Here is a 144,179-nt window from a genome sequence, read left to right as displayed (position 1 = left end):
GACCCGCCAGTTTCCTAGACTTTTTCAAGGACTAGGCAAACTAAAAGACTGCCAAGTACGACTGCACATTAATGAGCAAATCAGACCCGTCGCTCAACACCCTCGACGGGTACCATTTCATCTCCAAACCGCTGTGGAGGAAGAACTTCAGGACTTGCTAGCTGCTGATATCATCGAGCGCACTGAAGGTCCAACGCCGTGGGTGTCCCCAGTAGTTATTGTTCCCAAGAAGGGCACGGCCAACAAAGTCAGACTCTGTGTGGATATGTGCCTGCCCAACACCACAATTGAAAGAGAGCGACATCCGGGGCCACACTTGAGTGATATGATCTCGGCTCTAAACGGAGCAAAGATATTTTCCAAGTTGGACCTAAATAAGGGGTACCACCAGTTGGAATTGGAGGCAAAGTCAAGATACATTACCACGTTCGCAACCCATCTGGGGTTGTTCAGATATAAGAGACTCAGTTTTGGGGTTTCCTCCGCAGCCGAAATATTCCAAGAAGCCATTCGACAGGTCATTCAGAACATTCCCAATACCTTCAATTATAGTGATGACATCCTTGTCTATGGTTCTGATCTACGAGAGCATGATATCGCACTCAATCGTGTGTGCCACGCACTACTAGAAGCAAACCTAACTCTTAACAAAGAGAAGTGCGAATTCCACCAAAACACACTAAAATTCTTTGGTCATATCTTCTCAGGAGCTGGCATGAAACCCGACCCCGACAAGATTGAGACTCTGAACAACACCAAGAGTCCCCAGGACGTCAGTGAGCTCAGATCATTTCTCGGAATGGCCAGTTATTGCGCTCGCTACATCAGGGATTACGCAACAATCAGCCATCCCCTTCGCCTACTGACCAAACAAGGTCAGCCGTTTGAGTGGACTCCCCAATGTGAGAAATCCTTCAAAGAGATCAAAAAGGCGGTGGCATCTGCGGATCACCTGTCATATTTCAACCCACAAAGAAAGACTGAAATAACTGTGGATGCCAGCCCTGTTGGACTTGGTGCCATCTTGGCACAATATGACAACGATTCAGATCCACGGTGAATAATTGCATATGCGAGTCGTAGCCTGACCGACCCAGAGCGGGCATACTCGCAGCCCGAAAAAGAAAGTCTTGCCGTAGTGTGGGCATGTGAACATTTTCATGTCTTCATATATGGAAAACACTTCACTTTAATAACAGACCACCAAGCTCTTTTCACCATTTATGGAAACCCACGATCTAAGATGCCCCCAAGAATTGAAAGATGGGGCCTGAGGCTACAGGAGTACACGTTCACCATCATCCACAAGCCGGGGAAGTCAGAAAACCCGGCTCACTATATGTCCAGACACCCGGATACATCGTCAGTCTCTAAATCGTCCATTGCGGAAGAGTACATACATTTTGTAACTGATCAAGCTCTTCCTCCCGCTATCCCACTGGACGCCATCCGAGAAAGCACAGCACAAGATGTTATCCTGCAGAAGGTCCTGCGCAGGATTCAACACAACAGGTGGAGGCATGGTTCTCAGGATGAAGAGAGTGATCCGGCCCTTAAACAAGAAATGCAGGCTTTTCGACATGTGTGCAGTGAACTGTCGGCCACCACTGATGGCATAATACTGCGGGACCAGAGAATCGTGATTCCCACTAAACTGAGACAAGGTGTGGTTGCCCTTGCCCATGAAGGACATCGAGGTATTGTGTCAACCAAACGCGCATTGAGAGAGCGAGTGTGGTTTCCGTATCTCGACCAAATGGTCGAAGCTACCTTGAAGGACTGTCATCTTTGTCAACTTACAAGCAAAAGTGACCCTCCAGCACCACTGACCTTGACTACCCTACCACCTGGAGTGTGGCAAGAAATTGCTATTGATTTCTATGGACCCCTGGCATCGGGCAAGTACGTGCTGGCCATCATTGATGAACACTCTCGATACCCCATTGCACGCTTTGTACCGTCTACGAATGCCGCAAGCACTCTCAAGGTACTGGACGAAGTCTTTGCGACCTGGGGAGTTCCCTCAAAGGTAAAGACGGACAACGGACCCCCTTTCAATGGAAAAGACTTTGTAGCATTTGCGAAACACCTAGATTTCCATCATCGCAAAATTACGCCCCTCTGGCCACAGGCTAATGGAACAATTGAAAGGTTCATGGCCACGCTCAAAAAGACTTTTCAACATGCGACAACGGAAGGAAAAGATCTACAAGTCGCCCTCAACGAGGTCCTCCGAGCTTACCGGACGACTCCTCACGCAACCACGGGGAAATGCCCGGCAACTCTCATGCTGGGGCGTCCCATGAGGAATCGTATCCCAATGTGGGAAGGGGCCTTACGACCATCATTGACACCCCTTCAAGACCATCAAGAAATGATGAAGACAGACCAGCACAGAAAAGACAAAATGAAGCTATATGCAGATCACAGGAGAAGAGCGAGGTCACTCTCGTTACATGACGGAGACCGGGTGTTTGTCAAGCAAGAACAGCAGAAAAAGACCGACTGCCTGTTCAAGGATGAGCCATTACTGGTCACGAAAAGGAAAGGAACTATGGTGACTGCTGAATTAGAGCAGAGACGAATCACGAGAAATATCTCGCACTTCAAGAAATTGCCACGAGGTACCACCGAAATCTCACTGAGTGAAATGGACGCTCCCGGTTCGGAAGAACCACCTTCAGTCAGGTGTGAGAACGCTGGTCCAATAACTGAAACACGGAGTGACACTACTCTGAGAACGAGATCACCACGACCTCATCGTGACATACGTCCACCCAAAAGATTTATTGAAGAAATGGACTAAGAAGTCAGTGTGTCTATTTGTTTTGTTACAAAGGGGGGAGATGTTGTGAAGTTACCAGGCTAGTGGTTGTGGTTGGAGCTTAGGCGGTGGACATGTAGAGGAGGAGATCGGCGAGGGGAAGTTAGTTAGAGTAGGGACAGGAGACAGTCTGGATGCATAAGAATAAAGCTCCAGCATTAATAAGTACTGTTGTCTGTGTTTATTGTAGCAAGATGCTACAATTTCTACCCTCCAATGTCTATTGTCTTCTTCCTCCAGATGGGGCCAAGCATATGACGTGGACTTCAGTATAGGATTTGAAGCATGTTGTGCTTGGGAGAGGCCAGTGTAAAGTAAGGCCATGTCGTTTTTAGTCACGAGGAGGTGATATTTTAGATAATATTAGTTCAATAGTAATAACAGTAGTATATGATTGGCAGGCAAAATTCATTCACTTCCGCTTCTAAAGCCTGATCTGCTCACCAACGACCCGGATTTGTCATTCAATTGTGGATACCAGGTTGCTTATCTTCCACTAGTGGTTGAATTTTAGCTTCTGAAGTTCCAGATAAAGAAAGGACTGTGACATACCAAGATTCATTCGTGCTGTGTGTTGCTAGATTCTTTTCAGAAATATGTACTAAACTTCTCTATTTACTACAATCAAAGAACAAAAGTATTAGCCAAATGCTTCCTAATGGGGAAAAGTATGTAACAAACTTGACGGTTTAGCAGCGCAAAACATTGCGCTAAATTTGTCGCGCAGTAGGTATGTTTTCATGGTTCTCCGGGCTTGGCTCCAGTGCATCACAACTGCAAGTCTCTTGGAGTTAAATCAAAAGACAAAGCCAGACTTTGGCATCACAGCTGCAATGAAAAGTGGATACATATGTTGTACTCGGAGAAAAATCCCTTGACCGGAAGACATTCCAAAACACATTATCTTGACACATGCAGGCGAGTTCATTCCTTTTAATTCAAATGTTAAAGTGAGATGATGGTCCTGTATGCTGCATTGAAGGGGCACAGAGAGAGTTGGCAGCTGCAAAGTGCAAAACCCGAGCGTAGAGGGAGATCTGTTTTAATCAGTTTCTACTACACAAGGCAATAGTTGCACAAGGATCCCGCATTAATATGCTTAGTGACTTGAAGGCAAAACAAAGAACAACTAGGAGCAATTCGACCTTCTCTACAGCCATGGTGGAAATGCTGGCATCTCTATTACCCACACTGATGAAGCACAGTCTGATTTCTGTGTACCACAGCCCCCCTCCCAGATCAAATAATTGCAAGGATTTGCAACACAATCATAAAGTAAGGGACACCCTGTTAAGAGGCGCATGAGGACAGGGAGCACGAAGGGAATGAATATCTGAACAACTAGAACAATAAAGCTCCCCTATGACCTATAATTCTTTACCAGTGATTGAATCTAGTATGGGTTTGAATACATATGCAGAATGATACAATTACAGCATACGGATGCACATATACATGTTTTCACATTTTTATTTATTATACTAATTTACTTTTTCCTTTGTAATAAATGCGTTTAACGACATTTTTAGGGCTCGGCCTCCGCCCACGAAGGGGGTGGAGCTTCGAGCTCCTAATGCTAAAGAAGAAAGAAAGGATCTCTAGGGGTCTGAACAGACACATTCCTTAGTGTATTTTGTCATCTGCCTAGTGATTCGTCTTCGCTGTGCTGTGTATGTATTAGCGTTGCAGTGATAGGATGTAAGTAATTTACGCGTGCCCGATGTGGCATATTGTGTGCGAGAACGAGCACGGCAGAGTGATTAATCTTAATTACGAGCTGTCAGAGTGCCCGTGTAATGCAATCCAGATGGTGCGAGCGCGTACACCATTGCATGCAACAGAACAGTGACACGGTAATCTTGCCCTTTATCTTTGCCCCCCCCCCTTCCTCCTTTTCAAATTCCTTTCGAGCTGAGCGGAGCCTGCGACTACGGACTGCGAGCCTGAGCTGCTCCTCCCGGCCCCAGCCCCTCCTCTCCTGTGAACTCTGCAGTCTGCAGATTGCACCGGCGGCCGTCCCCAGCAACTTTAAAGGTGAGTGTTGTGTCCTCATGTAACGTAACTGGTGCTCTGTAAAGCGCTCTGATACCCGATTCGGGTCAAGTTTGCGCTATATAAAACTTGGCAAAAAAAAAACGGACCTCAGTGATTTCTTGTTTATATTGAAATACACAGTGTTCAGCGCTGGGTTTTCTCAGATGCACTGGGATCCTTTCCAGCCGTTTGCTCTTTCATTTCTCGGGCCTCCTCCCGCCTCACACATCGGTCCTTTGTGACCTCTGACCTAAGAAGCCCTCCAAAGATAGATGTGTGGAGATCGTCTCCTTCCAGAGCCTGATTTACCTCTGCTGCTAATTAACTGTAGAGCAATGGCCCTCAGCCATCCATTGAGAGATAAGCTTTGGCCGGTGAAAGGGATAATCTTGCACGTCCTCTTATTAAAGACTGCCCAGCTTATGTCCAATTTATTACGCACGAAATACCTTCCAGCACCGGGAGGTAGGCACTGCGCAGGCCACCGAGGCCACGGTGAGAGGCATAACCCGCCCCCTATTTCGACTGACAGTTGTGATGGCAAGTTCAGGTCTCTCAATTGCACCCTGAAGAGTAGGCCCTCCAGCTGGACACCACGAGGACCAGGAGGCACCGATCCTGTAGGGCTGCCCTGCCTATCATTCGTCTAAGGTCGATAACATGACGCTCGTTGAGATGTGTAACAAGAAACTCCATTGCACAGCGCCAAGATAAATAATGTAATACTTGGGGCAGCCTCCGACATGGCCGGAAGGCGGAAGAGTTGCTAGCGGCCTCCGTAGTAAAAAAGCACAAGACAAATTCAAGACTAGGCAGCCTTGGTGTTGGGCTTGCGGATATTTAAATGCAACAGCCCCTAGTTTCTCAGTAGCGCTTTGGGTACTCTCTTGCAAATGAAACTCTCGGTGGAGTTAAACAAGAGGGAGACATGCTACTGTTGAAAGAATAATAAGCTTTTCAGTTCAAGAACTTACATTAAAGGATACGAAGTTCCCTTTCTTTGAGAACGGGATAAAGCATAGGGCCCGCGATTGAATTTAGACCTAAAAAATGGAGGGCATTCAATTAACTGTGGCCTTGTTTATCTAAGTGGCGCTTTATACCGATAGCCGGGTTTCAAGCACTTTATAAGGGAGTAATCCTTTCTCTCGTTACTCAGCCCCGGTGCTAATTACGGAGAGGCTTGTGACGGTGCCACACATTTCCGATTACATGGGATACGGAGGCGGAGAGTAGGCCGCACAAATGGGTTTTGAAAACCACAAGATGCTCCCCGCATGCCGCTTTTATAAGCAGAAATTGAGGGAAACGACAGAAATAGGGGGAAACGATCCAATTTTGCGTTCTTTCGCGTTCCACTTTCTTCGTATTGCGCACATGCTTACTGTCTCACGGGCTGCCTGATAAGATAATTGTTTTGCACAGGGGAACGACTTTGCTTTTAGGAGGCCTCTGCGATTCTGTATCTCACACCATGTACAAAAAGTGCCACTGGTGATTCTGAAGAGGCAGAAATACTTGGCTGGTACCTCAGAAGTGGCTTAAAACCCTTGTGGAATGTTCGACTTCTCATAGTATTCTATGCAAGTGTAGTGCTGGTTATCTATACCCGTGACCCTGTAAGTGGAGCATCATTTACACATATGCTGGACAGTACGAATGTCCATACATTAAGGCTGAATCTTCGCAATGGTGCAGAGTAGTGAGTGCAGAGTGCAGAGTGCAGAGTAGTGAGTGCAGAGTGCAGAGTAGTGAGTGCAGAGTAGTGAGTGCAGAGTGCAGAGTGCAGAGTAGTGAGTGCAGAGTGGTGAGTGCAGAGTGCAGAGTGCAGAGTAGTGAGTGCAGAGTGCAGAGTAGTGAGTGCAGAGTGCAGAGTAGTGAGTGCAGAGTGCAGAGTAGTGAGTGCAGAGTGCAGAGTAGTGAGTGCAGAGTAGTGATTGCAGAGTGCAGAGTAGTGAGTGCAGAGTGCAGAGTGCAGAGTAGTGAGTGCAGAGTGCAGAGTAGTGAGTGCAGAGTAGTGAGTGCAGAGTGCAGAGTAGTGAGTGCAGAGTGCAGAGTGCAGAGTAGTGAGTGCAGAGTGCAGAGTAGTGAGTGCAAAGTGCAGAGTAGTGAGTGCAGAGTGCAGAGTGCAGAGTAGTGAGTGCAGAGTGCAGAGTAGTGAGTGCAGAGTAGTGAGTGCAGAGTGCAGAGTGCAGAGTAGTGAGTGCAGAGTAGTGAGTGCAGAGTGCAGAGTGCAGAGTAGTGAGTGCAGAGTGCAGAGTAGTGAGTGCAGAGTGCAGAGTGCAGAGTAGTGAGTGCAGAGTGCAGAGTGCAGAGTAGTGAGTGCAGAGTAGTGAGTGCAGAGTGCAGAGTGCAGAGTAGTGAGTGCAGAGTGCAGAGTAGTGAGTGCAGAGTGCAGAGTGCAGAGTAGTGAGTGCAGAGTAGTGAGTGCAGAGTAGTGAGTGCAGAGTAGTGAGTGCAGAGTGCAGAGTGCAGAGTAGTGAGTGCAGAGTGCAGAGTGCAGAGTAGTGAGTGCAGAGTGCAGAGTAGTGAGTGCAGAGTGCAGAGTGCAGAGTAGTGAGTGCAGAGTAGTGAGTACAGAGTGCAGAGTAGTGAGTGCAGAGTAGTGAGTGCAGAGTGCAGAGTAGTGAGTGCAGAGTGCAGAGTGCAGAGTAGTGAGTGCAGAGTGCAGAGTAGTGAGTGCAGAGTGCAGAGTGCAGAGTAGTGAGTGCAGAGTGCAGAGTAGTGAGTGCAGAGTGCAGAGTAGTGAGTGCAGAGTGCAGAGTGCAGAGTGCAGAGTAGTGAGTGCAGAGTAGTGAGTGCAGAGTGCAGAGTAGTGAGTGCAGAGTAGTGAGTGCAGAGTGCAGAGTAGTGAGTGCAGAGTGCAGAGTGCAGAGTAGTGAGTGCAGAGTGCAGAGTAGTGAGTGCAGAGTGCAGAGTGCAGAGTAGTGAGTGCAGAGTGCAGAGTAGTGAGTGCAGAGTGCAGAGTAGTGAGTGCAAAGTGCAGAGTAGTGAGTGCAGAGTGCAGAGTAGTGAGTGCAGAGTGCAGAGTGCAGAGTAGTGAGTGCAGAGTGCAGAGTGCAGAGTAGTGAGTGCAGAGTGCAGAGTAGTGAGTGCAGAGTAGTGAGTGCAGAGTGCAGAGTAGTGAGTGCAGAGTGCAGAGTGCAGAGTAGTGAGTGCAGAGTGCAGAGTAGTGAGTGCAGAGTGCAGAGTGCAGAGTAGTGAGTGCAGAGTGCAGAGTAGTGAGTGCAGAGTGCAGAGTAGTGAGTGCAGAGTGCAGAGTAGTGAGTGCAGAGTGCAGAGTAGTGAGTGCAGAGTGCAGAGTGCAGAGTAGTGAGTGCAGAGTAGTGAGTGCAGAGTGCAGAGTGCAGAGTAGTGAGTGCAGAGTGCAGAGTAGTGAGTGCAGAGTAGTGAGTGCAGAGTAGTGAGTGCAGAGTGCAGAGTGCAGAGTAGTGAGTGCAGAGTGCAGAGTAGTGAGTGCAGAGTGCAGAGTAGTGAGTGCAGAGTAGTGAGTGCAGAGTAGTGAGTGCAGAGTGCAGAGTGCAGAGTAGTGAGTGCAGAGTAGTGAGTGCAGAGTGCAGAGTAGTGAGTGCAGAGTGCAGAGTGCAGAGTGCAGAGTGCAGAGTAGTGAGTGCAGAGTGCAGAGTAGTGAGTGCAGAGTGCAGAGTAGTGAGTGCAGAGTGCAGAGTAGTGAGTGCGCAGAGTAGTGAGTGTGCAGAGCAGTGAGTGCGCAGAGCAGTGAGTGCGCAGAGCAGTGAGTGCGCAGAGCAGTGAGTGCGCAGAGCAGTGAGTGCTGTTATTTATGATTTAAGGAAAAAAAAAGAAATGTCATGAGCAATGCCAATAGCTCTACTTTTAATGATGCCGAGACCATTGCATTGTAAATGCTTGTTTTATGTTGCTAAAAGTTTTTTCCATTTTTTTAATACAAAAATTATTCCAGGTAACTATGCCAAAATTAATACCAACATGTTAACCCCCCAAAAATAAATCAATCTTATAACATTCCCCACAGTCGTTCACAATCACACAAGACACATATTCACATTTGGGTATAAGGAAAACACAGATGTAAAACGTTTCCAAAAACATATAGGTCTGAACACACGAGGTCGACGCACGTTTTGGTGGGGTAACACAACATGAACCGCCTTCATCAGGACCTTGCCCAAATAGAATGATGTGTCACTCATGCAATAAGGGGGGGTACCAGCATCCTATGAGATAAATTCCAACTCTTCAGCAATGTGCAGGTATAAATAAAACTTGTGACAGCGAAGCCTGTGTCACAGATGGCTGTCAGTCCATTACACTTTCCTGTGATAAAATATATGTTAGCTTCAAGGATTCTGATCCAATCTGATGCTGGCCCTCCGCAAGGATATATATAGATATTATAAATTCATATATATATAGGTTTGCCTCTATGTGGTATGTCGATTCGAAATATAGTACATTCTGAGCAGCAACGAGGAACAACATTCCCACAATATAGCCAAGCGTACTCAACTTGGCATGCCTTCAATGGGTATACCTATATTTTCGGTAAAGACTGATTCGAGGCTCCGCGCCCATCACGTACTGCAAGCAAAGATTTGCCACACTAAATTGTGGAAATTGCAAAAAACACAGTTGATGAACAGAATGTAGAACAATGTCATACATTCACCCCAGTACAAGGATCTGGGCCTAAATCCATCGTTTTTTTGCACTTGTGGAGTGCAAAAAAAAGATGGATTTAGGCCCAGATCCTTGTACTGGGAAGAATGTATGACATTGTTCTACATTCTGTCCATCAACTGTGTTTTTTGCAATTTTCACCCCGAGTGGGCTGGGTATGCTCAGACGTGAGTCCCATGCTCTCCACGCCACTGGAGTCAAGCAATCCAGGTTGATGAAGGCTGATAGCCAAAAAACGGTCCTTTGATGCTTGATTCCGGTCTGGGAAAGACATGGCTTGGTAGTTGGACTGGACTGTTCCCATGAGGCACAGGGTCAGAGCTGATTTGCATATAGCCAGTGTCTAACCCAGGGTGGTGTGGAGTGCAATAAAACGATGGATTTAGGCCCAGATCCTTGTACTGGGATGAATGTATGACATTGTTCTACATTCTGTCCATCAACTGTGTTTTTTGCAATTCACACTACATTGTGGGCCTCCCTTAGAAAAATGTTTTGGGCCCTCATGACAGTCAGTTTTACCTCTGGTATTAGCACCAATAAAACACTTTTGATAATATGGGCACCCACTCCATGGATTATGAGGGCTAGCTCACCGCAGTGATGCTATCTGTTCCAGACATGGTCTTTGGGTCCTGGTTAGTCACAGCTCTCTACAGCTTCAGGAACAGTAATCTGTAATGGCAGAACTAACAGCTTTAGAACCCCTCCTCATTTTCCATATGAACCTGGATAAAGTGGTCTGTCAACCTGCATTTACAAAAATAGTCCATGAATTAATTCTGCTTTGGTACCATCCAAGGTTCTCTTTGAATTCTAATCCCTAGTAACCTCTCTTGTGTCAACATGCACTTTTACATAAGCCCACGTCTTAGTATCTACAATAACATTGTTTACTCAGTCAAACTAATTCAGCTAGGTTGATGATTTGGCTTTCATAACTTTGGACAACTTCTGTTGGATTCTATAGTGCCTACCATTCCAGCCATAGGCCTGTATCCTTTTTCCTCTATAGCGCATAGGCTACATGACTAAAATGACCCATTCATAGAAACAAATTAGTTGAGTTCCTGAAACTTCTAATACCCCATGAGAATCTGTATTTATAAGAAGCTCTGCGGAAACGTTAGCATGAAAGGGGTGGGCAGTGGGTGTTGCGGTGGGAGTTCCACCTATGTACAAGAGTGGTGTACATGGGAAGCAGTGCCAAAATTAAGACCAGGTAAAAACTGGTCTTAAGATGTCAAAACGAGGAGAAATGCATTATTTCTCCTCATGTTTGCTTTTCCATGTGTGATGGCTTATGCAAAAAGCAAAATGCCATTGTTTTTTATGTACAGGAAGGTGTCCCTTCCTGTACATCAACAAACTTTTTTTTAATGCTAATTTGTCACTTTCATTTGTGCTGCATGAACCAGCACACATGCAAGTGAGAGAATGACATTTTAGGATTATTTATGTGCAGGAAGGGACACCTTCCTACACATAAACAATCCTCCCCTGCATGTAGACACTCTTGCACCAAGCCTGCATTGGCGCTAAGTTGCTAAACCTAGTGCCATCGCAGGGTGAAACGCAAGGCTGCACCACATTCTTGTAAATATGGTGCAGCCTTGCATTTCAGAAGTGGCGGAGAGAGATGTTAAGCCAGGAAAGCTACCCCCTCTCTCTGCCACTACACCGTACACCTGGCCTTTGCAATATTCCTAACAGCACATTGTATACAACGTCTGCTTTGGAGGAACTAGTGTTCACTTTTATGATCAGACTGCTTCCAATATTTAGAGATAAAAGGATTTCTCACTACCAACGATCATAACGATTTTTTAGGATTTTGTTTAATAGAGATTTTGAGTCTGTCCATTGAGACAGCTTTACAGTTGGTCATGGTGCTAGTTCAAATCAAGTTTGCCTTTCACGGCAAAACGCTAAGTAGCTGAACCATGGTGGCTCAGATAATTCGGAAGTAAATTCATACTAGGGAGAGGTGCAGGGCCTGAATTGACAAAGTTAAACCCATGTTGGGCTACCTGGTGTTGGTTATTGTCAATGTCAACATCAATTACGTTTTTATCAATGAATCCTCTAAACGCAAATTGCTAAATTCTGGTATTTAGTATGAGGTAGAGATTACGTTCTTATAATAATCACCTCATCCTATAACCTCTAAATGAAAATTGGGTTCTTATTCACACATCACGCTCTTCTGAATTCTGTTTCTGTGATATGCTGAGGTTCTGCATTAGTAAGGGTTAATATTGTTGCAGAATTTTCCAGATTCTCTGTTGACCATATGATGAAGCATAGCACATCGTGGTTGGACTGCAGTGGTTTGGGTTTTGGTTGCAGGATCTAATTGTATTTGTCTTTGGTGATCTCTTTTATGGTTTTCTTAAGTTGATCTGGGTAGTTGCCACGATCTTCTAATCATAAACTATCACAATGGACAACAGCGAATACGGACAATTCTACGACGACATTGGTACTTACTAATGCAGGGCCTGAGCATATTGCATTATATAAAGACCATCCCAGAAATAGTTTTCAGAAGAGCACAAAACCTACAAATGCCTATTATGCAAATAAGAATTTGTGGATAAGAGAACTACAAAATCTAAATTTCTGAATGTACCGCCGGCCTTTCATGTATGCCACAATTGTAACATTTGAAAACTGGGATTAAACAAATTGCAAAACATCACTTTGGAGACTGAACAGAGCTTGGATCGACTGCACTAGTACATTTACAATTTACATCATTTCCTGTCCCTGCAATTTACCATATGTAATTATATATCAGTAGCACAGTGAGATCTCTCCGAACTAGAATCCAAGAACACTACAGGAACATCCACAAATTTGCAATTGGACACCCTTTAACACACCATTTCCATAATGTCAATACCCACCACAAAAACTTCACAGGGATAGAGGTAATTACCAAACTACCTAGGGGTGGAAACCGGGAGCGGAGACTCTGCAGAAGAGAAAGTGAACTAATCCTCAGATATCGAACCATTAAGACTGGACTCAACAAGGATGCTCAAATGTATCGTTCGCTTCTAGAGGACAAACAAGCAGTAATAGAGCACTAAGCTTTGTGGAAAACTCTGGTCTGACTACAATCATAAGATGCGCTCCTCTTCATCTCACTTTTGTTTCAGTTTTTTCGTTGCTTCCTTATGACAACTGATATGTGAATAACTATTGAGGGGTCCAAATACAACCACAAAACATGCCCTTTTTAGGTCTCGCCTCTCAATGCGCATGCGCATTGAGCGAGACTATAGGGGCTTAAACAAGGTTTACCTAGACTGGTGAATTGATGCTGTGCCCGTGCGCTTTTAGGTCAATGCGCAAGCGCATTGACCTAAAATGCGCTTGCACATCATCAAATCGCCATCTGTTCCCCAGCATCACTCCTCCCACTCCTTTGAAGTGAAGCTTAGCTTCACTTCAAAGGCCCCTGCTGCTTCACACTCGCCGCTCTCCCCGCTCCGCCCCGTGTCGCATTTCTCCTCCCCCCCTCCCCACAACAATGCCCTCTGTCTTGTTTCCCTTTGCTGTTTTATCTAGCATAAACTCGATACAGAGGTGGGCGCTTTATATAAGCATCAGTTACATTACAGGAAGGCACATTCAGCCACTTATAAGCTTGGCATGCATTCCTTACATTCTACAGAGGTAGAGTTTGGAAAGTGAGTGTAGGTATGTTATGCAAGTATGTCTCATGTAGTTGCACGGTCCATACATTACAACGGGAGCATGAACTTGTGGTCAGGTATAAATTGCATGCATAATCTTGTATTTTTTTTGTTTATTTACATAGACTTTATTAGTCTGTTCAGATCCCTGCAATCTGCAGGGCTTGCTTTGCAACCACGCCGCCACCGAGGAATGCTTGCTTCTTCTACTAGTTTGTTTGACTCGAAGGTTTCTTAAAACCGGGCACGATGTAGCGCCATCTGGTGGTCAAGTTGATGCTCCACGTGTTTTACTCGTACATGTTTTCTACAAGATTTTTGTTCGTCATAAATCCGATTTGCTTCTTCTACAATCAAATTCGCCCGATTACTTTGGCAGCGTGTAGTTTAATAACGTATGCGCCCATTGCCATATTAGAAATAATTGCACTGGTGCAAAATATAGAGTAACGCCATTATTTTTTTCTTTGTAATATGATAGAAAACTGCCTATACTCAAGACCATAGTACAATAATATATTTTGTACCAGGTCAAAGGGAAGGCTATTGACAGAGTAGGTAGCCACCACATCCACCACCAACAAGTCCACGACAACCACCACCGTGTCCACCACCACGACATCCACCACCACTACGTCCACCACCACTACGTCCACCACCACCACATCCACTGCATCCACCACCACCACAACCACCACATCCACCATCATCTCCACATCCACCACCACATCCACCACCACATCCACCACCACATCCACCACCACATCCACCATCACATCCACCACCACATCCACCGCCACATCCACCGCCACATCCACCGCACCCACCACCACCACATCCACCACACCCACCACCACTACATCCACCACCCCATCCATCACCACCACCACCCCATCCACCACTGCATCCACCACCACCACCGCATCCACCATCACCACATCCACCGCATCCGCCACATCCACCGCATCCACCACCACATCCACCACCACATCCACCATCACCACCACATCCACCACCACATCCACCACCACATCCACCATAACCTCCACATCCACCATGACATCCACCGCCACATCCACCACCACATCCACCACCACCACATCCACCACCACCACATCCACCGCATCCACCACCACCACATCCACCACCACATCCACCACATCCACCACCACATCCACCACCACATCCAACACATCCACCACCACTTCCACCACCACCGCATCCACCACCACCACATCCACCGCATCCACCACATCCACCACCACCACCGCATCCACCACCACCATCACATCCACCACCACATCCACCACCTCATCCACCACCGCATCCACCACCACATCCACCACACCCACCATCACTTCCACCACCACATCCACCACATCCACAACCCAATCCACCACCACTTTCACCACATCCACCTCCACCACATCCACCACCACCACATCCACCACCTCCACCACATCCACCACCATCTCCACCACCACCACATCCACCACCACATCCACCCCCACATCCACCACCATCACCACCACATTCACCATCACCACCACCACCACATCAACCACCACATCCACCACCACCATATCCCCCAGATCCACCACCTCCACATCGATATGTGTGTGTGTGTGTGTGTGTGTGTGTGTGTGTGTGTGTGTGTGTGTGTGTGTGTGTGTGTGGCTCTGTGTGTGTGTAGGTGCAAATGCAATGTTCTTGGATTTTCGTCACAATAAAATACACTGAACATAATCTTCACAAAAGTTATTTACAAACGTTTAAGCTATTGCCATTATAAATTACAATACATTTTATTTAAGTATTAATTATTTACAAAATTAAAAGCCATTGTTATTTGTAATATCAATACATCTAAGTCACGTAAATACAATACACATTGCATTACAAATGCTATAGGTGTCACATTTGCGAAAGTTAAAACTATTGACATTGTAACTGACAAAGCTATTAATTTGGCTATTTTCAAAACCAACACATAAATAAAAAAAGTGTCATTTACAATACCAATCGCTCAAACTTTCCTAATGCGAGACCTATTGCATTTCCAATGCTTGTTTATCTTGCTCACGTTTTTTTTTTTTTACTTTACTCCACTATTACATCTGATGTTTGAATGGTTAGGGAGTTGTTAAGCACACACAGCTAAATCAGAGAAATTATATTAAACTCCTATTCCTTTTCTCCCCTATTAGTCTTTCCTTTCCTCACTCTCTACCTTCCACTTTGCTCTGCTTCAAAGGACTGGCACCTTTGACCAAGTTTTTAATAATACTTGAGCTTTCAGCATAATTATCATTACATGACACCTCAGTACATCCGTTTCTAATACATCTTTCCCACCAATATTGGGTCATTTGATCTCTAATAAACTTGCTTACATGGTGTTCTAGTCCTAATAATCACATGTGCCTTTGAATCAGACATCATCACGTCACCAAATTTTTGTATCCTCCTATTTACCTTGTGTATTCCTTTTATTCTATTTTATTCGAATGTGCTACTTCCACCGTATATTCATATCTCCAGAATCTCTCACCTACCCATGAATAATACTTTCCCTTAAGATCTAAAGACTAGCCTCATAAGGCAATTCGCCACTCCAAGATGACTGCATTCTTTCTGGCCACTTCCAAATCACATGATCTTTTCCAACCTGTACAAAACTCTTTAAACGCTCCGAGCATGATGGCCCATTCGTAAGATCACAGAGACATTGATACTCACCTAATATGCCAACCTTTTGCAGCTACGCTACCGTGAGACCAGGTATGTTGTTCCAACGTAAGTTTTTTTATTCTACAACTGCTGAATTTTATACGTTGTGTATAAGTAAATTCTAAGCCTAACTATAACGTCCCTGTAACCTTTGGATGTTTCATAAAAAAATATATATGTATAGTTATATATATATGAAGTCAAAGTTGTGAGCAAAAGCTCACCGTGCCTTTTCCCAGCCACTCATGGCGGCGGTCCGTGATGAGGCAGGCAGCCTCAATCAAATACACCACAGCCGTCACTCACTCCAACAGGACAGCAATCACGGACACGAAATCGGCTGCAATAAACCTCTGTTTATTTCACTCGGGTCTTATGGCAAGTAGCACTCAACGCGTTTCAGGAACACTCCCTTGTTCACGAGTGCCTGTTTACGCGTTGCTTTCTTTTTTATAACCACGTGATAACAATGTTACAGAATGAAGAAAGACTGTCGCTGAAATAAATTCAAAATGTATATATGCAATGTGCATCTTATTAACATTTCTAGCACATTGTTTTTAAATCGCGCAATTACATTTACAGATGCTACTTTTCAAAGCAATAATTGGTGCCACAGCTCAGTTTATGTCATTTCAATTAAAGGCACAGTATCATAAATTGTACTTCCTCTTAAGGCAACGTTCGTGCTAAAGTAACATAATAAAGGTTTCATACCCAAGTGGGTAATACAATGTCTCCTTCAAAATTAAATAACTACAGTTTCACTCCCAAGTGGGAAATACAACATAGACACATGAAAAATTGTGGCGTTTTCCAACGTATTTTGTGCTTATGACGCCCCAGTGGGCTAGAGCATATATTAAACATGGCAGTCAGATATTCTAGCTAGAAATGTTTTCTTCTTCAGCTTGGTCAAATCAAATCTAGAAAAAATAAATAAAATATGTGTCACCTCAAAGAAAAACAACTACGTACATCAATAAAACACAACACTTAAAATCACAATAAGCTTGCGGCTAAAAGACTCTTGTGCACCTTGTGTGGATAAGCATTATTCCAGGGTTCAAATGAAACAGTCTCTAATGTATTTCATCCCAGGTATACAGCTAGTTCCTCATCGAGATTATGGCCTAATGGGGTCATTGTCCTGTACTGGATGATGAGCTTAGACTCTAGTCTACGAAGTTCTTTGAGCCTATCGCCACCTCTCACATCAGCTTTAACAAAGTCAAGTACCACAAAGCTCAATAGATTGGTATTTTGCTCATGGTGGCTTTGGAAATGACGCGCCATTGGATATGCTTTGTCCATATTTTTTATTGCACGTAAATGCTCTAAAATACGAATTTTGGCCTTATGGATGGTGCTTCCAATGTAGGCTAATCCACATGGACAGAATAGCGCGTACACCGCGTACTCTGTGTTGCATGATGTATGCTTCCTGATCACATAAGGTCTACATACTGAGGACAAAGTACATTCTTTTTTGTTTCTGCTGTTTTTGCAAGCTTTGCAGCTCCGGCATGTGAAAAAGCCATGGATACCAGGGATCCCGGGTTTGGTTATTTCAACAGCTCTGCATAACGTGTCTCTCAGTGATCTTGCTCTTTTAAACGTGATCTGTGGATTAGATCCTATGCAACCTGCAAGATCTTTGTCTGTTCCTAATACTGGCAAGTATTTGTTCAAGCATTTCCGTACTGCTTTCGTTTGTTTGCAGTGTGTGGTTATGAATTTTAGATTTTGACTGGTTCCTTCTTTATTCCCGCTCTCTGTTTCTAGTGATTTGTCAACCAACAGCGAGTCTCGCGATCGTTTGGATACTTTCCAATGACAGAATGTCCCAAAGTGTTCGAAACAACAACTAGAGCGCTAACAGTCTTACTTATGGCAAAAGTATGGCACACCTGAAGCCATCTTGATTGGAATAAAGTGGTAACTCTTAAAACATTTAATTTAAAAAGGAACAAAATGAGGGGGTTCATTTTGCCATAGAAAATATGATTAGCGCTTCAGAAAGAAAAATTAGGGCACATTTTGAGTGACTTCTCAAATCCTCTTCAATTTCATTTAAAAAATTCTGACATGCAGACTGAAACATGCACTTTGAATACCAGCAGCAGACTTCCCTGGTGAGCAGTAGCTTTACTACAGTGATCTAATGAGCAACTAGAGTGCTAACATTCAGAATTTATGGCAAATGTGTGACACATCTGAATGCCTTCTTGATGGAACCAAAGTAAACAAGCATTGAAAATGCAATAGATCTCGCCCTCGTTTAAGTTAAAGCCATTCTGTTTGTAATGAGGTGGCTTTTTAGCTTTGCTTTTATTAGTGTTTTTTAAACTTTCATGTAAATAACATGCATATGTATTCATATATGTATATGTATGCATGCATTTATATTTGTATATATAGAGATATACAGATTATATATGTTTATATATGTATGTATATATATATTCACTGAAAAAACCATAGGTTTCACACCAGTTATAGTTAGGAATTAGCATTTAAAAAACCTATTAAATTCAATGACAAAACCATAGGTTTGACACCAGTTATAGTTAGCTGAAAGTTTTACTCGCATAAAACCATTGAAATTCCCACGTTATAGTTAGTTGGACCCATTATAACTTGCGCGTGCAATGCACTTCTGATGGCGTCACATAGTACATCACTCATGACATGGTCAGTGACATCACTCATGACATCACTGATGACACCATCCAGTGAATGTGTGTCTTTTTAAAAAATAAATATGTGTTATATATGTATATGTAAAAGTTGATGGAAGAATAAATGTTTAAGTAAATGTTTACATGGATGTTTTTTTTTTAAATAATTGATTGGTTAACTGGTTTATTAAGTGTATCTTAGTGAATACATATATTAGAGAGTAATGTTTAAATATTTAAATATATGTATTAGTGTTTCACTTTGTGTATAAGTGGCTGCATGGGTTGGTGAGTAGCTACATGTGTATGTATATGGGTTATTAGATGTTTTTCTTAGTATCAGTATGAGTGTTTGTATGGTTTTGGTGGGGGTATTACTTAGCACATACATGCATGAATGACTGACTCTTTCTTTGTATGTGTTTTGAAGACAGCATGTGTGCAGGACTGTATGGGTGGATGAGTGTGTACATGTGTGTGTTAGTGAATGAATGACTGTCTCACTAGTGTCTTTATCAGTAACTACATATGTTTTAATCTAGTTTATGTGAATATTGATGTATGTAAGTGAGTATATGTGAGAGTGAGGGATTGTAAGAGTTCCTATTTAAATTAGTGTGTGTTTCTTTAAGTGATTGTTTAAGAGAGTAAGTATGTGTAAGTTACCTTAGAAGTAAAGTGGTAGTGTGTGTATAGCTGTATATGCAAATAAATGGATGTTTAATAGTTTATTTGCATGTGTGAGTATGTGTGAGAGTATCTTTTGGATGACTGTCGGTGTGTAACAGGATGTATAGGTGTATCACTACATATGATGAGTGAGTATATGTATGAGTGACTATATAGAACTGTTGATGAATAAGTGGATGTGTATGTAGATGGTGGAATTATTGAATTGGTTGTTGTAACTGGTATGGGTATCACCATTTAAAAAAAAAATGTAATTTCTATTTTTAAATATGTGTTTCAAGGGTTACATTACAGTGAAAGGAGGTCTGTCACTCTGTGACAAGGATGGTGTCATCAGTGATGTCATGAGTGATGTCACTGACCTGGCGGCAGTCGAGACAGACGGTGCGGATATATGACGCTGTGAACATTGTCGTAAGAAACGTGGAAAACGGAGCAACTATACCCATGATTGTGCCGTTCTTAGGAATGTGATTCTCCGAATAAATTGAAATCACGGCAAGTTCACCCATGAATGTACCTTTCCAAAGTATGTGCCTTTTTCCAGAGAATTAAAATTACGGTACGATTTTAACTGACTTTCCGCTGACCGCTCATGTCAAAAGCTACTCCATGACTTCATACATCTAGGAATTGATTATTACACTGGGCATCTTCAACTGCTACTAAAGTTACCTTAAGGATAAATAGAATACCCCGCCCTATTATAATCACGAGAGCCGGCTTGTCATGACTCCACCGCTGTTGGTGCAATTTTGATCCCTTGGTATTTACTGTATCACGAGGAAAAGGTCCTGATGAAGGCGGCCGTGTGCTGCCGAAACGCGCGTAGACCTGCTGCGATGGCCAAATAGTACATCTGGTGGCCAATATTCTAGCATTTGTTACTCTGCTCTTTGTCTATTCAGTTCCTTTCTCCATTTGGGTATGAGTGTGGTATGATTGTTAGCACGTGAGTATGTTGAGTGATATGCTTGTCACCAAGGGGTAATTAATTTTATATATTATCTGTGTTGTATTTATTTATAATCAAACTGTTTTTTCTTAGATTTTGTGATATGAATTGAAATTATTTCTTCTGTGATTTCTTTGAATGAAAAACAGTATTTATATGAACTGAAAAAAATGAAAAAATAAACTTTGTAATGTTTTGAATTAAATCAGTATGTTGTTTGTATCCACCACCCCATTAGAAGATTTATAGACGGAATTGCATAACTAAGGTATAAGGCCAGTGCAGGAACGTTCTTACATTGCTGATGTCACTGACCATGTCATGAGTGATGTAATATGTGACGTCATCAGCAGTGCATTGCACGCGCAAGTTATAGTCAGTCCAACTAACTATAACGTGGGAATTTCAATGGTTTTATGCGAGTAAAACTTCCAGCTAACTATAACTGGTGTGAAACCTATGTTTTTTTCAGTGAATTTAATAGGTTTTTTAAATGCTAATTCCTAACTATAACTGGTGTGAAACCTATGTTTTTTTTAGTGAATTTCAAAGGTTTTTTAAATGCTAATTCCTAACTATAACTGGTGTGAAACCTATGGTTTTTTCAGTGAATTTCAATGGTTTTTTAATAGCAAATCTCTGTAGGTATGAAAAGTGATATTTTTTATAACGAATTTTATACTGTATAATTATGTAATAGTTTTTTTTTTTGCCCCGGAGCGCTCCCAGGGCGCGTACCGATGCGCTCACTGGTAAGCGCAGTGCTACGGCGCGCCCCAGGGCGCGTACCGGTGAGCGTCCCGTTAGCGCTATTCCCGCGAATGAAAATAACATCGTTACGTATCGCATAGCCGCGTGATGCGTCATATGACGCACAGTGTAAGCGCACCCGGAAGCACGCGAGCGCATACGATCGCGCAACGTAAGCGCCCCGGGGCATGTAGCATAAGCGCGTCGGGTCATGTGATCTGAAAATAACACTTTTCATTGGTACAGATCAGTTTTGGTTTCCAAATGATGAAAGCCCGGATCATGTGACTTGAAAATAACACTTTTCATTGGTCCAGAACAGTTTTGTTTTCCAAATGATGAAAGCCCCCACCTTTTTTCGTTATTCTGACTTTGTCCTTTGACTGAGGAAGACATGTTTGGAGATCTGTCTCTAATCTTTTCTACTTTAAAATGGCTACAGTAGCAGCAGCAGCTGGAGCATCTGCACCACCACCACCACCACCACTACCAAGAGGACCACCACAACAACACATTGGTGGTCAAGAAGAAGACGAGGAGGAGGACGAGGAGGGGAGAAGGACATTCCTCCCAGAAGACAATACCCCCTATAGGCCAAAGGAGCACATTGTATGGGAGTTTTTTCCATCCCAGAGGGCAAGAAGAAAGTGAATGCGCCAAAGGTGACCTGCCGATTCTGTGGCATGGAACTTTCAAGGGGGAACCCTAATAGGAAATATTCATTTGGTAATTACACCATGATTCGGCATATGCAGCGCAAGCATCCCAACAACTATGCTGCTGCAGAGGTGAGAGAACTGGCCAGTAACCCTCCCCAATCTTCACCCAGCACCTCCAAAAGAAAGCAACCTACTCCATCGGGACCAGACACAAGGGAGACAATGCCAATCATACAACCACGGTTTGGTGAATTCAGGGTCACTTGTATTTTTTGTGGTGAGACCATCAGCTATGGTGAGCAAAGCGTAAAGCTCATCGTCCTTGCTGGTGATAACCACAATTGCCCCAAAAAACCCTAATTTTTTCCTGATTTTTTTTTGCTCCAGTTTAGCCGTTTACAATTCCCTGTTTTTTGTTTCTCCCCATAAAAAATACAAAAAATATATAAAACTGTTCTGAAAAACCAAAAAAAGTAAAAAAAATTTAAAAAAAATAAAAAAATATAAAACAACAAAAAGAATAAAAAAACAGTTCTTTTTAGAACTACCTCCAATTTATAAAAAAATGCTATATTTTTTAAAAACTCTGTCATTCTTTTTTCTCCAGGGTACGCGCACCGGGGCGCGCACCATAAAAAAAGAAAAAAAAATTAATGAAGGAGTGAGCATGAGGGAAGGGGACAGAGAGAGTGAAGTTAAGAGAAAGAGAGCTAGAGGGAGCAACACAGATGGACTGTGTATTACATAGTAAGACAGAGAGAAGGTATAATAGAATGTAAGTAAGAAAAAAAATGATTAAGGGAGCGAAAGAAGGGAAGAGAGAGGAAGAAAACTAAAGCAGAGGTACTGGGAGAATGTGAGTGGGTGTTGAAAGTAAAGGGAAGGACAGTAAAGGATGAGGAATGAGGGGTAGTGACGGAACCGGAGTAAATGAACCACGGTGATGGAGGGTTAGAAAAGAGCAGTGACTGTAAGTAAAGAGGGGTTAAAGAGGGTGGATAATAGTGAATAAAGGTAAGACATGGGGAGTGACAGAGAGAAAAGAGAGAGAGATTAAAGGAAGGAGTGACTGAAAGGTAGTGAGTGAAGCAGCAAAGAAAGATAAGTGAGGGAGTGTGGGTGAGTTGTAGGGAGTGAGGATGACGAAAGAGTATTGACAGAATGAGGGGACAGAGACAGCGACGATAAGAGAGACAGAGTGAGGGAACGGAAATGAGGAACTGTGAGAACAGACGGACTGAGAGAAGGAGTGACAGGAGTAAAGTAAATGATTAAGGGAAAGGGAATGAGTGAGGGAGCAAAGGAAGGGAACAGAGGGTAAGGGAAGTAAAGCAGGGTGACTGAAAGAAGTTGAATGTGGGAGGGGAGTTAGGGAAAGGGGAGTAAACATGGAGGATAAAAATAAGTGAGGGAAGCAAAGTACAGAAACATGAGTGAGGTAGGGTGAGAAAATAGTAGTAAGGTTAAAGCAAAGGGTGATGACAAACTACATTTTTTTAGTCACACTTACCATATAATTAATGTAACTTTAATTACATTTTTTTACTACACTTTGTATCTGTGAAATAGAGAAGAAAAAATAAGTTATAATTAGTTAAATATTTATTTTAAAATAAAAGATACAAATGAAGAGGTTAAAAATCATAACAGTGTATTTAGAAATAAAGTAAGAGTGAAGGACACAGAAAGGGAAAAAAAGTAAGGTAGAAGGACAAAAAAAGGGAAAAAGAAATAGAAGGAGAGCAAATTACTAAGAGTATGGCATATAGATTCACTGACAGAGAGGAAGAGAAGAAGAGAGAAATTAACTGAAGGTAAAAAAGATACTAATAGAATATGAGTTAGCAAAACTAAATCAGGAAACAGGAGTAAGTAAAAAGCTAATGATGCATTTAGAAGAATGAGGAATTTAAGATAACTGAGAGTAAGTGAAGGAGAGTCATAGAGTGAAGGGATGAAGGGAGAGAGGATAATATAGAAGGACTGAGGGAAAAGGAGTGAGGAAGTTAGTAGACAGAGAGACTAACAGAAGGATTGAGTGAAGTGGAGTACAATGAGTGAGGAAAGTGAATGAGTAAGGGAGCAAAAAAAGGAAAGAGAGGAGAAGAGGACTAAAACAGTGGTACTGAGAGAAAGTGATTCAGTGATGAAAGTAAAGAGAAGGACACTGAAAGATAGGAAATGAGGGGTAGTAATGGAACCAGAGTAAAAGAAATGGGATGAAGAACGATGAGAGAGGAGCAGTGAAGTTGTTGTAAGAGAAATGATAGAAGGTAGATAAACACAAGTGAACATAACACAAGGAGAGTGAGGGACTGATGACATAGATGTAGTGAACAGAAAATAGAGAGAAGAGGTAAAAAAAAGGAGCAAACAAAGATAAGAGAGGGAGAGTAGGTGAGTTATAGTGATAAAGTGCAACAATACTGGTGAGTGAGTAAAGAGGAATTACTAAAAGAGCAAAGGAGGAAAAGACGGAAAAGGGAAGTAAAACAGAGAGACTGAAAACTGATAAGTGGTGCAAGGGAGAGAGGGGATGCAGACAGTTGAAATGAAAATGAGGGGTTGTGAAAAAAGTGCAGTAAACGAATGGGTGTGAAACAGAGTGAGAGAAAGGCAGTGTGAGTGAGTAAAGAGCCCTGAAAGAGAGAGGAAAAAGGAAAGTGAGTGTGAGACAATTGGAATACAATATAAATAACACAATACAAACTGTAGAATAATTAATACAACATGTTAGATAGTTTATTTTTGCTGTTCTCAGAACATATTGAATTTCACTAAAAACAGTGAGTTCAAACTATTCATCATATGACAGCGGGAAAAAAAACCACAATCAAAAAGATTGTGTTTCAAAAAAAACATATAAACTTACAAATCACATATGTACACTAATCTTTGATTCACTTACTTTTCCATTAGGCCAAATAGTACATCATGAAGGTCCTTTACGTTGGAAGGTACTCTGCTGTTCTCTAAAAAATCCATTTCATCGACTCTCTAGAAAAAAAGCTCGAAGAACATCTGAAATATGTTTTAATGTTTTCATATACTCCTTCTGTTCAGTCATGACTCTTTGCTCATTCCTTCACCTTTCCTTAAGGCCAAATAGTGTCAGATGTATCAGTATATTTTCAAATTACATAAAACAAACTCTAAAATTACAGTTTTCTCGACGTTCTGAAAGAAAGGCTCAAACAACATTTTCACAATATTTAAATATTCATAATTCCAGCTCTGGCTCTCTCATGTTGAACATTTCCTATAATACTGATATCACTTAATATGCGATCCACTTATTGTACCTTTATGAAAACTATAATTTTAATATTGTCTTCATCACTTTTACTCACAATATAATTTTAAACAGCAAACTAACTTTTATTAACTGCTCCCGTCTTCACAGGGCAATTACCTTTACTTAAATTTTGGTTCTAAAAACATTAGGTATGAATTTTTTAAGTCAAAAGGCAAACGTTGTTTGAAAGTCAAATGAGTGGCATTACAGTTAGTCCAACCTTTACGACTTTTTAAATAGCATGTGTAATGCCCTGATGTTGTTGAAGGACCATCATGATAAATAATAGCTACAGTTGCAAAAGTTCTTCCTGAAATTGATAACTGAGAAGCCACAAAATTTTTAATAGAAGTTGACAATTTACTTCCATCAGGTCTACATCGTTGGAACATTAAAATTACATATTTACCATAAGTTTGTAAAAATAATGTGGACAGCATTGCAGACTTACATTGGGTACACACCATATTGTGATCAGCTGCTTTAACTAGATTATTAAAAGACACTGATTTGCAGTCTGGTAAAGTCAAATATATATATCTTTCAGTGTCTATTCTAGTACTACAGTTGTCGCAGTCATGCTGCCATTGATAAGAAAGGCTAAAAAGATTTTTTATATCTACACCTTCATCTTCCAATACATCAAACATATACATTAAAAATTCCTGACAAACCTGCTGAATATTCTGTGAAAATTGATTTTGTCCAGAACATATGTCTAGCAGATTTCGAATTTCTGAAACACTTTCTATTTTTGCTGTATCACTGCTACATTTCTCAAACACAGAATTCAATAAACAGCAGAATGATTCATCCCGATTTTCAACAATCTGTACTTGTAAATTTTGAAGGAAAAAAAACAACATTAACCACTACATTAGCATAGCAGTTGACACCAGAACTGTTTTCAAACTGAAATCCAACAACATCTTCAACAGAATCCTTTTTCTTTCTGCTTACAATTACAGTTACATCTACTTTTTGTCTTTTTGCTACTACCTCACTGCAATTATTCTCATTTCTTCTTTTTCGGCCTACCACACGTTTTTCAAACAGAGGATATTGAGGCAAATGTGGAGCATACTCTCTTCTTAACCTATTGTATTCTTTAACACAATCCAGATCAGCACAAATCTTTGTTTCAGCACACTCAATCAAGTACAATCCTGATAAAGTTCTGACTCGTGATAATGCCACATATGCCATACCCTCTTTAAACACAGAACTTCCAATGTTCACCAAAGCACTATCTACACTTAAACCTTGAGATTTATGAATTGTCACCGCATATGCCAAACAAACAGGAAACTGTTTTCGGCGAACATATAAGTCTTTCACAAGCAAAAATCTAGCTGAACAACGACAAATTTGTTGTATTTCGTCAATGCCATCAAATTTAATTTTTAATATTTCAATTCCATCTCTATTTTTGTAATTCACAAAATCAACAACATGACCCATTGCTCCATTTACCAGACCTCTTTCAACATTTAAATTCCTTCTCAAAATGATACGACAATTTAAACACACATTCAGAGTCTTTTCAAAACCAGCAGTTTTAGATATACTCTTCTCTAATGAATCCAAATTTGATTTCAAATTTTCAGACAAAATAATTGTTGCTCCCATATGCTCTATTTTATCTATAGCTTCCAGTTTCACAATCTCTTCATTTTCTAACTTTAACATTTTGTGGTTGAAGATGGAACATTCTTGCAGAGTTGGCATCAAGCATATCCCAGATTTGTTCTCAGTAATTTTCTTAAAAATATTCTCTGGAAGAATGTTTTCATTTGGATACAAATTTGAAATTAATCGTGCATGTAATGCTTCTTTCCCATGCTCACTTACTTTTCCGATTCTTACATCTTGTAGAATATTTTTATAATCTTCATCCTTTGCCTGTCGCATATTTTGAAGCAGTTCTGCATATTTGAAATGTAACCCTATATTAACGTTTCCAATGCTTCCCAAGCACTTCCTGGTATCTTAATGCGTGACCATTTTAAACACTGGTTGTCCTTTCATTTGAGTCAACTGCAGTAGATCTCCAAAAACAATAATGTGTTTTCCTCCGAATAAGACATCATAGTCTGTTCTAAGAATTTCTTGCATTCTCAAATGCACAAAAGCAAGCATTAGATTTGAGACCATGCTTACCTCATCAATGATAAGAAGTTTCATTTTCTTCAGGACTCTGGAAACTTCAGAACAAGCATCTCCAGATAGATTGTGGTATTGTAATTTGTTATCATGCTCAACTGGTAACATCGGTAAACGATGTAAAGTAATCCCTTTAATATTATGTGCTGCCAGCCCAGTTGGAGCGGTAACAACACAAGACAGCGGTGATTCAGTCCTTTTCTGCAGATAAGTTGCAATTGTTTTAATCAGAAAACTTTTTCCAGTTCCTGCTTCTCCACTCACATACAGTCAGACAGGCTTAAATGATGTACACGAGCACTCTTTTTTCTCATGAATGAATCCATGTTCAACCTGTTCTGTTTAGTTGTTTCACCAAATCTTCTAAGTTAATTACATCCTCTTCAGCTTGTTCCATAGCTCTTTCCGCCTCATCCATGGCAGTGGCAGCCTCATTTTGAATAATTGGTCCTCCTAGTGGATCCTGACTCAATGAAGTAGAACTCTGACTGTCTTGAGAACTGTCTCTCGCAATCTCTGCAGCAATTGTTGCTTCTTGCTCTATTTCTTCGTTCAACATTTGCAGATAATTTGGAAAAACAGGACATTCTATGGTATCCTTGGTTGCATTAAAAGAGTCTTCGTAACAGAGAAAATCTCCAAGTAGTTCCTCTTCTGTACGCCATGGTTTATAGAGTTGCAAAAGAGCCAAATAGTAAAATTTCCTTTTGTCTGGATTTTCGCAACTTAATTTTCGGTGATTAATCAAATGACCTTTTCACTGTTTCACTAGACATCCTTCACATCCAATGACAGCATATAGTCCATTATTGATATCTTCTCTGATGTTCCTCTTATAAATATGTCTTTGCAGAACTTCATAGAGACAAGCGTTCTCAAGTTAAGGACTTCTATTTGGATAGTATATATCCAACATGTTTGTCTTCAAAATATCTGTACTTTCTGGTTCTTTCTCTGCCAAATATTCTATTTCTTGTACAGATTTCAAAACTCGGTTTCGTGTTGCAGCAAGACCTAGACTCACCAAAATGATGGTTCTAGATTTGGCATATAGTCTTGCTGATGACAATCGATCAGAACATTCATATGCTCCGATTTCTCGATGTGACAACATCTTCAGACTGTAACGGTATAATTTCTTGCTTAGACTCTTTTCATGTGAAATATCCTCCCATATTTCCTTCAGTTCTGTCTTTTCTTTTTTTGTGATGTAAGACGTCACATATCGAGCCACAGCAATAGAGTTGTCAGCAATGAATTGAATATCCATGTTAGCATTCCACATGGACAAAATCACTGGGTTGTAGTCGTTGATGTACTTGGATTCTTCGTTTCTTTTTAAATTGTATGTATTTTTGGGTGATTTCCTCGTCACAGTATGTCGTAGAGAAGACATCAAATTATTTACTCTTCCTTTAGAAATCACTGGTCGTGGAAAGCTGAAACGACATTTTGTGTAGAACTTTTCCTTGTTTTTGAATTTTCGACGACAATACTTCCCACAACGATGGGATTGAAAGTGTAAAACTTGTTGCCTTAAACTGTTTTCCTCAGTAGTTTTCGGAACAGCACATGTTGAATACTCTTCAATGAAACTCATCACTGTTTCATCCAAATCTGTTCCAAATTTGGGTGCATCTTTAATCCACAACCACATATGTATGTGAGGAGCACCTCTCGCTTGATACTCCTTTCTCCAAAAGAAATCCAAAACCTCTCCAAGGGGAGGATTTTTTTTGTTGGTAATGAAAGACATCATAGCTTCAAATCTATGATTAAAATATCTGCATACATTCACTGGATCCAAAGAACACAGTTCTCCAGGTGTTTTGTATTCAATATTTGCAATGGTTTTATTTGCCTCTCGTAGAAATTCAAGTAAGTCTTCCCAAGCATACTCAGCACAGCTAAGAGTGAGGAACCATGTAGGAGTTCCTAAGTTTCTTAGCATACATTTCAATTCCCCATGACGACGGTACCAATACTCGTTTGTACCACGCTGACATGCCATGAGATTGATTAGATGAGATTCCAAAATATTATCTTGCAGATTGTCTTTCTCCATAAAGTCCCTCGCCGAAACATTTTGCAGATGTGCTCCACTTTTCAGTATATGGTTTACTGCATAAGAAAGCCCAGACAAGTCACTTTCATACAGTAGATGAAACAAATATGGGATGCATTGACGAAACCTTGGATCTTCAGCATATAATCTTAAAGTCCGGTATTCAGATGCTGGAATTTGAAGTGGTCGATCGTCATATCGTCCACCTCGACCTGTTGGAAATAGCTGTGGAAAACAACGAGCTTCCAAACTTTCTTCCCATACACTAATGGGACTTCCTTTTGCTGATTTCATTTGAAACAAGTCAATTGCATTCCCCAATTACTTCTTTGGAATGCAAAGGATGAACAGTATTATGTTCATATATTTCTTCACTTGTAGACACATTAACTTTTTCAATTTGGCCACCTGAACAATCACTGTCTTCATCTGCAGCTGTTTCCTCTGCTCCAACACATACATGTTTGTAGTACTCATTGTTTTTGACCAAATACAACGTTGCCTTTTTGACTTTCCTAACATTCACTAAATCTTGCCAGATTTTCTTACTCTTTGTCGGAACCCCATTAACTAGAATAACCAGAGGTTCCTCTTCCACTTTCTCTACACCAATTGTATCAATATTTTTCTTGAAATCTAGAGGAAAATAAACAACTCTTCCCTTTAATCCTCTCTGTAAATCTGAAGGAGGCAATTTCCCTATCTTAGGCTCCATGCGAACAATTGCCTGAAAAGGGGGCGTGGCCACGGCGGAGAGCGGAATGGCTGCTCTTCTGTGAGGCTCCTCCATGCGGGCTCCCGGCGGAGACGACCAGTCCCTCAAAACCTACCTGATTTGCTTCCTGATGCCGCCCTGTGCCTTCGGGTGATTTTTGTCACCTTGGGAGCGACCTACGGTGGTGTGTGGGGCGGAGGAGAATCGAGGCCTCCGGACCTCTTTTCTTCTGCGCCGGAGCGCTGGGTGAGTGCGGCGCGGGTCTCGGCTACTGGGCCTCTTGCCTCTTGCTCTCAGCTGCTCCCCTCGGGCCTCCTAGCGCGCTGCCCTTCCGCCACGGACCCCCCCGGTTGGGGCACCTGTTTCCTGGCACGACCGCGGCCAATCGGCCTAGGGTCGTGCTGGGACCGGGGCCTCGATTTGTGGGCCAGCGCTGGTTTTTCGGGCGGCGGGCGGGTGCGCTTGCCTGGGGGCGGCGGGGCTCGGGGTTTGCGGCAGCTGGGGACCCTGGCGGTGCTCCCCGGTGACTTCCAGAAGCCCCGCCCCATGCACGCCTGGTGTCAGGAGAGGGTCGCTCCCCGTCCTACGGGCCACTAAAAATGGCGCTTCATCATCAGTGACCTGACTGCGCTGTACCCTGCTGTATTCTGCCATAAGCCATCGGCGACTGCTGGGGACCATTGCACCACATATACGGAACGAGCATTAGCTGCCTTCGCCGGTCGTTGTCAGACACTGTGCACGTTCTTGGGCCCTACCAGAGCGCGGGCCTGCTTGCGGCCTCTTGCCACCCACCTTGCTGCTTGGCGCCGTGGACGGTCACCGCTGCTGCTGCGTCTCCCATTCAGTCTCGGCGATGGGGAAGAGGGATCCGAACCAGCGGAAACTCAGTTTCGATAAGACCTCCCTCCTCACCACGGACCATCCGCCTGGGGCTGCATCTGGGGCTGCTGGCGCTGTAGACGCGGGGGACGCTGCGTCTATGATGGCCGCCATGATGGGAGAAATGCGTGCTGGCTTCAAGGCTCTGGACACTCGCTTTGACGCTCTCGACCAAAGGCTCTCTGACATGAGCTCCACAGTGCAGGCTCACGATCGTAGACTCGACTTAGCGGAGTCCAGGATATCGGATGTGGAGGATGGTGCCGCGAAGTCGCTGAAACGGCTGGAGCGTGTCGAGAAAATTCTAAAAGGAGTGGCCATAAAAAACAAGGACTTGTAAGCGCGTAGCCGGCGCAATAACATTCGCATCCTTGGTGTGGCGGAGACAACTGCCACAGGCCGGTTCGATACCTTTGTTGAACATCATCTCCTCGAACTATTTGGTAAGGACACCTTCACAGCTGGCTTTGTTGTCGAACGTGCCCATAGATCACTGGGGCCCAAACCGCGCACTGTACTACCACCCTGGCCTATAATAGCCAGAATTATGAACTTTCGCGACCGAGATGCCGCGCTTCGCGCTGCACCGGAGGGGGGAGAAGTGCAGTGGCAGGGCAACAAGTTGTCCTTCCCTGATTTTACACTCATGATGCAGGAAGCGCGTCGTAAATATGCTGGAGTCAAATCCACCCTCCGTAACCTTGGCCTAAAGTACGGCATGCTCTATCCGGCAAGACTGAAGGTGGAGGTGAATGGCAGATTCCGCATCTTCGACTCTCCAGCGGAAGCGCAAGACTTTTGCCACGGCTACAAAAAACATGGCACATCATCTCCCTCTGACTCCGGGCCGCATTCTCCACCCCGCAATGATACACAGTCCAGCGCTGACCTTTTTGCTGAAACTGGCCAGGGCTGAATGTCCTGTGCCTCTTCCTCCTTGAACACTACTGGTTCTGTTACTGATGGTTGTGTTCCTTCAGGTTTTGTTGTACGAACATTGACTATGTGGTCGCTTTGCCGGGCTGCCCGCGTGGCGTGGCATTGCTACCCCCAATAGCGAACGCCTGCTTGCATAATTTCTTTTGGGGTTTAATGTTTTTTTTATTGCAAGTATATTCTTTCATATTATGGTTTTCACAAGTGGTAGTTTCTATTGTGTTTCAACACTTGACTGGGGTCTGCCTCTCCTGGGATGTTGGGAGGCTGGGTGGTGGGTGGGGGACGGGATGTGTGTTGTTTTTGTGGTCTTTTTTGTTTGTGTGTGGTAGCGGGATTCATGAGAATGGCTTGTTGGATGCACGATTACAATTGATCGACATTGGAGTGGCGCTATGGCCAGGGTAGGTCTTCGGGCTGGCCCCTCCAGGTTGACGCTGATGACTTGGAATGTTCGGGGCTTGAACACCACGTGGAAACGCAAACAGGTTCTGAACTATGCAGCGCGTTACCAGGTTGATATCCTCTTCCTACAAGAAACCCACCTTGTACAGACAGACACTAATTCATTGGCAAAGGGATGGGGTGCACATAGAGTATTTTCGTGTTATAGTAAATACGCAAGAGGGGTGGCGATTCTGGTCCACAAGCGTGTTCCCTTTGTGTTGACTGATAGCAAGACTGACGATGAGGGCAGATGTGTGCTGATCTCTGGCGTGTTGTATGGGTACATAATTGTTCTGGTGGGTGTCTACGGCCCCAATGTGGACTCCCCGGCCTTTTTCCAAAACCTACAGCTTATGCTGCTTCGTTTCGACATCGATTTACTGGTGATGGGGGGTGACTTCAACCTTTTGCTGAATCCTGGTAGAGACAGCACCTCCCTTTCCCCTGACTGCAAACCGCTTGCCCGCTCGGTGATGGCGGACATTTGCTCTCACATTTCACTAATAGATGTTGAGGCCAGGTTGCACCCACTCGCCCCGGATTACACACAAAACTCAGGTTTTCATAACACTAGCACCAGAATAGACTACTGGCTACTCTCCCATAGGTGTGGCGGGGTGGGTGGTAGATCTCTCCACTCCCCCGCGCATGCTATCCGATCACTCTCCTGTGGTGTTGACACTGGCGGTCCCGAGACTAGGTGGCTATGAACGGCAGTGGCGTTTCCCTGGCAGGGCCTTGCTGGACCCGGTTTTTACTGAGGAGGTCCGTACGGCCATAAATGATTATTTTGACATTAACACTGGCTCTGTGACCTCCTCTGCCACGCTATGGGAGGGCTTTACGGCCACCATCCGCGGGGTTTGTATTGCCAAACATGTCGGGCCCTGCGTGACACTCGCACCACTTTAACCCGCATAGAGGCTGAACTCTCCGCACTGGAGGGGGAGATACTCAGGGATCCCTCGCCGGCCCGAGAGGCCAAACGCCTCGAGTTACTGCTAGAGTTTAGGGACGCTGCGGACAGAGAGCTACGATTCTTAGGTAAACACTACACAGCGCGTCAGTATGGTGAGGGAGAGCGGCCGGGCAAGATGCTGGCGCAGATGCTCCGCCCGCCACACCAGGCAGCTTACGTCACTGACATACTCGACTCACAGGGCACGCGGCATCACTCCACTCCCGACATTTGCGACACCTTTTTGTCATACTACAAACTTCTTTACACTTCTACACTGTCAGGGGACCACTGCAACCCGGGGTCGTATCTAAACGAGATAGCCATGGTATACTTGGAGAAACACATGCAGGACTTTCTGGCTGAGCCCATTACGCCGGATTTCATAATTGAGGCTATAGACTCACTGAGGAGTTCCTCGGCGCTGGGTCTTCATGGGTTTTCTGCCGACTTTTATAAAGAATACAAAGAGGAACTGGTGCCATGACTTGTTGAGGTATATGCGGAGGCGTTGGAGTCGGACATTCTCCCCCCCACCCTCCGGGAGGCGGTCATAGTTCTGCTGCCCAAGCCGGGTCGCGATCCCTCATACTGTGGTTCTTATAGACCTCTGTCCCTCCTAAACCTTGACTACAACATTTTTGCCAAAGTTCTGGCAATCCGCTTGGCACCGCTTGGGCTGTCTCACCAGCCCAGTCCGGCTTTGTCCCTCACAGGTCTACCTCCTTAAATCTCCGTACACTGTTTTCTGTTCTGCATAGAATTGACCCTTCCACCCTGGCGGCTGCGGTGTTTCTGGATGCGAAAAAAGCATTTGACACCCTGGAGTGGCCCTTTTTTTTATCGATCATGCGGCGAATGGGCATGCCCGCAATGTTTGTGGCCACGGTAGAGTTGCTGTATTCAGCGCCCACTGCTCGGATACGTTTGAATGGCACTATAACTGAAAACTTTGCACTTTCTAGAGGGACCCGGCAGGGCTGCCCCTTATCCCCGCTCCTGATTATCCTTGCGATGGACCCCTTAGTCCATCATTTCCAGGAAAAGCACCTCCACAGAGGACTCCAATTCCGCACTGGCCCGTCTCTCTATATGCAGATGACACGGTCTTGTATGTTCGAGCTCCCAGTACCAATTTGGAACCATTGATTCATGAGATCACGCGCTTCGGCGAATACTCAGGCCTCCAGATAAATTGGCACAAGTCACTTATTTTCCCACTGACCCCCTCCACCGTGCAATGGAATTGCTCTTTCCCTCTGGAATGGTGCACAGACTCCGTTAAGTACCTTGGAGTCCACGTCCATCTTGATACGGTGTCCATTGTCCGCCTGAACTACGGACATGCCCTGGATTTTTTGGAGGATAATACGGAGCGGTGGCTCCGTCTTCCATTATCTATGGCTGGCCGGATTGCCATCGTCAAAATGATTGTCCTCCCTCGTTTTTTGTACTTATTCAATAATATCCCGATCCCTCTTACTAAGGTTTTTTTTTTCACAACTTCGCTCTACATTGCTGCGCTTGGTGTGGGGCGGCAAGAACCCTCGAGTGGCCTGGCGCACGTTGACATTACCTTATGAGAGAGGGGGATTTGGAGTGCCAGATTTTTATCTTTATTACTTGGTGGCACAGTGCTCATATGCACACTCCTGGTTTCACCCTGATGCCAGGGTCCCTTACCTGCGGCCTGAAGCCGACTCGGTGCTCCCGGTGCCACTCAACTCCGTCCTTCATAAGGGACTCCCCCGGGACCCGCAAGACATACAGCCGATGTCCACCACGAGCTGGGCTTGGGATAAGTTGCGGAAACTGCTTCGCATGGGCGGGTTGTACTCCTCTGCGCTTCCGCTTCCCAACTCTCACTGGCTCCCCATCACTGGCGAATCGGTGGTTAGCCGCACATTGTCCAAATTCCAAATACACACGATTGGTGACCTGTTTCCAGAGGGACATGCTTTCTCCCTGACGGAGGACGTCCGTTTCACTACCCGTACATTTATGGACGCTTTTACTTTAACTAGACTCCGGTCCATGCTCTGCAATGAATTCCCCACATTTCCATTGCCTCCTGCCGATGACCCCGCACTCACATTTATAATACAAAACCAAGCGGGTGCTCATGTGGTGTCGAAGCTATACAAACTATGCCTGGCCTCTCTTCCTTCCTCTGATGCTGCGGTGCACGCCGAATGGGAGGGCGACTTGGCCATTCAGATAACGGACGATCAGTGGGAGGCGTGTTGCGCGGTCACGAGGGACGTGTCCATGAACAGCAGGCATAAACTTATACACTTCAAGTTCCTAAGGAGGATGTATCACACTCCTGCGGTTGCTCACAAGATAGACGTTGGTAGGCCGCACTGTTGCCCCAAATGCGCCGCCCCGTATGCTGACTTCTCCCATTTGTCATGGACGTGCCCGCGGCTGCATAAATAGTGGCTGGAGGTTCACAGGGTTCTGGGTGACATACTGGGCTTGACACTGCAGCATACCCCCGAAATTGCGTTGCTTGGCTACGTTGTGAATTTCCCACGCCCTCTCCGTAGACTGGCGTCCATTTGCTTCCTTTTGGCCAAGAGGGAGATTGCGCTGCTCTGGTGCGCACGTCGCGCTCCGACCGTCGGCGCGTGGCTCAGGAGTGTGGCCTACTGCAATGTTAATAGTGTGGAGTATTCGGCACTGCTTCCGACTGCTTCCCGCCCGACAGACATTTGGGGGCCATATCGGAGCTATGTTGCGAAGCTTACCCAGAAGACGCAATCCCAATCCCTTCATTCCATTGTACCATCGGGGGTGGGTTAGGGCGGGAGCGGCGCTGGCTGCGTGTCCGGTATCACCTTGTTTATACACACATCGCATACAGGCCCTGTCCTACGACCTGCTGTGGTTGAGAGGGTTGAGAATCGGCGTGGGGACCGGTATGCTTCTGAGCGAGATGCTTGTCTATTATGGTGCTTCACTCCTCTAGCATGATGCTCTGTACACATTGACCTGTGGCACCTGTGTGGGCATCGTATTGCTTGACACGGCATTCTGAGCCTGTACCTGTTACTGTGCTACCCGACTTGCTTAATGACTCTCGCACATTTTTGATATGATTTACCCTTTGGTGTATTGTGTTCCTTTTTTCCTTTGCATTTGTTTAATTTTTGTCTTGATGGTGTTATCGTATTGAAAATGGCACAATGTTTCATTGCTCGAACCATTCGGATTACCCACGATCCTGCATTGTTCTTGTTTGCTTATTGGGTGTTTCACCAGTCATTCCAAATTCACTGCATTGGTTCGGTGACTGTAACTGTGAATTGCATTTTGTGCTTAATAAAGTCTTATTAAAAAAAAAACAATTGCCTGAAAAGGATGGACACATTGAATCAAAATAGACTCATATGCATTTAAATCCATCAATTCAGGAGGAATGTCTACCAACTCAAGATTATTATTAACAGCTCTAGCAGGCATTCTGTTTTGATTTAATTTATTATAACAATATTTACAAATACGCAGATCAGAACTCAAATCAAAAGAATTCTCCACCCACAAATAAGTTGCAAAATCCTTCCACTCATAATTATTTATCTTTTCACTTTTTACATATAAATCAACTAATCTAGTTTGATGCTTATAATGAGTTCGTCGACAACACACACAAGTAAAATTAGGCCTTTCACTTGATTTCACCTTAAACCTGGTAATTTCCTGGTCAAACTTTTCTGTACTTGAAATCTGTATATTGTCTTCCACATTACCTTCTATTACTGTGTCAATTTATACACTGTCCTCTTTTTCACAAAAATAACAAATCTCAATTTCTTCACAAATCTTCTTCACATCTAATTCAGTTCCATGCAAAAGAGCACTATTTAACTGTTTAAGCTTAAGTGCTGGACTTTTTGCATAATACAACATTCTCACTAATTTCCTCATTTTGTTATGATGCACTGCTAACATCCTAAAATGATGAAAAACACTCTGACAGACTTTTCTAGAAAGACAAGCCAGTGAATGCCCTTGCAAACCTGTGTTTTCTCTCACTCTGCAAGGATCTAAGTCTTGCAACATCTTCATTTTCTGTTTTAGACTTTTCTTACTATATGTACGTAAGAAATTACGAAGCACATTGATTGAATCCTGTCGCACACTACAAATACTACTACACTTCCAAGTGTACACTGGACCCTTAGTACGTCTCTCTAAAACTTCATCAGCTAACACCTCATCTGCTTCTCTAGGCACAAGTTTCTCTTTTTCAATCGGACAACTGTCTTTCACCTCATATGCTCGACCACTGGTGTCAACTGCATGCACCAAATCATTCTCCTGGAAGTAACTCTCCTCATTAAAAAATGGCTCACAACTTGAACTATGCATCCATTCTCCAGAAAAAACTTTACAAAAATTAGTCCGATTAATTACTCTTTTGCATCTACTCTTTGATTTGAAAACATCAATTGTCTTGTTAAGTGCCCTAATTCTATTGATTACTAAAATAAATAATTTTTTCTTATCTTCAAAAGCCTGATCAACAATCTTCTCTACACTTTTCTTTTTCTTATAAAAAGCAGCTCTCTGTTTACCTTTCTTAATATTTTTTAACAAATTTAAAACCACCCTATTGCGAAACATTCGTTTACTAATGTCCCTAAATTGATTTTGCCTTCTATTCCTATATATATTATTGTCTCCTGCTGCAGTAGTAACAATTTTTGGGGATCTCTCCTTCCTCTTCAAATGTGCTCTCTCCTTCTGTACATTCACATGTATATTATCATTTTTTTTGGATCTACATATGTTCCAAAAAAAAGACTCAGTTGTCTTACCAGGAGCTCTTTTCGTGTTTTTTGAAGTATTTGTTGTAGGAGACTGCTTTAATTCCGTTGCTGTTTTTGATTTTTTCCGCTTAGCATCTTTCCGTCTCCTCTGCCTTGAGGGCATATTTCCTTACTATTGAAATCTTGATTTCAATCTGTGGTAAGCAAATAAAAAAAAACTCATTATAGACCACTATTACCAAACAACAAAGCAATGACAATCAGCAAACGATATAAACACTATAATGCTTATACATATGACCTTATCTCTGTTTTTTAAATGTTATTCTAAAAAAATATTTCGGGCACATGAATTGGTTTTACATTATTGACAAGGATTAGATAGTATCTGCATGATTAAAAAAATATATTTGCACATTTCATAATCATATCACCTGTGTTTCCTCAGATTAGTAAGCAGATTGTACACATGAGGTAAGGCCTGTCCTGGGGAGCATAGGTGGTGAGACCGGTGTCTAAGAGTGCACTGGACTGGACTTCATGAAGCCTATCCCCCACTACACTCTTAGACGCAGCCCTCACCTTCTTTCCACCCCTGGACAGCCCTCTCTTCCACTATACTCTTCAACACAGGCATCACTTTCTATGCACCCCTGGACAATCCTCACCTCATCTGCAACCCTGAATAGACCTCAACTCATCTGCACCATTAGACAGGCCTCAGTTAATCTACACCCCTGGACACGCCTCTTCTCATCTGCACCCTGTTACCATCAATTATACTCAATGTATTGAGGTCTGTCCAAGGGGCACAGATTAGATAATGCTTGTCTAAGGGTCAGAGGAGGTAAGTCCTCTCCATTGCACTCATGGACACAGGCCTCAACTCCTTTGCACCCCTGGACATGCCTCACCTCATCTGCACAATCCACTTCCTAATTTGAGGAAACACAGGTGACATGATTGTGAAAGGTTCAAATATTTTTATGTAATCATGCACACACTATTTATTCCATCTCAAAAATGTAAAAGCCATTGATTTGCCCCAAAATCGTTTTTTGAATAACATTTTAGAAACAGAGTGCAGGTCCTATGTACAAGCATTCCATTTCAGTACTGAAAACTCACTATTTTACAAAATACATTTCCTCGCTATTGCAAACATTCCTACCAAGCATTACCAAAAAAATGACACAAACCAACAGCAAAGAAGCTCAGTCTGCTTCCTAATCTGAGGTAACACAGGTGACATGATTGTGAAAGGTTCAAATATTTTTATGTAATCATGCACACACTATTTATTCCTTCTCAAAAATGTAAAAGCCATTGATTTGCCCCAAAATCGTTTTTTGAATAACATTTTAGAAACAGAGAGCAGGTCCTATGTACAAGCATTCCATTTCAGTACTGAAAACTGACAAGGTTCAAATATTATTATGTAATCATGCACACACTATTTATTCCTTCTCAAAAATGTAAAAGTCATTGATTTGCCCCAAAATCGTGTTTTGAATAACATTTTAGAAACAGAGCGCAGGTCCTATGTACTAGCATTCCATTTCAGTACTGAAAACTCACTATTTTACAAAATACATTTCCTCTCTATTGCAAACATTCCTACCAAGCATTACCAAAAAAATGACACAAACCAACAGCAAAGAAGCTCAGTCTGCTTCCTAATCTGAGGAAACACAGGTGACATGATTGTGAAAGGTTCAAATATTTTTATGTAATCATGCACACTCTATTTATTCCTTCTCAAAAATGTAAAAGCCATTGATTTGACCCAAAATCGTTTTTTGAATAACATTTTAGAAACAGAGTGCAGGTCCTATGTACATGCATTCCATTTCAGTACTGAAAACTCACTATTTTACAAAATACATTTCCTCTCTATAGCAAACATTCCTACCAAGCATTACCAAAAAAATGACACAAACCAACAGCAAAGAAGCTCACTCTGCTTCCCAATCTGAGGAAACACAGGTGACATGATTGTGAAAGGTTCAAATATTTTTATATAATCATGCACACACTATTTATTCCTTCTCAAAAATGTAAAAGCCATTGATTTGCCCCAAAATCGTTTTTTGAAAAACATTTTAGAAACAGAACGCAGGTCCTATGTACAAGCATTCCATTTCAGTACTGAAAATTCACTATTTTACAAAATACATTTCCTCTCTCTTGCAAACATTCCTACCAAGCATTACCAAAAAAATGACACAAACCAACAGCAAAGAAGCTCAGTCTGCTTCATAATCTGAGGTAACACAGGTGACATGATTGTCAAAGGTTCAAATATTTTTATGTAATCATGCACACACTATTTATTCCTTCTCAAAAATTTAAAAGCCATTGATTTGCCCCAAAATCGTTTTTTGAATAACATTTTAGAAACAGAGCGCAGGTCCTATGTACAAGCATTCAATTTCACTACTAAAACCTCACTATTTCAGAAAATACAAATCCTCTATCTTGCAAATATTGATACCATGCATTTTCAAAAAGCATCACACAAACCAACAGCAAAGAAGCTCAATGTGGTTCCTAATCTGAACACTCTATCTATATTGAATGAATCATAACTCACCTTTACAAATGCTTTGGGAGATTGAGAACAGTGTCAGATACACACACCAATATTTCTTTAGCAGAGCAAAAGGTATATACTCCAGGCACTGCAACCATGAATGGCACAGAAAACCTCTAATTCTACACACATATCCCTCATGTTAACCAATTAAAACCCTTACCTCTCTATTTTCAAACCAACACCCTTCCTCCCCTCAGCCCTTTCTTCCTGTTAACATAGCAACTCCCTCCTCACTAACCTCTCAGGGTTAAAAGTTTATACTACAATGTTGCAAATGAACTCAGCAAGGATGTTTGACCTCTCAATACACCAGCTTGTCAGGTGCAATCTTTCTTTTAATGACTTTTTTTTAACCATTCAAATTACTTCTTTCACAGAACAGAACCATGCACCCTAACTTTCAGTTTTCAACTATCTGAATCCACCAATCATTGCTTGTGATTCAAGAGCACTGAAACTCCACCGTTTTTTTTTTTGCAAACTCCTACTGTTCCAACTGCCATTTCATTCCTACACTTCATCTGACTGCACCAGAACCTCCTCTCACCATGTACTCTGTCTGGATTATTGGAAATAGTTACATTCACTGGGCTCAAAGGTATGCAGCTATCAGAAATTTTCACAACCTTGATTTACCAAATGTGCACATCAAGTGGATTGGCCAAAGAGGTTTGAGATGTCATCAATCGATACCATTGGTGAAAACCTTTTACCATCTGCCACACCCTGACCTCATAATTTTACACTTTGGTGGAAATGACCTAGGCACTTTGACTGGGGTAGGTCTGGAGATGCTTTTAAAGGACACCTTTGGGCAATTGAAGACACTTTTTCCACAAACTACCTTGGTATATTCCAATATATGCCAAAGACAGAAATGGAAGGGGTCCAACCAATTTTGTACACAATTTGAGAAAGCACGGAAACATGTGAATAAATCTGTTTCTGCTTACATGAGAGACTATGGAATGGGTTCAATATACAACAATAACTTGCGTTACAACATGCAAGATATCTACAGAGGAGATGGTGTGCACTTCTCAGATGAGGGAAATAGAATATTCCTCCTGAATTTAAGACTGTGCATTGGAACCTACTTGTAGGTACCTAAATCAGCCCCAGAACCCAAAAGCTCTTTTCAGGGCTACCCTACATCTGATCACTCAAAATGATTATTTTACTCTAACTTTTTTCACTAATTTTCACCAAAGTACGCTCCCCGGTACGCTTCCCGGTGCGCGTACCGGGCGCTCCCCCCGCGGAAAATGTAAATTTTTTTGGGGCCTATATGGGCCTCCTAAGCCCCCCTCAGAAAACCTAGAGGGTCAGGAGGTGCCTACCGTGCCCCCTTATACCCATTCCCAACGTTGTTTGTCCTCCATCTTGTGTCTCAAATCTACCGAAACACAAGATGGAGTACTCCCGTAGTGCTGCCGGTACGCTTACCGGGGCGCGCACCGGTGAGCGCTCCCAACATTTTTTAAAACTTAATTTACATAAAGACCACTGGAGAGACTTTCACCAAATATAGAATAGGCTCTACTACAAACCAGTCCCTACCATTTTCCCAAATTTGGTGGAATTCCATTGAGCCATTTGGGCTGTAGCCCTGTCTAAATATCCTGAGGTAAATTACATGACAAAAACACATATGAAGTGTTAGGATTTACAACCAATTAAAATGTTACTTTAATTTTCTACTTGACATTTGATTGGTTTTGTACATGAATATATATGAAAAATGAGAGGGAAACACGGCCATTTTGACTACAACTACCTGAGGTACATCTTGAAAGAATTTTCTCCATTGATCTTCATCACCTTTTAATAAGGTAAGTTGTTAATTTGTAAGGGGCACTTTAAGTTAATTTGTAAAAATGTTTTCTGATAGTTATTTACTGTCCCTCTGTTATAGTTATAGATTGAGATAGGCTCCTCTGTTATATTTATGGATTGACTTAGGCTTCTCTGTTATAATTATGAATTTACTTACGCTTCTTCACAGGCACTTTTTTATATTTCTACTTCCTGCCTGATACCATACACTGCCCAAAGTTAACTTCACTGTTAAAAAATCAGAACTACCTGTCTGAACTTAAACCCAACTGCGCCCTAACTCTACTGATATAGTTATTTTTTATGCAATTTACAGCAAGAACATGGAAGGGGAACAAGAAAACATCAATGTTTCTTTCGAGATTACAAATGAGGAGATTCTTAATGAAGATTTTGTTGACGAGGATTTTATGGATGAGTCTTTGGACAAGCAATTTATTGACTGTTTACAAGATATTGAATCATGCAATTTTGAGGAGATTGCAGATGAACTAATGCTGGAAGTTTTATTAAACTATGAAAATTCTAACCAATACATTTTTATTTCATAATTAAAAATTGTTTCAGACATTTTTCATTTTTATATGTAATTCATGAAGTTTCCAAAATGATTATATTTATATTATAATATAAAGTGAAAATTACAGTATACTGTGCAATTTTAAAACATCATAAGGGAGCAGGGTAGACTACCCATGATCCCCTATGTCTTCTCAGGGAGTGCTGAAAGGATCTGTTTCTGCTTTCCTGACAGACTATGGTATGGATTCCATATACCATAATAACTTCTGTAACAACATGCAAGATATCTACAGAAAAGAAGGTGTACATTGAATTTAAGATTCTGCATTGGTACCTACATGTTGTTACTTAAATCACCCACACAACACAACAACTCTATTCAGAGCTACCCTACCTCTAAGCACTTTAAATTATTATTTTACTGTTTCACTGGGTTTTCCCCATGGTACGCTCCCCGGTACGCTTCCCCGTGCGCGTACCGGGCGCTCCCCCCACAAAAATCGATAAAAAAAAAAAAATGTTTGCCCCGCGGGGCCCTTTTATGGCCCCCACATCAAACCTAGGGGGTCAGGGGGGTCTACCCTGCCCCCTTATGGTCATTTCCCCCTTTGTTTTTGCCACCTCTTGTGTCTCGATCCTACCGAGACACAAGATGGCGGCCGCTCCGGACTTTTTGGAATGTTGACAGACACCCGAGAGCCAATCACCTTTCCGCGCAAGAACTCACGTTGCGCGCTGGTGCGCGTACCGGGGCGCGTCTATAGATATATATATTTTTTTTAACCTAAATTACTCAAAATCCTCTGGAGCACATATCTTGAGACATAGCAAAGGCACATCGGGCTACCAATCCCTACAATTTTGCCAAGTTTCATGGGAATCCATTCAGCCGTTCGTGCTAAAAGTGAGTCCAACCGCCCTATGGAAATTAACATGGGGAAAACACGTTTTGGGACCCCCTTTTTATCTCGGCCCCCGCTTAACGAATCCCCCCCAAACTTTCAGGGAAGGAGCGGAGCGGAACTGGCCACCTAATTTGAGAAATCGCGAAAATTCGTCCACCGGCGCCAAAGTTATTCCCAATAGAATGTTGCGGATTTCCTATGGAAACTAGGTCCTAACTATAACTACCTACTGGCGACCGCCAGTAGGTAATATATATATATACACATACATATATATAAATGCATATGCATATATATATGCATATATATATGTGTATATGTGTGCATGTAGAGAGAGGTAGAGAGGTAGAGGTGTAGAGGTAGAGAGGTAGAGGTAGAGAGGTAGAGGTAGAGAGGTAGAGACTAGTAGAGAGAGAAGTAGAGAGAGGTAGAGAGTAGAGAGTGAGTAATAGAGAGTAGAGAGTGAGTAGCAGAGAGTAGTAGAGAGCAGTAGAGAGAGTAGCAGAGAGTGAGTAGTAGAGAGTACTAGAGTGAATAGTAGAGTGAGTAGTTGAGAGTAGTAGAGAGTGAGTAGTAGAGAGTGAGTAGTAGAGAGTAGTAGAGAGTAAGTAGCAGAGTGAGTAGTAGAGAGCAGTAGAGAGTGAGTAGTAGAGAGTAGTAAAGAGTGAGTAGTAGAGAGTAGTTGAGAGTGAGTAGTAGTGAGTGAGTAGTAGAGAGTAGTAGAGAGTGAGTAGCAGAGAGAGAGAATAGTAGAGAGTAGTAGAGAGTGAGTAGTAGAGTGAGTAGTAGAGACTAATAGAGAGTGAGTAGTAGAGAGTGAGTAGTAGAGAGTAGTAGAGAGTGAGTAGTAGAGTGAGTAGTAGAGAGTGAGTAGTAGAGAGTAGTAGAGAGAGAGTAGTAGAGAGTGAGTAGTAGAGAGTGAGTAGTAGAGAGTAGTAGAGAGAGAGAGTAGTAGAGAGTGAGTAGTAGAACGTGAGTAGTAAAGAGTGAGTAGTAGAGAGAGAGTAGTAGAGAGTGAGTAGTAGAGAGTAGAGAGTAGTAGAGAGTGAGTAGTAGAGAGTAGTAGATAGTGAGTAGTAGGGAGTGAGTAGTAGAGAGAGAGTAGTAGAGTAATAGAGAATGAGTAGTAGAGAGTGAGTATTAGAGAGTGAGTATTAGAGAGTAGTGGAGTAGGAGAGAGTAAGTAGTAGAGAGTAGTGGAGAATATTCCAAAGTTTGGCACAGCACCACTTGCACAATAAGTGCAATCAAATCATATCACTTAGAGTCCTTATTGAAGCGCTGAATCTTGGTGTATATTCAAATGCTTTTATTTTCCTTAAGTTTATGTACCACAGCCAGCCGACACGTTTCGTTCTGTACAACAGAACTTCTTCAGGGCGTTCTTATTTCCTTCAAGTTATGTCGGTATCCTGTTGTCATATAACTAGATATTTCTTCCAAATGTTAGACGAGACGTAAGTACATTCTTTTTTGTTGTTGTATATAAATAAGTATACATAAGACTCAATGATTGTGTGAGTGACTGTATGGATAACTTTATACTTGTAATAATGATTTTATAATTCACTAAGTATGAATTACTATCTAAATGAATAGATGAAGTTGTGTTTGCATAAGTGTGTAGCTAAGTAAATATGTAAGTATGATCCATTGTTTGCATAACTGAGTAGGATGACTTCATATGTGAATAGGATGTGTGCTGGTGTGTAATGTCGATTTAGGTGTATACGTATTTTTGATAGTGTTCTATTGTTCATTGACAGCATGTATGAGTGAATCTACAGGTAAGTGATTAGAAGTGTGTATACATCTATGAATCACTGAGTGGGTTTTTAGATACTTGTATTGCTGTAACAATGGATTCAAATATGATACTCTGTATTTTACAAAGAGTGATGAAAGATTTTACTAGTGTATGAAAAGGTGTATGTGATTGTCATGTGGATGATGTCATCAGTGATGTCATCAGTGATGTCATTTGAGATGTCATCAGTGATGTCACTGACCATGTCATGAATGATGTAATATGTGACAAAATATAGTTAGTACAACTAACGATAACACCCCTAAAACTTATCGTTTTTTGAGTGAATTTTAAAGGTTTTTTAAATGCTAATTCCTAACTATATAAGGCCTGAAACCTATGGTTTTTTCAGTGAATATATATATATATGCATATATATATATATATATATCGCCAGTAGGTAGTTATAGTTAGGACCAAGTTTCCATAGGAAAAGCAATTTTTGATTTGCTTATAACTTTGGCATCGTTTGACGAATCGTTACAAAACATTTTTCAAAAGTTCTTTTTTCAGATAAGCTCCTATCTTGAAAGTTTGGGGGTGATTTGTCAAAGGGGTCTGAGAAAAAATGGGGAGTTCCAAAATGTGTTTTCTCCTTGCAATTTCCTCAGGAAATTTTAGACAAGGCTACAGGTCAAACTGCTGAGCGGAATTATGCCAAATTTGTCAGGGAGAAAGGTCTTCGTACAGAAAGTATGCTTTTGTTTAAATGGTATAAATCCATTCAGTAGTTTTTGTGAAAAAACTAAATTTACAAATATCGATATTTGAGAATTCGGACATCTGATTGGCTGAGGCATTACAAGGACAAGCTTGCGGTTCATTGGCTGTGAACAGTTAAAACTAGGAAGTGTTGACAGCCATTTTGTGACTCAGTTGAAAGGAGTAGGGGGAAAAAAGAGAAAAACTGTATAAGAGGGTATAGTAGGAATACCGTGGACTTAGTTTAAGCAGTCTGTATGGTGCATAGGCAGGGAGTTTGAATGTTGCGTAGGCCATGAAAATAACATCCGCAGAACTACGGTGTGCGGTATGGTGGCAAGGTTACGTTGTCTCTGGAAATCATTTTGGGAAAACAATGCGCCGTATTGCGGCAAACAGTGTGTAGGGTGTACACACACAGGTAGTGTGAATGTTGCGAAGGCTGTGAAAATCACGTCCGTAAAACAACGATGCACGGTATTGCGGCAATGTTCAGTAGGCTTGTGGAAATCAATCATATCGGGAAAACAACAATGCGCTGTATTGCGGCCTTCCTTTAATATAATGCGCAGTAATGTTTACTTATAATGTGGTGTTCACTTTTATCACGGATAGTGTCACTTTGTTAGAGGAAATTTAGTATTATGTGGGAGGGCGTGTTCTGTCCCTGTGCAAGGAACTAAATTAACGTTTATTTGGCTGAGGTGTTCCAACAACGAGCTTAATGTTCATTGGATGAAAGTAGAAGTGTTGCTAGCCATTCCCTCCCCCTCCATGAAGTAGCAAGGACATCTGATTGCCTCACATGTTCCAAGCAGGACCTTCCAGAGGTTAATGATCATTGGCTGCAAACCATTGAAAGTAGAAGTGTTGCCAGCCATTCCCTTCCCCTCTGCAGAGTAGTAGGGACATCTGATTGGCTGACGTGTTCCAAGGAGAACCTTCCCAAGCTTAATGTTAATTGGTTGTAAACCATTGCAAGTAGAAGTGTTGTCAGTGATTCCCTCCCCCTCAGCGGAGTACCAGGGACATCTGATTGGGTAACGTGTTCCAAACAGGACCTTTCCAAGCTTAATGTTCATTGGCTGTGAAGCAATAAAAGTAGAAGTGTTGGCAGCCATTACCTCCCCCTCTGTGGGACACCATGGACATTTTATTGGCTAAAGGGTTCCGAGTACAAGTTTGCTCCTTATTGGCTCGGAACGGTTCAGCCATTTTGTGAGGCACTTCAAAGGGGTATGGGGGAAAAAAGTAGTAGAGGGGAGGGTAGAAACACTATTAACTCTGAACAGTGGTCACAAGGTCGTGGACAGGGACTGCGAAGGTAAAAATAGTTTTTTATATATATTTTAGGGGCCATATATATAATTTGTGTTGGGCCTACAAATCAAGGCGGGAAAATAACAGAGTGTGTTGTGGTCTTCTTTTTATTAAGTCAGCATGTGGGATACTTCCCAGGAGCACTATTTACTTAAAATGTTGTGCTTACTTTTCTGACAGGAGGTGTGGTTGCGCTGCAAAATTGTCAGTCTAGGTTTGAAACAGTTTTTATTAAGCAATCACAAATATACTTTCGTAGGAAAGTGAAGCTGTATATATCAGCGGGGTGAGAAATAAAAACGTAATTCATAAAATATCCCTTAAGCGTGGCAACACCCTGCCTATTTTTTGTCGCCTATAGTTTGTAAAAGTGTAGCCCCATATTCTTCTTAATATAAAAGGGCATCAATTACTTTTAGATAAAGTAGAAAAGAAGTGCATTAAGAAACACTCCCGCACTACATCATCCCAGGTCACAATAACAAGTAAAAAACAATTAAACACAATGACGTCATATTACATAGAAATGTACGCTTTATCAAAATATTAAAAGAAGCAATATGTATACAATTATTTTTAGCAACTACTATTTTATAAAACTTTAGCAGTGTTACAAACTGTGAGGTAGCAAGTTATCAATGGAAATAAATGTAGTATATGTTGTTAATTTCTTGCACAGATAGATCTCCAACCCCTTTGAACTACCAGAAGGTCAGTTTATAATGAGTGAGTTTATAATATTCCACAGGAGAACAAGAATAAGGACCACAACAAAAAAATGACAATTTTTACAAATGATTTCTGTAGAACTCCGGAAAGCTCTGTCGTAGTGCTTAGAGGTCGCTCATTGCTCCGCTAAGAGATCACCTAGTCCTTTAGGTTAATATATAATGGTAGTATAATGTACACTACTAATGGTGTATATTCTATAGGGAGAAGGAGATTAGGAACCACAACAGAGAAAAAGAGAAATAGAAAAATATAATTCAGAAATGTAGGGTTTATCAAAGGCATTCAGTAAGAAAGTTTCTATGCAAACAATCTTTTTTTAAAGTGCAATTCCGAAAAATATTCTCACTGTAAACATATCTGATCAAGTAACTCATAAACGTCATTAAGCTGTATTTCAGATGGTTTACTCCTGGCGCCAACAAATCTCCAACTCTTGTTGTCTGAAAAAATAACAGTGTACTACAATATAAAGAGTGTCACTGATGCCAGACAATAGGAAAAGGAAAATAAAGTCATGATCACAAAACAAGATGAATAACAAAACATTTTCCAGCTGTGAATATGTTCAAAGCTTTTCTTCTTCAGGACTTCAAAATCTTTAGTCGGGTCATAAACCTCTCTGCGGTCAGTATGAATGTGAATATTACAATATACATATTCACACTATATGATCTCAGGGGGGAAACAGAGTAAGAAGCAGAAGCTGCTGACGTTACATCTACATTTTTAGTCTTCGCGCCCATGGGTCACCAACACCAAGTATAGAGGTCAAGTATAGTGTCAATAGTATAATATTCAAAGTCACACTATATGAGCTCAAAGGAGCGAGAAAAGGGACAGTGTTTTCTCTATTGTGTCTGTTTCTGAATACAAGCTGCTGACGTTACATATAAATAGCAAAAATAATCAATAACACTTTTTTCTAAATACAAATCTTTAAATATTCACAAATAGCTATGTATTATAAATATCTGCTGTGCCGTAATCAAACAACTTACAACTCCGTAATATGGTTTGTTGTCACAAAAGAAGAATACAACACTAGAAAATGGAACCTGCATCACAGAATGGACACGCGTAAATAACTAGCAAAAACAAAACTAATTGATCAACGGGTATGGTTTATATACTTTTTGGTTATTGAGTAGTCTATGGAAGGAACATGCGGCTTTGCCCATTTAGATGTCACGTTTTACACTTGACACGTGCTCACGTTTGAACTGTTTAACTTGTGCATGTGTTGGGAAAAGTTAAAAAATTTGAAGCGGTAAAGGTTTCGATTTCGATACTCAAACGTAAAAGCTCCTTTATATGTACATACATTGGAGACCTTAAAAACTGTTACCCGGCAAACCGTGTCACTTTCTTTCTCATGACTAAAAACAATTGCCGTAATTGTAAATAGAAGATATAAAAAAAATCGTTCAGAATAGAAGAAAAAAAATACGTGCTAATATTTCTCATCACTATGGTTTTAAATTTAAAAAATGCCAGTATTTGTAAAGTGTACAGCTACCTCCAGAGAGATGTCCTGGTGCTCGGGGGCGTCGGGAAGATTAAGCAAGGTATTGCCCACAGTGACATAGTGGTGGGCTAACGTGCCGCCGGAGCTGGGAATTGAACTGTGAACACTGTTGTTTGAAGTCAGGTATTATAGCTGCTGTGTCACACTTTTTCCACACTTAGATGTTAATTTGTGCTAATTAAATTTTAAACATTGTTTGAGATGTCATCAGTGATGTCATCAGTGATGTCACTGACCATGTCATGAGTGATGTAATATGTGACGTCAGCAGCAGTGTATTGCGGGCACGCAAGTTATAGTTAGCTGAACTAACTATAACAGGGGAATTTCAATGGTTTTGTATGAGTGAAATGTCCAGCTAACTATAACATGTGTGAAACTGATGGTTTTTTCAGTGAATTTCTAAGGTTTTTTAAATGCTAATTCCTTACTATAACATGGCTGAAACCTATGGTTTTTTCAGTGAATTTCTAAGGTTTTTTAAATGCTAGTTCCTAACAATAACGTGGCTGAAACCTATGGTTTTTTCAGTGAATTTCAAAGGTTTTGTAAATGATAATTTTTAAATGTATTGATTGTTATATTTTTTAGATATTTTATTTTTTAAATTACATTACATATTTTTTATATAAATTGAATTTTTTTTTAAATATTGAAACTGTAATCTTTTTTTTATTTTATATGTTTTTTTAATTTATATATATTTTATATAGCAGGCAATGATATCCTATGGAAGGAAATTCGAGTTACTGGTAAGTGTGGTTAAATTTACTTTTCAGGAACATTAGTGAGCTCAAAGATGCAGCACTGAGGTCTCTCCTGATAACAGGTGAGTAAATCGGAAGTCGTAGTTCAGCTGATTTTAGAGGATTTTCTTTATGTTCCAAAACTCCACACTTAAAAGAATTTCCAAGTGAAACCAGTCAATGTTAGCTTATGGAAGGGAATTCAAGTTACTGTGTGTATGGCTAGATTTACTTTTTAGGATCAGTAGTGGGCTGAAAGATGCAGCACTGAGGTCTCTCCTGATAACAGGTGAGTAAATCGGAATTCGTAGTTTGGCTGATTTTAGAGGAATTTTTTAAAGTTCCAAAACTCCACACTTAGAAGAATTTCCAAGTGAAACCAGTCAATGTTAGCCTATGGAAGGAAATTCAAGTTACTGGTAAGTATAGTTAGAATTACTTTTGAGGATCAGTACTGAGCTCAAAGATGCAGCACTGAGGTCTCTCCTGATAACAGGTGAGAAAATCGGAATTTGTACTACATCCAGTAAGCGCCACAGAGCAAAAAAAGCAAGCACTAAAAATATTGTCAACTAAAATGGACCATCTTATAAATAAATATGTTGCACATTTTCAAATTATTGTTGGGGACATGAACACCCGAGAGTTGGGGCACCGTAAAACGGCCTTCCCCGCCCAGATCAAACTGGCCCCTCTACAGAGCCTCCTCCTTAATCACAATATGATTTCCGTTCACACAATCAAAAAAGCTGCGGATCCCCCCTGGTTCCCTCTCCCCACCTTTAGGGACAAGTCCACAATCGATTACATCTTTATTGTGGATAAATTGGTACCACTTTATAACAACTTTGAAGTGGAAAATAGGAATGAGAGCGACCATAGACCACTGAGGGTATCTCTTCAGCTAAACGGGAAACCTGCAAAACAACTAGAAACACTGGGGGTCCCAACCGGTGAAGAGCAACACAAAGTTCTGGGAAGAATAAAATGGTCTACAAATTTAGGAACAAAACTTCAGGTTTGCATCAAACAAAAAGAACGGAGCTCCTCAGGCACAAGCCTTGAATCCCCACTGGAGAGATGGAGAACACTCTTAGATGAATTAAAATCCATTCTCGTGGGACGAATCGGAACCTTTAAAACTCAGGCCTACCAACCCCAATGCCCTTCATCAAATATAAAATCAAGGGCCTTAGCTCAGACCAAGCATAACTTCTCAAAGTCCTTGAAGACAAGAAGAAAAGGAGCCCCAAACTCCCAAACACCAATAATATCAGTGCTTCGCAGGGAGCACAGAAAGAAAGTATGGGAAATGCGACAGCAAAAAATTGAAGCAGAGTGGCTGAAAATATTTAACTTTCTCAAAGAAAAGGGTCACATCCAACTCTGGAGACACATTAAGCAACACAGCCATAGTGGACAGATGAAGGAAAACGGGGTGGCAGCCTCGGAGTGGGTCAAACATGTAAAGCAACTATATTCAACACATCAGAGCAGGTCTTATACCCAAATACAATCAACTCCCCTAGAAACCCCAAAAGGAGTCAAGACTCTAGTCACTACTAAGGGCGAGACAATCAACCTAATCAAAAAAATGAGAACAGATGGTGCCCCAGGCCCCAACGGAGTCCCTGCAGCAGTGTTTAAAGCCTCTCAAGATTTCTGGGCAGAACAATTAACATCACTCTATAAGTATGCACTTACCACTTCTATAGTTCCTCTGTCATGGAAAGGCTCAATACTTTTTCCCATTTATAAAAAAGGGGACCGTACGAAACCCGAAAACGACCGGCTTGTTGCCCTATTGGACATAGAAGCGAAGGCATATGCCAGAATTCTGTTGAAAGAACTAGAAACTTGGGTTAAGGATAACAATATCCTCCCCTTCTTCCAATCCGGCTTCAGGCCTCAAAGCTCTACTATAGACAACATCTTAGCACTGGCACACCTGTCACTACGAGCGACCCAGCCATCACAATTACCCTTATTTTGCTGTTTTATCGATTACAGCGCAGCCTTTGACCGAGTTGACCGCGGGAAGCTGTAGGAAAAACTGGTCTCCTGGGGCGTCTCCCAAAAACTGTTAAGGGCTATAATTGCCCTCCATGAGGGGACCTGGGTCCGTGTCAAAACCAGTCAAACGACTGTAACATCCAAAGTTCTCACCAATAATGGACTCAAACAAGGTTGCGACCTTGCCCCGCTACTCTTTAATCTTTACACAGCCGATCTAGGCAAAGCTCTGGAGGGGGCAAATCTACTGACCCCAAGGCTGGGGAAAGAGCGACTCCAAATCCTCCAATATGCAGACGACATCGTCATAATGGACCACACCAGGACAGGCCTTCCGAAAGCCTTAGAAGCTCTGGATGGGTTCAACCAAAAAAACAACCTATCGGTGAACCAAGAGAAGACCAAGATAATTATCTTTGGGAAGTACCACCGAAAGAAGACAGCACAATGGCGCCTAGGAAACCTGCAAATTAGTACATGCAGAACTTATAACTATCTTGGTCTCAGGCTATCGGACGGAGCCAAACATACAGCCCATCTGAAACATCTAAGGAGCAAGGGGGCCAGCATTATATACAGCCTAAGAAATCTCAATAGACGCCTACAGAGCCCGACTGCCGAACCCATCCTGAAAGTTTTAAAAGCAAAATTAATCCCCTCTCTGAACTACGCCCACCTAGCCTTCCCCGGAGCCCTCACTAAGTTTCTGACAAACCATCAAATTTCTGCCTATAAGAAGGTTCTAGAACTCCCACAACAGGCCAGGAAAGCAAGAGTAAGGTTAGAGCTGGGTCTCACCCATCCAGACATCAGTTGCCTTGGGGATACTCTAAAATATTACATCAATACCCTGCGAGCTCCAGAAAACTCTCTGAAAAGGCTAATTAAAACTATCTTTGAAGAAGGTCGATCTCCATGGCAGGCTCAGCTGGCAGAGGCCATAGATATGCTAGAAATAGATGCTCAAAACGTGCACAATTTAAACATCCCGGTAACCGTATGGAAAAGAACAGTGAACACACAGGTAAAGAAAATATCCTACGAAAGAGATCTGGAAAGTTTACACCATCATCCCAATCTCTCTGCACTGGACGCCTCCTACACAGTGGGCAAACCACAGAAATATTTTGAGCAAGCACTGACAGCCCAGGCCCGGAAAAATATCGCCTATATGAGACTGCTTGCACTGCCTATCGCGGATTTTAACCAAGCCTGGAGCCGGAAGGACAATTCAGCAGCATGTCGTCTTTGCAGCTATCACCGGGAATCCTGGCTCCACTTGCTGTGCTGCTGTCCTAAACTGGCTAGCGAACGGCACCAGCTGGTTGTTCCCATCTGCAGGTCTCATGCCCTAGTACGATGTAGAGAAGTCTCAGACATGTGCTTTTCTGCTAAAACACCCCAAATAGCGGCACGGCTAGGGAAATTCATAGAAGCAATCCGGGCAGCCTTGTCACAGAAAACTGAGTCACTAAAACAAAACCAGCCGGGCTTCAAGCAAGAGAGACTATAATAATACTCTCCACAAAGTTTTATGTACTTGCACTTTACTGCCATTTTTTGATAATCGTTTTTAATGTTTTAAACTTCCCTACAGTTCGTAGCAAGTTTGCCTGAGATTTTAACTTTTTTTTTCTTTTTTACTTCTTTTCTTTTTTTTTTCTTCTTTGGAAGTTTTTTTGTAAAAAATAGTATATTGTAAAGATTTTAAGTAATTGAACAATATAGCTTAACATCATTGCGCCAAAGAGCTGCGTAGCAGAGAGATGTAAAAAGGGGCACGGCATGCACCGCCACCCTGCAACGCAGCACAGTGGCGCTTCTTGGAAGCACCTGGTGGACTACTTGGCCCCCATGGTCCCTCAGGTTTGAAGTTGAATTTTTTCCCCAACTTAAAACGCACCACAGGGCGTGTTTGCACACATCACGCCAGGCCCCGTCCCCTCCCTTCACCACTGTGTAAACGCGCCCTGTCACCGTTCTAAGTTGAGAGATTAAGTTCCCTTCAATCCTAAGGATCCCTAGGATCAAACCAGCCCACCGGGTACCTCCAGTAAACATCACAGAGCTGCGTTGCAGAGAGGTGTAAAAAGGGGTATGGCCTCTGAACACCTATCTGCAACGCAGCTCCCTGGCGCATACTGGAGATACCTGTTGGGCTATTTGGCCCTCAGGGACCCTCAGTATTGAAAGAGAATTAATTCCCCAACTTAAAACGCACCACGGGGCGCGTTTGCACACTGATGAAGGAAGGGGGCGTGGCCTGCGGTGACATGTCTGAAAACACGTCCTGTGGCGCATTTTAAGTTAGAGAATTAATTCCTCTTCATTCCTGAGGTCCCCGCCAGGGAGCTGCGTTGCAGAGAGGTGTTCAGAGGCCATGCTCCTTTTTACAACACTCTGCAATGCAGCTCCGTGGCGCTTACTGGAGGTACCTGGTGGGCTAATTGGCTCCTAGGGGACCTCTGGATTGAAAAGGAATTGATTCCCCAACTTAAAATGCGCCACAGGGTGTGTTTTCATACATGTCACCGCAGGCCACGCCCCCTTCCTTCATCAGTGTGCAAAATCGGACCCTACTAGAAGGGAATAATTGGGTACTTCAAATCCCAGCATACAGTTTACTGGAAAACTGAGAAACCATTGCATTGTGGGAAAAAGCGCGAAGTATAAAGCATTTTGAAGTACAATACCAGGTTTTGCATGTCTCCCCCACACTATGAAGAAGTTGCATGTCGCAATGAAACGCGTCAGGATTCAAATTGACTGGTGCTGTAACCATGTTTTTGCCAATAAAAGGATTGTTCCCTAGTCACTAGTCTTACTATTTTGGTGAATAAATGTTCACTCTGCTTACAATCTAAGACTGCTTGTCGTGTCCTGTCTTTCCCGATTGAAAAGAAGGTTTCCCTGAGGTCTGTATATATATAAATATATATATATATATATATATATATATATATATATATATATATATATATATATATATATATATATATATATATATATATATATATATATACATATGTATACATATATACATATATATATATGTATATATATATATATATATATACATATATATATATATTCACTGAAAAAACCATAGGTTTAAGACCATATATAGTTAGGAATTAGCATTTACAAAACCTTGAAAATTCACTGAAAAAACCATAGGTTATAGACCATATATAGTTAGGAATTAGCATTTAAAAAACCTTATTTTACTCACACAAAACCATTGAAATTCCATATATAGTTAGTTGCACTAACTATATATTGCGCACCCGCAATCCACTGCTGATCATGTCACATATTACATCATTCATGACATGGTCAGTGACATCACTGATGACATCACTGATGACATCTCAAATGACATCACTGATGACATCACTGATGACAACATCCAGTGACTATGTTTCTGTAAAGTTAAAATATGTCTTACATATTGAAGAATGAGTGGATGTATAAGTGTCTGGACGAAGGATTTAGTAGGTGCATGACTGAATGTATGAGTGAGTGATTAAATGTGTCTCACTGAGTGCATGGGTTAGTGACTAAACTGTCTTAATTTGTGCATCATTATGTCTGTTGTTCTGTAAACTGCTGCATGTGTTGATCAGTAGCTATATGAGTAACTATATGGGTTATTGATTGATTGCCCAAGTATTTGCATGGGAGACTGAGTGTGTGTGTGGCTGGATGGGAGGTGTGTGACTCTGTACAGATCAATGTGTACTTGTATCAATGATTGTATAAGAGAGTAAGTATGTGTTAGTATATGGTTGAAAACGTAAGGTGCTCTATGTTTAACTGTATAGAGTAGAAAATGGAAGTGTGATTGATTCTTTACAGGACTGACTAGGTGTGTGAGTAACTCCATGGATGAGTGGCAGAGTGTGAGTGTCTGTATAGGTGTATGAGTGCATATGATTGTGTTGTAAACATGAGTGATTGTATGTATGAATGATTGTATGGGTGAATGAGTGAATGTGTGTGTAGACGTAGGAATCAGTGAGTACGTATGTAGTAACTAGTATTGGTGTGTCAATGGTTTCAAAAATTATACTCTGTTTTTAACACTGGGTGAAACAGAGGTTATATTAAAATGTGAAGAGATGCATTGTATTGTCACATGAATAATATCATCAGTGATGTGGTCATTGATGTCAAATGAGATGTCATCAGTGATGTCATCAGTGATGTCATTTGAGATGTCATCAGTGATGTCATCAGTGATGTCACTGACCATGTCATGAATGATGTAATATGTGACATGATCAGCAGTGGATTGCGGGTGCGCAATATATAGTTAGTGCAACTAACTATATATGGAATTTCAATGGTTTTGTGTGAGTAAAATAAGGTTTTTTAAATGCTAATTCCTAACTATATATGGTCTATAACCTATGGTTTTTTCAGTGAATTTTCAAGGTTTTGTAAATGCTAATTCCTAACTATATATGGTCTATAACCTATGGTTTTTCCAGTGAATTTCAATGGTTTTTTAATAGCAAATATCATAAGCTGTCGAATGTCAAGTACGTGGTAAGTGAAAACATTTTCGTGTTTATGCACACTGATCTGCTTTGAATGGTGCCCCCCCCCCTCATTTCTATTAGGAGTACTCTCTCTTTGCAGATAGTGAAAGGTAGTTAACGCAGGCCTTTGCCCCCGTTGTAATCCGTCGTGCCTGCTTCTCTCTCCATTTGATTGATTGTTATCCAAGTATTTACTGTTTTAGAATTAGTTCTCTTTGGTTCATTCTCTATTTACAAACAAACACAGAGTCGCAATACTCTGTTTAGTCTTTGCAGATAACGAAAAATCGTGTAAAAAAAAGAAAAGGAATCGAGCAAAATCAGTAGGCCACTAATGGGATCTCTTTTTGACCTCGCTAAAATAGAAACATTAGGAACAACCCCTCATGACAAATACAAAACTAGTGAGATGAACTGAACTCCACACAATGATGGCTGCAAAACAGCTCGGCTCCGCCACCCACCCCGCCCAAAATAACGATAAAGAGCGGCTGCCATGATTGGTTGCGGAATGGCCACGACGGAGCTACGAAATGATGCTGCTCTCATGCTAACCCCAGCTTCAGTCTGAAACATCCAGAAACACTGTAGACTACCAATTCGATCAGTTCCGGTAGCGCCCCAATGTAACCCGGTAGAGAAGAACTAGCCCTCCCCTCTTTGACTGATGGTTCTTGTTGCCTGTCCCTTCTGTTGTCATTTAACAGAACTATTTAGCCTGCTGAAAGGGGTTGTGTTCCGACCGCTGGTTGGTGGAGACATTTTGACTATATTCTGGACCTGCGTTGTCGCGTAATGCGTCATATGACGCGCCGCGTTAGCGCATCCGGAAGTCATCCGGGGCGCGCAGCGCGTAACGTAAGCATAACAAGTCATGTGACTTGTTAATAAAACTTTTCATTGGTTCATTTTACTTTTCTTATTGTAATGATGAAAGGCTTGGTCATATGACCTAAAAATTACGCTTTTCATTACTTCCGAACATTATTTTTTCTTAAATATATGTTATAATGTTCCAGACTAATGTACTTTCCCGGAAATTTTACAACTGTCCTGCAAATAAAATATATTCTTTTTTTTTCGAGAAAAAGAGCGTTTCTTCGTCCCATGATGGAGCCGTTGAGCAAAAGAGGGTCGACCTGCTGTCTTAGTCGCCGATACGCCTGAATATGAGATTCTTATCGATCACTTTATGTTGCAGGAATAGAAAACACAACAGCCCTTGACCATTTATCTTTACTGCGTTCCTTCGTATTATACCTTTTACCCTTCATGTAATTGGTCTGCTTTATTTCACTTGCCTTTTAATGATTCTAAAACAGTGACTATTATTACAAACTTTACCAATGTATATACTACTACCATGTTTTCTTTTAAAAACCTTTATTGTGAAAATTTCATTATACAAATACGAGCCTATAACCACGTGGGCCGGCCACGGAGCAAACTGTAATCGTATGTGATGAGTAGACATTTACACTGTAGAGGAACGTAACGGGCGGGCCATTAGGTTGCAAGAACTAAGGTGTCTAACAGTTACGGAATCGGTGGACGTACATTTTATAATTAAAATACGACAGGGCCAGTTACAATAAAATTATCTAGATATACATTTGCGGGCAAGTACCATGGGTGACGTTAATTCGAACTTTCAACAGTACAGTAATCAATAACACATCAGAACTTAATATCAATAGGGATGTCGAAATATTCAATCAATTCTCGTCCCCGCCCGCCATGTGCTTCAAAACTGCATACGTATCTCGTGATTTCAAGGTTCTGCAACCAGTACACAACAAGGAGTTACGAGTCCCATTTATTCCGGCGCCATTTTGGGCGAGGACGGGCAGGTCCAGGATATAGTCAAAATGTCTCTACCAACCATCGACTATGATGATGTTCATATGCTGTATTTATTAGAGTAACACTCATCTGTCCACATGAAATTAATTTGCCACAATCTAAACATGTCATTTTAATCTTTCCAAAGTTCTTCTAAAAATTTGGGACCGTTTCCCTTGCCTCTGAAGCTCTCAGTGCCACTTCTTTGATGAATGTACTAGCAGGTCAGGGGTTCTCCTCCAAATCTCTCTTTTATGCAGCACTATAATTAATTGGTGCCACCTCTCCATATGACGATGCATGGTATAGTTACCACAACTATATTTTTTTTCGGTTCCTCTGGAGAGTTCATCGTGGCAGATGAAGCGTGTAACGTACCGGGCATTTACCTTTTTTTGCATGTACAGGAAAGGAAAAAAAAATCGAGCGTCCGAGTTCTAAGGTGTCCCAGGGCCATTTTAGTGGACCAGGCCCAAATCCAAAGAACAGGCCGCCATTTTGAGAGTCCTGTTGCAGCCGCCTGTCGCTGTAGCATCAAGAGCAGCCGAAACTCAGCTGAATGGCAACTGAAACGGTAAAGGGGCGCCCCACTACAGCAGACGAGCCAGGCCCAAATCCAAAGAACAGCTATCTCACAGGCTAATGGGGCGACCCACGCCGAGTTTCAGCATTGTAGGATGACCACACAAGTACAGCAACTTGCTAGACATCACCTCGGTGCCATCCGGATCTCGGCGCCCCACTGCAGATGAAGTGCCTCTCAACTATGAAACCACCACGGTGACATCCGGATCTTGGCGCGTTGTGCTGCCTTCGGCCTATTCGCACATCGGTCCGCTACTGACGCCATCTCACAGGCTAATGGGGCGACCCACGCCGAGTTTCAGCATTGTAGGATGACCACACCAGTACAGCAACTTGCTAGACATCACCTCGGTGCCATCCGGATCTCGGCGCCCCACTGCAGATGAAGTGCCTCTCAACTATGAAACCACCACGGTGACATCCGGATCTTGGCGCGTTGTGCTGCCTTCGGCCTATTCGCACATCGGTCCGCTACTGACGCCATCTCACAGGCTAATGGGGCGACCCACGCCGAGTTTCAGCATTGTAGGATGACCACACCAGTACAGCAACTTGCTAGACATCACCTCGGTGCCATCCGGATCTCGGCGCCCCACTGCAGATGAAGTGCCTCTCAACTATGAAACCACCACGGTGACATCCGGATCTTGGCGCGTTGTGCTGCCTTCGGCCTATTCGCACATCGGTCCGCTACTGACGCCATCTCACAGGCTAATGGGGTGACCCACGCCGAGTTTCAGCATTGTAGGATGACCACACCAACTTGCTAGACATCACCTCAGTGCCATCCGAATCTTGGCATCTCAACGCCTAGTGGTATCTTCCATACAAAAAATATTGTTACGCTGCCTTTGGCCCCATTCGCACATCAGTCCGCAACTTAGACATCACCTCGGTGCCATCCGGATCTTGGCATCTCAGCGCCTTGTGGTGTCAGTCAGAAAATATTGTTGTGCTGCCTTCGGCCTATTCGCACATCGGTCCGCTACTGACGCCATCTCACAGGCCAACGGGGCGCCCCACGCCGACTTTCAGCATTGTAGGATGGCCACACCAGTGCGGCAACTTGCTACACACCACCTCGGTGCCATCCGGATCTTGGCATCTCAGCGCCTTGTGGTCTCTTCTACACCGGAAATATAGTAGAAAATATTGTTGCGCTGCCTTTGGCCCCATTCACACATCAGTCCGCTACTGACACCATCTCACAGGCCAACGGGGCGCCCCACGCCGACTTTCAACATTGTAGGATGGCCACAGAAGTGCGACAACTTACTAGACACCACCTCGGTGCCATCCGGATCTTGGCGCGTTGTGCTGCCTTCGGCCTATTCGCACATCGGTCCGCTACTGACGCAAACTCACAGGCCAACGGGGCGCCCCACGCCGACTTTCAGCATTGTAGGATGGCCACACCAGTGCGGCAACTTCCTACACACCACCTCGGTGCCATCCGGATCTTGGCGCGTAGTGAAGCTGCAGCAGCTGCAAATAAGATTCAGACAGTGTTACAACCGCTGCTCAGAACTCTCAACTATGACACCACCTCGATGCCATCCGGATCTTGGCGCGTTGTGTTGCCTTCGGCCTATTCGCACATCGGTCCGCTACTGACGCCGCCTCACGTGCCAACGTATTTTCTCCGCATTTTATACCCTATGCCGCATAACAGGTCATGTGACTTGTTTATAAAACTTTTCATTGGTTCATTTTACTTTTGGTTTCCTAATGATGGAAGGCTTGATCATATGACCTAAAAACAACACTTTTCATTGGATGAAAACTTTTTTTTTCCCCCAAACGATGAAAGCCCCACCTTGTTTCTGGATGTTTCAGACTGAAGCTGGCGTCACCATGAGAGCACCACCATCTCGTAGCTCCGTCGTGGTCATTCCGCGAGCAATCATGGCAGCCGCTCCCCACCAGAAGCCTGCAGGAGTCGGGGCCCCCAAAACTTTTGATGAATTCTCAAGGCGGAGGGGACGCTTTCGAGAATGGGGTCCAAGACCTAGCAGACAAGCGTCCGATTTCCAAGGTGTCCCAGGGCCATTTCAGTGGACCAGGCCCAAAAAGGAAACAGCCTGCCGCCATTTTGAGAGTCCTGTGACAGCCGCCTATCGCTGCACCGCAAGAGTGGGCGCAACTCAGCTGAATGGCGGATTTTGACACAGTGGACCAAAAGCGGACGGAATGGCAACTGAAACGGTAAAGGGGCGCCCCACTACAACAGACGAGACTCCACCTGGAGAGGCCCGTTCACGCCGCCTCCCCCGGGGCGCTCCACGCCGTTATTCGGAGCAGCATTGTAGGATACCAAAACCAGTGCGGCAACTTACTGGACATCACCTTGGTGCCATCGTTCTGCTGCCTTGGAACTATTCGCACAACAGTTTGCTACTGATGACCCACCCCCCGCGACGCCCCACGCCGTTATTTGCTGGGTGGCAACTTACTAGACATCACTTTTGTGTCATCTAGATTTCGGCGCGTTCTGCTGCCTTGGAACTATTCGCACAACAGTTTGCTACTGATCACCCACCCCCCGCGACGCCCCACGCCGGAAATCTGGACGTTGTGCTGCGTTGGGACTATTCGCACAGCCGACCGCTACTTCGTTGTTTTTCTCTAAAAATGTTTATATGTTATTACTATTTTTGTTTTCTTGTATATATTTATAAATTATTAAAGTTTTATAATCTTACTACTTTGTCGGAGTGCTATATATTTTTAATGTGACACATAATTGTAAAAACTTTGATGTACAAAGAGTCATCCCTGGAATCTTCCGCTTCACGCTCGGTCCCCTCCCCAATCACAATACAGGATGGTTTTCAGATAATAGCAACGCTTCTGCTGTGACGGATCTCATCGAGTGTGGGCCTTGATCTACTATAACTCCTTTGAAGACGGGTGATTCTTTACAGCTGTGGCTATAAACTACATCTGCAGGGCTAGCTGATAGCCTAGGACCGGCCTGGACAATCGGACACAGAGGAAAAGGAGTGTCAGAGGGTGCGGTAGTGAATAGGGCGAAAGGGAGGTGTCGGGCGGGCACAGGGTGTGATTCTCAGGGAAGAACAGCGCAGATGGGGGGAGGTTTATTACCCATGCATAAAACAGAGAGCGGGGGTGACCACTGCCTGGGGGAGATGCTTGCGAGGGTGGGGAGCCATGCTAAGGATCGACAGCGTGCACAGAGTGGATCTGGTCAAGGCATCTAAAATGGCTGCCGTGCACGACAAAAGTGTGGCATTTGAAAAAAGACAAGATGGCGCACACAATGTTTTTCAACAATTCCTGATTTCCTTCGAATCGAACGTTAACAGACGTTGGGGCATATTACCAAAGTTAAGCGATATTTATCCCTAACGATGCATTGCAAAGATTTTTTTACCGTCAGAAATTATCGCAGATAAACCTTGCTATTATCAAGGTTTATCGCAAATACGATAAAAAATGAGCGCAATGCATTAATATCGCTGAAAACTCCGCGATATTCATGCATTACCGAGCTAATGCTCTTAGCCATGTTATCCACCTCCCATTGGATAACATGGCTAAGAACTGCTCAGGGCAGCTGTTACTTTTTGGAGATATTCGCGCTTATCTCGAATATTTCCAAAAGTTGATAATAGGAGATAGCGATGTTAGCGACTGTTTCCAGTCGCTAACATCTTGGCATGCCCACTTTGCATGTCATTAGTGATAAATATCACTCACATGCAAAGTGGGGCCCAAGATGGTCGCTATCTCCTACTAGCCGTCGCTAACTGGTGCTAGCAACAGCTACGTAATACAGATATAATTTTATCTCCGCGAAGCGGAGCGCTGTTACAGATATATATCTTGTTTTTGAACGTTAATTTCTCAAAATGCACTGAAGCACATATATTGAGACCTAGCAAAGGCACATCGGGCTACCAGTCCCTAATATTTTACCAAGTTTCTTGCAAATCCATTCAGCCGTTCGATTATTATTATTATTTATTTTTTTTGCCCCGCGGGGCCCTTTTAAAACCTCCACATCAAACCTAGGGGATCAGCGAGGATCTACTATGCCCCCTTATGGTCATTTGCCCCTTCGCTTTGGCCTCCTCTTGTCTCTCGATCCTACCGAGAGACAAGATGGCGGCCGCTACGGACTGTTTGGAATGTTTACAGACACCGGAGAGCCAATCAGCTTCGCTTCGCAAAGCTCCGTAACGCGAAAAGTACGCGAAGCGGTCCGCTGTTACAGATATATATCTTTTTTTGAACGTTAATTTCTCAAAATCCACTGAAGCACATATATTGAGACCTAGCAAAGGCACATCGGGCTACCAGTCCCTACAATTTTGCCAAGTTTCGTGCAAATCCATTCAGCCGTAAGATTATTATTATATTTTTTTTTTTTTGCCCCGCGGGGCCCTTTTAAAACCTCCACATCAAACCTAGGGGGTCAGCGAGGATCTACTATTCCCCCTTATGGTCATTTGCCCCTTCGCTTTGGCCTCCTCTTGTCTCTCGATCCTACCGAGAGACAAGATGGCGGCCACTACGGACTGTTTGCGGCCACTACGGACTGTTTGGAATGTTGACAGACGCCGGAGAACCAATCAGCTTCGCTTCACAAAGCTCCGTTGCGCGAAAAGTACGCGTCCTAGGCCGCTGCCCGGTCCGCGCTTACAGATATATATCTTTTTTTAAACGTTAATTTCTCAAAATCCACTGGAGCACATATATTGAGACCTACAAAAGGCACATCGGGCTACCAGTCCCTACAATTTTGCCAAGTTTCGTGCAAATCCATTCAGCCGTTCGGGCTAAAAGTGAGGCCAACCGCCCTATGGAAATTAACATGGGAAAAACGCGTTTTGGGACCCCCCTTTTTTCTCGGCCCCCCCTTGACGAACCCCCCCCAAATTTTCAAAGGCTGCTCAGAAACAAAATGTGCCATTTTCCTGAAAATTTCAGCCAATTCCGTCCACAAACGGCAAAGTTATTAGACATAGAATTTTCAAAAATCCCATAGAGAAAAAATCCTAACTATATATACCTACTGGCGACCGCCAGTAGGTAATATATATATATATATATATATATATATATATATATATATATATATATATATATATATATATATATATATATATATATATATATATATATATATATATATATATATATATATATATATATATATATATATATATATATGTATGTATGTATATGTATATACTTCCAGTCACCAGTAGGTAGTTATAGTTAGATCATGTTTCCATAGGAAAAGCTTCTTTTTGACCTGCCTATATCTTTGGCGTCATTTGCAAAATCTTCACAAAATTTGCCCCCAAAAAGTGTGCCAGTCATTCTTGTTGTGCAAGGGAAGTTTCGGGGTGATCCATCAAGCGAGGGCTGCGACAAAGGCGGGGTAAAAAAAGTGTTTTCTAATGTTAACTTCCATAGAGATTTTAGATATGACTACAGCCCGAACAGCTGGACGGTATTACACCAAATTTGGCAGAAAGTTAGCTCTTGGTCAAGAAAGAACCTTTTGTTATTTGGTGTAAATCCATTCAGTAGTTTTTGACTTATTAAAAAAAGGTATATATAGGGTACCGGGATCCTCGATGAGCCGACAGTCACCATGCTGAAATGTGATTAGGCTGCCAACACTTCAACCAGGGAGTGTTGGCAGCCGTCTTGGGACTCAGTTTCAGCCTAGTACCACAAAAAATGTTTTCAAAAAAGAAAAGGGGGAGGGTAGTAATACCCAGACTCCTTAGCTCTGCTCAATTCAATTCAATTCAATTCAAAAGACCTTTATTCGAATTTCATAAAATCCATAAAAGTACAGCATAAAAACAAACAGTACCATTTCATAAAATAGATCAATTTACAGTTATCATAATCAAGAACATTTTTGTTACAGCTCTCATAGATCAAATTTTCAGGGATTTCAGGGGTTAAAAACCAGTTAATATACTTTAAATAAAATTTGCAGAAAAATAGGAAGTGCAAATCGCTCTGTGTACCTATACCATCGCACGGGCATGGGTTATAATGTGCTGTGTGACAATAACCCAAAGGGAAACCCAATAAAAAATTTACAGAGCCCGTCCTGAGGCGGAATAACAGTGATCTTTCCCAGTTAGTCATGGGGAGTGTGAGGTAGAATGGAAGTGGTTGTCTGCACAGTTCGTTCCCCATATATGTCGCAACGGTGAGTTTAAGTATTTCCCTTCCCATTTTCTCTGAGTTATAAAATGCATATAAATCTTGTTTGACCTCGTTCTTATCTTTAGGCTCGATCCTAGGTGGGTCAGAGAAAAGATCTCCCCTGCCCACGCATGCAATGTCTTTGAGACTCCCGCGAGCCAGGGGATAGCTAAGCCCTTTTCGCATTTAAGGCAGTCTTTTATGATGTCCTGTGTTAGGGCAGCTGAATTGTTCCTCCAGATCCTAATCCAGAATAGTGCTGGTCTGGTTCTGATAAAATCACATGTATAAGGAAGGTTTAATTCCTTATGACAAATGAACTCAGAGGATGAGATAGGGGCGCCCAGCATTCTTCTGCAGAACCGATTTTCCTCTCTTTGGATGCTGGGACTTGTCCCTAAACCCAGAACATCTGCCCCGTATATTGCTACAGGTACACACTGTAGCCTAATTTTTTTTAAAATAGCTCTAGTGGCGCCTATTTTCTTAGGGCGTGACAGGCTCAAAATGGAGTTGGTGGCTTTCGAGAACTTGCCCATGGCGTGGGCCAAATGCTCATTCCATGAGCCGTTCACAGCGAAAACCAAACCTAAGTACGGAAAAGTGTTCACAGTTTCTAGTTTATCTGTCCCTACATGCATAGTATTGAGCTTCTGCCTCCCAGGCCCACATGCCATTATAAAAGATTTTTTAAAATTTACGCGCAGATCTAAACCCTCCATATGATGAACAAAAGTTTTAATAAGTAAACGGAGGGCATTAAGTGTGCGGCTCATCAGAACCGCATCATCTGTGTATAATAAAACAGGTAATAGTTGTCCCTGGATAGTTGGCACATCTGTGGTCACTTGTTTTAGAGATTTAGCTAGGCCATTGATATAAATAATAAAAAGCAGGGGGGCTAAAATGCACCCCTGTCTTACCCCCCTACCTATTTTAATAGGACCTGATACTTCCCCACCTGTCCCAATCCTCACCTGTGCCTTAAGGTCAGTATGGAGATAGGCCAGGAAATTAACAAGAGCTTCGCCCAGTCCATAGTCGAAAAGAATGGACCATAGTTTGGATCTATTGACTAGATCGAAAGCGGATGAAAGATCCATGAATGCAAGGTAAATAGGGGACGATCGAGCGATGTTATACTTATCGATTATTAGCTTCAAATTCAAACATTGCTCCACCGTGCCCACCCTGCTCCTGAATCCCATCTGACAGGGGTCCAATAAGATACTATCTTCTATCCACTCCAAGATTCTGTTATAAAGGACTCGCCCCAGGATTTTTAAAGTGTTGTCCAAAAGTGAGATAGGACGATAATTGGCCGGGTCTGATCTGTCGCCCTTTTTAAAAATTGGGACTATGGTGCTCATAGACCAAGTATCAGGCATGGGCACAGAAGGCAGACTATTAAAAACATTAAGAAGAATCGGTGCCCATAAATCCGGACTAAACTTAATAACATCAATGGGGAGTCCATCAGGGCCCGGAGCCTTGTTGCCAAGACTCTGGCTGGTGGCTATTTCTACCTCATGGAGACCAAACTGTAAACAGCACAGTTGACCAGGAAAAAAGCTTGTTGTTAGCTCTCTTGGTGAAGCATATATTATTGAAAAGTGGGCTTCCCAAACACTGCTGGTTATATTACAGCTAATTGGATTTATTGTTTGCCCATATCTCGCATTTTCCTGACGGCAGTCCAGAAGGGCCCACTGCTCTTCTGATTTGCACTTCCAACCAGTGACTCCCACTGCTCCATCAGTAATGCAGCTTTCCGTTCAGCTATTTTAAGTTTATAATGTTTCCTGGCCAACTGTACCTCTACTATGCATCTGGGTTTATTAGTTAGTGCCTTTCGTAATGCCCTATTTGCCAATGAACAGGCGGGGTCAAACCACCTCGGGTCTTTCTCTTTCTTTGGCATTGGGACCAATAGACAAGTTTTTATTACAAGACATAATTTGCCAAAGTCTGCTATTATCCTAAGGGAATTCCCATTAGAGGATAAACAGGAGGAGATTAGGTGGGGATGTTCCTTTTTCACATTTTCTAATATAGTCCCACTATCAACTCCCCTCCATTTTAATCGCAGGCCATCTCCTGAGGGTGTAATGTCCCTAGCACCATTTAAATTAGCATATACTGGTTAAGGCCCTAGATGCAAGGTAACTATGAGAGGATTGTGGTCTCCAAAAGATGTTTGCAATACTATGGATTTTGTTATTTGGTCTATTAAGTGAGGGGACATGAAAATAAAATCAATGGTTGAGGAGCAATCTCTACCTCTAAACGTAGGGGCACGATAGGTGCTAGAGATATGACCTATATCTAAGGCGTTACCAAGGATATGTTCAGTTAGCATATTTTCTAATTCAATACCCCTTTGTTCTGCTTGATCTAGGTTTTTTTCCTCAGACTGATAATTCTTTGAAATTTTTGCGTTAAAATCCCCCCAATGAGGATCCCTATCTTCTCCTCTATGTCTGAATTTGATTCCAGATTCCGTAAAGTCTTATTTTATTTTATTTTATTTTATTTTAATTTCTTATATAGCGCTGGAATCAATCCCGTAAGGGTATCTCCGCGCTTTGCCAGCCATAGGATCATCAGATAGTGTGACACAGGAGTTAAGAGGACAGGAATGCTTCTTGATAAAGAAGAGTCTTTAATGTCTTTCTAAAAGACAGGTGGTTGGTGGTCATTCTTACATCGGTGGGGAGCTTGTTCCATAAGGCAGGTCCAACCGAGGAGAAAGCACGGTCTCCTTGTCTGGATTTCTTTGTAGCAGGGGGTTTGACGAGAGCCTGATTGCTTGAACGGAGAGACCTGCTAGGCTGATACAGCTCAAGAGATTGTGACAGGTATTTAGGGCGTGCTCCGTATAGGCACTTGTGGACCGTACAGCATATCTTAAAGTTGGTGCGCTGCCGTATGGGGAGCCAATGTAGCTCTTCCAACAAGGGCCTAGAGGGAGTCCTGGCCGGTACACTCATGACCAATCTAGCCGCTGTATTCTGGACTACCTGCAAGCGACCTACTGCATCTGCATTTGCTAATGTCAGCAGGCCGTTGCAGTAGTCCAGGCGGCTGGTGACCAAGGCCTGTACAAGTGTCTTCCTATAGGTGGCAGGGAGATACGGGAAGACACGTCTGAGAAGGCCGATGGTGTGGAAACACAGCCCTGCAATATAATTGGTGTGTTCCTTTAAGGTCAGTTTTTGGTCCAACTTCACCCCTAGATTCTTAACATGAGGTTTGGATGTGGGTACTGGGCCCAAATCTAATGGCCACCAGTCTGGGGACCAGAGGAGACTCGCCTTGCCAAAGAGCATAACCTCTGTTTTTCCCACATTGCATTGGAGGCAATTCACAGCCATCCAATGTGACACTGCCCTCATACCCTCAGCAAAGTTCTCCTTGACTTTAGGGCCAAGGGAGCTGAAAGGGTAGAGGAGCTGGGTGTCATCAGCGTAGGAGACCGGTATGAACCCATACTTCCACACAATCTCAGCAAGGGGGGCCACATATACATTAAACAATGTAGGGCTAAGGCATGAGCCCTGTGGCACCCCCTTCGTGAGCACCCTTGAGATGGAACGAAAGGGGCCCAAGCTGATAGATTGTGATCTCCTGGAGAGAAAGCTCTCCAACCATGATAAGGCTAAGCCTCCAATTCCTACTCCCTGCAAACGGCTGAGAAGGATATTATGGGACACGGTATCAAAGGCTGCGGACAGGTCCAACAGCACTAGGATAATGGAACCACCTCTATCCTGTGACATTTTGATCTTATCTGTCACAGAGAGAAGGGCTGATTCAGTGCTGTGGTTGGGCCTGAACCCAGATTGAGAATGGTCCAGGCCCCCTGTCGCCTCGATAAAGCTGGAGATGATGGTATTAACGTGTTTCTCTGCCAGTTTGCTGATGAAAGGGAGGAGAGAAATTGGGCGAAGGTTGGAGAGTTCTGACCAGGGCAAGGTGGAATTTTTGCGTATAGGGTTCACTACCGCTTCCTTCCAGGATTGTGGGAGTTGTCCCTCGGCAAAGGAGAGGTTCAGCAATTTCTGAATGGAGGGTCCTAATATCTCGCTCAGAGGGGAGATTAATTTAGCAGGTATCAGGTCTTAGAGAGCTCTACAAAATTCTTGTTAGGTACGGAATTAAAATCATTATTATAAAAATGTATTAGATAAATCCGGGTCTTTCTTTTGAATTCAAGGACCTGTATGTTCGGGTTCCCTCCTGATAGATCTCTAATAGTCCCACCAGCCAGTATTTTAATCCCGATGAATAATCCACCCACTGCACGTCCAAAGTCAGGCTTCAGTGCAGTCACACTGAAACAATGACAGCCCTCTATGTGCAAATTTCCTGTAGCCCATGTCTCCTGAAACATAATAATATATTTGTCATCCAACAGCTGCACCCATTGCGGGTCTGACAATCTTGATTCTAACCCGGCAACGTTCCAGCTGATGATTGACAGGTCAGGATAAGGCAATGAGCTGGCTAATTTGCTCCTAACACCTTTATCTGTGCTCATCTTTGCTTTAAACGGGATTGGAATTGCATCATCAATTGTGGCTATAGTTAAGGGAATCTGGTCGTATACTGCTGTTCCCTGAACAATTTTAGCTTTGGTGGCCATTGAATGTACCTCATTTTCATAATTTACCTCTTCAGATGTGATATAACTTTCCCCATTCCCCAGTCAGTCCTGATCTTCAAAATTTGAGAAAGCTTGTTCGAACCGGTTGTAAGTTGGAATCTTGTATATATATACCGTAACTCATTCTGAGACATATATTGGTTTTGGTTGAACCTTGGATTAGGTCTCTCTCTTGGATTGTACTGGGCGGAATAGGGAGGCGTGGGTAAGGCATCGGTTGGACTGGGTATATTACTTGGTGACACAGTGAGGGAATATTCCTAAAATTTGGGTTTGGGTCCTGATAATACAGTGGGGATTTATTCCTAGTATTCCCAATGTTGTAGTTTGTATCCTGCTGACACATCGTAGAATTGTTCCTCAGGTTAAAGTTTGGATCCATTAGGTGCCTATAAAAATAGCCCAGAGGGAGCAAGGTGGTATTAAATTCCCAGGGTGAGGGCAATGGGGCATTGGCGAGGGTGTTCTGGGCCCAGTGGGGAGACCTAAAGTTTATGATTATGCAATCCCCATCAAACTTTTTTCTCAACGGGCCTACCCACCCCACTCTTGGAGTTTGGATAATCTCATTTGATTCTTCCAGTGGAAAATTACAATGTCCAACTAGCCAATGGAGGATTCTATTTTTGAGGCTTGTGGAGTTTTCCTCTTGATCCTTCCTTAGTTTGGGGACATTAACTAATACTGCAACATAGGCCCCGCATTCTGGAGGTAGACTAATGCGGGCCGGAATCTGTCTCGTATTAGTTACCGGGGTTGGGCCCGTCTTGGCTGCTGAAGGATTATGGGCATCCTTGTTGGTTTGTCCAGCAGGTGCCCTTTTGTTTTTATCAGCAGTCGGGATGGTACTCTGTGGGCTAACTACCGTTGTCGCGCAAGGGTTGGGAATTCGTTTAACTGGGGGCTGTGCATTTACTGAGTTTTTGCTTGTGCTGGGTCTCGGTTTTGGTTGGGGGGCTTTATTGTGGGCATCTCTTTTTGTGTTGGCCACGTTATTTTTGGCCTTGATTCCGCTATTTGTACCCATATTCGTTTTATTTGCTGGGTTAAGCCCTGTGCCCAGTTTTACTACACATTCATCTATCGCTCTCAGCCTATTTTCGATAGATGTAATTTGTAGGCTGATGGGCCCTAATAGTGTAGAAAAAAAAGTCTCCATCCTACCCCAGAAACCTTCATTCCCCAATACTGCACTTACATCTGTGGTTTGGGTGTGTATGTCATTGGGTTGTCCCTCCCCCTCCCCCTTGTCCACTCTCTGCCCTACAGATCCGGGAGCACTCCTCCATTGCTTACGCCCACCCTTGCCTCTTTGCTTGTTTGTTGGTGGCTCAATAACTATGTTTTTCTGTTTGCACCTGGCCTTTTGCCCCCTAGTTCGTACTGGTGCACAAACACTCTTTTCCCTATCGATACTTGACATATCTGGGTCCGGGCACAAATCTATGCCTTCTAAATGTTCAGAGTCATTTACTTACAATGGTAAAGAGCCTTGGCTCATAATCATGTTTGTCGTAAGCATGGTGGGGGTTGATGACAGTCTGCTTCCTGTCAAAAGATGGTCTGTAGGCACCATGTCCTGAGTTATGCAAAGCTCATTGTGGCCAGCTCCAGGAAGCTCTGCATATGATGCGGCGAGAAGAGAATCAAATGAATTTTCTTGCTGCATAAGTGGGGGCATGCTTTGTGGAAGCGAAAAACGTCTTTCAGTGTTCTGTATGGCTGTTGCTACAACACCAATGGTCTTCTGAAGCATTTTGTTTATGGCCGTTAGACTTGGCAGTGGGGTAGTGGTGGTAGTTGCAGCCATCTTCTGCCTATCCTTTGGCCCAGGTACTACCAGTGTTTTTCCCCATAATGTATAGTGATCAGATTGTGCTCAATATCAAAATACAACGACTGGCTCTCTTGAGGCTGTAAATCACCAATAACCTCAGAAGTCACTGACCTGATATGCTGGCGAATATCAGATATGTTCGTAGGTTATATCCAGAAGAGGGGGGTGGCCCAGCCCAGCCCTGGACAGCCCCTGACAGCCTCAGATGGCCCGCCCTTTGCCCGGGCTTCGCTCGGCGTCCCGCGAGGCTGGGCTGACGCTGAATTTATGCGCCTCCTGGCGCGGTAGTTTGCTGGTCGGGCCGATAGGGCTTCTGGGGGTTGGAGTCCTGTGCGGCATGTGCTTGTTGTTTCTGACCCCCTCCGCGGCAAATAGAACTGATGGGGAACCCCTCCAGGGGTTACAGCAGCACTGAGGGCAAGATGTGCGAAGCGGGACCCGCGCCAGCGGGTCCGGCGAGGTCTTTTGTGGTGCCGGTGGGCTGGGGGCGGGCCTCCTCGCAGGTGTTTAGCACGCACGGGCTCCTGGTCCTTGGAGTCCCGTGCGGCGTGTGCTTGTCGTTTCTGACCCCCTCCGCGGCAAATAGAACTGATGGGGAAACCCTGCAGTGGTTACAGCAGCACTGAGGGCAAGGTCTTTTGTGGCGCTGGTGGGCTGGGAGCGGGCCTCCTTGCAGGTGTTCAGCACGCACAGGCTCCTGGTCCTTGGAGTCCTGTGCGGTGTGTGCTTGTCGTTTCTGACCCCCTCCGCGGCAAATACAACTGATGGGGAACCCCTCCAGGGGTTACAGCAGCACTGAGGGCAAGATGTGCGAAGCGGGACCCGCGCCAGCGGGTCCGTCGAGGTCTTTTGTGGCGCCGGTGGGCTGGGGGCGGGCCTCCTCGCAGGTGTTTAGCACGCACGGGCTCCTGGTCCTTGGAGTCCCGTGTGTCGTTTCTGACCCCCTTCGCGGCAAATAGAACTGATGGGGAAACCCTCCAGGGGTTACAGCAGCACTGAGGGCAAGATGTGCAAAGCGGGACCCTCTGGTCATTTTACCCAACAGGGCAAAAAGGCATTTTTTTTAAATTTTTTGCCACGAAAATTAGATGGGGCTGTGAATCATTGGCAAAAATGTAAAAAGAAAAACAAGTGCAGGCTCCCATGCTTGTTTTGAATAGAGCCCTTGGTTGGACAAGGTCCCAGAGATTTGTTTTAAAGGAGGGGGGTGTATGGTGCCCCCCTCCTAAGGCTCATTGAGTCCCAGGGACCACCAATACCCCAGGACTTTATTTAAGCAAAAGGAGAGGGACACACGGCCCCCCTTCTGAGACTTTATAAGCCCCATGGACCACCACCTCCCCGGGACTAAAGAAATATTGATAGTAAGGCTGTGTGGACCCCCCTGGGCCCCAGGGACCACCACCTCCACTGGACCACATACAACATAATGGGGGGCCCATGGACCCTCCTGGGCCCTGGAGATCATTAATTTTTGGGGCCAGAATTTTTTAAGAATGGGAGTGGAGCTATGAGGTCCACCTCCTGGAGTCATACATAGCCCTGAGGACTGCCAACCCCTAGGGCCAGCTCCTGCTATGTCCCGGGTGCCTCCTCAGGGAATATCTGTTTGCTCGGACTTGGTGGGAATTCCCATCAAGTCAGAGCAAACATGAACTTTGCTCTTAGCAAGCGAGAGCTGTGAAACCGCTCCCCTTGCTTAGAGCGGATTTTTTGTCTGTTTCCCTGCCTGCTGTCAAACAGGCAGGGAAACAGATTAAACAATTGCTCTCACAGACATGAAGCTGCATTTAGCAGCTCCCTGTCTGTGAAAGCAATGCCGGATTCCACAGTTGGTGGGTAGCCATCTGGAACCATATGGGCCTTGAGGCTTCCCCTGCGGTTCCCATGCTGCACACTGGGTGCCCTGGGGAGCACCCAAGAGAAATGGTCAGGCCCCAGGGGGTTTGGTCCCAGGAGCTGAAATCGGCCTGAGGAGAGTGGCCATGCAGCTCCCCTCCCCCATAGAATTAAGGATCGGTGCAGCTCCCCTCCCACTTTAATTAATGTATTTGGTCACAGGCAGGTGGTGGTCCCAGAGGTGTTTGCATAACCCCCACATCATTTTTAAGTCAGCCTCTGGGAGGTGGTGGGACCCTCCGCATATGAAAGCCCGAGGAGGGCCGGTCCTTGCGGCCACCCTCCTTAGCTTAAAGTAAAGTCCCTGGGAGGTTGCGGTCCCTGGTCTAATAAGAGTGAAAACAGAGGGCAGAAAATGTGAGGACACAAAAATTTGCAGAAAAGGCAAAACAGTGTATAGAAAAATGAGCAAGAAAGAGAAAACGGAGCAGGAAAGGGCAAAACAGAGGGGAGATAAATGAGCAGGAAAGGCAAACCAAAGTGCATAAAAATAAGCTGAAATAGTGCAGAAGAGAGCAAAACATGGAGTACTCAGACACACACTCACTCACAGACCCACTCAGAGACTCATGCACCCATTCACAGAGCCAATGAGACACTCATACACACACTCACAAACTGATTCAGAGACTCCTGCACCCAATCAGACATGCTGAGTTGAAAAAGCTTTATTCGAGTTGTACACTCATAAAAGCACACACATATAAATTACATACATTTCTTAAAAACATCAAACAATCTATTACACTTAGTTTATAGTTAAAAAATACATAGTACACAAACATAAAAAATTATTTGTCAATTGGGATTAATATAAGCTTTTCCATACAATGCAGAAACTACATGCATGTTACAGTATAGAAACCTCCGCGTTACGGACCATTCCCGGGTTTATACAATAAAACTCATAGCATACATGTTATCCGCGTTTTAAATTTAAAATTCATATATATCTCCCAGTTGCTATCTACAAATAAAAATCATACACAGGAAATTGGGAGGATGTAGAATTCAGAAGGTACTGGTAGCTAAAGCCCTCCTCCTTAAGGACCACGCCCACCCCAAATATTTAGCTGTTCCGACTACAAGGAACATTTCAGTGGAAGAACAAATAATTCTTAGCCCCTCAACACCACTTAGGACACCGAGATTCCTACAAACTGGGGCCAGCCAAGATTTCCTTGGATTTACATAAGCCACACATGAGAATAGAAAATGTGCGATGCTTTCATTGGGGGCCCCGCATGACGGGCAACACGCACTGCCTCCAGTCTTCCAACTGGACGTCATACACCTCAAGGGGAGAGAGCCTGCCCTTAACTGGAAAAATAGTTTCCTGTCTGTTGGGGAAGTTATAGTATCCCAATACTTTTCTAAGGATGGCTGATGTTTAATTTCCATGAATCTACCCCCCAAGGATTCCGAGGTTACGCTTCTCCAAAGTTTTTGATCAATGTGGTTCCAATATAGTTCTTTAATACTGGATTTACTGGGGAATACTTCCCCTAGGGGGTTTTCCCACAGTTTGGAGAGCCCAAGCTCAAAAAGAGCATCTCTTAACATTTTTAGCCATGCGATTTTATGGAAAACATCCAGTTTGGCTAATGCTAAGAACCCCTCGGCGTAGTGTCTTATTTCCACGGTTGTCCATAGACGTCTCCAATAAAGGATAGGCCTCAGTCGGGCACGATCGGTAAGCGATCTTCTACCTAAGTCTAAACCAAGCGGTATAAGTGGGGTGCTTTGAGGGAGACTAGTTATCCCTCTCAGAAACCTGTTCTCAGATCTCTGAAGAGTGGTGAGACTCTCAAAGCCCCAGACTTCAGCCCCGTAAAGGGCTGCGCCCAGGGCCTTTGCGTCATAAACCATGAGAACAGGTTTTATGGGCCTGGTTTTAGATTTTATTTGCTCAACCCTGAGTACACCAGAAATCTGCTGGTGTTTCAACACCGCCTTCTCTATGTGTCGTGTCCAACCCGGTTTACTTGATATCTCGACCCCGAGATACGTGAAAACATCTACCGACTCAAGCTTGATATTGTTCAAAGAAACATTGGGTCGAGAATGGCACTTTTGCCCAAAGGCCATCAGCTTAGTCTTGTTTACATTAACCTCTAGGCCCCGTTCCTTGCAAAATGAGTCGAAAATGTTCAAAGCTCTCTGGAGGCCCGACGGGGTTTTGGACACGATCAGGGTGTCGTCAGCGAACATCAGAATAGGGACTCTGATGCCCGCTAACGAAGGTGCATCGACCATTGCGTCCAACATCCTGTCCACAATGCCATTAATGAACAGGGAGAACAGCAGGGGTGCCATAGCACATCCCTGCCGGACCCCCCGCTCAACTGGGAAGTTAGCAGTGGATTCCCCATTCCTCCCCCACTGAACCTTTGCGTAATTACTTTCATGCAGACGCATTATCAGCGTGAGCAAATCAGGTGGGACCCCTAATTTAAACAGAACCTCCCACAGCGTGCGCCTGGGCACCAGATCAAAGGCGGCCCTGAGATCTACAAATGCTACATAGAGCCTGCCTTTGCCCAGGAGTACAGTCCCCCACCGCAGCATGGTGAAGCGAAAGATTTGGTCGACCGTACTGGTTGCACGTCTGAATCCTGCCTGGAAGGGGGATAACGCATTGTTATCATCTACCCAGGCCATAAGTTTGTCGACCAGCATCTTCCCCACCACTTTTTGCATGGTGGCCAACAAACTTATTGGTCTATAATTTACTGGTAGTGACCGATCGCCTTTCTTAAAGATCGGTATTATTATTGCCCCCTTCCATATATTTGGGATTTTAGCCCCTTTCGCTAGGCCATTTCCCAACAAGGTCGCATAATTTGCCCACTGGGCCTTGTCGTGTTTAAAGATATCTGAGGGGATTCCATCCAGCCCAGGGGCTTTCCCCCCCTGCAAGCTTGCTATTACGTGTTCCGCATCCTTGCATGAGAATAAATCACCCTTACAGAATATCATAGGGATTGGTTCTATGGCCATTAGATCCCTGCTCTCAGCATACTGGGGTTTAAAATACTCGACCCACAATGCCTCATCGACATTGTTGTCGGGTTGGTTAGAGACGCCCCCTCTTCCCCATTTCACGGTTTTCCAGAAAAGCCTGGAATCCTTCTGCCCTGAAGCAGCGAGTAGCTCCTCCCAATACTCCTCGTCCCACAACTTCTTGGCCAGGCGGATACTATCATTATAGTGTTTCCTACTGGCGCTAATCATAGCCCTAACTCTGCTTTTAAGTGCTCTGCCCAACTCCAGTCTGGCTACCCTGCACTGCTTGTTGAACCAGGACGCCATAGTGATTGGCGCTTTTCTGTTATACTTTACTGGCTTGGTAAAGTACGGTTTTATCACAGAAAAGAAGGTGTCGTGTATATCAGTTAATTCAACCGAGTCTGGTATTACAGGGTCAGCTTTTGTCATGGCAGCAATAGCATTAACTGTCTCCAATTTAATGGACTCCAAAGAGGACAAATTGGCCAGGACATACGGCCATCTCACCCGTCTTAAGTCATTAGTCATGACAGGTACATTCCCATTACCTGAAACTAGATTAGTTCGTGCGGACCTCCACCATGAGTGGGAGACACAAAGGGGGTTATGATCACTTTCTACTCTCCCCACAATTTCCATGTCACCCACACCACACCATAACTCAAAACTACAGATGACGTAGTCGATCCTACTTTTGTTATGCCCATTATCGAATGTGCAATTGCCACCTTGGTCGCTTTTTGTCCTGCCATTAAGAGCCCTCAAACCATACTCTAGACATAGCGCGTTCAACAAAAGAATATCTTTTGACCACCGCTTCACAGGTACGAGGTTTAGATTTGGGATGCCCCAGAGGGCATCTTCCTCCATTCCTATTGGGTGTGCAGTATTTTCTAGAGGCTCAAATGTCCTATTCAAATCGCCAGCCAAAATTACTCTGTTTCCAAGTGACTGGGAATCAAGGGAGGCGGATAAGACCTCTAAGGTGGCAGAATTCCCAAGACTCGTGCCCCTGGCATATATATTGTAAATGTCTATCACGCCACCCTTTCCTACAGATAACCTTAATAATTGTATGTCCTTGCACCCTAGATCAATCACTTTTATTTTGACCTTTGAATTTTGCTTGATCCAAATTGCGAGGCCACCCATGGGTCTGCCCCTGGGGCCTCTCGTAGCTGGTATACAAAAATTTAAGTAACCTGGGAAAAATATTGGGTCACAAGCCCACGTCTCTTGGAATAGGCACATTTCGAATCCACTTACAAAGTCAATCCATTGCTGTGACAATAATCTAGCCCCCAGCCCCGCTATGTTCCACGATAAAAAGTTCTCCATGGTGTTTTCGATACAAGTCCCCTTTTCAATAGATACCATAGGCAACAAATCAACTAGCGTCCTACAATCACAGTTCTCTCCAACGACAATATCTATACAATTAGCAACTATTCCCTCCTTGATGCTAATAGTGGTTGGGATAGCTAGTTCACCCACATAGCCCACGGGACTTGCAATAATACTCCCATCACCCATATTCTCTATTTCCGAGGTTAAACTCGTTTCATCTTCATTATTTGACATTTTTCCGCCAGTGTTACTTCCCCCAACCCATTCCCCCACCGGAGGTGATTGGACATCTGGGCTCTGTCAATATCCCCACCTCATCTGTCCCTGCCCATTCTGTGGGATACATGCCGGTATATAATACTTGTTTGTACTTGCGGTGGGCACAGCCATGGGACCAGCCTCTACCCCAATCGGAATAACAGATCTCGGGTACTCCCAACAACCCCCTGACTGGGTGACAGGTCTCGGGTAGAAGAAAGTTAGGTCCACAACCCCAATCCCTCCAATACTAATATTCCATCCTGGTCCCGTTATCAGCCCCACAACCCTAGGATCCTGAAAATTAATTATGATACACTCACCCCCCTGCTTTTTTAGGGTGTTCCCTATCCAGTTGACTCTTCTTGCCCCAATTATCAGGCCGTCCACTCCCCCTGGCAGAGGTCTATTGACACGAAGCCAGTGCATGGCTTTGTTTTTTAGCATGTCAAAGGTTTCTTTTTGACCCTCCATTAGGGGTGGGACATTAGTGAGTATGGCCACATATGGGTAGGAGTCCGGGGTGAGCTGTACTGGAGGAGTCTTAGCCAGGAATTTAGTTATATGGGGTTTTGTGGGTGCTTGCTCCGGGGGAGCACGGCAATGTATAAGGGTGTTATCCACTGCCGCAACAGTATTGGTCCTATTCCCAATGCTAGGGGCCTCCCTCGTGGGACCACTACCCACTCCTGTATTAGTCGTAGGCCCCACCTTGTTCCCAGTGCCATTACTGGAGGGCGATTTACCATTTCCTGGCCTTTTGGCCATGGTTTTCCCCTGCCCGATCGGCAAAAGCGTGGTATTTTTTCTAGTTGTGGTGGGTGGGGTTTTTACACTAACATTACAACTCCCATTAACATTGTTAGAGGATTTAGTGTTCCCACTGTTAGTGCTAATTTTAGAGGGAATTGTATTGGATACATTCTTACTGTTCACCCCTTTGGTTTCCTGAGCAGGGGTGACACTTACAGGCGGGGATTGCAAATCCACCAACACAACTTCATGGTCTTTGATAGCTAACTGTGGGGGTTTCCCATTCTCACGCAATCTATTTCCAGACTTGATTAAAGATTTAATGGAAAAGAAATTATCCAAGCTAGCTTGCTCTAGATGGTCAAGTTGGTCGGCTAGCTTTTGGAGTCTAAGCTCAACAGGGTGTAAAAGGGAACGCATTATTTTCCCCACTTCTACCAGGAAATCATGATTAGGAGAGGGTAACCCCGGGGGTTCTGAAAAAATAGGATCATTGGCTGGGACTGCCAAGTTTGCAGGAGGCAACAGAATTATTGAGTCCACTTCTAGTTGGACTGCTACTTCCTCCCCCCTCGGCATTACTACTTCATTCTTTGCGGGGGCATGGCTTAAGGATGATTTAGAACCCAGCTTCCTATGCTTTCTCACAGGTTTTTGTGCTTGTGCTTTTTTGACAGTAACTCCCCATTTCCTTTTAACACCAGGCTTGGGTTTAAGCATATCCACATGCAAACAAGATTTTTCATGAACTACATTTTCTTTAGATGAATGACTGAGTGCATCAGGGTGCTCAACAGACAAACCAGTTCCTGCAGTGACTGCTGGAGGGGTATCAACTAGCTCAATCAGGGGGGGTATGTCAAATGGTAAGTCCTGGGTGACAGGTAAAACAATAGATGACAATGGTGTAACCAGCGCAGGAAAGTTTAAACCTTGGTTTTTTTCAGGCGGGTTTTTCAAAAGCTCTATCGAGAGCCTACGCCCAGCTCGTCTTTCCGCCAGGGCAATCTCTTTGTCAATATCCTGTGGCAAACGTTTGAAATAAGAGTCAAGAGGGCCCATGACGGCCGGTTCTAAGTCTGACATTGATGGCAATAATGTGGAAGTACTTGTTGTGCCAGCCATAGTATAGAGAGCTCCCCTGCAAAAGTATCAACAAGTCACGTATCGACTAGTATATTAAACGGTGGAACAATACCTGGGAATCTAGATGTTAAAGGGGTGGCCCAGCCCGGCCTCTTACGGCCCCGGACGGCCACAGACGGTCCCGCCCTTGTCCCGGGCTTCTCCCGGCGCCCTCCCGCGCGCTCCCGCGCAGCGGGGATACAAGGGGCTTAATGTAGAATGAGGTCGCTAATAGGTGAAGGGGGGGGAGTGGTCGGGGAGAGCGGCCCAGGTGGAACAGATCAGGCAGGCAGCGGGTGCTCCTGGGATGTGTAGTCCCAATTGAGCGCGCACACTCGCACTCGCTCGCAGCCCCGACAAGTAGACTTCCCTCAGCGTCCCCTTTCCGATGGCAGCAGGCAAGCCTCCCAACGCAGCGGGACCCGCGGAGCGGGTTCCGCAAGAAGTAGGTGAATGGCAGCAATCCTCAGCAGGTCAGAAACACAAGTACAGCGAGGCGTCCCACTCGCCAGGTCCAAAGGTGCAGATGATAAATGCTCCGTGTAGGGGGGAGGGGTCGGGGAGAGCGGCCCAGGTGGAACAGATCAGGCAGGCAGCGGGTGCTCCTGGGATGTGTAGTCCCAATTGAGCGCGCACACTCGCACTCGCTCGCAGCCCCGACAAGTAGACTTCCCTCAGCGTCCCCTTTCCGATGGCAGCAGGCAAGCCTCCCAACGCAGCGGGACCCGCGGAGCGGGTTCCGCAAGAAGTAGGTGAATGACAGCAATCCTCAGCAGGTCAGAAACACAAGTACAGCGAGGCGTCCCACTCGCCAGGTCCAAAGGTGCAGATGATAAATGCTCCGTGTAGGGGGGAGGGGTCGGGGAGAGCGGCCCAGGTGGAACAGATCAGGCAGGCAGCGGGTGCTCCTGGGATGTGTAGTCCCAATTGAGCGCGCACACTCGCACTCGCTCGCAGCCCCGACAAGTAGACTTCCCTCAGCGTCCCCTTTCCGATGGCAGCAGGCAAGCCTCCCAACGCAGCGGGACCCGCGGAGCGGGTTCCGCAAGAAGTAGGTGAATGGCAGCAATCCTCAGCAGGTCAGAAACACAAGTACAGCGAGGCGTCCCACTCGCCAGGTCCAAAGGTGCAGATGATAAATGCTCCGTGTAGGGGGGAGGGGTCGGGGAGAGCGGCCCAGGTGGAACAGATCAGGCAGGCAGCGGGTGCTCCTGGGATGTGTAGTCCCAATTGAGCGCGCACACTCGCACTCGCTCGCAGCCCCGACAAGTAGACTTCCCTCAGCGTCCCCTTTCCGATGGCAGCAGGCAAGCCTCCCAACGCAGCGGGACCCGCGGAGCGGGTTCCGCAAGAAGTAGGTGAATGGCAGCAATCCTCAGCAGGTCAGAAACACAAGTACAGCGAGGCGTCCCACTCGCCAGGTCCAAAGGTGCAGATGATAAATGCTCCGTGTAGGGGGGAGGGGTCGGGGAGAGCGGCCCAGGTGGAACAGATCAGGCAGGCAGCGGGTGCTCCTGGGATGTGTAGTCCCAATTGAGCGCGCACACTCGCACTCGCTCGCAGCCCCGACAAGTAGACTTCCCTCAGCGTCCCCTTTCCGATGGCAGCAGGCAAGCCTCCCAACGCAGCGGGACCCGCGGAGCGGGTTCCGCAAGAAGTAGGTGAATGGCAGCAATCCTCAGCAGGTCAGAAACACAAGTACAGCGAGGCGTCCCAGACATGCACACACTCACTCACATACCTGCTCAGACACCCACTCGCAAACACAGTCAGACTCATGCACCCACTCACAGACCCACTCAGAGACTCACACACCCATTCACAGACCCACTCCTGGACTCTTGCCCCCACTTACAGACCCACTCAGAGACTCACACACTCACTCATTGACCCACTTAGAGAATCATGCACTCACTCATAGACCCACTCAGAGACTCAATCACTCACTCAAAGAACCACTCAGAGACTCACACACTCACTCACAGACCTACTGAGACACTCATGCACTCACTCGCACACTCACTGTAAAGGTTGGTGGTTACAGTTAGGAGATAAAATTCAAAAAACGTTAGCAATCCACTTAAAAGTCAAATTTTACAGGGACTTTAAAGTTAGGAAGCTGCATAAAAAGAAACTTACAATTTCACTGAAAAAACAATGCTTACAGGGATGTTATAGGGAAATAAAATTTGAAAAAACCTTCGAAATTCACTGAAAAAAAACAAAGGTTACAGAGGCGTTTTAGTTAGGGTGAGATTTCACTCCCACATAACAAGTGAAATTCAGCATTTACAGTTACGTGAGCTAACTATAAAGTATGCCCCCACAATGCATTTCTTATGGCATCATATATTAAATCACACATGACATGTTCAGTGATTTCACTGATGACATTTCAAATGACAGGAAGGAAGGACAGGGATGCACTGTATTGCTTAAATACAGCGCATTTCTGCTCTTTCACTTTGGCATAGGGCAGTGCATCACTACACTACGCCAAAATCCCATAAGTATGCCCCATGTTTTTCTACAATTTCAGTGCTCTCTTTACTGAGGAAACAAAATAGGCACTTGCTTTGCTGTTATATTGACTATAGCTCACCTTTTAATAAAAGGAAGAGAACATGCCAGTTGTAGAAATTGGTTCAAGTGACCTAGTGTCCTCACATCAATATAATGCTTTAACTCAGACACCTTTCTTGTGTTCTCGGTCTAGTTGGCATCAAATGTGACCTATAATATGTACCAATAAAGGTATTTAAAAGGGCTGTGTCCTTGCTCCTGGACGATTTAATTCATACATGTATCAGACCGAAATAATGAATTCGTAAAATCCTATGGCTTCCTGCCAGTGTTAAGAAAATTACGGATTCCACTGATTTTGTCTGCGAAACTGCAGTGCCCCTCTTGCAATTCGCATTAACTCCGCACCCACTGTAGTTATCGGTACCGCGGGTATTAGTTAGGTGAGCTTAAGAGAGAAATCTTTGGACCTTGTAGTGAGGCTCCTCGGATATTTTCACAGTAGAAAATGACGTCAATTTCATTCTATGTAGAACCCATCATTGAAAATTGAGTATTTTAAAATCTTAATTCCCTATGCCTTATTTTCTCTAATATAATAATGACATTTATAACGTTCTGACATTAATACGAATTGCCCTATTTCTATATGCAGTAATAGTACTTATGGACGCTTTAATTGAAAGAACTATCTAATGTCAGACAAATGACTCTCCCTTTAAGTGCTAAGCCATGTAAGAACATTGGCGACACATGAAAATTAATAAGTATGGGAACCGATGTTTCTCAAAAATTGAACTTAATTTCAAATCATAGCAATGTGTTCTGACCTAAGGCACATTTATATTTTTTACAGTCTTCGCCGTCCTACTAATTACACTCTCACCACCTTGACTATTGACTATCTTTCTTTAAAGGATATAGCAAAGCGGTGTATTCCCGATTTTTGTGTCCAAGGGCACGTTACATTGTTCGTGGTCACGAGGCGATGTTTTTAGTGCGGGGGAAAACGCCAGAAATGAATTAATAATCAATCAGTTGATTGAAGACGAGGCAAACATAATTACAGCGTATTCCAATTATTTGGCTGCTTATGTAGCAATCAGCATTGATAGTTTAATAACTAACCTAGGCTCTAGTGTCAATAACCATGAATGCTTCCTTTATGTCATTAACTGAGGTGATTTGCAATAGGTAGTTCTTTAAGGCTTCCAACCTACACAAAGGCAAAACAAACAATCAAGTTGTATTATTAACTGATGTCATTCTCATTAGCAGAATAGATGTTTTTCTGATGTGACACACAGCAAACACGCAACACCTACCAGAGTACAATATTTGCGTTTCCAGGGTGAAGCTAGCTGTGTTTACAAGGTCCATCTTCATTTTGAACACATAATGTGTTCAACTATTGATAGAAAAATCGTATTCATTCATTACATTTTTGGGTATCAGATGTCATGTAACGACCTTTTTTGGTTAAATACTATGCACCATGCTTGGCTTGCTTTAAATCAGTTGCTGTAAAACTATGTATTGATCTAAAAGGGGCAACATTTTATTTGAGCTCGTGAATTTTAGAACAGCAAGATGGAGTTGATAGTTGCAATTCAGTTTCTCATAAACATTGAATAAACTACAACTTCCTTAGGGGTGAGGTGAGAAAAATTGCTTCTAGCTGCTCTGTGGAGCGGAGCTGTGAGCGGTAGCCAATTTCACCCCCTCTGATGCATTCCATATATGGCCGCATTCATCCATTAAAGTGTGAGTGAACTTCAACTTCGTTCTATGGGACATACCATGGTGGATCAAGACGCCGTATTTACAGTACATCCCTGCAGCACCCCATGTGGCAATCTTGGACCTTAGGCTGGTACAGAAAAGCAACCTATGTGAAAGCCTGTGAACAGTCAGATCAGCTTGCATGGAAGCACAATCTAATTCTTGTAAATTGGGCACTCAGATTTCCAATATAGGCTACCTAGTACCAGCAACAAATCAGAATTGCTCTCTAAATTCAGATATTCAGAGTATCTTAAGGCACAGCAGCCTTCTTGGACTACCTCAAATAGTTGTACTGTTAATGATGAACAGTTAGTGACCCAGGGTGCCCTGTGTAGCTAAGTGGTGGCGGTTCCCAGCGGAACTGAAGTGCAGTGCAGATGCACTGGCTTTCCCTTCTGCCTGCTGAAACGTGCAGTTTCTGCGCATTTCATCCTATATGGAGCTTTCTCACCTAACCCAAGTATATGCTAAGGAAAAGGTTGGAAGTGAAAGAAATACTCCTTTAGAAAGTGTGTTACTCAACATAAAATCTGTTTATTAATTGAAGCATGTCATTCAAAGTGAAATGTGAATTCCAACAGAAACTTAGAATCGTTGCGGGAGGAGGCATTTCTTCTCTTTCTGGGCTTACGAGGATCAGACAGCGCCACGGATTTACAAAGAAAGAATAAGCAGACCTGACTTTTAATATCAACCCATAGAAGCAGACATTCCAAGGGGTGCATTTTACACTCCCCAGGTGATGGGTTCAGTCAGTCAGTCGGAGGAGTGGAAGCCTTCACGCTGAGGTTCCAGTCCGGGATTTGCGAGCAGTTGCCAGACGTTGCAAGCAAGCGTCGAGCAGCGCGAGGAGGCGAAGGGCGCCACGCCGTTCCTCGCTGCCTTAACTTACTTGCCGGTGCCGCCAAAATATTCCTCTTTTGCGGACGGCCGGAGCCTCCAAAAAACTGTGCCGCGAAACACCTCTCTTTGCCCAACGCGGCCGGAGCCGCGAAACATCTCCCTTTGCGGCCCGAGCAGTGCACGGGAGAGCACAAACCTCGCTGGCGGGAGAGTCGGGGTGACCTGATCGAGGCAGGGAGGCGGAGAGTGCTGAGAGTGCAGAGCCCAACCCCTGACACCCAGACCTCGAGACTCCGCGACCTCACACGGCCGGCTGCTCCGGCCCAGGTAGACCCACCCCACCCCACTGGAAAGCTCGACTCACAGAGCACAGCAGAGGAGAAGGGGTGGACAGCAACGGTGAACCAAATTGTGACCCCAAGCGAGGAAGAAACGGAGCAGCAAGGGTGAGTCCTGATTTGCGAGTGGCAAGCCCCTGTAGGAGCGCCCCCCCATCTGGACAAAAAAAGGGAAGGAAATAATAGGGATATAAGGATTGGATTGGAATACCTAAAAGGGGGTGAAGAGACAACTTGTGATCGTCTATCTTGACAGTGTTCCTTTGCCCGGTTAACTGCACAGCACCTAAAGCCCTCTATTATCAGCCTCCGATGGCAGGTGCTCTACATCCCTGTAATAGCCCTTATCGCCCAGGAGCAGAGAGATTTGCCTACTTGCCTATCTGCCAACGGATTGTTAAATGACTGCTTGCTTCATTCTGCACTGTGCTGAGCTGTGCTGATAACGGGAAACCCCGTCAAGGCCAGGAGCCCACAGTGCTTTGAATTGTGAGCCACGTTTGCCCTCGCCACCCCCAGGTAGATCCCACTGACCCAGGTGAGGGCGAGGGACAGGGAGCACCCGTCCATCTCCGCTACCCTCACCAAGCACCACCCCAAAAGGAGAATCGATAGACCCCTCTTCCTCCAGAAAGCAAGAGGGGAGAGAGCGGACAGGAACAGAGTGGAGAGCCTGACAAGCAATCAACAGACTACGGAGGACATCAGAGGCCAGCTCCTCGACTCAGCGCGGCCGCCAGTGAGAGGGAAGCGAAACCCCAGAAGGACCCCTGCCACATGGGCCTCAAAAAGAAGGGGCGATCACCTATGACCCCGGAAAAAAGCCCCAAGATTCACCCGCCGACCAACCCGCCATTAACCAGAGTCACGAGGAGCAAATCACTTACAGATAGCCTAAGTGGAAAAACCGCAAGAGGTCGATCAAAGGGGTTCGATCAGAAAATTTCTCAAGAAAATAGATCCCCTAAGCAGCAACCAAGATACTAACCAGGGTGCTTCCCCTGATGCTCTTCGCCCAGCCCGAGAAAACAGCACTAACCACCACAGCAGCCTTTTGTCTCCCTCTACTAGCAAATCTAAGGATGAGACTGTCACACGTGAAATACATAGGACTAACCAGGAAACGACCAGCGAAGCCCCAGAGCAGCTCTACCCAACGCAATCTGAAGGCCAACCCAGAGGTGGAACTCTGCCGCCGCCCACAGACAACGGGCTGGGCATTACAACCAGCAAAGCCATCGAAACAGCAACACCCACAGGAGGCCTTCCAGTAAAGACAACAGCCCAAATTCATCAGACCAATGACTTCGGCCTACACCTACAGACCACGGGAAAAAGCGACCCAAGATGAACCCAAACATTCCAAATCAACGGCCCCCCAGCCTGACGGCCCGGCCCTAGTGGCAGGGGATTCTACAATTTCACTTCTCCACAGCCTGGAACAACAGATCGAACAAACCCTCGACCTAACTCCAAACTTGTCATGGCCTCTGATGTCCCCATGGGCCCCTAACACAAAATCCGTCTATCTCGCTTGTAATAGCAGTGCGACATGACTCCAGAGAAATCATTCTTGACGGAGACTAATAGTGCCATCAACAAAGCTCTTCTATGGCAATCAACGAAGATGGAAGTGCAAATAGATCTCCTACAAGCAATCGCAGGCCGCTTAGCAGATATAAGCTCCAAGGTGGAGGCCCTTGACGATAGGTTCTCCGAACTTGCGGCCTTCCAACGGGGCGATTGTTCCTGTCGCTGCTCTACTCTCATCGAGAAATGGGCCTGCCTTCCCGAGGTCCTAGCAGATATAGTGGAACTAGCGAAAGGGAGGATGGCGGTACCGACTCCCATCAACCAAGAAGAATGGGAGAAGCACAATAGTTTCACCTCCAGGGAGACACAGCACCCTGCGGTTCCACTGGGTCAGCAGAACACTGCCGACAACGGCAAAAGCGAAGAGCTTACGAACCACACATTAGACAGTAGCCCAAAAGCATCTAAAAACCTACAAAGCCCAAATCCCGGGGATGGCGATGTTACCCTAACAGTCCTGCAGGAGCATAGCTCACGCGCAACAGATACGCAAGAACTGTCATTATCAAGGAGAGCAAAAAAGAAGCTAAAGAAACAACGGAAAAAAAACAAAGCTAAAAGTGAGACAATCCCAGCTACTGAAAATCAATCAACCGCCCCTCAAATGGGGCACAAAAGCAACCCAGCTGTATCCAATATTTACAGACAAAAACTGGGGTAACAGGGTCTCCCCGGTCTCTTTGATAACGGAAGCCCAACTCAAACAAATAACACCATCAAGGAGCTCCAACGCGAAGGGCCAAAAGTCACCAGAGAGGCAAAATCACCTCACTGACATCCATTCAACGGTCGGAAAACATTTACTTTCTACAGAACTGCCATCTCAGATAACTTCGGCAACAAAGAAGCAGCAAGGGATCACCTTAAACCAATTAAACCCAAGCACGTAGATCCACCCGCCACTTGGATGAACAACGGCCCAAATGCAAGACCTCAAGGAAGTTTTCCTTCAAGCCAACAAGGAAGCTCAAACAAAGAGCCAACTTCAGCAGTACTTACTACAGAAAATGAAGAAAGAGGACAAACGCCGGCTCCATTAGAAGTTGTCTACGATGTGGTTTTCACACCGAGATTCTCGAGCACGGGAAACCACGACATCCTGAACCGGAGTAACATCCTACGCCTGTTTAAACACCTGGACACCCTAGACAAGACAGGCACAGGGGAAATAGAATGGGTGAAATTCGAGAGCATGAAGGGGGACACACATGGTGACTCTTCAGTGGTGGGACTGAAGAACAAAGCAATACAACAAGCTGTAGTGAACAACACCACACGATTTGCCGAATGGGGCATTGAAGTCCGGATCTTGCCGAATCCAAAATATCCACATGTTCTGGCCCCTGAAAGAGGGAGAAGGGCCACTTGGTCGGTACTGCATGGGATAAACAGTCCGGGCCACAAAGACAGAAACCAGACGGGCAAAAGGGATCAATTGGGTATTAGAATTTCCTGTCAAAACAACCAACGGGTTATCTGCACCACATCCCCCTTCCCTGACCAAAAGGGACTCGCAAGAAGGAGGACACAGCATTCGTAACCAGGACAAAAGCCAGCCCGCCAGAGGAGACGCTGAGCCCGGATCAACGTCAAAGCCGCAATTAACCATAATATCATGGAACATAGCAGGGATCAGCAAAATCGCTAAAAACCAAAACCTGAAGCAGTTCCTGGAAAGCGGAGACATAATCTGTTTCCAAGAAACGTGGGCCCTGTCCACCACTCCTCTGGCATGGTACTACAAACATTAAATACCAGCCAAAAAAAGGAACATCTTCGGTCGTCCAGCCGGCAGTCTATCCGTCTTTATAAAGGTATACACCTGTTACAACGCATTTTTTACTCCGCACTACCATTACAACGCGACTTTTACTCCGCATACCATTACAACGCATTGCGCTGGGGGGCGCTGTAGGATAGGGAATAAGTTTAATTTTCTATCCAACACCTTCCCTAGTGTCCACGGGGACTGGTGTTGGAATAGAAAATTATACTTACCACTATCCAGCGCCCCAAGGCGCTATGCGTTGTAACGGTATGCGGAGTAAAAGTCGCGTTGTAAGGGTATGCGGAGTAATAGTATGCGTTATAACGTCATACATCCCTTTATAAAACACGAGTGCGCACTCACAGTCACCTCTATCAACTTGAACTTCTCTGGTTTGCAAGCTGTACAGATAAGAGGTTTGAGTCTCAATAAACAGCCAACGAGTCTACTGGTAATAAACTGCTATATCAACCCTGCACAGACTTTAATGAAAGACCAGCTGGAGGCACTGGCACAGAAACTAGAAGATCTGCTAAACAAGCACAAAACATTCCAGGTCATCCTTGCTGGGGACTTCAATCTGAAAAACCTGGACAAAACTGAAGCACCTCCCTGGGGCCTAGGCAGGGCAGCCTCCCTGCACGATCTTCTCAACAATCACAAGCTTATATCTACCAACGAACTAAAGAGATCCTGCTCGACCGGCTGGCAGCCTAAGCCCACATTCCGGGATGTCTCAAGAATAGACTACATCATGATCAGTGAAGAGCTGGCGGCCAGAATGGACGATTTCGAAGTGGAAGACAGGAAAGAAAGCGACCATAGGCCACTAAGAGCAGCATTTCAGCTGGACGTACCGTCAGCCATCGTCTATCAATCCATCGGGAAGTCAAGTGGGGAGGAGAAGCATAGTGCCCTGCGGAGGATTAAGTGGTCAGAAAAGATCAACGGCACACTTCAAATATGGCTGGACCAGGCACAGGAAGGCAGCTTATTGAGCGAGCCCTCACCCATAAAAGGAAGGGATAAGATAATAGAGGATCTACAATCCAAGCTTGGGAACCCCAAACTCCAAAACCCAAGAACAAACGGGCCACACAGACCAGGAAGTACCCTCCCACAGGATATACGCGACCACAAAAGACAGTTGCGCAAAGCACTTGCAGACAAGAAAAGAGGACGCTCCCAAACAGAGGGAGCATCGATCGCCTCACTGAGGGCTTCCCTCAGGAAGAAGGTCTGGGAACACAAAAAAGCTGACATGGAAAGCAAGTGGCTCAAAGTCTTCTCCCTGCTTAAACAAAAGAACTCAGCACGACTCTGGAGATACATAAATCAGCTGAGCAACCGAGGTCCATCACGAGAAAATGGGGTTGCAGAAAAGGACTGGATACAACACGTGAAGCAGCTATATGTAACGGCCTCCACCGAGGAAGCCCCACCAAGCGACAAGGTGGAGTTTGCAGAGTCGGCGCAACTGAGTGGCACAAAACCAGGAGTTCCAATTCTGTGCCCAGTCATGGCCCGAAGGGAAATAGATCCCCGGCCGTCGTAGATGATACCCTACCAACGTGGGCAAATGCCCAACAGGTCATCAAAACCATCAAGAGCATGAGGAATGACGGGGCCCCGGGGCCTAACAGGATTCCAGCACCGGTTTTCATACAGGCACCGGAGTTTTGGGCTAAACTCCTGACTCCGCTCTTCAACTACACCTTCTCGACAGCAACAACTCCTGAGTCCTGGAGGGGCTCCATACTCATCCCAATCTTCAAAAAAGGAGATCGCCTAAAGCCGTCAAACTACAGGCTCATCGCCCTGTTAGATCTGGAAGCCAAGGCTTACGCTCGCCTACTATTGAAAGATCTAGAAAAATGGGTAGAAGAGAGAAACATAATACCTATGCACCAGACAGGCTTTAGGTCTCAGGCATCAACAATGGACAATGTCTTGGCGCTCACACACATCTCAGCCCAGGCAACACTGAAGAACCACCCCCCACTCTTTTGCTGCTTCATGGACTACACCACCGCCTTCGACAAAGTAGTCAGAAAACGATTATGGTGGAAACTTGAAAAGTGGGGCATCCCTCCAAATCTTTTGAAGGCAATAAGGTCATTACACGAGGACACCTGGGTGAGGGTCAAAACAAATGCCCGTTCAGTCTCCCCCAAAATAAGCATAGAGAACGGGCTGAAGCAAGGGTGTGTGCTGGCCCCCACCCTCTTCAACTTATATACGGCGGACCTGGGAGAGGCACTAAAAGGTGCCAGCCTAATAGCCCCAAGATTAGGAAGCGTGAGGCTTCCCGTTCTACAGTACGCCGATGATACAGTCATACTGGACCATACGAAGGTGGGACTACAAAGAGCATTAAATGCTCTAAATAGCTTTAACATCGTAAACAACTTGATAGTTAACCAAGGGAAAACCAAGGTCATCATCTTTGGGTCCTACCAACGGAAAAAGAAAGCACAGTGGCAACTGGGAAACAATTTAATTAACTTGGTGGCTTCATACAACTACTTAGGGGTCTGGTTCATGGAACGGGCCAAGGCGAATATACATATAAACCAGCAGAGCTCTAAAGCCAACAAGGTCACCCACGCATTAAGACAACTTAGCCAGAACCTGACTAGCCCTTCCGCCAGCCCCATCCTGATAGCGCTTAGAGCAAAACTCCTTCCAGCAATCAGCTATGGCCACTTAGCCTTCCCCGGGAAACTGGATACTCTTCTCAATCTAGCCCAGGCTAAGGCATATAAATCTGTGCTACAAATACCAAAGTCGGCAAGAAAAACTAGGCTAAGACTGGAGCTTGGAGTTGCAAGACCAGACCTGATATGTCAGGGGGAGATTATAAAGCTATATTTAAGAATATTAAGGGCTCCGGCCAACTCTTTAAAAAATCATTTGAGATCTATCTTCGAGTGGCCAGGCTCGGAATGGCACACAAGGCTGGGAAAGGCAATACGTGTCTTGAAGATCGAGGAAGAATGTATGCCGCGGCAGGACATCCCCCTGAGCGCATGGAAGAAAGCCATCAATAGACAAGTGCGCGAAATTTCCTTCGACCTTGACTACAAATCTCTTCGCCTAAGCCCGCACTTGGTCTCACTAAATGATTCATACAGGGCAGGAACAGCACAACCCTACTTAAGTGAGTCCCTCACAACTCAGACCAGAAGTAAAATTTTATATATGAGGCTGACCATGCTGGGGATAGCTGATTTCAATCCAGTTTGGGCTCGAAAAGGGGATTCCACAACTTGCAGATTGTGCACTTCTAAGAAGGAATCCTGGCTGCACCTTCTCTGTTGCTGCCCAACCCTCAACAATGATCGCCGGCGACTACAGCGCCCAATTTGCCTCAGCAAGAATATAAAGTCTTGCAGCGAAGCATCAGCATTATGTCTGTCTAATACCAGCACAATGATCTTGGCAAGACTGGAGAAATTCATCCACCAAATCAGGCTGGCCTTAAAAGCTGTGGGCCACAGCGGACGGGATCCATTCACGCAGCACCATTGACCATGTCCCATTTGCACGCCCCCTTCCAAGAATGCAACGCACCTAGTAAGATAGTTAATGCACCACTGAGAGTAGCTTTTGCGCTCACCTGCAACAGACCTACTCGAAGGCATATAAGTTGGAGAATGGACAATCATGCGGGACTCAGTCATTTGAACAAAATATTTCATGCAAGCAAATGATGTAACCAATCACAGTCCTGATTTTAACATTAGCTTTTAACTTTAGCTTTTTAAGTATCTATTCTTTTTACATACAAGAAATTGCTTCATTGTTGATTTTACTGTAATGATTTTAATTAATTATACAGTCAATAAATAAATTGTCAAAATTGTCAAATTGTCACTCCCCAGAAGTTATATGGAAGCATGCATATAATTCACAATTAAGGAAAATGCCATTCTCCTGTCCAGGTAGCCATCGTCAAATATGGAAAGCAATGGCCAGAACTACTTCATCCAGGTGTAAAATCTGATTCTCTGGGAGACAAAACAACACAAGAAGCAAAGATAGTGTCAAAATGGAAGTTCAGAAAAGCTCAACATATAACCCCTAGGAAAGACTTCTGCATTTAGAAAAGGTGTGAAGAAACTTCTCTTCTAGAAATCCCGCGCCCTCCAGTTCCCATGCTCCATCTGGGCTCAACACAGACAAGATCTCTATTCCTTCATCACCAAATTTGTTGTGCACGATTTTCAATTGCGTGTACAGCACTTCCTTACTGTATTGCTAGGCCTGTACTCTATGAGCCACAACATAGCTCTCCATACGCACACAAAGGCCTCCATTTCCTGGGCTCATGGCTTCAAGGATTTTTCATTTTTTTCAATGTTTTCAATTGTTCCCTTTCTCTTTTTATATAAACAATTATGTTCTTGTTGTTTGGGTATTGTCGAATTTTGACTTACTGAGTGGTGTACTACTTTTCTTTATATCCTGGTATGTGCCACATCATATGCACCATGTTTTGGCAGCATCGGGGCTCGGGCTACATTTCCCAATGTTTTATTTACGCGTGACATCACCTGCTGTCCTGATCCTGTCAGCCCCTCCTTTTCCTTGTTTTTCCACCATAGTCCTGTGCCACAGATTTTGCTCCCGCGGTCGAATAATTGCAATTCCAGGGCCTCTTTTATCATTCTTCTGCCAGGGCCCTCCGTGGGCTGGTATGCTTTATGTCTCATACGCCAAGGTTTGGGTCCACAGGGGCTTGTACTACATTTCCCTATTTTCTATTTATGTGGATATCATAGGCTGTCCTCCCCTTCCCTTGTCTTTTCACTGGTGGCCAAACCGGCCCTGGAAAGTGCTCGGCCGGCCTCCTGGGGGTGCGACCGAGCTCTTTGTCGGGCCGGATTTCGGCCGATTTTGTTACAGGGCGGCTTTTACAGCTATGCTGCAAAAACGGCCCTGTAATAAAAACGGCCCACTGGGCCCAAAACCGGCCCCCACCCTTGCGGCGCACCGGGGGATTGCCCGGTGCCCGCAACGGCCAGTCCGGGCCTGCTCCTGTGCTGCAGGTTTAGTTCCAGTCGACCTAACATTAGCTCTTTTTCTCAAAGCTAAGACTGCCAGGGCTCACCTAGCAGTTTTCTGCTTCGAATTAGCCTCATACACATTTACCGGGGGATTTAGGTTCAATTGGTTGTGTTTTCCCGCGGCGGCTGACCGCATTGGTGTTACTGTGCTGATGCCTCTTGATGCAAACATTGCCTTGGATTCATTTGTTTTCCTATACCAAATACATTGACACATGCTCTCTCCCCCACCTGCCCCTTTAGTATCCTCGTTTATGATTCCTCTTTATCTTGAGCTTCCATTTTGGATTCCTTTCTACAGAGTCTTTCCCTTTGGTATGACGGGTCGTTGGTGGATTCCCCTGCCCCTTCCCTCATGTAAATTTCCTGTCTGGTTTGGCTCTGTGTCGGGGTCGGAGATTGGTGCCCCCTCTCCGTCCCCCCCCCCCGCCCCCCCTCCGCCCCCCGCTCATTTCTCTGTTTTCTTTATATCTCTGTAGGAGCCTTCGGTGTGTCTTGGCTGAGACTTACTTTTGTGTACTGAAATATCTTTGCTCTTTTCTTATAATATTTTAGATAAGTTTCATTTTTGGTTAGTTTGCTTTACTTCACTGGCCTTGTCCCTACTCTCCTACACAATATTGGTGATGTGTTTCTTCTTTCGCTTTCCTTTGTGGTTTGCTCCTATTAAAATGTTTTCTGACATCTTGCCAGTTGATGGTCCTGTCTAGTTAACCATTGGGTTGAAACGTCGATATCATTGTTCTTGAGATTTCTGAGAGACCTTTCATCGCATTCATTTTTTCTTCTAATTGCAGCCTATTGTTATCAAATAATTTTTCCTTTACTTCTATGTGTGCACCTAAAGTTTCACTAACTTTTCACTGAGTCATTAGACTTTGTGCACTGTGCCATTGTTATACATTATGATTATGTTTTACTTATTATATTGATCTAATTGTGATTTATAAAACTGTGATTTATACTTATTTTGGGTCTTTTTCCACTCACCTTTTTCAATGTGGGCATTGGCTTATCTTTTGATCTTTTGATTTATATTTGTATTTATGATTTTTTCTTTTGCTTACCTTCTGTTTTGAAATTTCCAGAGTGAACCTATTTTTTTGACCTATGAGTACATAGGTCGCTTCGCAAAGTACCACTCTGACCGCAAATATAATGGTCCGAAATTGTGACCAGTGTTTTGCAATCAGTTGTACATACACCTGGCCCTAAGTCCCAAGATAAACTCACAGGGAGTCATAGCTGGTTGATGTATCCAACCCATGCTCCAACGTGGTTGACCTAAAATTGTGCCTAGGCCCTGTTCTACTGCAACCAGTGCTTAATTTGAGCCGGTGGTTTACGGTGCTCTGCACTGGCTCTTGTGACAGTGTGCCACAAGGTGGCTCTGTCTGGCTAATTTAGAGATGACCACAACGGCAGTTAAATATTAATTCAATATACTTTAAAAATAAGTATTACCTGTCACCCAAGCCATTCTTATAGCTTTAGGGGCCTGAAATAGTCTGAATTGTCACACTTGTAGGAATGTGATGGTTAGTAGTTGTGCCATTAGCATCACTGGCTGCATGGTAGAGGCAATTTGTGGTGCAAGCTGCAGTGGCCTACTGACGAGAGCCCTGGCACTTATTTTCTTACAAATTAAGCAATGACTGCAAAGTCGACTACCATTGGTAGACAGTGTTTTTTGATGCCATTATCATTTACATCTGTCAGAATAAATATTCCTAATTCCCCAATTCGATTTTTGTCATTTTAATGTCACTTTATTTATCAAAATATACTCTTTTTTCTCTAATTCGGTTAGGAATTTGTATTGCTTGTTTTATTTACTTTATTAATGTTTTGACACTGTATAAATACTTTACACATTGCCATAAGTTAAGCCTGTCTGCTCTGTGCCATTGTTACTAGGGGGTTGAGTAAATGGTAATCTAGTGATTTTGAGGGTCCACCCTGACAATCTTTGTGATTATCTGTTTAGATGCGTGGTCACCCACCCCAAACAATAATCACATTTCTTACACTGGGCTTTGGGGATTTTCACAGCCCCGGCTCAGAATATTACCAGGCTAAGTTTCAGAAATATACTCCTGCCAAGCAATTGAGATCTTCTGATGTGTTGTCGGTAAAGGTCCCCAGAGTTTACACAGTCAGACTAGGCGAATGAGCGTTTTGTTTAGTAGTGCTAAATACCTGGAATGTATGCTGCTGCAACTATCAATCGGATTGCAACTTTTAATCTTTATGAAGATACTTAGGACCTAGTATTTTAGAAATAGGGAATCCGGATGTAAACGTGGTCACATTCACAACAATCTTGGTCCAGTTAGTGCCAGGATGCCACTTTTTGTAACAGTGCACTATACATATTGCCAGTGCATTAAATGACATCAACTTCTTCTCAGAAAAGTCCTTCTATAACAGATGGGTTTCGAACTGATAGGGCTTGTAAGAAATTATGGTATTATCAAGAGTCTCTTAGAGTAAATTTCTGAAACCAAAATTCACGACCTCACCCTACCTAGATGAACTAAAGTTTGATACATATATAGTTTCACTGACAGCCTCAAATATTGCGACCCTGATTTACGAAGAGCATCGTGATGGAGGCTCTGCAGTCGTGGCAGGATCCCCGCGATGAGAAACTGGAATGCGGGGATCCCACTGTGAGTGCGGAGATGCCCAATGGCTGCAGAGCCTCTGCCCGAGTGCGGAGATGCCCAACAACTGCAGAGCCTCTGCCACCAGAGCAGAGATGCCCAGTGACAGCAGAGCCTCTGCCCGAGTGCGGAGATGCCCAACAACTGCAGAGTCTCCGCCACCAGTGCAGAGATGCCCAGTGACAGCAGAGCCTCCAGAATCAGTCCCACCGTCTGTTAATCCCTTTGCTGCGGGGGATATTCCCCCGCTGTGCTGGGGGGTAGGGGGGCGCGCACATGACGAGCTCAGCTCGTCATGAGGCACGGTGCTCCTGTGCTCATGACGAGCTCAGCTCGTCACGCTCACACCCGTTCCCGTGGAACGCTCAGCACAGCAGGGGAATTATCGCTGCATGCGAGCGTTCCACGGCTCATGACGAGCTGAGCTCGTCATGAGCACCGGAGCGATGTGGCTCATGACAAGCTCAGCTCGTCATGAGCATTCAAGGGGTTAAAGGCGGCAGACTTGGAGAAATATTCACCCAGATTTAAGAGTTGTTCTTTTTGCATATTGCTGCACAGAGAGACTGATTGTGTGAGAGTGTCTGAGAGTGATTTATTTTTGCTTAACATACATCTCCTTTTAACTTGTAGAATGTATTTTATTCATGACATCAGGACAAACAAACAGCTCATACTCAAGGAAAGTGATTGATGGCATGAGGCCTTACAACGCAGTCAAGGGCTCGCGTCTTACATGTAGATCTCCTTTACATAATACACACAAAAATCAGCAACTGCACTTTTATTTTTTTCTCCCAGGTTCACATGTTTCATTAATATGAGGAATGTGTCACACCAGGGGAAAAATTCATAGGAGCTATTCTTAGAATCAAGCCCAATCTGTATGCTATGTGTGCTGTCCATTTTATTGCTGATTGTACCACTGCACACTACGATTGCTCGTGGCCTTCCAACTGTCCACCTCGCTCACTCTGTCTATTCAGTGGCTGCTCCTCCGCTAAACCGAGGAGCATCGCCCCACTGAGAAAATCAAAAAGGTAAAATATATGATACCTTGTTGTTATTATAATTTTATTTTTACGTTCTTGCTCAGTTGGGGCAGGGGAGTAGTGGTTTGCCCACTCCAAGTTCCCAGGACGCTTTGACCGGCTGTCTCGGGTAATTCAAACCATCATGTTCACTATACATGTTGTCCATGTAGCCTGAATTACAGCCTGCATGGAGAACATGACCAGCCTCCCATTATCTTCGCCTGCCCAAGGCCACCCTGTGACCATCAGGAGGGCGGGCCCTTAGTCGCGGAGGGCTGTCCCGTCCCGTAATGCGGTCAGCCACTCCTCCCAAGGGCAGACGTTGCCCTGTGGGATGTGGGCGGGTCAGGTGACGCGCGTCCGGGGCGGCAGGCAGGGAGAGCGGGGTATATCTCTCCCCCTCGCCATTGCTCAGGCCTCTTTGCCGCTCCGGACATCGCGCGCTCCACGTCGGGGACACTCTTTTTCCTCACCTCTGGTAGCCGTCCAGAGGTCCGGTCTTGCGTCGGGGTGAGGGTTTTTTTCTGACGTCGACAATTGCTTCGCCTGTGGAGAGTAGAGTGATTCAGGGGGTCGCGTTCCCACGGTTAGCATGACACCCCTTCCCGCGGTTCAGCAGTGGGTACGCTGAGGGGACGGGCGGGTGTCAGACGGCCGTCCCGTCGGGGTCGTATTCACCATGCTCTAATTCTCTTTCGCAGGTCAGGAAGGGGTTTCCTATGTAATTTTATTGTCGCTGAACGTCTCCCAGGCCCTTCGGCCCTGTCGGTTCTAGGTGGTCGGGCCGTGGAGCTGTTGCGGTGGTAAGGCGTCATGTTCCCGGTCCATCTCGTTACGTGCGTTACTCGTCATCTTGTATAAGATTTGACCGTCTATTATTCTATTTATTCTGTGGTAGATCTCACTTCTTTATCACATGGCTTTCTTGCTGCTATGTTTTGAGATATAATAAGTATGTTGTGCGTGGCGGGACATTCCCACCCTCCTCCAGTCGTCCCCATACCTTGGGTGGCATGGGGATAGCGGCCATGTTTTGCACGGCCTAGTTGGTTGCACGTGGGCCATGTTTCTCTGCCTTGGCGGAGGGGGCAGTTGTGTTCTCTGCCGAGTCCCCCATGCGGTGTGCAATAAGAGTGTTTGTAGAAGGATCCGAGTGGTGAGGAAAGTTCCAGGAATGGATTTGTGTCGGAAATAGCCGTGCCATTGCATTTTAAAGGGCGATAGAAGTTCTTCCTTGAGTGTCGCAGGGCACGAGAGCGCTTGTTGGTTGCAGCCAGGCGGGCATACTAATTTGGTTGTATTGGCCTATCCATCGGTAGTGGCGGAGCGCGCTTTTCCGGTGTTTGATGGTTTAATATATACAGATGTGCTTCGGCGCCAGCGCTTCATCCGTAATTCGGAGCTTGCGTGTTTCTATGGTGTTTGGGACAAGGAAGGCCAGCTCTTAGCGGCTACCTTTGCTATAGTTTGACAGGGACACGTAGTCAGGGGAAAGTTGAGAACACTGTATACTATGTGGTTGGGGTGCCCCTTGCTGCCTAGTGCTTCGCCAGTTAGCTTGTACAGATGAACGTTGCGAGGTACCTGGCTATTGGTCGATACATCGTTGGTTGTGCAGCGAAGCAGTTGTTCCCATGGTGCCCCCGGAGGGGGTGTTTTAGGCGGGTGCTTGTAGGTGTGTTCTCTGGTCGGAGGAGGACGGTAGTCGAGGGTGACTTGCCGCATAATGAGCGGGGTGCGTGGACTCATCACGTGTGCCTCCTGCCATCAGGCTTTGCATGTGAATAGCGGTGCATGGGGTGAAAGTTCTGCATTGAGCTAATATTATATTGCCACTAATGAGTGTCTTTTCAATTTTTCTCATGGCATTGCATATTGCAGCGCGATTTGTAAGCCTATTACTTGCGCAATTAGGTTACTGCTGTCCGTATTTATAATGGTGAATAGTATCATTAGGTTTTAATATGGCGAGGCCCGTGGCGCTGTACCGATTCGTTATCTACGCTAGCACCTCGTGGCCCATGTACAGATCTGTTTTGAGGTCGATTCATGTCACAGATTGCTCCTTGGTTATCTCACCGGGCCTGCTGTGGTCGATGCACGAGACAGTGAGATGGGAGCAACCCGTGTAGCTACATGTAGCTACATGTTCGCCATGATATCCCTTTAGCTGCATGGAGAGGTGTACTGATAGGTGAAGTAATTGCGAGATTATGTGGAATAGGTGATACCGCTGCCTTAAATCCTAGGTTGCCTCGGTTTCCGAAATGCGTGGTACAACGGCAGTTACATGTTCTATGGACAGGAGTACTGATCAGTTGTGACGGTTTGCTTCTCACGGCAGCTGATATGGTGGCTCAAAGTGGGCGTTTGTGTGTCTTTGTGCGCATGCCCCCCCCCTTACATGCGAGTCACAAGGCCTGTCTGCACAGGCGAAGCCGGGTATTAGTTGTTGAGGCAATTTATGTTGTGGTGGGTGTGTGCAGCGGACCTTTGACAGTAGACCCCCCCCCTGTCGGGTTGGTTTGAGGACACACTGTACACGTGTTCTGGCTTGCCAGTTTTATTATCGTCCATGCAATTGCATTGAGCGGTTTCTCACGGAGGTCTTCAGAGCGCTTCATAACAGGTTGGAATGGCACGCGTGGCGGGAAATTAAGGCAAGTGTACAAGTTACAAAGCATACGCTAAATGACACGACACAGAAGTGACTCTTGTAGCAACGAGAGACAAGAGGTAACTAAGAGTTGGCAGGGCTGCATGAATCATTGCGAGACTGTATGCGGCATCCTCGGTTCGCACGCTTAGGAACACAACACTTTATTGTAAGCTGCTTATACTTTGTCCCAGCCTTCCTTTTCTATCGTAAGGGTTCATGTTCAGTGACCCCCCTATTCTTGACTTGCCACATTCGTTTGGGTTTCAGTCGCGCGGGTTAAACCTGTGTTTTGTCTTTAGGTCGAGCTCTCAGGCAGGAATTTTGGCCTACACTGCTGAGTGTCGAGCGCGTGCTGGATAATTTAGGGTGCGGCTGAAACAGTGGTTGCTTGTCCTAGGATCGCATTTGCATGCTGTCGGTTGGTCAATTCATTATTTTGTGCTGAATGTCGCGATGCATTTGTATGGTTCCCTGTCGCTAGATCGCGTCACGTGCAGTTATTACAGTCACATCAATATGTTTGTGCGGCGTTCGCGCTGCTTAATGGTCTCAAGTCACAAGGATCGCGTCACGCAGTAATTTCGGTCTAATGAGTGTTTTGAGCTTCCATTTCCAATAGGGCGGCCCCTGTCCTGTTTGGCGCGGGCCAGTATTTAACACTTCAGCATGCGCAAATTAAGTATTCGAGACAGGAGCGAGGTCGTCGGGTTTTTTCCACCTCCCTGCTGATTGCCATGGAGGCCCCTTTGGGCTCCTGTTTATTTCTGTGTTCCTTAATTGCAGCCTCTTTTTCTGCTTTTGGCAGGGAATCCTTCCCGGGATCTTTTGCCCTGCTGTGTCAACTGGTGTATAGATCTATGCCTCCCAGCAGGCTAGTTGCCTTATTATACAGTGTGGCAGTATGATTTATCATAGTACAGCAGGAGGCGATTGATACAGTATGGTAGGATTTGTAGCAACTCCAGTGTGCCTTCTGCACCCGCACTGTGTTCATGTAGGCGGCAGAGTGCTTCACAACAGGAACAGTATTGACAGAGGAGGAGAAACTTACTAGTGTACATATTAGAATCTGCCTTTCAAGAAAGGAGTGGCGTGTGCATGTTACACAATCATACCAAGCTCGGGCACGAACATGGCTCTAGGTGTCAGGGCGCAGCATAGAAGAACCGTTTTCAATTTTACAAGGTTCATGCTTCCACCTGGCTGCGGGGCAGGAGCGGTAGCTTCGTCTTGTATAACTTTTTATGTAGCACGGCCTTGCCCATAGGTGTCAGAGCGCATTTCAGAGAATCAATTTCTTTACAGGGCCCTGGGCTAATAATGCGATATTAGACAGAAACATCTACAGTTGCTTAGGAAAGGAGGGGAGCGGAAGCGTTCAATTTACACAAGCTATGTGCTGCCATATGGATTGTGTACACCTCTAGTGGAAGTGCTTCGGTGCGTGTGAGGCAACCAGGCTATCAGCAAGCCGACACTGCATGATATACTCAGCAGGTACATATCCTGGGTACCTACATATAAGTAAGATGCTATACTCAGTATGTTTATGGGTTGGAGTACCTGCAGTTGAGGTTCGGTACACCAGGCCATCAGCTAGTGTACTCTGCATAGGCCGCTAATGGCACGAGTGGCGTGTGTATGTACACAATCTTACCAAGCTATGGCGCGAACATTGCTCCAGGTGTCAGAGCGCCGCATAGAAGAACCATTTAATTTATACAAGCCATGGTTATGCTTCCATCATGCTGCGGGGCAGGAGCGGTAGCTTGTCAGTTGTAAAAATGTTTTATATAGCGCGGCCTTTGCCCTTAGGTGTCTGAGCGCATTATAGAGAATCAGTTCACCTACTTTGCCTCTGGGCTAATAATTCTATATTAGACAGTAACGTCTACAGTTGCTTAGGAAAGGTGGTGAGCGGAAGCGTTTCTATTTCACATGCTAGGTTTTGCCATGGGGTTTGTGTACACCTGAATTGGAAGTACTTCAGTGCGTGTGAGGCAACCAGGTTAGCAGCAAGCCGACACCGCATGATACTCAGCATGTACATATCCTAGGTGCCTGCATATAAGTTAAAATGAGATACTCATTATGTTTACGGGTTTGAGTCCTGCATGTGGGGTGTGGGGTACACCAGGCCATCAGCTAGTGTACTCTGCATGAGGGCCGCTAATGTGTACGTGTGACCGGGTGCCCCTGTGCAAGAGGTGTGTTACATCAGGCATGCAGCAAGCTAGAACTGTATCAGGTGACTCATGTGTACGTGTATCTGTGTGCCCATGTTAGAGATTTGTGTTATTCCAGACACCCAGTAAGCCAACTAGGCACGAGGTGATCAGCATGTACAGGTGACCGAGTATCCAGTGCTAGGACATATGCGTTACACCAGCCAAGCAAATGCTACTGCATAGTGTGGACAATATGTACACACAACCTATTGCGGGTGCACATCTCATGCAGTGTAGTTGCATGGAACAGACACGGTGTGTGGTGCGCGCAGCGTAGTTGTGAATGAGTGCCTGTCACCCGCAGGAGAGGTGCCGAGCTAGGGGTCATGTGTGCACAGCAGACTTAGGAATGACTGCTCGGCTCAGGAGAGGCGCGTAGTTGTGCGCTCAGTGTACATGTATGTGAATGGACGCCTGCTCTTGCGCATTTGTAAGGCCATTTTGAGCGTTTACTGGACTCCATCCATCATTATCTCAAAACAAGATAGTGCGCCTGTCAGAACAGATGTACGTGGACCACAACAGCGCGGAATCAGTGTGCCAAAGGGTTCATTCTAAGTCACTTTTCATGTATTTGGCGTCTTTTGGGTTTGTTCTAATAGAGTAGAGCAGGCACTCCGTAGAATGATACATCTAAGTGTGCTAGGGGGAGCCCCGAGCCGAGTTGTGACTCTTTAATGGCTGTGTGAAATTTATATTGGCACCTTAATATCATACATATGGCAGATTTGCTGCGGTGCTTACTCCTGGTCGCTCTATTGGGAGGGGTCCTCACTTTTGGGTATTATTTTACTGTACTGTCATGACAAGGTATGACTGTAGGGTAGTCCGTCTAGGATGTGCCAAATTTAGGATATTTAGCTAATTCTAGGTCTAGCCCTAGGCTAATAGGTCCATATACCCCCTTATGCATATCGATCTCCTGGGGCCTTCCCAAGAGGCATAGTTAGTCTTGTTCGTGAACTTTCCTGGGACCTGCACTGTTTGTAGCTCAACCATGAGAAGATAAGGTCACATGACAATAGTCATTTTGCTCTGCCATAATACTGTTGTTGTCTGCCTGTGCTTCCAAGGCTCTGGTTCCTGGAAGACAGCCTATCCGCTGAGCCATCAGATCGGGAGCTCCTGCTGCCTTTCAGTAGTTGGTAGGGTTTTCAGCCTGTAGTGTTACACTCATTTCACGTACTAGTGGGGCAACTGTGCAACCACTGCCTGAGCCTGGACTGCCAATAATACTTAAAGGAGTGGCCCCCTAGAAGACTCTCATTGTAAGAATTGCTCAAGAAGTGAAGTAACAGTTGTTATGGAAACTCAGAATGTCTATCTGGTACTCTAACACCCTTTTTGTCCGTTTTCACTATTATGGGTGGTGGCTTTGCACGATGGGCCTTTCAGGATTTGACGCACGGCTTTCTTTCAGGGTTAGTGTGGTTGGGCTCCCCTGGCTTGCGTTTGAACAGCTTCGTGTTGTCCCTGAGTAACCTTCAGTTTCCTCTGTGCTCCTCCCAAGGTGAGAAGTTGGCCTGAGGTTTGATATCGCCAATATTGGGAGTACCTGGGTTCAGCTTATTAATCCCTTATGGCGGGGGTCGTAAGTCAACTTTTTAGACAAGCTATTCTTAGATAGCATGGTCTAGCAGCCTCCAGGCTTCTAGGGGGCATGTGATACCAGCGATTTACCTTTGCAATCCTGTATATGAAATGTAAGTCCACCCGCAAGTTTTACTAATTATGCATTGCGCACTGAAATATCCCTCTGTACTTTGCTTAAGTACAGTTGCACAAGCGTTCACATAAGCTCAGTTTACAGTTGGATTTTAGAACTACACTCCGGAAGAAGTTATACATTACTGGGTGTAGTCTGCTGTTGCTTTGTGTGCAGGTGTGGTGGGTCTCAGTGTCATGCGCTGGTTCTCCTATTGTTTTATTAGGGAGCGATATCAGCAGGGAGGCCCCCTCATCTCTTGGGCTCTTTCCAGGGGTATGACCTCTCGAACCTGGGATAGTCTACACTATTGCTGTAGAGGGATTTTTTCCCGGGGGTATATGCGGACTAGTTTCAGAGGGGCTTTTTGGTTTCAGCGGGCGTGTCATGATGCAGGTCGGGATCATAAGGGGGCACTTGGTTACAGTCCCAGCAATCCCTTGGTGGTGGTCGTAAGTCCCCCTTACAGACAATCCATCTATAAGTAGCATGGCCAAGCTGCTTCCAGACTAAACCCGAGAGGGCAGGTGATGCCTGCTGTTAATACCTGTGCAATCCTGTATTGGCATATGCAAAGTCATCGCCCAAGTTATATAGTATAATATGTATTTATCCCTTCAATGCCCCTGTGCTCTTTTGAGTATAGCTGCACAAGCGTTCATTGTAAGCACACTTTCTCCATGTTATGCGGAGAACGGCGTTACAGCAGGAGTTGTAACTTAGCTGGGTATAGCCTGCTGACGCTTGTTGTGAAGGGTGTGGTTGAGTTTCAGGGCATGTGCTGGGACGCCTATTGTTCGATACGAAGCACCTTCAGCAGTAGGGGCCCCTCCTCATCACTTTGTCATTTACCTGGAAGTATGACTTCATGTAACCGGGTATGGTTACACTATGGTTGTAAAGCAATAATAAGACCCGGGGTATCTGCAGATTAGGGGCAGAGGGGCCTGGGTTTCTTCAGGCATGTAATGTTTATGTCAGGATCAGGTCTCTTCGAGGTGGAAAGGGTCCACCGCTCACCTGTCGTTTTGGTCTTGTTCCTTGGACCGACAAAATGCTCTGCAGAGCAAGGGTTGCAGGTTTCCCTAAAAAGCGAAGTAGTGGGGGGCCCGGACGTCGACGGTGGCCGCCGGCCGGGCTGTGGCGGAGTTACAGGGCGATCCGGAAGCAGAGAGGTGCAACAATGTACTTCAGCGGGCACATAGGGGTGCCAGAGCCTAACCTGGAACCTCATGGGAGGTCCAGGAACTCGTGTCGGCGCCCCAGTAGTCCTTCGGGCGGTTGTGGGCCTGTGCAACCGGGGGTTGGCCTAGATACGCCCTGCAAGGGGCGTGTGTAGTTTTATTACCATAATGGTGCAGCAGTTGGGTGGTTCGCCACTGTGCTGATTGGCTCAACAGGTGGGCAGGTGGCGAGAATGCGGCCTGCCCTTGGATCGTCCGTAAGATAACCCACCGGGATTACATACTGTTGTATGTAATAATAAACCTGCAGCAATTGTTTCCCAATCTTAACACTTGTGTCTGTGTGTTATTTGCGGGATGTTGTATATGTTGGTGGGGCGGGGGGTCCTGTGGCCCTGAAGTGACTATGCACCTGCCCGAGGCCACCCTGTGGCCATCAGGAGGGCGGGCCCTTAGTCGCGGAGGGCTGCCCCCGTCCCGTAATGTGGTCAGCCACTCCTCCCCAGGGCAGGCGTTGCCCTGTGGGATGTGGGCGGGTCAGGTGACGCGCGTCCGGGGCGGCAGGCAGGGAGAGGGGGGTATATCTCTCCCCCTCGCCATTGCTCAGGCCTCTTTGCCGCTCCAGACGTCGCGCGCTCCACGTCGGGGACACTCTTTTCCCTCCCTACCTCTAACCCAGAGTGTCAGCTTGGGGGAGGCGCTCATAAGGGAGTTTTTAATGTGTTCCTTTTTCGTTGCAGACGGAGTTACAGGGCGATCCGGAAGCAGAGAGGTGCAACAATGTACTTCAGCGGGCACATAGGGGTGCCAGAGCCTAACCTGGAACCTCATGGGAGGTCCAGGAACTCGTGTCGGCGCCCCAGTAGTCCTTCGGGCGGTTGTGGGCCTGTGCAACCGGGGGTTTGCCTAGATACGCCCCGCAAGTGGCGTGTGTAGTTTTATTACCATAATGGTGCAGCAGTTGGGTGGTTCGCCACTGTGCTGATTGGCTCAACAGGCGGGCAGGTGGCGAGAATGTGGCCTGCCCTTGGATCGTCCGTAAGATAACCCACCGTGATTACATAATGTTGTATGTAATAATAAACCTGAAGCAATTTTTTCCCAATCTTAACATTTGTGTCTGTGTGTTATTTGCGGGATGTTGTATATGTTGGGGCGGGGGGTCCTGTGGCCCTGAAGTGACTATGGCTGAGTGCCGATCCACGGCGCTCAGACCAATCACAATGCTACATTTCAGCATTGTGATTGGCTGTCAGGAGGCCGGTAGCCAGTACTTCCTGCCCTGGAAGTAGGCAGAAGAGTGCCGAGAGGAGGCAGCGGAGGAGGCTGACAGGTTAGTGTAATTAGATTTTTTTTTCACTCCCTCTCCCCGAAGGCCTGCACCACCCCCCCCCTTCCTCCTTGTGTCTATTTCACTCTGGACCGCCATGCACCCGCTTACTCTTTACACATTTTACTTACATGTGCAGTGGCGTCATTCACAGTTGCAGAAATACACATCTTTCTTTATATTGAATATTACGAATGCCAGCTTTGTGGTAGGGTGGATAACTGCACAGGCCTACAGGGCAAAAAAGATTTGAAGCTTGAGCAAATACCCAAAATAGCAAAACTACAAAGCTTAGGAGCGGCCTAATCAGACGTAACCTCATTAAATGCAGTGATGAAACCTGCTAAAAGATATATTAGGTGCATCAATCATTGTCCTGGTGCCTTTGAGCCCCGTTATGCTAATACTACCCCTTCAATTATATCGCATAAAGTTCTACTTTGGAAAAAAAATGAACGTCTTTGCCTTTGGCAGAGTCTTCGCCTATTAAAATGTTTGCTCCCTAATTAAATGAGATATCGTTCTACACCTTTTTCAATGAGAATTATGTAACGTATAAAAATAGTACTAAATCTGGCTCCAAACGTGTTTACCATATACTTTAAAATTCATTCCATCAATGTTTTGCCTAGAGCACAATCCTATTATGAATTTATTCTTCAGCACAAACCTGGACAGACGTGTCTGGGTGATTAATACTGAACACATCCAAAACTATAGCAGGAAAGTGTAATGATCGGGAAGTTGCTTATATGGGCGCGGCCTCCACGTTTGTTTATACAAGGCAAGATCAGTAAAAATAGCTTTACAAGAAAAAAGAGGGAGACTAGCAGTCATCATTAAACAAAGGCGTGAGTTATAAAGGTGCAGTTGGGCGCCAGCGATTTTTATATGACAAAAAAAGGGAAACATCCTTTACAACGCAACTTTTACCACGCAGTGCTTTTACATCGCAACTTTTACAACGCAAACCATTACAAAGCATTGCGCTGGGGGGCGCTCTAGGATAGGGAATAGATTTAATTTACTATCCAACACCTTCCCTACTATCCACGGGGACTGGAGTTGGAATAGTAAATTAAACTATTCACTATCCAGCACCCCAAAGCGCTATGCGTTGTAATGGTATGCGTTGTAAAAACTGCGATGTAAAAGCATGCGTGGTAAAAGCGTGCGTTGTAATGTCATACATCCCCAAAAAATTATGAAGACCATTTTATGCACCCAAGGGAACGAATGAAGTGACAGGAAGGCTGCTTCAGATTAAGTCAATGAGGCAACCTTCTCAGACCAGGCATGGTAAGCCTTGGTTTGAGACTTTTGACTTTTTTGACTTTTATTATTTTTCAGAAATTGTCTTGATTTGCTCCAGGTCATATGTGATCCTAATGAAAAACTCATGTTGTTATCAATGGAAAGAGCTGATAAATGATCAATGTTTTAGATGTCAAGTAGCAGATTTTACTACCAATTCCAGAAAGAGTCAGTTTCGTGCAAATTGATCAGATGACAATATCCATTCTTAGCTCGTGTAACAAGTCGATTTACTCCATGTAAATATGGACTTACGTGTAGTCAGAGCTGAACTAGAAAGCGCAGCCAGAAATGTATTTCCTCCATTTTTTCTGGAATAGAAGTAGGGTTTGGGGTAGTGATTTCAATTCCCTTGGTAAGATCATGGGTTTGATGTTCGCCGTGAGTTAATCTGGAAGAGAGTTGGTTTTCCGAGTTTCATAATGTGACTTAGTATATGTCTGTGAAAAGGTAGAAATAATTCCAGGGACAAGATAAAAAGAACCTAGCTGAGAGATTAACCCCATGCATTTAATTGATGCAACCAAGGTAGTATGTTATAGGTGAGTCAGTTCCAGAAAATAGCAAGAGAAACCCTGTTTTGGTGAGGTTTAGTGTTTGCGAGTTAGAGGTCATCCAAACGGCAGCTTGCACATAAGGAGGATTCAATTTGGAACCTTCTGTTTTATATACTGAAAAAAATAGCTCATTGAAGTGGGCAAATCCATAACAATTAGCACTACATAATTGAATGAGATGTTCTTAGAAAAGACTGTGATTATAGCATCAAAGGTTGGAAAAATAACTGGTGCTTATACGGAATAATTTCAAGTGTTCTTATCAGCATTTAAATAAATGGCACATAGATGCAGTCAGGTTCACAGCGTTTAAAATTAATTTGTAAATAGCAAGCATTCACAAATATCTGAGCCAAAAGACCTCTGAGCAATTTGCAAAATATCTCCAAGAAACAAGCTCGTGGTTGAGGTTGCAGGCTCCTAGGTTGGTGGACGACCTGGGGGATGGGGCGTTGGGGAGCACGTGGGTCAGGTTTAATAAATAAAAAAGCACTTACCTGGAGTTGCCGCCACCTCCCGCTTCGCGCCTCAATGTTCTCTTCCTGGTCCCTGGCTTCCAGCATACATTTGGACAGACTCCTGGTGCAATCTCCAAGCTGCTCTCATTCTATGAGAGTACAGCGAGGATTGGTCTGAGCGGGTTGTAAAGGTAATCTGATCAGACCAGGGAGTCTATGGAGTTTCTCCAGCTGGGCTATTTAATGCAGGGGGGCTGGAGAAACCTAAGTGTGCATGTGAGACAGCCACCCAAACACTTGCGCACTTAGAGAGTGCATATAGCACTCCTCCTCTTCCCTCCCATGCTTCAGCCGCGGCCTGCCTTGAATACACTGGCTTATAGCCAGTAAATGAAAAATCAAGATTTAGGTAATCGTTTTATTTTTCACCTGCTGGCTTAGAGCCAGTAGGGTGATGCTCCTCTGGCACTGTGGAGAAGCCACCCCTGCCTGCACCACCCTGGTGGAGACTCCCTGCAACATCCTCGCAGGCCTGGCAGAAAACTGTGAAAGTATTTCGCCCAAATTCTGAAATTCACCTACTTTACAAGTAATGCTGATTGGGCTGCCATATTTTTTGACTATCAGGCTTTGATTTTGATTTTCATAAACAACCTCAAAAAAGTTTTCGTCCTGTGCATCAGGCCTTTGCTTGTTTTCTCTGCATGTGTCCTCCGTGAATCGCATGGCCAACTGAGGCAGGGGAACTAGTGGCATTGGTCCAAATCTAACTGGTGGAACCACTGATGAGCTAACATGTCATAGGTTTATGACTGTGAGTCCTGCTGAATCTTTAGCTTAAGAAACGTGCCTGCTCTCTCACCTTTAGCAGGGGGGCTGGATGGGTGGGGCTTTGGCGAGTTTTATAGCAGCAATAGCTCTGCCAGTTTATATCAGAGATCCCACTCCAATAAACTCTAAACAGCCCTCTAAGTCTGTACCGACTGGCACTTTATGGAATGAATGAATAAAAACACTTAGGGCCCCATTAGGATGGCGGGCGGATCTCCCCCGCCGGGCCGGCGGTAGTCACCGGGGGCGATCCACCCGCCATCCGTGCAGAAATGACCCCCCGCCATATTACAATTGTTGGGGGCGCCACCTCCACGGAAAGGAATGCGGAGTCTGCTCTTGGGGGGGCCCGTTGCGGGCCCCCAGGGACTCCGCGGGAGGGTTGGGGGGTGCACATGGGGTGCAGTTCCATGCACAGCATGGCAGGCACCACGCGGTGCCCGCCTTGTTATGCATGGAAGTGAACCGCCCGCAACAAAAGTTAGGAATGTAGGATACGCTCGCCACTGTGGCAGGCGCATCCTAATGGCACCCATGGGACTCCCGCCCTTATGGCAGGTGGTCCCTTTGTACGACAGGATTGCGGGCAGACAAAGTCCGCCCGCCATCCTAATGTGCCCCTTAGAATCAATCAGACTATTCACATGTAAGGCTACATCAACAAATGTGTGCTTAGAAAAAAGCATTAAACAATATCTAACAATGATAAGGCCTTGAAACAGTCAAACAACAATTCCTGCGTCCCTGTTAATTCTTCCAGGGTCTAGTGCTGATTTCTCTTTCATTGTTCAATCCTCCGACCTTAGCTATCTGTTTCACCATTCAGACCCTCATCTTGAAATGATTCACACACACATGCACACAACCATGCACGCGCACACACATCCCGGACGCGTACAAGATCATCCGAAAGGACCGCATCAAACAAACAGGAGGAGGCATCGCCATCGTCCATAAGAACACCATCCGAATCACGACTAGCTCCGACGACAACCTCGCGTCCGCCGAACACCTTCACTTCCAGATCCACACCGACCCCAGGACGACACTTAGAGGCACCCTCATCTACAGACCACCAGGAACCCGTAAACAATTCAGCGAAGACATCACTGACTTCATCAGCCCACATGCCCTCCCCTCCGAGAACTACATTCTACTGGGAGACTTCAATTTCCACCTAGAAAAGAAAAACTACTGCAACACCACCACCCTTCTGGACAACCTGGCCAATCTCGGATTCAAACAACTTGTTGACACCCCCACCCACTTAGCCGGACACACGCTCGACCCTATCTTCACCTCCAGCAAACACATCTCCTTCAATCATACCACAGCTCTCCATTGGACGGACCACAGCTGTGTTCACTTCAGCTACAAAACTACCAAGACTCACAACCCCCCACAACCTATTCCTCGAAGAAACTGGAACAAAATAACCACCGACCAACTCATCACATCGCTCAACCAAAACCCTCCAGCCCTCTCATCGGACCCAAACGAAGCTGCCACCAAACTCAAACAATGGATCACTCACAGCGCTGACGAATTAGCACCCCTAAAAAACCACCAGATCAAACAAAGTAGCAAAAAAGCCCCCTGGTTCAACGATGACCTTAAGAATTCCAAGAAAATATGCCGTACTCTCGAAAAAACATGGAGAAAAAACCCAACCACTGACAACCTGACCACCCTCAAGGCAGCCACCCGCAAACACCACCAATTGATCCGATCCACCAAGAAATCAGCTTTCAAGGATCGACTCGACAACAACGCCCACAACAGCAAGGAACTATTCAACATCGTCAAAGAATTTACCAACCCCACCGCAGCCTCAAACGACATTACTCCCTCCCAAGACCTCTGCGACTCTCTATCCTCTTTCTTCTACAACAAAATCGCCGACATACATAACAGCTTTAAGAACATTTCGAAAGAACAGCCCACCTCTCCCACCTCCAAACCCGAACCGCCCCCTAACAACCTTAACGCCTGGAACCCAATCACCACTGAAGACACCATCCGCCTAATGAACTCCATCCATTCAGGTTCGCCAACCGACCCCTGTCCCCACCACATCTTCAACAAAGCAGACTCCATCATCGCACCCCATCTCCGTGAAGTCATCAACTGCTCCTTCAACTCCGCTACCTTCCCAGAAACCTGGAAACACGCCGAACTCAATGCCCTCCTGAAGAAACCCACAGCTGACCCATCTGAACTTAAGAATTACCGCCCCATTTCTCTCCTCCCTTTCCCTGCCAAAGTCATTGAGAAAGCCGTCAATAGCCAGCTCGCCGCCTTCCTTGAATCCAACAACTCCCTCGACCCATCACAGTCCGGCTTTCGAGCAAAACACAGCACCGAAACCGCCCTCATTGCAGCTACAGATGACATCCGAACGCTGCTGGACAACGGAGAAACAGCTGCCCTCATCCTACTCGACCTCTCCGCCGCCTTCGACACAGTCTGTCATAGCACCCTCATACAACGCCTCAGCAATGTCGGAATACAAGGAAAAGCCTTGGACTGGATCATCTCGTTCCTCGCCGGGAGAACCCAGAGAGTCCGACTCCCCCCATTCAAATCAGAGGCCACCGAAGTCATCTGCGGAGTCCCACAAGGATCATCACTCAGTCCCACCCTCTTCAACGTTTACATGAGTCCCCTCGCATCCATCGCGCGACAACACAACCTCAACATCATCTCCTACGCTGACGACACCCAGCTGATCCTTTCCCTCACCAAAGACCCTAACACCGCCAAAACCAATCTTCATGAAGGCATGAAAGAAGTAGCCGAATGGATGAAAAACAGCCGCTTAAAACTTAACTCAGACAAAACGGAAGTTCTCATCTTAGGATCTTCACCCTCTGCCTGGGACGACTCTTGGTGGCCATCGGCCCTGGGCACAGCACCCATTCCCACAGACCACGCACGCAACCTGGGCTTCATCCTAGACTCCTCCCTCTCGATGACCAGACAAGTTAACCCAGTTTCATCCTCTTGCTTCAACGTACTCCGTATACTCAAAAAAATCTTCCGTTGGATCCCCACCGAAACGAGAAAGACGGTCACCCACGCACTGGTCACTAGCCGACTGGACTATGGAAACACCCTCTACGCCGGAACCACAGCCAAATTACAGAAAAAACTCCAACGCATCCAAAATGCATCGGCCAGACTTATATTGGACATCCCTCGCCAAGCTCACATTACCGGCCACCTGAAAGACCTCCACTGGCTTCCCGTCAACAAGAGAATAACGTTCCGTCTCCTCACCCATGCTCACAAGTCCCTCTACAAACTAGGACCCGAATGCCTTAACACACGACTGTCCTTCTACACACCCACCCGCCAACTAAGATCCTCTAACCAAGCGCTTGCCGCAGTTCCGCGCATCCACAGATCCACCATGGGAGGAAGATCCTTCTCCTACCTGGCGGCCAAGACCTGGAACTCTCTCCCCACTCACCTCCGCCTCACACAGAACCACATTTCCTTTAGAAAGGAACTTAAAACCTGGCTATTTGATAAATAATGCACCCCCTCCCACAAGCGCCTTGAGACCCTATGGGTGAGTAGTGCGCTATACAAATTTCTGAACTTGAACTTGAACACACACACACACACACACACACACACAATTAAATATTACCAAACACCATAATGAGAGAAGTACTGAAATCCTGGACAGAAAATAGTAAATTCTTCTAATGACCACAATACATGGAGGGGGAGAGGTCACTGATTTATCCACAATTAATTATCCTTCCGCTCCTAACCTGTGGTAGTCTACTGTTAGAAATGGGATTTCTGATTGGCTAGGAAATGCACCTAACCCTAGCAGAGCCCACCACTCTGTTCAGGGTAAGGAATTTCCATACCCAAGATAATCCCTGCTCACCCCATTAGTAGCATGCCTGAGCAGTCAAACTTATCCCAGAGGCAATGTGCAAAGCGTATGCACAACAGACCCACACACCAATGACACAATAAATACACCACAAAAGAGACACCGCACAGTAGTATGTAATAATACATATGAGTTTTGCATATAAACGTAGACCAAAACCACATAAACCAATAATCAGTTTGCCAACTAGGTAATTGTTGTAAAATCACAGTTAGTGCAATAAGATAAAGACCTATATATTGTACATGTCATAAAAATACTAGCACTGTACATTTCATGCAGGTCCTGAATCAGTACTCATTATCCTGACAAAGCAGGCTTCCAAATGACATACATATTATAACATCAGAGTATGAAATGCAGTAGTTAGGTGAGGTAGAGAAAACATGTGAATCACTAAACATGATCAATAGTACACAAAGTACAAAGTGACACCATAGGCACATAGGTTGTAACAGACCTGGTCCTGTATAAGGTAATTCAGTATCCCTACACAGAGAGCCTAGTCCTTGCATTCCTATTGAGTGTACTATGGTGATTTATAATGGCCGGACTTTCCAACTATGGCTCTGCGCTATCATCGGGTGTTCTCTCCAGAGGTTTACCCTACCAGTGGGAAAGCAGCCGCAATGCCTCCACACAGTAGTCCCAAGAAAAAGGGTGGGGGTTACACACTGTCCACATTGGCAAGGAGACCTCGCTGGGTCCCCTGCTTATCTCATTTTATTTTTTATTTTTTACTTTAGAGGTTTTCTATAGCGCTAGCCAGACCCAGGGGTATCGGAGCGCTTTACACCATGATGTAGAGAAGACAAATGTATGATAATGGCATATGCAGAAGTGTGGCGAAAGACAATGCAGTTCTGCTTAACGTCCGAGGTGCGTCGTTGAGGTAGAGAGGTCTCGGGATCCGAGAAGTAGGATTGGGGTAAAGAGGTTGGGGGGGTAGTCTCAAAGACTAGGGCACGCAAGTCTGGTGCTGGAGTTATTTCTTAACAGTGCTGGCCCAAGGGGTGATTGTTTGTGCGGTGTCTGCAGGTTGACCGGTGGGGGCGCGATGTCCGGTGCCTCCCTGATGGGGGTGTGTGAGTCAAGTGATTGCGTTCGGGAAGGCGCGGTTGAGATAAAGGGCTTTTAGGCGGCTTTTGAATTTTGGAAAGGAGGGGGTGGGTCTGATGTCGACTGGGATGGCGTTCCGGATTTTTGGAGCGTTGCCAGCAAAAGAGTGGGCTGCAGTCTTTTGTTTACGTGTTTTCGCGGGGAAGAGGAGGAAGGCGTTGGAACTCCTGAGGCTTCTTGTTTGACCGTCTTTCTTGAGTTTGGAGGCTAGGTATTCCGGTTTCCCTGTGTGCAGGGATTTGTGTGTGAGACAGGCAGTTCTGAAGCTGGCTTGCATTTCCACCGGGAGCCATTTTAGATCTCTGAGAGCGGGAGATATATGGTAAAAAAATTTGATTCCGGTGACCATCCTGGCCGCTGCATTGAGGGTGGTTTTGAGAGGGACTAGGTGTGCGCTAGCTGTACCGGTGAAGACTGCATTCCCATAGTCCAGTCTGGACAGCACCAGGGATTGGGTGGCTTGTTTGAGGTCGCTCAGAGGGATGTAGAGTTTGATTTTGTTGAGGAGAGCTTCAGATTGAGGAAGGAGCTCTTTGCGGAGTTCTTGATGTGATTGGTCATAGATAGTTTGGGGTCAAGAGTGATTCCCAATGATTTGACCGAGGATGCCAGTGTGAGATTTCCGTTGAGGGCATCAATTGCTTTCAGCCATTTGATGATTTGTGGGTTTTCTTCCTTGTTTGAGATGAGTAGGATTTCGTTTTTTCCCTGATTGAGTTTGAGGTGGTTCTTTGATAGCCATTCTTGGACTTCTCTGAGAGTGTTGATGAGTCTTAGGATGTTGTTAAAGGAGGAGGTTTCCAAGTAGATTTGGGTATCATCTGCATATAGATGAAAAGGGATGTTTGCTTTTTTCAGCATGGAGGTGAGAGGTTCCATGTATATGTTGAACAGTTGAGGTGAGACAATGGATCCTTGGGGGACACCTCTGTTCACGGGGAGGAGGTCCGAAGCACACCTGAAGCCCTCCTGGGCCCCTCAGACCTAGCTGGATCTCCCACAGAGCTCCCCGCTCAGTCTACTCACCCCCGGTACCTTGGTCCTGAGATCGGCAGGGGTGACTGGTTCATGGTTCAGGACCAGCGTCCCATGGGACGTTCCTCAGCAGCCCAGGCAATGTGGTGTTTCCTCCCTTCGGCATGGATTTTTTACGCTGGAGGGGCCTCGCAAGGGAGATTCCCTCAGGGTGGTGACGATGGCGATGATAGAGTGCCCAGCCCTTCACTCTGCAAGGTGGCACGTCACATCCTCCCTGTCTGGGGGATGCGCTGGGGGACAACACAAACCTCCTCTCTTAGAGGAAGGGGAAAAGCACTTGACACACAGTATTTAACTTCAAATTGTATTCCTGAATATTGTGTACTACTCTCACTGGTACTTTTCCTTTAACCAGATTTACATGCTGTAACTGCTGACATCTATGGGTTTTCATAGAAAGATGCACAGCTCATCCACTTACATGTTATGCGTAGAGTATATATTATGCAGTATGATGTACATTTATACGTGATGAGGAAGACAACAATTTATTGTTATATATAGACTAATGAAAACAATATTGCACTGTAAATTCATTTTCCTTTTTTCTTTTTTGTTGTACATTAATAAAATACATTTATACATATATACAGACATAAGCACACCTCTAGATCTAACTATGTGTATACAATTACATATAACTTACACCCACATGTAAGCATTATGATTCTTAATACTGATGTACAAGGATCACATCCCTGTATATCTGAATCCATATGTACATGAAAATCACAATATTTTCTTGTTCATACATATCCATGTATGTTGTGAGTATACATAGACTGTATATATACATTATTTTTATAGTTATTTCATATCAAAATAAATTGCTATACACTTATATTTAACCCTGGACGGAGACAAGGCAAATCTCCGCACATTCCGCAGCGGAATGGAGTTGGCCAGCCCCCGCCTTCACCCCCCCATATTAACAAGTAAATCTACATTACCTACTAGTAAATTAAAACCACTTATCTGGCATGCGGCATCCCCGGGCTGCCCTCCTCCTCTTCCTTGCCGTATCGGTAATCCTTGAGAAAACTGCTCATGTGTGCACACGTATTTCTTGCAAGAAATGCGCATGCTGGGGCGCACACAGGTGCAGTTTTTTCAAGGATTACCCAGACGGTGAGGAAGAGGAGGAGGGCAGCCCGGGGACGTCACATGCCAGGTAAGTGGTTTTAATTTACTAGCAAGTAATGTAGATTTACTTGTTAATATAGGGGGGTGGAGGCTGGTGGCGCAGCGTAGCGGAGTTCCACGAAGTTTGGTCGCAACTCCGTGGACCTCTGCATAGCCCCGCTACGCCCACTACGCCCAGGGTTAATTATATTATAGTTATTTTCCCTGTAATCTTTTTACATACCTTCCGTACATGCGCCATCCCAGAAGAGTAGAAACATAAATGCAGACACGCATCTACATATATTTTCTATATACAATGACATACTGATGGATATAATGTATAACCATAAATGTCTTGTAATAAACAGAGTAGTTTAATTTTTTATTATTATATTTTTGATGCCTGGTTTTAATTGTTTTCAATTCAGTATATCTAGACCTAGAAACATACATACTATACAATCATGTGTTCACATATGCATTCATATGAGTCACAGCCCTACACAAAGTATATGGCCACATATCTCCATATTTTTCAGATACTTAACGATGTTTCTATAGATGAATATCTATTGTTAGAAATGGGATTTCTGGTTGGCTAAGACTTGCACCAAAGCCAGGCAGAAACCACCAGTCAGGGCAAGGGAGTTACACGCCAAAGATAACCCCTGCTCACACCCTTGGTAGCTTGGCACGAGCAGACAGGCTTATCCCGGAGGCAATGTGTAAAGCATTTGCGCACACACACAGCAACAACATCACAGGCACACTACAAAAGGAACTCCACACAAGGTTATATAAAAATAACTTTTGTATTCTGAAAACACATCCGATAGTAATCACACAATATACATTGGGGCAACTGGCACGGGCAATATTCACAAGGGATTATTTACACAGGACAGGGCCACGTGGGTGACTGTCAGGATCAACACTTAGCAGAAATTGGTCCAAGTAAAAATAGACCATAAACCTACAACCAGCAACTACTGGTAATCACTGTACTCCACCTCAACCTGTAACATAAACTACATTATGTACAGTCACATCAGGCGCAAATTACATCCTGCGCCAACCTCACCAGCATAAACACATTATGCCATCTCTCACTAGTCTAAACACATTAGACCCTACCTCCTAAGTATAACTCACATTTAGGGGCGTAATGTGCACAGAGTGAAGTACAATCTCACTAACACAAACCTACATAGGTTAAACAACCTCATAATCATAAACCACAGTTTTAGAGGTATCAGATACAGGGTGCGCAAAACATACTATAAACAATACATTTCCTAGCACCACATTTAGAACACATCAATCACATTAGGGCCTAGCGCCCTATCCACATACCAGCCCCCTGACCAACTGGCCATCTCAAGAAGGGGCTCAAATGCCCTGTGTCCAGAATGTCGGGGCGCGCTGCCAATGCAGCGCCAGTCAGGGGTCTGCGCAAACCTAATCGGTGCAGCTGCCCACTACTTGCTGGGCAGCTGAGAGCAATAACAGGGCCTACACGCTGAAGCTGGCACTAAGTGCTGTGCAGCTGTGGAAGGCCAAGGTAGGGCAAAGGAGTGCGGCTCACTCCTAGGTTCACCAAGAACAGGTCCCCTGAAAGACAAGCCTAAACGGTGCAGCTGCCCACTACTTGCTGGGCAGCTGTAAATCAGCAAAACTGCGGCATGGGCTCTCACTGGCCCTCAGGACAACTTGCCACAGGTGGGAGCCCTCTAGAACACATAAGGCGCACATTGGAGCCCTCTAGGCTCTGAAAACAACTGTGCCCCGGGTTGGTGCCACACGGGGCTCTTAACATACACCTGCCCCTTGAGGGAGCCATCTGGCTCTAAGAAATGACTATGCCTCCTCGTTGCAGTGGCCCCCAACTACGGTGCCGCTGTGAAGACCAGCCCCACACTGGGGGCACCAACAAAATGCTCACGGGCCCTCTGGCCCTTTTTAATTAACCATGGCCACATTGGAGCGGCCCACTGCAGGACGGGGACGCTCAGAAGCGCACATCACCCTGTGCCCTGATCAGGCACCATCAACATTCCCCACGGAGCCCCCCCAGCCCTTCCTCAGTCACCGAGCTGCTCGCTGGGGGCGCCTCTTCACGGGGATGGCGGCACCTCTCTCGGCGGTCTCCGCTCTGACGGGGCATTGGTGCGTCACCCGGGCCCCCTCCTGGGACCCGGGACTCCTCCGGACACCGCGAGGCCAACTCCTCCATGCCGCAGAGCTCCCTCCACTCATGGGAGCCCTGCTGAAGCGCCATGCTTCTTCTCTCCCCACACAGGGGATTCCATGCGGCACGGCTTCTCTCTCGGCAGCACGGGCGGGCGCGGGGCTTCTTCCAGTAACCCGGAAGTCCCATCCGCCATCAGGCACCACGCTGCCTGACTTTCGGGTCGCGTCTGGCAGCGACCCAGAGGTATTCTCATGCACTCGGGCTGTGGCGGTGAATTCATGGCAGAAACAAGGGGTAGGCACCCTCGAGTTAAAAAACAAATGGTGACGCGGGGTGGGCACCCGCGTTAGACACCAATAAGCAGGGTGGGCACCCACGGTAATTTGGCATAAAAGAAACAAAGACGCAGAGTAGGCACCTAAGCGGGGTGGGCACCCGCAATGTGCTCAAGGAGGAGGGGGGGATTCCTATGAGGGGGATTCCCTCGGCAAGGGCCGCAGCGCCGCACTACTCAGCCCCCAGTTCCCAAGGCAACATCAAACCTTGGCAAGAGCAAGCACAGAGGGAACAAGTTCCAAGAAGTTCTGACATAAAGAGAAACAGCTCCCAGCAGTCCTCCAGGTATCCAGGGACAGGGCAGGGCATCCAGGGGCTGGGCAGGGCCCAGGGAGGCAAGCCTTCTCCTGGGCCCCAGCAGCAGCATGTACCTGGCAGATTCAAGTCAGGAACAAGAACATTTTTCATGGGGTCACAGCCCCTTTTTATACATATAAATCCTTTGTTTCCAAAGGTGCAGGCAAGGGGCGAACCAGATGCAACTGGTTCTGGTGCACTTGTTTTGCTCAGCCCCTCTGCCTATTCACAGGGTGGGTCAGGGACATCAGACACATCACAGTGGGTGGAGCCAGCATTGTGGAGGGAAGGCCCAGCCCTATTCAGGTCCCAGGTGCACTCCTCCATCCCATCAACATGCAGATCTCTCCATTCACCACCGGGGCAGACCCATCCTGACTCCTGGACACAATGATCTCTGTCAGTATATCAGGCTTTTAACATTCTGTGCTCCTCCAGTACAGTGTTTACCTTGCCAAATTAATTTTGTTGCCATTCAGACTATATCCAAGCTGTTTTAGGTGTTGTTAGTTGTGTTATTGTTTCAGTTATAGTTGCTAAGTCTTTACTGAAATTGCAACAGTAATTTGCTAAACCTAGAAGACTTCTTGTTCCCATTGCATTTTCTGCACTTCTGGTATCCTTATTGCTAAGATCTTCCTAGTATCAGGAACTCTAAATCCAAGTCCCTGCACACATCCCATCACAAGTTGCACAGAAAAAAGTACACATTTGATCATGATGGTTTTAGAAGCGGGCAGATTGGCCCACTCATGTTCAGAATTGGTTTTGTCCACAGGGAGCTGTCACTTCTGGGCCAGATAAAGACAAAGATTCAGACCAAGAAGAGAGCAGACAAGATAACAAGCCTCAAGTGAATGGGCTCAATGCCTCGTTAGGTTCTCACCTGGTCTGCATACTTGCACATTTGATTGGTTTTCCCAGACGCAGTTTCCTTGTTTTGAGTTTTGTGCCTTCTTCCTTTTCTTCAGACCTACAGATTTATGGTCCATTTCTAATTGAAAATACTTGATTCTCTTATATATTGATGTGGCAGTCAAGCAGCAGGACTCCATTTTGGAGTTTGTAAATAAGCGTCCAACTTTTCCTGTTCGGTTCTCCGTAGTTTAATGGTAGCTGGAGGACTAATTACAGCAACACAAACCACTTTGAAAGGTAACCGTGAGCATTCATAATTATGCATACAGCTGCCTGTTTGTTTTCATTTCTGCCTATACCTTACCTCTCTCGCTTCCTCTTTCATACTGTCTGTGTTGGAAGCCCATAAAATCCAATCCATCCTTTGCACTTTTCCGAAGCTTCGGAGGGGTTTCCTGCTGAATTCACCCTGCCCTTCACGTGGCTCTTTTTCCCCTCATTGGTATCTCTTTTGCATTGAGTTACCAAATGTAAGATGTTACCATCGAGAGGAGATTGTGAGATTAACGTACACATCCTGAGCTTTTCACACGTCAGTTTAGGAGTCTGACAATATTAATTCTTTAGAAAATAGAGATCCAAAAAGCTCAACTTTTGCAATCTCCCATCGAGATTTTTAATTGTTTAGCAGATGGCCCTCTTTGCTCAACTTTTCCAAGACATCTGTTACATTATTGATGTAGTGTTATTGTTTGTTTGATGAGAAAAACGTGTATGTGATTGCCTATGTTTAGCACACCCGGCAGTACAGGCAAGATCTTTTGGACTTTGTTGTGGAAATGTTTGGTAGCTGAAGAAATGCAAAAATTCAGGCACTTACTATGTTGCTATTGGTTATGAGACTTCACCCAGCTCTAGCCAATAATACCAAGATATCCATAATATCTTTAGTATCCACCCAGACCATCTGGCACAACCCTTAAATGCGAACTAATTACATAATGGTACATTTCTTGACATCTAAAAAACTCCTGTATAGACTCTAAACATTCTTGGGATGGCTTTGGGGCGGGGGGAGCAGTTCACTGTATAATTCAGACTGTGTATTACAGAACAACATGTCTCTGTACCATTGTGTGAGAGTAAGGGGTGAACCACACGCCCAGTGCATAGCAACCACTCGCTTCGCTTCTGCATCATGCACGGAGGGAAACACATCAAAGCCATATCTACTATTTTCGCAGTGCGCTTTGCCGCGAATTATGCACGGACAAACGTCAGAGCAGTTGTGCGAGAGTGCACGCGGGTAGTGACATGGCCTCGGACTGTGGGCGGAGCGGAGCAGAGCACAGGCGGCTGCAGGCTGCAGGGTACGTCGGCAGCTGCGGCTGTGGTAACGGCGGCAGCGGAGCCGGAAGAGGTCATGAGAGGCAACGAAGACGGAGGACGGCAGAAATGAGTAAGTGTCAAATGAACATCTGAGGGCCTGCTGTCACGGTTCAGAGAGCCCCGAGTCCTGAGTAGACTAGGACTCCGGACTTCGGACACCGGACACCCGGTGTAGCTGAATTGCGCTCATTAATAGGCAGCACCTTTGCTGGACCTTGCCCTTTTAACTTGGCGCTTGAGGCACTTGGGGTGCTTGAGGTCGCAGCCTAAACCTTGACCCTCTGTTCTGCCCCCGCTTGACTCCCGTTCTCCCGTTCTGCCCTCGATCTGGCCCGCTTTCACCCCTAGCCACCTAGCCCGGGCTGTTACTTAGCCTCCTCTAGCCGCCTCAGCCTCAGCCTTGGTTCTGCTTTTACCAGTTTCTCCAGTTCCTGCAACGTGCTCTGCCTCCTTTCTCCGCCCCCCTTCCCGTTGGCCTGTCGCTCTTGGGTGCCTGCTTGCCTAACCCTGGTCAGCCCTGATTCTGCTCCCCCCGTCCCCAGCTACCCTTTGCCACCGCTGCCGGCCCCACCGCCAGATGGGAACTGGCCCGTGGCGGCTCTCTCGGTGCCCCCCCCCCCCCACTGCGCCTTCACCTTGGTTTTGCTTGGCCGGTTACCTTTGGAGGCTGCACTTGTCGCGGGGGCCTGGGAGTCAGTCCCTGGTGTCAGGTCTTAGGAGCGCGGATAGGGTGTTCTAGGCAGCGAACAGCGAGGGGTTGTGCTGGGACAAAGAGAGGTGGGGGGGTGCCTGCACGCAACGCCCATTGCCAACAACCCTGCTGCCCAGGACAAGACAAGATTCAGCGCTCCTGGGTTCGGGGCCAAGGAGTTTCTCCACGTTCCCACGTCTCCACGTCTCCCCCTCACCCTTGGGACTATATTTCGGTACGGCTGTCAATAAAAGACCGGACGACAGAGAGCTCACCTGAATCAGTGCCTCAAATTACAGACCAGAACAATTTCGCATAACACCGGAAGGGATGAGATCTGGGAAAATAAGAAAAGCACCTCCCGCACTGAAAGGAAAGAAATCAAAACGGACGGCCACAGAGGTGGAGGGTGCCGCAAGTCAACCTCATGAACCAATTGCCCTCTATGGTCACCCCGAAGGACCGTAACTCCCTACTCAACGGAGTGCAACATAAGAGCAACATGCATTCCTTTCACGCAACACCCCAGAACACTTTAAAATCCACCTCTCTTCTGGACTATTTCAAAAAAGCACCCGGTGGGGTGAAGCACTCTTCATCCCTCCAAGCCCCCGAGGCAATCAAGTTTGACGACTTTCACCAATCTACCAAGCCAAGTGAGCACTTGTCTCAATCATCTCAATCGTTCCAATCATCAAACAACAAGCCTGTTCTAATACCGGACGTTTTCATCTTTGGAACATTAGTTGACAATCAGAATACCGCTTCGGAATGCTTTATGAGGCCAACTCAAAATACTTCACCAAGTCATCAACCCTCACCAAGTCAGCTTCTTCCCCCCATGTCATCTGCGAGCAAGAGACCTGTTCTAACCAACCACCCTTCGAGAGCCCCATTCATAATTCCAGTATCCAACCACTGCAATCTTTGCAAACAGAGAATTTTTCAACTATGTTACCGCAAAATTCTCCTTTAACTTTTCCTCAAATTTATGCACAAAAAGATGTAGTGTACAACACAGGGCTCAAGATCCCTTGAGGGGAGTTCAGAGTCAACCAAACTCCAACAACGACCATTTTTACCTCCAGTTGTAGTAACAGTTTCTCCAAAGTCCCCTCAAAAAACTGATCCAAATGATCAATTGTTATCGGACCTGTCCTTATTTTTCAAAAATCCTCAAATATCACCTAATCCCAGATTAAAACTCGATGACTCTACAACAACGGGTATTTGGCCTCAATTACTCCAAACTTTTCAATCGACAGTCACTGCCTTAAACTACCATTCTGACAAATTGGACACGCAGGTTGAACTATTGAACACCCTAGCTTTATTTACAGCAGGGATTTACAACAAGTTGGAAAAATTGAATAACCTGAAAATAGGAGCGCAATCGTCATCAAAATTAGTCCAGTCAGTCTGTTGCTGCTCGCCTATTATCGACTCACTCTCCAGCCAAGGTTCACGAGATCTACCTCAACACTATCAGGGTCCAGACCTAGGCTCCCTAATTGATAAACCCACTCCGCTTGATTTAAGCCCTAGCACTCAGAGTGCCAAATGTGACTTACAACATTCCAAAATACTCCTTGTCCCTGAATATAAATCGAAAGGACGGCACAATATCCTCAATAGATCGAACATAATCAAATTAGCGAACGGTGCCCCGGGTTTTGAGGCACTAACATCCGAAGAAATAGAGTCCATTGAATTCCTGCCACCAAGAGGAGTCCAATCATCTGAGGTAACCCTGGTGACATTTTGATCTGTTATATGGGCACGAACATTCTTAGCCCAAAAGGGCACTTTTCAGCAATGGGGAATCAAAATTCACCCCTACTCTACCCCAGGCTATCCAGCAGTGCTATTACAGCTCCCAGCCAACCCGACAAGAGCAACTGGCGTTAAAAACAGGCCATATTCTATCCTAAAAAACTCCTTAGGCACATCTCAACCGACTGAAAATTCATGGGCCAATGCCCTTACTACTGAAAAAACCCCAGATTGGGGATGGCTTCCGGCCACCCATTCCCACAAAAAATCAGATTGACCATTGGGAAATCACCTTGCACTCTTAAACTGTAATGACTTGGTTCAACCAAGGCCCCAAGTATCACCTTCCACAAATCTTTTAAACTCCGAGTCGCAGCCGTCTATTACACTGTGCTCATGGAACATCAGTGGTCTCCATCAGAAAACGACCAACCTGGAGACGCATAATTTTACATTTGGGCACGATTTAATAGCCCTTCAAGAAACATGGGCTACTCAAAACTGCCCAGTGACGGGCTTTATGGAATACTGGAAACCCGCAATTAGAGACATCCCAAAGGTGGTCTGTCGATTTATGTTTCAAATAGTTTAAAAGGCCTGATCGAGCTATTGAATTTTGAGGAGGACTGGCTACTCGGTGTTAAAAATAGTTCATGAAGCAATCACCGACCGCATCTTCTACTAAATATTTACATCAATCCAAGCACGCGTTCGAAAAAGGAGCATTTAACACGTCTAATTAAAATCGTGTGCGACCTGGCTGCGGACGATACTCACTCAGATTGCATGATCACCGTAGACTTCAACACCAATCTTTTTCAGGGAAACCCCGCTGATTCTGAAGGGCTTTTTCCATTCACATCAACAGAAATAGAAGCACAGTCTAAACCACCTATTCAAGCATATTGTGGCCTAGGAGAGCTCTGTGTGTTGCAACTTTATAGTGCCAGCTTTTTGGTAATAAATGGCAGATCTATGAAAGACATTCCACCAATGTGGACTTGGACAAATGGTCGCAAACGATCCTGTCTTGATTACACCATCTGTAACTTAGCCCTGTTTCAACACTTGGGTAACTACAGCATTCATCCCCGATCGGAAAGCGACCACTGCCCACAAGTCGTTACCCTCAATGTAAAGCCAACCTATCATAATAATGCCCCAGCAACATGCATAGGAACTTACTCCGAAAATTTAAAACGACTCAGATGGAGCATCGACATTTCCATAAACATTATGAAGGAATGTCTGACCTTTACGACAGGTGGTACCGACTAGGCGGCCTCTCCGACTGTCTCCTGGTCTATCTTCTGCTCCCATTTGATAAATCTTTTTCCATCTAAACAGCACTTCCATAAAGCTTCTACTAGCCCACAGCCCTCAACCTCAATCCAAACCATGGCATTGAGGAAATTGAGAAACAATGCTTTGCGTGCCTCCAAGAAATTCCCAGAGAACAGTGAGCTCCTGAATACGTACAAAACTGTCCAAAAGACATTTAGGTTGGCTCAACAAAAAGACAAACGTCTTTACTTAGACCAATTCTGGTGCAAACTAATATGGGAGAGCAAAAACCGCAACTCATAGAAATGTTGGGCCTTAATCCATCGTTAAAACTCAAGATCGCCCACCTTTGGGAGCTCAAACATCTCAGAAGCTGATTGGGCTGCCTTTTTGACCAATCACTTTAAGGCCACAGAGGGAACAGCCTCCACAGTCATATGTGCTCTCAACCCGACAACAGTAAGCCCAAGCAAGAGCTGGAGTAGCCCCACTGAATCTTTAGAATCCCCAAGGGAAGATTTGAAGATCTCCGAAGAAATGGTCACCAAAGCGTTACTAAAAGCAAGATCAGATGGAGCACCTGGCCCAAACAGCCTACCACAGATTCTATTCAAAACAAATATAATCCTTTGGTCGCGACACCTAACAAAACTTTTTAACTGTGCATTAAGCAATTCAACCATACCGGAATCTTGGCGGGCGCGATAATCCATCCGAGCTATAAGGCAGGTTCTCATGCCTCTCCAAACAATTACAGATTAATCGCCCTTTTAGACATCGAGGCAAAACACTATGCAGGCATTCTATTGGAGGAGCTGAGAACCTGGGCAGAGCCGAACAACCTGATCCCAAGGAACCAAACTGGCTTCACTGCAAATTCTGGCACCATGACCAATCTATTGACATTGTCCATAATCATTGACAAAGCGCTTTTCACATCTAGGGCTGTTTTCTGCTGTTTTGTTGGTTTTCAAGCCGCCTTTGACCGGGTCCCCAGGGCTGCTCTATGGGTAAAGCTAAAAAAAAATGGGGGATCCCAGCCAAACTTTTGGAGGCCATTATCCAATTACACTCAGGCACATGGATACAAGTGAAGCTGGGGACTGGCACACATCTCTCTCGGAAAATCATGACAACCAGAGGTGTCAAACAGGGATGTGTGCTGGCCCCACTACATTTTAACTTGTTTATAGCAGACTTACAAGTTACCCTAGAGGAAATAAATAGCCACCCACCAAAGATCGGCGGTGTGTCAATAAGCAACCTTTTATATGCAGATGACTTGGTCCTTACAATAGGAAAAACATATAAGTATTTAGGGTTCAACTTTGATTTCAGGGGTTCCTTTGCTAAACAACGTAGCAAAATATCCATAAAAGCCATGAACCTTGAGGTAAATTTTTCTAAGCTCTCAAAAAAACTGTCCGGTCCGAGTTTATTACCACTACTGGAAGTCATGAGAGCAAAAATTGGGCCTACTCTGTCGTACGGCATTGAAATTTTTAGGGGAAAACTAAATGCCAATCTAAACCAACATGTGACCAAAATTTACAAAAAAAACCTCCACATGCCTAAAACCGCCTCTGCAGCACAGATCAGATTAGAACTGGGCCTATTAAATAACAAATTTTCAAACACTGGCTCGTACTTGAATCGGTACCACAAACTAAGACAAGCAGACCCAGGCACACTGGAGTCACTACTCTGGTTAGATATTTCACAGAAAAACCCAGGTGGCTCTTATGGCCGTTTTTTAATGTCCATGGGCGAACTATGGGATCTCAATCCCAGTAAGGCAGTTTTTAAAATCAGTATTAAGAAACGCACTCGAATGAGGTCCCTAATCGCTGACAAAGCTCATTTCGCTAAACGTAAACATGCATGGGCAATAATGAATTCTTATGGGCTGGCCACTCCCCTCCCTTATCTGTCCTGCACTTACCCCTTGCACTTAAAACTTAGCTTCATGACTCTTAGACTGGGTGACTGGCAATTTTTAAAGGATCTACCCTCTTGACGTCGAACATCAGAGGATGTACTGTGCAGAGGGTGTGGTAAGACGGTCGAAACTTTAGAGCATGTAGTCTGTGTTTGCCCCGCTCTTATGTCACAGCGCAGACAGAAATTGAAAATTGAGTGGAACAGGCTGTGAACCTGGACCTGTAGATAGGCAATTATTGCAGCTCTGAATCCAGAAAATACAGTTTTAAACATAGGCCTTACAATATTTATACGCAATGCATACTGCAATTTCGCTCTATAACCGGAAGGGCCTGATAATGTTTTTATTTCCAAGGAATACAGTCTATACTAAATAGCACCTCATTTTTATGCTGCTAATATTGTTTACATCTGACTGCACTTTACCATAAATTGCTGCTAGTTGTTGAACACTTGACTGTATCCATTACCATAACATTGCTATCGCCATTCCTACAAACCTTCTTTGTCTAAACGCCATTGTTGACATTGTTGTTTTGCATATTCTGCCTTTTTTAACATATGTCTGCTATTGAAGTCCTTTAATGCACTTTTGAAGTTTTTATCTATTCACTGTTTTTATGTCCTGCTCTTTTATAACAATTTGTACTGTTGCTGGCACTTTTGATGTGTACTTTTATGGATATTTTATATCCAAATAAAGGTTTCTTCTTGGTCACTGGCTTCGCTATTAACAACCTCATGTCAACTAAACGCCTTATATCTTTACGTACCTGCCTAGAAAAGCCTAAACAGGCCAACAGAGGATCTGGTGTCAGGGGTTCTTTGGTTATGGCACTTAGTTTTTGGAATATTGAGATCCTGAAGTTTGCTAATGAGGGGCACAGCCAAGCCAAATGCATGAATCCTGCCGACTCTTCGCCACATCTTTCACACCTATCTGTATCCCTTAAGCCAAATATATGCAAGCGGGCAGGGGAATGGTAAACCCTATTGAGAAATTTAAACTGGATGAGTCGGTGTCGGCCATTCAGAGAGATACATTGTGTTACTTCGCAGCAATACCGCCAGGTATCATCATCTAACATGACCTCTAAGTCTGTTTGCCACTCTAACCTGGCCTTAGTGTAGTGATTACTATGATAATCTTGCACCATGCTGTAAATATGTGAGTCAAGCCTGCATAGAGATTCTGAATGTAATATTAGGGAAAAAGGGGCATCTTCCGGAGGTTCCTTCAACTCCTCACCCAACATCTCACTGAGCATGTGGCGGGCTCTGTAAAAGTGGAACATCGTAAGTGGAGAAATATCCTGCTTTTAGATATTGCCAGTCCCATCCTATCCCATCAGCGAATACATCGCCTATTACAACAATATCCAAGATATTTGAGGCTCACACCACTTCGGGTTCTGCAAGTGTCGGAAGCCAAGCACACCACTGAATTGGTTTTAGTGGGGAGTACAGAATGGAGGCAGCTAGTTTTTTGGTTAAATTGTGCCAGGCGTGTGTGGTGGCGTTGATTGAGTCTAAAGTGCCAGTGCACCTCACCGTAGCGCGGAACAGAACCAAAGCCAAGTAAGAAGGCGCTGCAGCTATCCTTTCTATGTTTAGGTGGGGAGGAGAAGTTTGCTGATGGAGCCAGTAGAAAGCGTGCAAGCTCTGTGCCACACGATAATAGAGTTCCATATCCAGAGCGCCAAGCCCACCCATGGAGTATGGGAGAGTGAGGATATCCCGCCGAACCCGAGGTTGCTTGCGGGCCTAAGCTTGTTTAACCCGTAGGGACTTGATATGCTTATAAAAGTGGGCGGGGAGAACCAAAGGTAACTTTAAAAACAGAAAGAGGAATCTAGGTAACACCACCGTCTTCATCAGGGATACACGTCCTAGGAGCGACTGCGAGAGCCGTATCCATTTAGTTATATCTTCTTCTAATTGGACAATCGCTCAGCCATAATTATCTGACCGTCTCTGAGCACGTGTGCACCTGGATCCCTAACTATTGTACAGGACCTGTAGACCAGGACTGGGGGAACTCTAGATCTATTGGTTCCATTGCTGAGGTGAGGGGAAAAATAGTAGACTTAGACCAATTGATTTAAGGCCCAGAGAATTCCCCAAATCTTACCACCTCCCTTAACACTGGGGAGAGGTTGGCCCCCAGGTCTCTAATGTATAGAAGAGTGTCATCCGCATAAGTAGAAATTATTAAATTATAGTTCGGGAATCTAACCCCTCTGTGACTATGGTATTCCCTTAGGGCAAACGCCAATGGCTCTGCCACTAGCGCATAGAGTAGTGAGGATAGCGGGCACCCCTGACGGGTGCCTCTGGAAATAGTGATAGAGGAAGTTACGATGTTTCCCACTCTCAGCCGCGCCATAGGGGAATTATAGAGGATTTCCACCAATCAAATGAAGAGGTCCCCCAAATCCATACATCTTAGCACCAGCAGCATGAAGTTCTACTCAACTGAATCAAAAGCTTTTTCGGTGTCTAAACAAAATTGCAGCTGCTTTGATGTCTGGCTTAGTGTGTTGAATAGCACCGAATACAGTACGTAGGTTATGAGTTAATGTATGCCCAGGGACAAACCCTGCATGTTCGGAACCAACCAGAGTCAGAATTAGGGGGGCTAACCGGCTCGACAAGAGTTTGGAAAATTATTTAGTATCAACATTTAATAGGGACAGCTGTCTATTTGATGAGCATTCATGTGGAGGCTTTCCTGGCTTTAAAAGTGTGATCAACGTGGCTTCCCGAATCGATGGAGGCATGATTCCACTCTCACCCATCTCTTCGAATAGGGTAATCAAATAAAGAACTAGCTGCTCCCTGTACTCCTTATAGAAGGCCCCCATTAGACCGCCTTGGCCTGGTGCCCTATTTGCTCGCATGGTTATTAGTGCATCCAGGACTACCCAGGCCTCCAGAGGCTCTCATGTTCATCTGTCAACCAGGGCAGTTTAATGTGTACTAGGCAATCCAGCATAGTAGTGTCTGTACTGTGTGATTTGGTATGATATAACTCTGAATAGTAGCTCTTAAAACGGTCGGCAACAGAGTCAGGTTCGCAAGTCTTTTCACCCGAGGCTGAACTGATCTCTATAGGACCTGATGCCTCCATCTACCTTTCATTATAGTTGCCAAGGTAGCGCCGGGGCACTCCCCCTCTCCATATGTCTTTGCTAGGGTGTACTTCCCCAAGAGTTTAACCTCCCTGTCAGCTTCCTCATGGAGCTACTCTAGTGTGACTTTGAGCTCGTCCATGACCTGGGCACTGCCTCACTTGAGGGCTTCTCGCTCCAGAGCGGCAAGCTTCCTTTCTAGCGATTCTAGGCACCCTCTTATAGAGCGCAGGACCCCTGAATGTTTAGTGATTACTATCCCTCTGCTATTCCGACGCGCACCACTCAGTCATGTCAATTCATTCTGCTTGTTTATTGAGGCGCTCCGACATTCTGTCCATGGGAAAGACAAGTGAGTCAATCTTGCCATCGATAGTTAATAGGCTCTTCTGCACCGCAGCAAACATCTGTTTGATATCGCCCGTTTTTTCTTCAAGGATATCTACCCGGTCCTCCGAAGAGTAGTTTAGTTTGGGTTTTGTTCACTTTACACATATTGGTGCCAAAAGGGGCACGTCCTCCCTCCACCGTGCTCCCACTCTCTGATGTGGGGTCTATAGTATTTCTGTGCCTCCCTCAGTGTTCCTCTAATCGCTGTGCTGGCTGCAATCTCTGGATGCATAGGAGAAAACTGTCCCACACTATCTATCTCTGTCCAGGTTCAAATCCACAAGGTCTCCCCTGAGCTGATAGGGTTTGTTGACCAGGGAGTACCCCCAGAGGAGATAAGACTTAATATGCCAAAGGTAAGTGAAAACTGGTAATTACCTCATAGGTGTCTGGAGCTCACAGGGTCAGTACCTTGTGGTGCGGTTGTAGGCAAGTGTCCGGTAAGGTTCCCCTGCCAGCAGCAGATAACCGCTCGTGGACTGGCTCTCAAGTTCACCTGGCAACGCACCGGAGAAAAGGCATAGTCCGCACAAGGCCACCAGTAGTCATTCCTACCACTGGGAGAGCATGTAGGCTCAACAGTTATTGTAAGCAGTTAAAGTGGTCCCAGAACAGCCACACCAGCGGAGGGATCACCAAAGACTGAAGCCCATCAGCGTGCCAGGCAACCTCGCACCAGGCCACACTAAAGGAACGCACCTCCAGGTCGATGACTCACCATGCTCTCCACGCAGCCCCAGAGACCAGATCGTTCCCAGGATGCAGTCCAGGGGCGCACAGGGACACCACTTCCCGATGGTCTGCCATGCCGTTTACCCAGGTGTGGGATCAGAGCTGGCTACAAAAGTGCCCCGTAAGCAGCAGCAGCAGTCAGCAGCGGGATCGTGCCGCGCAAACAGCGTCCCGCTGAGCCCACGACGCAGGTGCTGCAGCTCTCTTGGGGCAAAGACCTCCTGGGGAAGCACCGCCCGCAGCTCCGGATCTGTGCAGAGAGACGATAGTCTAGTTAGCAGTAAAGCGAGGGTTGTGCGCCATAGCGCAATGCAGGCCGCCTCTGTCTTCACCCTCCAATGTCCGTACTCCCCTCTCTATCTTGCACAGGACGGAAGCCTGGATCTATCGCTTCACTCTCCACCCACAAGGTATTGTGCAGCAGCCTCAGAAGTGAGGATCCATGATGAATTGAGGCGATGGCTCATGGAGCTCTGAAATCATGGGGCCATCTTGTGCTTCGGGAAGCTCCGCCCCATCCTGTCACTTTTTCTATTGTTTTAATTTTTTTCAACACTACATGTCGTGTTTGAGCTTTTCCCTTAGTCGAAAAGGAATCCAGCAGTGTGGTATGGCTATTGGTGGAACAGATTAATTGATATGCAGCTCAGCAGGTTTTCCATTCGGTTTTCCAAATCATTCAAACAATTTGTGGTGCTTCCATTGTATTTCTTCAAACTTTTTTTCCTCCATAAAAGGTGCAATGTTGACAAGCCTTTGGTTTCTTGCTCTACCGAAACTTATAAGTATCCTCTAATATGCTTGTGTGGGTATTTCCTCAGTATCTCTGATATGGCTACAGTGGCGTTTGACTGGCATATGAATATTCATATTGGCCTGTTGCAGGCAATATTTGTTTGTTGTTGATACCCATGGGAATATGTTTACTTATGCATCTGTATCTATTAGTGCATAGAATCTCCCCCTTGTATTTTGACATTATAAATTGGTAGCAGATGTACTTTTGTTGTTCAGTTCACAATCATGATGTTTCCAAACAAAATTATAGTTCTTTGCAAACGGGGTCTTTTCATCTTGGTAACACGCTCAGTTTCCACATCACCTACTTTTGGCATGAAATTTATTATTTTTTACCATGTCCTTTTCAATGTTCTGGGATATATTTATGAATATTAACAACAATTATTTATTAAATAGTCTGTTGGTAAGATTGTGTATGTTTATATCTATGTTTATATATTCTTTATTGATATGTCCATGCTAAATATCCAAGCCAGTATCAGGTATGATGCTTATAGATGTATACATTTTATCATAATCCAGAAAGTCATAACAACTAAAATGAAGAAACATTGTAAATTAAAAAACATTGTTTGTTAAGAACTAAAGATGAAGTAAATGATTGAAAAAAATATAGAAGGAGGCACAATTTAAAGCATTACTTGCTTAATCTCCTTGGTAATTCAACGTGAAACAAATTATCGTATGGAGGAAAATTTTACTTACAGTTTGGACAGTGCTATTTCTACAAGACACAAAGCATGCCTATAGGTCATCAATGACAGAACAAAAGGAGTCCACCCACTGTCAATCTAGTCAAGTGAACAGGCCTCCAACTACCTCAAACACAGAAACACACCTCAGATGTTCAGAAAGAGACGGTTATTCATTCTATACATTCAGGGCCCTATTATCCAAAAGACACACTTTCCCAGTTTGTGCCACAGAGCACCTTCAAATAGGTGCACCGGGCACAAACAGTGAAAGTGCACCCTATTAGGTTGAATGCACTGTCCACAGGCCCGCCGCAAACTTGTGCTTCCCTTGAGCAGTGCATTTAAGTGAAATACGGAGCAGCTGCTTCAAATTCGCTCTGTGTTTCACTGTGTAGGCAGCATCCGCCTGCACTTAAAAGAGGTGAGAGAGATTCCCTTGCAGGCGGGTGCAGTGAGTCTCTGCACCAACCTGCAAGGTATGTCTCGGAGTCCATAAGACCCCCTTGATTCCCTACATAGGGCTGCCTTCAGGGGGCGCACTCACAGTGCAGCAAATATTTGGTGGCGCACTGTCAGAGCTCCTCTTGCCAGCATCTTTACCATGTCCTTAATACGGCATAAGTGCAGAGGTGAAGAGATTACCTCATTTGTATCGGGGAGTGATGGAGTGCCAGCTTGAGATAATGCTGGACGCACAAGCGTCTGCGGCCCCTTGTGTAATACCAAAGTGCCCCGGGACAGTACAAAGTGGGAGCAAATACCAGTAGCACCCCTAGTGCCCTTCTGTAATACAGGCCCAGGTGCCTGTGTGATGCAGTTGTGCCATAGTCTCCATCCAATCCTCAAGAGCGGAAGCTGCTGGTTACGACCAGTTCTGGAAGAGGTATAATTTTGCTGATGAAAGGGTAGTATCCATTCATGTCTTCTCATGTATGTCCTGGGTATCATGCAGGCCTGCGACAGGATGAAATCAATACTGCAATCATCCTTGGTGACTCGCCATATCTACGTCCAGTAAATTAGAATTGTGGGACATGACCAGAAGATGTATAGGATATTACAATCCGGTTATATACACAGGCATGCTCGCACAATTGAATAAGAATAGGACAATAAGAGAGTAAAACGATTACAGTGTTCGCTCACAAAAAGGCATGGAATAAAGTGGTTTGTTTAATTACTGTGATATTTCACATCAAAAGGGGGGAGTGTAGAGGTAGGAGAAATTGGTACTCATACTCCACGAATTATCAAATAACCAAAAAAGAGTCCCTTCTGTCAAAGAAGGAAAACGCCAACCTCTTGCAAGGACTGAAAGGAAAGAAAAGCTTTTTCTTTCAAATAATCCTCACCCACCCGGGTTGCCACTTGGTGGCATACTTCATCATAGGGTCCATCCCTGCCCTCTATGTACAGGGGCGTGCTCCTACCTACGGTCACACGGGAGAACTTTATAGGAAATTGGTGTGTTTTCTGTACACCTACACACCCATGTGGTTTCAAGAGATGGAGTGGGTTTATACTATAAGGAAAATCATCTAAAAATATCAGGATAGTGGGACAAAAGCACTTTATTTTACTCCCCTAGTGGATATCCACGGGGCCAGATGGGAAATGCTCGAGGTGCATTTACCTGCTGTTTCCTTGGTTGGTCGACTAGTTTCAAGCCCTACCCCAAGGCTTTTCTTCAGGAACTCTTAGGAGAAATAATGCTCCCGCTCCTAATATTCTATTCAACTTAAATGAGGTGATAAACAAAAATCTAGAAATTAAAGTTTATACAGCACCTAATTGATCTGTCTAAATCTCAAAAATTCTGCAGAGGTTTGGAGAGAGGAAAAAGGTAAAAAAAAATGCATGACCCGTAGGGTCTACAATGGTTTAAAAATCATTGGTGAATTGGTGGGTATTGTGGTGAGATAAGACGAAGATAATCGTAAAACACTGCTACCGATAAAATATATGTAAGTGCGTTTAAACCATGAGTATAATGCAACCATACAATTTAGAGTGCTGTAAGCGCCCCGTCAGTTCCCCCCTCTTTTGGCTAGTGGCATAACACCAACAATTTACTCTCTTACAGTTTTCTTCTTGTAGAAGAGACCGACCTAAACAGAGGTTGTAGCATGCTGTCCCGGTCTAAATCTTTCTAACACCTTAAGGTGCAGAAAATGACTGTCCTGCAGTCATTCTAACTGCTGCTCTCGTTTCTTCAAGGAGTTCATCAAGCTTTGATGGCTCTCAATGGTACAATTATACAAATGACAGCTATTATGATAGGTTTCATTATGTATCCCATTATTGCCCGTCCCAGACTTCCAAACCAACTCCCAATTTTTCCAAATCCCTTGCCAATTTGTTCCCAAAGTCCATCTGCAGCCAAATCACGGAAACCTTTGATGTATCTCTGAGATGTTACTAATATTTTTTTGTATATCTCAACTATTGTCAGTAATATATGTGCAGCACTGTTGAACTTTCAATAATTTACAGACTCCTCAGGCTTTTGCTAATAACACATCTAAAGCAAGACGGTTTTGAAGAACCATAGCCTTTATCAAAACCATCTCCCCATCAACCAGTAATAAGATTTGGGCTGTATTCATAGAGAGCTTATCCACTATTGTTGCCAACTTTTAAATTTTCACATCATTCAGAATCACACACACACTAGGTATCATGGCTCCAAATACATCTCCAATAATTTCTCCAGCACTTGCACCAAGTTTCCCTCTGTGAGATCATTTTCCTTCCAAAGGCCACAAATCATCCACATGGAATATTTTAGGAAATACCACAGCCAAATAACATGTACCATACCAATCCTTAGGCATTTTCATATAGGCACTGTTTCCACACACAACATACACATTTGGTCCTATGGTTAATTTATCCAATAGTGCCTTTCTTATTGACTCCTCAATCAATAAAATATGTTCACAATCACTTTCACCCACAAATATCTTGTCATAATATGTTGATGGGTGTCTAATGCACAATTTCCCTTTTTGCTGAAAGTCCAAAACTATTGGACCAGCACTGCCCTTTGCCGTATGATCTAATTCTACGTGGTCCATGGGATAACCTTATGCTGTGGGTCTGGTCAAAATAAAGTCTGCCTGTGTCGATCTTCTATCTGATCTACAAACTTCTTCTCGATGTCAGATAACATACAAGTCAGATTGTGTCTATGAGCATACAATGTATCCAAAGTAATAGTAGGCAGAAAATACTTCCTCTCTACCTCCTTATAGTAATCATATTTATTCATGTACTTAAGAACTGGGACTTCTGAGAGTACCACATCATAATTTGAGAAGTAGTACTCAAAATGAGCCTTACTATAGAACATGCTCAACAACACACTACATGTGATACCATAGGTTACTGGCAAGTGATGATATCGGATGCCCTCTTCTACTGATGCAGGCAGCTGCATACGAGCATATGCATTCAGCATGAAATCACCTTTTCACAAATGTACATGCAACATCCAACTAGTTTGCCTGATCATATCTCAATCTTTGGCAGATGCACCCTCTTCTTTGTCTGAGGTAGATGGGGTAAGTGTTGCCTGTTCCCCATTCTTTTCAGCATCGTGAGACCCAACCAAATATGTAACAATCACCACAGTTATGACGATAAGCACCATAACAATAATGGTACCAATGATGCACTTCTGCTTGCGTCCTGACTTTCCAGACTCCATGCTGAACCACTGTTAAGTTTCTGGAAGTGCAAATGAAATTAACAAAGTCTATTTTCTTCTTGTCTTGACTTATCCTGTTATTGCACATGCAGTAGGATGAGAACATACTATCTTTGAATCCAAAAAGGATTAATTTAATTATTTGAGCAACCAAGGAGAATCAAAACTAAAAACAACCTGCAATTTAGGCCTACAATGCGGGCAACTTAAACCACACACAATTACATTACACAAGTATAATTCATCCTGCACATTATACATACAGGAATAATAAACTTATCTAGTACATCCAAAATTCTACTTAAATGTGCACACTACATTACAAATGCTCATGTGACTTGAATAAATGCTTTTTAATAATCGTAAAACACTGCAACCGATAAAATATATGTAAGTGCGTTCCAACCATGAGTATAATACACCCATACAATTTAGAGTGCTGTAAGTGCTCTATCAGGGGAGTGTCTGATGTTGATTGGAAGCTCCTTCGAGGTCTTGGCTGCGATGTAGGTGAAGGATCTTCCACCTGTTCTTGCTCTGAGGATGCCCGGACATTCGGCGAGGGCGAGGTTGGCAGAACGGAGGTTCCCCTTGGGTACGTGGAAGAGATTTTGTCATTGAGATATTGGGATCTGGTGTTGTGGAGGCATTTGTAGGCATGGGTTAGTATCCTGAAAGTTTCTCTCTTTGGGTGCCGTGGGTTTGATGACGTTGAAGTGCACGCTGTGGTGGTCTGTCCATGGTGGTTGCGTGGTGTGGCTGAAGCGGATGCTGTGCCCACCTGCAAAAATGGGGTCGAGGGTGTGTCCTGCCTTAAGAGTAGGGGTGGTGATGAGCTGTTTCAGTCCAAAGTTAGCAAGGTTGTCCGGAAGGGTGTGGAGTTGGGGTCACTGGGGTTGTCGAGGTGGAAGTTCAGGTCTCTGATGAGCATGTAGTCCATGGAGGCAATGGCGTGGGGTGCGATGAGGTCGGCGATGGTTGTGGTGAACGGAGCACAAGGTCCTGAGGGCCTGTATGTAAGGGTGCCATGCAGCGTGGTTCTAGTGCTGGTCTGGATCTGGAGCTGAAGGTGTTCTGTGGTGGAGGAGGGGTTGCACGTGGTGGAGGTGGAGAGTCAGAGGGAGCTCTTTTGTGTGATGGCGACCTCCTGGACGGTTGGGGCGGTCCTTCCTCTGGATCTTGTATACATGAGGGATGACGGTGGCGATGTTGGGGGTGGAGGAGGCGTTGGTCCAGGTTTCCGTGAAGAAGGCGATGTCTGGTGCAAGGGTGTCGAGGATGTCCCAGATCTCTACGGCTTTTTGTACAGGGAGCGCACGTTGAGGAGGATGCACTTCAGGGCTTCTGTGGTGTTGCCGTCTGATGAGGGGACGGTGGCTGTGGGGGTGCGGAGGCTGTTGGAAGTCTGGCTGCAGCAACAGCAGGAGAACTGGCCCTAGGTGGTCCTCGGTGTAGACAGCTAGCTGTTGTTGTTCCTTCCTCCTATATAATGAAACATTGGATAGAGGCAAAAATGCCATGCCCATAAATGCCGTAGATTATAAGATAATTTAGCACAAGGTTTGAGAAAACATTCGATTCCTACTGTTATCAGAAACCTTCCTTGGGCTATGAAGAACTTATTGGTTATCAAATCAAATAACTTTACAACAAAAGTAATTCTAAGTAAGGATGAATAGAAATATTTTTACAAAAGATTTCTACAGTATCTATGCTTTGCCATCTGGTAAAAGTACATACATCTTTACAGCAGCAACTAGGTCGACACACTATTTCAAGCCTTTAGAACCTTGCATTACTTATAGAAAATTAGTCAAATTGTGTGGCTATTTTTTTGCTGGATTTATCTAGGTTATGACACATAAAGGAACTGAATAGAATCTGTGATAATACATGATATGCTGTACATTCATTACTGGTGCTTCATGTGGGCTCTATGTACGAAATTTTACGCATTAGCACTGAAATCATTTTATTTTTATTTTCGAAGATAGAGCAGCACATGTTGACTTTCAAACAGAAACATAGTTGAACATTAAAAATAATTGCAACTGTAATAATTAATTCATTTTTAACAGTCAGGTCATAACGAAAAACACATGGTACACCATTTGTGTAATTTTTTCCGTCTTCATGCACTATCCAGATGTTAGTTTACTGATAGAGAGAGTAGCTTTGAAGCTCAGTACGCCAATTGGAATCAACGTGTGCTATTAAGGCTCAACGGTATTGATGATTTCTTCCTATTAACAACAGCAATATTAGAACTGAAAAACAAATTGATATAATGAATGATTTAATAATTGTGCAAATATTGACTTACAATGACATTTACTATCCTATTTAACAGGTAGTTCATGGAAAATTCGATACAACCTGCCTACAAAAAAAAGCAGATATGAACATTACTGAACGGACGTGGTTAAGTGGCATTGCCCATATTTCCTGGTAACACCTGGTGGATTTCCTGTGCCCATCAGGTATACCAAACTGACGGGCAAAGTGCAGAAAACAGAAAGATTTTCCATGAACCCTCTCCCACAGTTTACCCGAAGAAGGATCCCTATTGACATTTCAAAAAGGCCTGCCAAGCAAAGAGCAGTAACAGGTGTGTTTTCTTTACCCTTTCCCTCAAATCAGTACACACACAAGACATCTGAATTATTCTTATTAGAGTCTTTTCTAATTCATGTTAGCCTGCCCTGCAATACCTGTAAAGAAGCCTGACTCTAATTTCCTATTTTCTTATTACAGGCAATTTGTGATGTCTCTCACCACCTGTAAAAATGTACTGAAGTAACTGCTATACTGTAATGAGTTATTACAGTTGAGGTCCTTCGTTGCAATGCTTGGAGCCAGAGCCAGCAGCCAGAGAGAAAAGCCAAGGCATGGAGCATAATAGCAGCTTCAGTTTAAACACTTAAAACATGAATTACCTCGTCTTTCTTCTGATATCCTTTTTTCAAAAATTAAAAAGTGATCAGCATAAAGGAGAGATTTTTATGGTAAGGTTGTCAAAGTTTTTTTTTTGCAAATGTGCAATTTTGGGTAACACATAATTTGTGCAAACTAATGATTTTTATGATAAATAATGATGCTGCACCAAAAAGATTTGATTATGATGCTGGGAAGTGTGATTAATAACATGGTTTAGCTTTGTCCCATTTCCGTAAAGGCACCATTTTATTAAAAAAGCAGTTTCTACTGTTTTGCTCATCTTCCTCCTGCACATTCCCCGTCTCAATTAATGTCCCCTGTGAGTCTTTGGTCCGATGCAATTGGGTATTTTCCTTAGAGAGCATGTATTGTGACTTAAATTTTCAATCATGTTCCTGATATATCTTTCTGAATGACACTTCCGGAGGAAGTTCCGATGCAGGCTTGCTAGCACACTAGTGTAACCATTTTTGTGGGGAAATGTTTCATATTGTATTTAACATCTCCAGACTGCTGTTGTTTTGGAAGCGAATGGAAGATGACTTAGAAATCGGTTAGTGTTGTAAAACATTTATTAATGATCACTCTGATTTGTCCAACGTGTGCTATCGCTAGTCATCTATAGTAGCTCAACCCCCAGGACCTGGGGAGCGTCCCCAAACCGCACTCCAAAAAGTAAATTCTTCAATTGTTTTCAGGTAATCAAATGGAATGTAATTTCATTTTGTAAATTATATTCTGATTCCTTCCATAGAACCCATTCTGGTTACATGTCTTTGAAGATTTGTGTCCATGAACATAAATGTGCCCAATGCATTTTGGCCAATGCCCTTCATCAGGGCTTGCGCCTACAAAAATAGAAGAAACTTGGCTTTGCGTCTGTTAGTTTACATAAAATACCAAATTAATTAATTGAGCTGACCAATGGTGTTTGATATTTCCCCAAAGAAATTAAACAGCTTATTAACAATTTTGGAGTTTCACTAGTGTGTTCATACCTTTTATATACCCTAAAGCCATTTTGAAAGAGTTCACTGATGTGTTTATACCATCTGTTTGCATTCCGTGTGTGATGGAAAATCAATAGAAATAGAGTAAAGTTCCAAACTTCAAAATTTGTTCATAACGCTGTGCCCGATATTATTGAAAGTGCAACAACTCTCTCGATTCATGTGTAGAGAACTATGTAACTAGGTGACTTACTCAGCAACTTTGTAACGATGTGTAACTTGTCTGTGGATTGTGCCTTAAGGGTAAAGCATTCGAACGATTAAAAATACGGCATGACTGCTTAACGAAGTGCTAAATAGAACAAAATTGTGAGTACGAGCTTACCCGCAGCAGATGAGTGAAGTCTACATGCGTCTCCCGAAATGTTAAAAGCCTGTGTATTTCTGCATCAACTTGACCCGGAATAAGAACCCTCACCACTCCTGGAACGGTATAACCACATGTTTGCTGATATCTTTAAGGGACCTGAATGCAAAATAATAACCTAGGTCATTAAATAGCATAGAATGTGTAAAACACTGTGAGAGTCTGAGGCGGTATAAGACGTGATAGAAGATGTGATTGGGTGAAGGATGTTAGTGAAACAAAGTAAAATAATAAAATAAAAATTGTAAACAGTGGGTAAGAACTCTGCAAAAGTGCACAAACTCTCTTTAGGTACCTACATAAGCAAGTAATTCAAATAATACTGCATGATACACTACAAATCTATTTCAATGATATAACTTCTAGCAATGCCAGCTATAGTGAAGTAAAACAAGTAAATCAATCAATAACTCATTAAATCATTGAAGTCTACTTCTACAAAGTACACTAAATGTTCATAATGTTCAATTATCTACAGGAAACAATTTCAATCCATACGTTCGTAAAGGCCCTTAGGATCCACTGTGTCCAAATAATTGATCCAGAAAACTTCTCTTTGGAGTGAAAATCGGGTGTTGTCTCTCCTGGTTATAATAGGTACTTGTTCAAGGATCATGAACCTAAGTTGGCTAATGTTATGATTGTTGTAGTTGAAGTGTGTGGCAACTGTGGATTTCAGATTTTTTGTTCGAATATTACTTTTTTGTTCGTTAAGATGTATCTTCATTTTTCTCTCTGATTTTCTGACATAAACTTTTCCCCAAGGGCATTTCAACATGTAAATTACGTTACTGGTGTCACAAGTTAAACAGTAGTTCCCCCGGATAGGATGTGATAAAATGTTCCCTTTGATGATAGAATTACAGTTACCAAAGTTCATACAAGGTAATAGAACAATTCACAAAATTGGCAGTAGGGGAAAAGTGCGTGAAACAGCGTACAATTTTTCTTAATAATCCAAGCTAGCATATGCTCAAAGGTAAGAATACAACCACTACCAAAAGTTGTAGATACAGATAGACAGAAGTCTATCCTAAAGCACAAACACAATTTCAAAACCTGAGCAGAGCTAGCATACATAAATTTACATGTCAATAACAACACTCTCTTCCAAACAGTAAAGTTTCTTTTCTTCTCTTTATTGTTCCAATTTCATGATTTCTTCATATTAAGTCAATTCTCAATTCTTTCCAGCCACAGGGTAACCAAATTAGAGATTCTTGCCACAATCCATAGAAAATTTATTCAGCAAATGGAAAGCCAAAAGATCTTGCCATCACGTGTTTCATCAGGTTTTCATGCCTACAGACTTTGTCAGGGCAAAAATAAGTGTATTATTTAAAAGATGACAGAGCAATGCAGTGAATGGTCAAAGGGCCATACGCCCATACTAATTCAAATTCCTCGATAAAAAGAGGCTGTCATCTATCATCATAGGAGAGCAAGTAGATATATCCAAGAACCTGGTAAGTATCCCGAGTTCAAACTGTAGTGTAAGGTGGAGTGGAAATCCACATCGCGTGTCTCAAAGCGGAATGACTGCTTACGATGCCGGTTAAGTGAGATGCATGATTAAGGAAACAGTCAGAGGTGCAAATGAGGCTCACAAAACATTAGAGGAGTTAGTTGACGAATTAGAGGGCGACATCAGCAAACTACAAAATGTGAAATGAAATTATAAAATGGATTTGGCACATGATGAAATGAAATAAATTTGCTTAATTACTTTAGGAGCTCATATTAAAGATGTAATTGATTAAAGCCCAGACTGGGGTGACTTGAAGAAATATCAAGAAATATGGAAGAAAGTGACAACAAATAAAAAGGGGCTGAATGTAAAGTAAGGGGTGTTGCAAGTGATTTGGGAGTTAGAGCAGA

Source organism: Lissotriton helveticus, chromosome 1_1 (genome assembly GCF_964261635.1).
Source record: "Lissotriton helveticus chromosome 1_1, aLisHel1.1, whole genome shotgun sequence".
Lineage (NCBI taxonomy): Eukaryota > Metazoa > Chordata > Amphibia > Caudata > Salamandridae > Lissotriton > Lissotriton helveticus.
This window is presented reverse-complemented; position numbering follows the sequence as displayed.